This window comes from Myotis myotis, unplaced genomic scaffold (assembly GCF_014108235.1).
Source record: "Myotis myotis isolate mMyoMyo1 unplaced genomic scaffold, mMyoMyo1.p scaffold_m19_p_2, whole genome shotgun sequence".
Classification (NCBI taxonomy): Eukaryota; Metazoa; Chordata; class Mammalia; order Chiroptera; family Vespertilionidae; genus Myotis; species Myotis myotis.
Genome location: NW_023416324.1, coordinates 157,537,047 through 157,681,225, shown reverse-complemented (window position 1 = coordinate 157,681,225; position 144,179 = coordinate 157,537,047). Strand labels below are relative to the sequence as shown.

At 40.1% G+C, this 144,179-nt stretch overlaps 2 protein-coding genes and 1 non-coding gene across 6 annotated transcripts; 1 reads left to right on the top strand and 2 right to left on the bottom strand.

Moving 5' to 3' along the window:
• Window positions 1-41,139: 41,139 nt before the first annotated feature.
• LOC118677792 lies at window positions 41,140-41,246 on the bottom strand. The gene has a single exon (XR_004974518.1). It is a non-coding gene; the product is annotated as a U6 spliceosomal RNA (small nuclear RNA).
• Window positions 41,247-44,059: 2,813 nt separating this feature from the next.
• Window positions 44,060-90,374, bottom strand: GTF2E1 (general transcription factor IIE subunit 1). 3 transcript variants are annotated; one of them, XM_036349194.1, is made up of 6 exons: window positions 90,235-90,374; window positions 84,979-85,063; window positions 83,451-83,928; window positions 63,895-64,096; window positions 59,350-59,591; window positions 44,060-44,680 (listed from the first exon to the last, which is right to left on the bottom strand). In XM_036349194.1, the coding sequence occupies exons 3-6, from the start codon at window positions 83,896-83,898 to the stop codon at window positions 44,256-44,258; spliced, it is 1,317 nt and encodes a 438-aa protein (XP_036205087.1). In that variant the 5' UTR covers window positions 83,899-83,928; window positions 84,979-85,063; window positions 90,235-90,374; the 3' UTR covers window positions 44,060-44,255. The 3 variants fall into 3 exon arrangements, with proteins under 3 accessions (XP_036205087.1, XP_036205088.1, XP_036205089.1); XM_036349195.1 differs by having other exon boundaries at window positions 84,979-85,059; window positions 90,235-90,344; XM_036349196.1 differs by lacking the exon at window positions 84,979-85,063.
• Window positions 90,375-90,489: 115 nt separating this feature from the next.
• RABL3 (RAB, member of RAS oncogene family like 3) lies at window positions 90,490-136,356 on the top strand. 2 transcript variants are annotated; one of them, XM_036349197.1, is made up of 8 exons: window positions 90,490-90,565; window positions 94,841-94,932; window positions 117,425-117,554; window positions 121,464-121,578; window positions 126,440-126,590; window positions 130,810-130,881; window positions 134,564-134,602; window positions 135,181-136,356. In XM_036349197.1, exons 1-8 carry the CDS (start codon window positions 90,520-90,522, stop codon window positions 135,244-135,246), a joined length of 711 nt encoding a protein of 236 aa, XP_036205090.1. In that variant the 5' UTR covers window positions 90,490-90,519; the 3' UTR covers window positions 135,247-136,356. The 2 variants fall into 2 exon arrangements, with proteins under 2 accessions (XP_036205090.1, XP_036205091.1); XM_036349198.1 differs by lacking the exon at window positions 134,564-134,602.
• Window positions 136,357-144,179: the final 7,823 nt, after the last annotated feature.

Here is a 144,179-nt window from a genome sequence, read left to right as displayed (position 1 = left end):
ATAGAGCTGATGAAAAGGGGATAAAAGACCACAAATCAGAAGTCAAACCTTTTACCTAAAGAAACTAGAAAAACTCAATCTAAAGCAAGCAAATGGAAGGAAATAATAAAGATTAGAGAAGAAATAGTGACAGATGTTAACTAGACTTATTGTGGTGGTCATTTCACAATATATACAAATATCAAATCATTATGTTGTACACCTAAAACTAATATAATGTTATACCTCAATAAAATTAAATCAAAGCAAAACAAAAATTAACTCAAAATGAATTTAAGACTTGAAACCAAAACACTACTGAAAGAAAACATAGGCAGTGAGCTCCCTGACCTTCGTCTTGGTGATTATTTTTTGGATTTGACATTGAAAGCAAAGGCAGCAAAAGTGAAAACAAATAAGTAGGAACATATTAAACTAAAAAGTTTTGCCCAGCAAAGGAAACCATCAACCAAATGGGAAGGGAGGCTATTGAATGGGAGAAAATATTTGCAAATCATTTATCTGATAAGGGTCTAATATACAAAGTATACAACTCAATTGCAAAAAAACCAATTTGATTTAAAAATGGTCGTAGGATTTGAATATACAGCTTTTTTTTTTTTTTTAAAGGAGTAAGTTAAATAGAGAATAGAAAAACAATACATAAGATCAACTAAATACATAAAATCAGCTAAAAGTTAATTGTGTGGGCCCTGGCTGGGTTGCTCAGTTGGTTGGAACATTGTCCCGATATGCCAAGGTTCAGGGTTCAATCTCTGGTCAGGACACATATAAGAATCAATCAATGAATGTGTAAGTAAGTGGAACAACAAATTGATCTCTCTCTCTCTCTGTCTCTCTCTGTTTCTCTCTTCTTTTCTCTCTAAAATTAAATACCTTTTAAAAAGTGGGTTCTTTTAAAAATTCAACAAATTGACAAACCTTTTGTTAGACTGACCAAGAAAAAAAAAAGAGAGAATATCCAAATTACTAAAATCAGGACTATTCAAATTAATAACATCAGGAATAAGAGAGGGCCATTACTGCTGACCTTACAGAAATAAAAAGGATTAGAAAGGAATACTATAAACCATTCTATACTAGTAAAATACATAATACAGATCAAAATGGACAAATTCCGAGTAAGACACAAACTGCCAAAACTGACTTGAGGAGAAATAGAAAATCTGAACAGACCTATATATAACAAGTAAAGAAATTTAATTAGCAATAGATAATTCCCCCCAAGAAAAGCCCTGCACCAATCCTTCACAAATTGTTCCAAAAACATAGAAGAGGAGTAAATACATTCCAATTGATTCTATGAGGCCAGTAGTATCTTAATACCAAAGGAAATTCCCCAAGAAGAAAACTATGTACTAATATTTCTCATGAGTGCAGATGTAAAACTTAAAAGTACCAGAAAACAGAATCACACATCACAAGCAAGTGGGATTAATCCCAGGAATGCATGGGTAGTTTGATGCAAAAATTGATCAATGTAATAAACTGTATTAATAGACTAAATTATAAAACCACATGATAGCAGAGCATAGTGGCCAAGAGCACGAGCCTGGAACCCCCACATAAGTTTCTGCATTAGCGTTACCACTGGCTGTGTGATATATGGCAAGTCAAGAACATTTCTATGCCTATTTTCCCGTAGGTTTATTTGAGGATTAGAATGTATAGGATTTACAACAGTGCCTGATATATAGTAAGTGCTAGTCAAGTATTTACTGTATTATTTAACTATTTTTATTTACTAAACTTGCAAAGGATCATGAAAATTATGACTTATCCAACTCCAAATCGTTTTTGCTGCTCTACCACAAGTATCTCAACTGACATTTTCAATTTGCTATTTTAAATGCTACAGAATTGCTATTGAGAAGTAACAGATGCTTTCAGAGATTAAAATTAACTCATCAATATGAGAATAAAATCTACCATGGTCAAAATGTTGATATCCTTATGTTTTACTCTTCCCCTGATGTTTTCCTTCTCAGAAAATAAACCAGTTTCTCAGACACACCACACCCCCGCAAATTGTCATCTTTGATCTCTTTTCTTTCCCCTCATATGCAATATTCAATACACAAGCACATTCTTCAAAATTTATCCCAATCCATCCTCTCCCTACCTCCTGAGCAGTAGCATACTAGTGTCATCATCTCTCTTCTGGATTTACTATATTAGCCTCCTGACTGGCTTCTCTGCTTTCGCTCCTGCTCCCATACATCCTAGTCTCCATACAATAGCCAGAATGACACTTAGAACAAAACAGATCCAGAGACATGGAAGCATGGAACAGACTGAGGAATCTAAGAGGGAAGTGGGGGAGGCGGAGGGGGTGGGAAGAGATTAACCAAAGAACTTACTTGAATGTATGCATAACCCATGGACACAGGCAATAGTGCTGTGAAGGCCTGGGGGGGAGGGGAGGGGAGTGGAAGGTGGAGGGGGAGAAGCAGGTTGGAAGGGCTAAAAGGGGGGGGGGGGGAGACATACTTTTAACAATAAAGATACATTTTTAGAAAAGATAATAAATTATAATGTTTCATAAAAAAAATTGTGAATCTGATCATGACTGTTCTTACCATGCCCTACAGGCCCTACATAATCTGGCTCATGGGTAACACTCTATTATCTACAAATTTTTTCCCTACTCCCAGCGTTTCAGCCTCAGCTGATTTCTGTGTTGATCTTGCCTTAAGGCAGTGGTTCTCAACCTTGGCTGCACATTAGAATCACCTGGGAATCTTTTTAAAATCCTGATTTCTGGGCCTCATCCTTCGGAAATTCTGTTTCTTTGTTACTAATGTTGGGGCCCCACCCCATAACAAAAAAACCCAGAATTTCCGGAGGATGAGGCCCAGAAATCAGGATTTTAAAAAGATTCCCAGGTGATTCTAATGTGCAGCCAAGGTTGAGAACCACTGCCTTAAGGTCTTTGCACTTGCTGTTTCCTCTTCAGTAACATCCTTCCCTCTCTCTACTCAGGTCTTTGCTCAAATTTTACCTCCTCAGAGCTACCTCTGGCCATTCTACCTAAGACAGCACCATGGTACTCTCTACATTCTTACCCTGACTTACTTGTCTTCATAGCATTTATTGCTACTTGTCATTACACATTTATCATCTGTTGAATTCCATGATTTTGTCTGTTTTGTTCACTGCGGCATTCTTGGTGCCTAGAGCAGTACCCAACACTCTAGTGATCAATAAATATTTGGTGAATGAATGAAGAGACAGCCAATCAGGAAACCTAAATGAAAGTAGCAGAGACAACATTATATAGAACCATATGTCTCTGGGACTGCATTGAGTCCCACAGGTTTACAGGCTCAGTTACAGTTCAAGTGTATCCTCAGAATAGCCACCCCTCCTCATTTGTCTTTGTTCCTTGCAACAAGAAATTAACTAAACCTGAAATTGGTACCAGGAATGGGGTGTCAAGTAAAAAAACAAAGGAAGTGTGGCACTCTAGCTCTAGCATCAAGGTGAGGAGCAGTAAGTAGCATCTCCCCATCTTAGTACAAGGAAGAAGTACAGTGGGGCCTTGACTTACAAGTTTAATTCGTTCTGAGACTGAGCTCGTTAAGGAGCTCGTTAACTCAAATTACTCTATCAATTCAATGCAAAAAATCGGCAGAGAGACAGCTGGTATCTCAAAAAACTCATTAGTTGGGACACTCGTAAGTCAAGGCCCCACTGTATAGGGTTGAGGAGGAAAGGCTAGAAAGATAGGCCATGGGCTGGGATACATTGGGCTCTGAAAAACAAATCTTTCAGGAACTTTGTGGCCACTGCCTTAGAGCATTTCTGAGCAATGAAAGTAAAGAACAGTGGTTTAGTATCCTTCATTTTCTTAAGTAAAGCACAGCAGTCTTTGTTTCCAGGTTGCCTGACAAATGGAAGATAGAGAAAAATGGGGCCAGCATCTAACTTTCTTGCATATCTCCTATGTCTGACAAATCCACATGGCAGGGAATGCCACACAAAAGGCAAAGAAGGAGAAGATAAGGTGCGCTGCTCGGTGTTGGAGCATCAGGCAGAAGAGGACTGCTCTGCAGGGCCTCCCCTTAGAGCAGTGGTTCTCAACCTTCTGGCCCTTTAAATACAGGTCCTCATGTTGTGACCCAACCATAAAATTATTTTCGCTGCTCCTTCATAACTGTCATGTTGCTACTGTTATGAATCATCATGTAAGTATCTGATATGCAGGATGGTCTTAGGCGACCCCTGTGAAAGGGTCGTTCGACCGCCAGAGGGGTCGCGACCCACAGGTTGAGAACCGCTGCTTTAGAGCAAACTCCCTTAACAGTGTGAGAACTCAGGCAGTGTGGTTGGTGACCACAGGACAAGCTCCTCTCCAAAGAATGGAGACCTATGGGGTTCCCTGGTCCTGTCATATATATCCTCCCACGCACCAGAAGTCTGCCTTAAAGGGCAAAGCTTGCAGGGGGAGGGTGGGTAGAGAACAGGCATTAATTGCAAGCCTGGAGTGCAAATAGGCAACGAGCGAACGGCTCTCAGTCCTCCGGAGAGGCACTGCACTGTGTAAACACCCTGATGGTGGCAATTTAACCTGCTCACAGAGCACAACCTTTGCCCTGTTGCTTTAACAATTGTTGCTGAGAGAACCAGGTAGCTCCCAGATCACAGGATTACTTAATGTGCTAGTAAATGTATTTCAGTTGTCTCTATTTGTTACTTGAGTTCCTAAGAAGCCATGAAAGTGTACAAGCTACAGTAGAAACTTCTAGTAAAGTCAAATAGACACCCGTTCACTCTTTTGTCACATTTAGCATCATAAATATTCAATAATTTAAATCTTAAAATGAGCATTGTTTGTTTTTAAAAATAGTCATTTTAAAAACCGCAAGGAAGTTCATCTAAGACTATATTTCAAAAATTAAATATCCTTACTTAGAATTTGAAAGCATCTGAATGAATTCGTTAGGATTAAGCACGGCTTCAAGTAGCAGTGACTTAAACAAGGTCGAAGTTTCTTTCTTTATCAGGAGAAAATTGATCCAAGACTAGTATGAGATCCACAATCCTCAAGTATTAAGGCTCCTTCCAGCTCACTGTTTTGACATCCTTATGACAGAGTCCTTGTCCTCAAGGTCCAACAGGGCAGCTGGAGTTCAGTCATCACACCATTTTCCCACATAGCATCGTGGAGAAAAAGATGAAGAATGGGAGAGGACACTCACCAGCTGCCTTCTAAAATGGTTTCCTGGGAGGCTCTGCACAATATCTGTTTATGTCACGTTAGTTAGAACTTAATCACCTGGTCATACTCGGCTACAAAGCGACTGGGAAATGACTATATTCCAGGTGGCTATAAGCCTAAATAAATATTGGGAGTTATATTACTAAGGAAAAAATAGAATTGATATTGAGGTCTACAACTAGCAACCTGTGCTCCACCGGATAGAGCTCTAGAAATTCTGTTTCCAGGGCAGGTTAGCCATGATTGTTGCTAAGGATGAGATTAGTCTATGTAACTATTAAGATATGCCTGGCTAGATGCACAAAAAAAATGGAGATGGAAATTTAGGTTAGAAAGTAGGGATGGAATGTTTTTATTTTAAAATATAAAGAGAAAACGATGAATCAGGAAATGAAATGGTGTGTGTGTGTGAAGGAAGAGTGAGGCTCTTAATGGATACCTCCACTGCCTTCATGTTACAGAAGTGGGAGGGCAGCAGGGTTGAGGAGAGTCAGGTTAAACTGATGGTTGAAAGCAGGGTTTCAACAAACGATGGCCCTAGAACCAAACCCAGGTCACTGCTTTTGTAAATAAAGTTTTATTAGAACACAGCCACACTCATCATTTACATATTGCCTATGGCCTCTTTCCATGATGTAATGGCAGAGTTGCGTAGTTGTAACAGAGGCCATGTGACCTGCAGAGATGAAAATATTTGCTATCTAGGCCTTTACAGAAAATGTTTGCTTACTTCTGGTTAAAACACCTGGGTGAGGTGTTTCAGTCTCTGACTTGACTACTTGTTATGTTCTTAAAGCAATTTCACATGAAAAATAACAGTGATCCCTAGCAGGTTTGGCTCAGTGAATAGAGCATTGGCCTGCTGACTGAAGGGTCCTGAGTTCACTTCCAGTCAAGGGCACATGCCTGGTTGCAGGCCCTATCCCCAGTAGGGGGCATGCAGGAGGCCGCTGATCAATGATTCTCTCTCATCATTGATGTTTCTGTGTCTCTCTCCCTCTCCCTTCCTCTCTGAAATCAATAAAAATCTTTTTTTAAAAAAATAACAGTGAGTCACAAATATGATTTAAGCTGTGGTCACAGGATGCAATAGCTGCATATTATTGGGGAAGGACAATATTGCTTTCTTAAGTAATGTGTTATCAATTGCCCCGAGAAGTTCCTGTTTCTTATTGTAGTTTGCTGGGTTCTTCCCAGAATCTGCATTCCCTTGTTTCATGGCTATTGGCAATTGAGTGGGAACCTTAGCTCTGACAGATGGTGATAATGTCCCCAAGTGCTACCCACCACACATATTGTTGCTGCTGTTGTTAGAATGCAACATGGAGATATTTCATTTTCTTAAGCTAATACATTTATTTATTTGAATAAGCAAAACATTGATGCACAAAGCAAAAGAAAAGAAAATCATCTTTTGAATTTCAGAGCAAATATCACCTCCTCCAAATGGTGATCTTCTAGATGGAATTATTCTCACCTCTTCTGTCTTCTGTAGCATGCAGCTTGCATCTGTATTGAACCCATTACATTATGCCTTGTTTTGAGATTGTCTGTGAACATATATATCTTCTCCTCTGTCAGGGCCAGCCTGACAGGGTTGAGCCGGGCTGAGGCAGGGAGGTGGGAATTGAGAAAAGAAAGAAAGACAGGAAAGCGGGGTCGGGAGGACCCCAGTTCTCTTGATGAACTGAAGCGAGTTTATTAGCTATACAATCCTATTTATACACAACACACTGAATCGGAGGTCTGTCAAGAGGAATGTATTCTTTGTTCCTCTTAATCTCTAAGGGAGAGACATAGCAGAAGGACAAGTTCTCAGTACAGCATATCTCAGTAAATAGTTACAGACTTCTGGGCAAGCTATGAAAGGCTGTTCTCATTCTACAAATGTTACTCCCATTCTACTGATAATCGCTATCCAAACAAGTCTGGGAAAACTGTGTGGGTAAGGGTCCCAGCCTTGCTAGCCCCTGCAGGTGCAAGGACCTTGCCAGCTTACATCTGGCCCCCAACAGATCCCCCTTCTTTGTTTTTTAGGCGAAGTTCATGTTTCAGTGTCCGACAGTTTTTTATGTGTACATGTCAGCAGTAATATTTCAGTTCTGGATGGTGGACAAATGGTGGCAATGCAGGTCCAACCCTCTCTGGTTTGGTCCCGGGCAACTTGCAGCGATGCACAGCTGCTGACTGCTAGCATGATAAGGCGTCTTCACCGTCTTTATTTCTGGACTGCTTCTCTTCTCGTTGTCTCACGGGGCCACTGCTATTCTGTGGCTGGAGCAGTCCTGATAATTCCTCTCTGTTGCAGGAATCCACATGGTCTTGGAGTTGTTTTCTGAAAATATACAAATGTATTCTCGACCAAAGGTTAATAAAGGAATCATATGTATAATTTAGACTTGGGATTCTTTTAATTTTTGTCCAAACAATTTTCCTTTGGCTTATTTTGACACCACGTACGTTTTTCATGGGTGTCTTGCTGTTAGTATTATATATTAAAAAATTTATTTTCAAGTAAAAATATTAAAGCAATTAAGGCATTTACTTAAAAGGTTATTATTCCACTATCCCCCCTTTTTTATTTTTTAATATTAGGAGGTTTTTAGAAATTTTTTAGTGTAGTCTTGATAACTTTTAATTTTAATTTTTGTATAAAAATATGACTGCTTTAGGTTTATAGTATGTTAAGCAATTTGTCCATGAAATGAAAATTTTGGCTAATACTTTATGAATAATTACTTATATTAATTAGTAAAATTTAATTAATCTGAAAACTTGACTACTATTTTACTGTTAAATTTAATACTTTAACAACAATCTTAGTTTATACTGTAAATATTAATGGAAAGGATTATTTTGCATCCTTGAGAAGGCCCTGAGCATTCCTGGTGTTAAGCTAGATTTATATATAGGGTAGCTGCTGTTAGCTAAGTCTCTGTTATCTGGGTATCAATCTCGGCAGGGCTAAGTCTCTTTCTGTTATCTGGGTCCCGATCTGAGCTGGGCATGGGAATCGAGAAGCAGCCATGGGGACAGGAGACCTCCCTCAGAAGGGGCGAGTGTTCAAGCCCCTGCATAGCTGGGGGGGGGGTGAGGATCTTTGCCCCACCTGTGTTGACCCCCAAGTTCTTCCCTGAGGCCCTCTGCGACTGTGCCTGTCTTAGGTTGCCCCTCCCAGAGGGGTCTTACCCGTCGTTGACTAACCAGCCATCCTCCAGGGCCAAGCAGGGTGATGTGAGGTTTAGTTTTGTCTCCTTGGTAGTGTATGCCCCTGTGGCCTCCATGCCCATTAACTGCCTTTGGATCCCCTCGCCTGCTGGCGGGGCCCTGGCATTGATCATGGGGAACCCAGATTTCTTCTCCAGAGAGGGCCCAGCTTACGCCATTGGGCAAGAGACAGATCCATGGTACCAGCCACCATGAGGCTTCAACCTCAGTATGAACAGAGAGCTTAGGTAACAGCTCTGGACAATTGGAAGACAGACCCCCTTGGTAAAAAGGGCAAGAGATATCAATATAGAATGCTTAAGTGCCTTCCCAGGGGGCCTTCCACACAGTGGAAGGGATAAAATCCTTTTATGTTCTATTAAATTCCTGCCAAATAATTAGTTTGTAAGCTTGTTTGGAATAAATGTTAATATGTTGTTGTAAACTATTAAAAATTATTAATGAGCTTTTGTTATTTTAAATTATATCTTAAAATTCTACTGCTGTATTTTAAGAAATATAAAATAACTTGTTTTGCCCTTTCTTAGAGGTAAAAACTTAAAATATATATTTATTAATATTTACTTTATAAAGCTTTCTATGTGATTTCAAGTATATTAAATTGGCTTTATTAAAAAATCTTTTAAGAAAAGAGAATAAACTTTTGAAAACATTTCAGGGCCCATGAAATGTCCTAAAGTCATTCCTTGATTATAGTTTTGAAGTCTAACTTGAAAGACTATTAAATATATATGTGTATATATAATTTAAAGATTATATGCCTTTTATAATTATTAAGAGATATCAATTAAATTAAAACTGATCTTAGTATTTAAAAATTTTGGTTGGGATTATAGAATTTATCCTCTTTTTTCAATTAGATAAATGTTGAAATTTTATTATAATTGTATGATTTCTCCCAATTTATGTAACCAGAACTTTAAACTCTTAGCTGGCAAGTTAAATATTTAGTATTTTTAAATCAGTAACATTTTTAAAAAACATACTTTAAAAATACAAGACATAATTAATAGATTTAATTCTGTCCTCTAGATTTTTTGTGAAGGAAATTTAGATTAATATTTTATCATTTTGTTATTTCAGAATATCTAATATAATTTAGCAAATTCCTAAGCCTTGGGGTGCCATTGACTGAAAACAGGTAACCATTAAAATGTAAATTATATTCTTTCCACCAAGGATGGGAAACTGGGAAGCAAGCCTCTCTTTAAAAGTTGTCACTGGCAGGAAATTTTTTGCCTACTTGCTCTGTTGGAGGAAGGGAGGCTAGCCCTTCCTCTATTAGAAACTGCTTTGGGAAGCCAGCCTTAATTAAAGGGCGTAGCCATCTTTTACCTGGGCTACTTAGATTTTTATAATTAGTATATTTTAATAATTCTTGAGATTTAAATTCAATTTATTACTTTAAGGCATATTCTTTAGCAAATTCTTTTAACAGAGACAATTTTACTGACTTTCCTTTTTGGCCTTGAAATTAACCTTTAATATTCTTTATTAGTATTTAAAAACTGTTCTTTATTATGGAAATGCCAATTCTGCTGCTAGAACCTAGCCAGCATCTTTTTTCCTTTGGGTTAAATTTTGCCATCTTTCTTAGGAAATAATCAGTCTTGGGTTTTATTTTGTATATTTGTAAAGAGATTTTAGCTTGAAACTCTATCTAAATGTCCAAAATCGGACAATGCGCGCCTTAGTTTCAAACCAGTTTTCTCTTTACACGTGTACAGAAATCCCAGACGTATTTTTAAATTTCAGATCCGGTGGCATTTGCTGTAGCTGTATCAGAGATGCAAGGAAATCATCATTTCTTCTCTATGTGGGAGGTTTAAAATCTAATGATATTTTGTTTATTTCAGTAGGCAAGGGCAGCACCCAGAGCAGACAGAATGTCTTATTCCTATGGATCCAAGGTCCAGCCCGGCACTCCCGGGGGTTGCTCGGAATAGCTCTTGTATCTATTTTGCTCTCTGGAGCGGGCTGGGTGCTGTGCAGCCTGCTGGCCTTGAGACGGCATAGGGACAGGAGGGTAAATAGACAATGCCCCTGTTATTTGCCGTGGCTGGGCTGGCCCCTTTTGGTAGTTTCTCGACTGGTGTTGAGGCAGAGAATTTCCCCGGATATCTGTCTTAGATTTACACTCATTTGCCCAATGTTTTCCTTTTTTACATTTAGGGCATAGTCCAGGTTGTTTGGGACCTCTGCCATTTCCTTTATTAACCCCTTTATTAGAAGGACACTGTTTTGCCATGTGTCCTGTTCCTTCACACGTGTAACACTTGAATGTTTGACTTTTCCTTGGAACTGGTGCCGCACAAGGCAGCGGAGAGCGGCGGGAACGGCCCCCGCGGCTTCTCTTTTTCTTGCCAAGAAGCTTTAATGTTTCTAAAAAGCATTCCAACACTTCCTCTATATCACTGCCCTCTTCAGTTCCAGCAGAAAAACATTCTTCCTCCTCTTCTGCCTGAACAACACCTGTATTATCATCATGACAGAGAGCAGCAGCTTCCTCAAAATCCTCCTCATTTTGAGGAGTTAAATTGTCTTTAAAAGTTACATTATTTCTTTTTAATATACTGTCTTTTTTAGACTCCTGTTTTGTGCTATCACACTGCTTCTCCTTTTGTTCTGGCTTAAGAGATGGTTGATTATGGTCATGCGTGGGATCTAAATAATCCCATATTAAATTCCATAAGGAAATGTAGACCTCCTGAATGAATTTTAAAAAATTTTCTACTTGCTTGTCATTAACCTTAGTTCCTCTACTATTGAACATAAACTTTAACATTTGCCCATAAAGGGCATTTTCTCTAGATTCTAATTGCCCCATGCTTTACTCCCGATTATCAAAAAATTGCTCCTCCCTTACCTTAATGAGTGCACTCTTTATCCGGAGGAGATCCTCACGTCGTCTCTCCAAGCCCGACGGAGTTCCTCACCGTCTTTTTCCCAGTTCCTCAGTCCCTTAGCTCGGGCGCCAGATCTGTCAGGGCCAGCCTGACAGGGTTGAGCCGGGCTGAGGCAGGGAGGTGGGAATTGAGAAAAGAAAGAAAGACAGGAAAGCGGGGTCGGGAGGACCCCAGTTCTCTTGATGAACTGAAGCGAGTTTATTAGCTATACAATCCTATTTATACACAACACACTGAATCGGAGGTCTGTCAAGAGGAATGTATTCTTTGTTCCTCTTAATCTCTAAGGGAGAGACATAGCAGAAGGACAAGTTCTCAGTACAGCATATCTCAGTAAATAGTTACAGACTTCTGGGCAAGCTATGAAAGGCTGTTCTCATTCTACAAATGTTACTCCCATTCTACTGATAATCGCTATCCAAACAAGTCTGGGAAAACTGTGTGGGTAAGGGTCCCAGCCTTGCTAGCCCCTGCAGGTGCAAGGACCTTGCCAGCTTACATCTGGCCCCCAACACTCCTCTTCTAGAATGTGAACCCAATAGTGGTATATCTTGTTAGCTTCTGAATGCCCAGTGCCCAAGCATAATGCCTGGCACCTGATAGGTGCTCAGTAAGTGTTCATCACGTCTTTTCTCATTATTCTCCATTATAGAGGCAGTCAGATCTGCCTCCAGATGACATTGTTCTGGCCATACTATTTTTCCTCCCCCTACTCCTCAGCTGTAAATTACATTCACCTTTATGTACTCCACCATGAGGTGAGGCAGAAGAGAGAGAAAGGGGTGTTCTTTTCCCATATTCTCCACCTCCCTTCCTCCTGCTTCATTGATCCAAAACACTTGGACCTGTCTTGGCAAGAACTGATTCTGGCAAGAAATGCAGCATCTTCACTGCCCTGAATCTTAAACTTTATAATTGAGGAACCGTCTCTTCTTACCCTGACTCTCATCAAAACAAGGCTTTAGCTACAAGGACATAGGATTCCTAGATTTAAAAAACAAATGTATGAAAAACTAATCATGCTGGAAACGGGAACCCACAAGAATAGATACTCCCATGATGCCCTTCACAGGCCATGGAGTGGCTCTGCCTCTATTAGCAGGGGGCCCATGACCAGGGTCAGAGAATGAGCTTCTTCCTGGCTCCAGCCATGTGCCTGTGGGCCCTTTTGCCTTTCCTGGGGCTGCTGCCAGGACTGTCCCTTCATGCCCCAGCTTCCTAGGCACCCAGCTGATGCAGCTGCCAGGCTGAAAGGAAAGAAGAATTGATTTCGGTTTCCAACTTGAGGATGTCCTCACTGCTCTGACCTTGACCAGGGCTATTTCACTTTTTTTGCCAATCCTCAGTCCATAGCCAGAGTTTTGCTCTCAGCACTGTTTTGATGCATTTCCCCAGGATTTTTTTTTCTTCATTTCTTCTCTGCGGCCTTCCATTTGTGGCCCTATTCTCTGGCCCTCTCCAAACCCAGCAGGGCCTCCTTGCCAACCAGGATAATGATGGGCCCTAAGAGAGCTGCGGCACTGGCTCTTGGCAGGCTGACAGGCACCAGGGAGGACCAGTGGCTGGGAGAGAGCTGGGGCTACCTGATCTATTGGATCTGAGAATCCCTTTGACCCTTGTAAACAAAGAGAGATTGGTCCTAATGTTGAGAGGGCTTGACCTATGGCAAGACCTACTTTTACCTCCTTTTCTCATTTAAAAGGTGGAAGTAACACCAGGGAGGTACAAATATTCACACAGAGACATTGTCGCGTAGTGGCAAGAGCTCCTTGGAAGAAAGCAGGCATTGTTTTGGGCTAGAACTATTAAGGATTTGAGAAAGTCATGCAGGAGAACTCAAATATGGTCAGACTTTCCAACACTAAGATCAAACTAGATTAGGCAGCTCTGTAGTCCAGCAGTTATAACTCTATTTCCAGTGAGTATGTCTCATTTTCAGAAGTCAGATTTGTCTAGGAAACACTGATTCCTGCACAGTACTGCTATTCTGTTCACCTCCTCCCCTCACCGGCCCAATCCTCTCCCCCTGGGCCACATCCCAGCAAAATGTGGTTGTGACTCTCTCTGAAGCAACATTTAGCTTTCCTGCTAGGAAACAAAATAAAGAGCTTCAGTTTCCTCTGCAGGCTGGGAGTCAGGAATGCAGGCATGAGATCTTGTTCCAGTTCCACCTTGGCTACTTGGCTACTTAGATAAGTCGCTTTCTCTCCCTCGGCCTCAATTCCCCCTACCCCCTACCTCCCCCCCCCCCCCAGCCCCGCAAAAAATAAATAAATAGGCTAAATCTTTTTCTAAGGTTCCTTCCAGGCTCTGCTGCAATAATTCATTCTTAGCTGCACGAAATACATCACAACTCTGAAGGCAAGAGGGAAAATGATTGGCTCTCAGATGCACTGATTCTCTTTGCAGTAGGAATGGAAACGTTACAGAGGCCGCTGCCATATTGACTCAGACATGGGGGCAGGAGAATTATGGTTAGAGAAAGCTGTGCTCCAGAGTCCTGGGCTTCCATTCCTCCTGATAATCCTCAGAGTTGACTCCTACTCCTCTACTGGCATCTATAGAGGCAGCAGAAATCATCTTCTTGAAGCATCATCCCTGCCCTCCACTGCCCATCCGCTTTACTACACATGGAGTGAGCATTTTTATGTACCAGTCACTATTAGAAACACAAAAAATTAATTAGGTAAGATCCCTTTTCAAATCAAGCTCACTATATTTGTAGGAATGAGAACCAGAAAGGTGAAAACCCAGGGGTCCTAGTTGAAAAGTCATTTCATCCTCTTTTTCACCTGCTCAGGAAGAGAACTGAGTAGAGGTTCAGATCTTTGATATCAAACACACCTGATATCAAACTTGGGCAAGTTAATCTCACTCATTCAGTTTTCTCACCTCAAAATGGCACAATCATGGAAATTCTCTCAAAGGATTAGTGAGATAATGCCTGTAAAAGTTAATTTTCTTGCCACAAATATTTTTTGAGGGCTTTGTGTATTTTTGGAAGATAACTAAGAATATAATTTCAAGTGTAGGGGTGGCCCCTTTTCCTCATGAATTTTTCAGTGTGCTGCAAACATTAATTAGATATTACACAAATAAATATATAAGTTTAAGTAACGGTAAGTACTATGTGTCATTTGGGTTTTCCAGGGAGCAGATGCAAAGACAGAAATAGAAGCATAAGAAATTTATAGGGGTCAATGCCTGAGAAATGTTAAGGGCAGAGGAAGCAGACTTGGGCAGGAAGAGCCTCTGTCCGCAATGCAGACCTGTCAAAGGCACAGCCAGCCCAAGAGGGCCGTAGGAACAAAGACTGCCCATTAGAAGAATACCACGCTGAACAGAAATAACCAGGCACTAGGACCACACACTATGTCTTTAGTTTGGGGGTGTCCTGGATGTGGCCTTGGCTAGAAAGCTGAGGCAGATCCGAAAGGCACCAAAAGAAGGCATTCAGTCAATAGCACTCTTTGCAGATGAATAGCAGTCATTGTTCTAAGAACTTCACCTATATTATCTCATTTAATTCTCACAATACCTCTATGAAGTATGATTCTTGTCCCTATTTTGTAATGTTGAATGATGAATATCACCCAGTCCCCTGAGCTCTATCTAAAGAGAAAGAAATTTTTCTTTGGCAGCTAAGCATTGTTCCTTGTTGCCCCTAGGTGAGGAAGGGAGAGAGGGTCGCTGGAAAAGGTGATGGAAGACAAATGGCTCCAGCAGGTGAAGTTAACTCCCAGAGAGAAAGGTCGGGAGTGGGAAGCAAAGGGAGGAGCTGGAGGTAAGAAGGAAGTGAAATTTGGACAGAAGTTTATAAAATACTTTAAAGAAGTGTTGGGTATCCCTTTTCCACCTCCTTCAGAAACTTCAGTGAAGCTCTGCATTGCCCTTTAGAATTTTCTGCCTCAGGTTTGCTTTAGTCTCCAATATTGTGCTGAGTCGGGCCCTGATAAAAGCTGGAGAGCCCAGAGGAAAGGTCTCTGAGAACTTTGGAGGCATGTGCATTACAGAAATTAACTTTACACGGAGGCACCTCTTTCTCTGGATCTGGGGAGTAAGAAGGAGGAACAAGGAGGGGAAGGAGTGTCTATACGGCAGTGAAGGGAAGTTTTGAAAGCAGAGACTGGGAGCAGAGGCCTTGGAGCCCCTAACTTTATCAAAGCAATCCTGAAGGCTCAGGCTTGGGGACCAAAGAGTGGAGGCTGCACTGAGGCCACAGCAAAGGTGAAGAGCCTGGATTTCTACCAAATTGGGGCTAAATTTACACTCTTCTGCTTCCTCTTCTTTCGCATTCTGCTCATTGACTTCCTCCACCAACCCAGGAAATAGACTTGACCTCCTTATTTTCAAGTTGCTGGTGGCAGGAAGAACAGCAAAGCTTTGCTCAAGGAAGAGCTATTATAAAATAATTGTAATTAGTGTGATAATTGTAAATGGAGCAGAGAGAGAAGCTCCATTTCTTCTGCAGAATTCAGGGCTCTATTTGCATTTGAAAAACAATCTCATTAGAGCAGTACATTAGACTATAAGGTATTTTCCAGGAAAATATTTTAGAAGAACCATACCAGTCTTGTGTGCATGCAGACACAGATGCACACTCTTAATTTTCCAATTAAGAGCACATAGGTACTTTTTCAATTAAAAAGCACTCAGAAAGTGAAATAAACTGACCACTAAATCTAAAGAGGAAAAGACTTGTGGAAAGCTATATAGAAAGGTTAAGAGAATTGAGGAATTAAAACCTTGTAAAAATAATTGAGTTAAAAACTTTCTAAGGGAATTAGTCCATCTCATTGATTTAGGTAGTTATAAAAGTAATTACATTTTTCAGGAATTTTAATTGGGTGGCTGCAATCAGATGCACACGGGGATTTCCTCCTGATGCTAGAGTTGCAATCAGCATGTTTAATTCATCGATGGGGTAGGTGAAATCCCCCAACCCAAAGGACCACCATGCATCTAAAATCGCCCTCAAATGGCTTCCTATTTTTCATGTTCCTCTTCCAAGGCTTTTTACTCTTGGCTAAACCTCTTCACATATTAGGCTACTTATTTAGTTTCTTTCCTCCTTACCCTCCCCTCCTTTATACATATTTCATAGTTTTCTCTCTGGGTTCAACAATCACAGAAAATAAAACTGTTTAGGACTGAGAGAATTTTAATGACCGTCCTGTGCTATTCTCTCATCTTAAAGGTAAGAAATCCAGGACAACATTGATTAATTTTCCCAGGATTATGCAGCTGCTTAAAGGCAGGAGTGGTAAAAAGCCTAGAACCCAGGTCCCTTCCCACTGGCCTCCTACTTTGCTCTTCAATAACTTTCCCCGGGGCAGCTCTCTTTTATTTTTTCCTTCTGGGGCCTCTGTCAGTTCACTAAGGCGCACCTTTTGACATGGAACTGAGTACAACACACATACAATATGTTTATACAAGGGCCACCAATGCCCTGGTTTGTTTCCTAAACACATTTTGTGGCCTTTTGACCTACTTTGCACATTGTAGGCTTACTTTAAGTAGGCTGACCCAAATGCCTTCCCTCTATGAGAAGTCTTAAAATAGGAAAACAGAAAATCCTCTATTTAAAAAAAAGAAAAGAAAACAAATGCCAACAGCAAACTAGAAAAGTCATGATCCCATCACTTTTCCCACCACCGTAATCATATGCTATACTTCCTCCAGGCTGTTCTCCTAGGCATTCCTTTTAAATGTCATTGTTATGTGTCCTTAGCCTGACTTAGCTGAAACCAAGTGTTGGAATAAGTTAGTTATACAACTGTCTTGCTCTTCCTCAGAATTGGTGGAAGCACATCCAGAGAGCACCAATACATCTAGAGCCTCACCCAGCACATGGTTTGGGGAGTGGAAAATTACTTTTGTCATTCTGTGTTGGGGGGGTGGGGGGGAGTGGTTTGTGGCAGAGACCACTACTTGACTATTTAATATTTATATTCCCTTTTACTTTACTAAAATAACTCCAATTTTATTTAAAGCAACTCAGTGTGAAGCTTAAAAACGATATGCCTACAGCCCCTCTTTTAATTAGGATTGGTTATGCGAAACAGATTTGGTGAAAAGATGTAAGCAGAAATCACAGAATGGCATATTGCAAGGAATGCCCTTTGAAACATACTGGCTCACTCCATGTGTTTGCTCTCCCCACTTCTCCTTGCTCCTACCTGGATGGTAGATGTGATGGCTGGAGCTGCAGAAACCACCCGTGACCAGGAGGTAATCTTGAAGATGGAAACTACAAATTAAGGATGTTGGCAGCTGAAAGAATAAGGAGGGGACATCAAGGATATTTTGATGCTACTATACCAGCTCTGGACTACCAACTTCCCAACTTTACGTTATTTGAGAGAAAGGCATATGTTCATCTTGTTTAAGGCACACTTTTATTATATATTTTTTTTACTTGATGTTAAAAATTAATGAGACAGGATCCCAATATCTGTGAAATGCTTTCAAAGAACGCCCTCTTTGGATTCGCTGATGGTTCTCCTAAGTCTGGATCTTTAGTTACTTGGGGTTTCCCAGGCCTCTCCATGCATCCCATGCCTTCCTCATTGGTGCCTTGACAAGGCCAGAACCTCACCCCCTGGACTCCTTGGGTTTTAGTTTCTGGACTCCCAAGGCTGGACCCTCCCTTTTCCTCTTACCTTTGTTATTTTTTCCAGTGGCATTCCCTGAAAGGGCCCAGCTCTGCCTGGAACCTGCTGATCCTTCTAAACCCCACCCCTCACTCCTCCTCAATTTAGTTTGTGCACCTGGCTAGGAGTCATCCTGGCCAACTTTCTAATAACTGCTTAACAGAAGACTTACACGTAATATTTCTTTCTTGAAGATTTATGTGTAAGATTTCTTTGAGCCCTGGCCAGTTTTGCTCAGTGGATAGAGTGTCAGCCCTCAGACTGAAGGGTCTCGGGTTCGATTTCGGTCAAGGGCACGTATCTCCACTGCAGACTCCATCCCTGGCTCTGGTCCAGGTGTGTGTGGGAGGTAACCAATTGATGTCTCTCTCTCATATTAATGTGTTTTTCTCTCTCTGTTTCTCCCAGTCCCTTCCACTCTTTCTAAAAATGAATGGAAAAATATCCTTGGGTGAGGATTAACAACATCAAATAAATAAATAAATAAATAAATAAATAAATAAATAAATAAATGATTTCTTTGAGCACATCCTCTAGAATGGGCTCAAATTTTATCTTAAATTTCAAGAGGTTTTTTCCCCTTCCCAACAGATGTTATCAAACTGAGTAACTAGTTCACCATAGTGCCAGCAAGGAGTAATCATGGCTGATTAGACCCAGCTGAAAAATCTAGCCACAGGTGGCTAATGAAGAAGATTTTGTTTGTATGAATTTTTCCCCCAAAGGTTAGCCATAGAAATAGAGAGGCCCTTATCCCATTTAAAAAAAAAAAATGTGTTTTGATTGATTTTAGAGAGGAAGAGAGAAGGAGAGAGAGAAAGAAACGTCAATGATGAGAGAGAATATTTGATTGGCTGCCTCCTGCATGCCCCCCTGTCCTCCACTGGGGATTGAGCCTGAACATGTACCCTGTCTGGGAATTAAACTGTGACCCTATGGTTTTTAGGTCAATGTTCACCCACTGAGCAACACCAGCTGGGCACCCTTATTCTATTTTATTATTTTTACTCATTAATCTTTCTTGTTGAGTTATGATTCTGGCAACAGACAGGACTGCAATCTTGAGAGTCCAGATTTACTTACTGGATGAGTGATAACTTTTAAACCAATCTAAAATATCCAACTAGTGAATATAAATAAGAAAAAAAAGGTAAATTATTAAATAACAGCATTGATGCCTGGGTTTTAGTGGTAAATAACATTCTTCCCTAGGCTATCTCTGGGAAACACTAGCTTGTGATTATAAATGAGCCTGGTCAAGTATTTTCTCCCTGGATCCTGGTGCTATCCTTAACCCAAGCCCCTGAGGAAATGCTCTTCCTGGTCCACATTCCCTACTACTAAAGCTTTCAAGGACAGTGGCATTCCCTGACTATACACCATTTGTTTTTGTGAATGTGATTTAAGTTGGCTCATGTGTGCTCCCACTTCCATAAGAGCCCACGTTGAGATAGGAAGCCATGGGAGAGAACCCCTTGGCTGCACCTGAAAAGAATGAGTCAGAGAAGAACGACTTGGAGGGGACAGAGGGCTAGATGAACGTCTCTCTGCACGAGTGCCCCAGGCTCAGCTCTCAGAGATTCATCAATACTGTCAACAAATTGGGAGCTGGTATAAAAGACATCACTGGGATAGTTCTAATTCTAAAATGTGGGCCCTGAATGGCTTCCTTCTCTGCCTTTAACAGGGACTGCTCAGAAAATCTAACCCAGAGATTACATCATTTCTCCCTTGGGATTCTCACTTGCCTTTCTGTATCACGCAGAGCAATTATGCACACGCATACACCCCAATGTTTACCTCCATATTTTATCCCCACCACCTGTCATGACTCGGCAAACAGAGGACATTCTGGCTACCAGGACTCCCTCTCAGAATTATAAACAACAGCAAGACATTACTTTCTCTTACACAAAGGTAAAAGACAAAACGAAAACCAGTTCAAAAGCAGTCCAGGTGGTGGAACTATTGGTGTTTCCTTATTGCTGCTCTCAGACTTCCCATATTTTCTTTGATTATAATACATGGTAACAGATAGTAATATTCCTGAGCACTGATTCTGGGCCAGGCACCCTGCTTAAGCACATTCCCTGTTTTATCTCACGCAATCCTCTTTACAAATCTATGGATTCACATATAAGGAAACTAAAGAAATTAAGTAACTTATCATTGAGTAACCTGCACCTGAGTCCAGGTTTATCTGACATTAAAGTCAGGATTCTTAGCTACTACACCATTATTTTTATAATGGAAAAAGTACATGCATTTAAAAAAGGTGATAGATGTTGAGACTAGAAACTTTAGTCATGGATTTATCTTAAGGAGTTGTACTGTTCTAAATATGAGAGGGTATGTGGTATGGTGGTATATATAGCATGGTGGTTAAGAGCCTGGATTCTGGAGTGAGAGCTCATGAGCTCAACTCCCCAGCCTCTCGTCTTGCTAACTCTGTGACCCAGGGCAAGTTATGTAACTTCTCTATGCCATATTTTCTCAGTGTATAAAATGGACATAACAATAGCACCTACCACAGGGTTATTGTGAAGATTAAATAAATTATATTATGGAAATGCTTAAAGAGTGCCTGGTGTATAGGAAGCACTATGAAAGTATTTGTTGTTTTGTTTTTGTTATTTTATTCTAAGAGATTTTGAAGCCCGTCTTGTATTCTCCTAAAAAAAAAACCCCAACAATTTGAGCTATAAATCTCCTAAGCTCCTGCATCAAGGATTTTAAGAATGAGGCTACCTGTCTTTCTCAATGGAATAAGCTGTAAGGTAAGGGGTGATGAATGCATGGTGATCAGTTTCTTTCAGGGCTGCATGGCTGTGCCTTGCAGGGAGAAGTTTTAACTGTGCAAGCAAACCTTAGAGCAAAAACATCCTGTTCATCTTTTTCCCCCACTTTGTGTAATAAATTTAATTATTATTAAAATCATTATGTTATCAAAGTTCCAGTCATTATTTTTAAGAGCAGGGAAGAAAAATGTCTAGAAATTACCAAATAAAACTATTTCTGCAGCAATTATTTCTGCTGCAAAAATAAAAGTACAATATATGGAAGAAGAATATTTCTGCAGCAGAAACAATAATTGCTTAATATTATGTTCAAAAGGCAAAGTGAGACTTTCTGATGATAAGAAAATGGATGAGTACAAGAGCTTGAGTTTCATTGTGGGAAGAATTTCTAAGGGGCTCAGGTTTTCCAAAGTGATGGTCCCTGCTCAGAAGCTAGAGAACATGATCTTCCAGCTGATGTCAATGGCTCCCAAGTCGAGGCCCAAGAGGGGTGGGGGTAGGGGGGAGAAATATCAGGCGAAATCAGCTAAATAAATCCAACTGGGGAAAAACAGACAATGGTGGCTCCTTTGGTCTAGGGCAGTGATGGCGAACCTTTTGAGCTCGGCGTGTCAGCATTTTGAAAAACCCTAACTTAACTCTGGTGCCGTGTCACATATAGAAATTTTTTGATATTTGCAACCATAGTATAACAAAGATTTATATTTTTTATATTTATTTTATATATTTAAATGCCATTTAACAAAGAAAAATCAACCAAAAAAATGAGTTCACGTGTCACCTCTGACACGAGTGTCATAGGTTCACCATCACTGGTCTAGGACAGTGGTCGGCAAACCGCGGCTCGCGAGCCACATGCGGCTCTTTGGCCCCTTGAGTGTGGCTCTTCCACAAAATACCACGTGCGGGCGCGCGTGTACAGTGCGATTGAAACTTCGTGACCCATGTGCAGAAGTCAGTTTTCGGCCTGGGTGCGTCTATTTTGAAGAAGTGGCGTTAGAAGAAGTGGGGGGTGTCGGGCGACGGTGGGCCATGGGATACGCAGCGCCGGGGGAGGCGCTCGCATGATTCATGCAGGAGTTGAGTGAGCCAGTCAGTCAGCAGTCTCATGTGCAGTGGTTAGTGCTAGTCATGCCCGCAAATCGCGCGGGTGACAAAAGATAGACGAAACAAGTATACAAGATGAGTGTGGATGGGAGAGTTGGAAGGGGTCGACCTCAGCGAACGTACCTCAATCAGATCGAGGACGTGTTTAGCGAAGGCCAGCTTAGGAGTACCCTAATTAAGTTAATAACAATGTACCTACCTATATAGTTTAAGTTTAAAAAATTTGGCTCTCAAAAGAAATTTCAATCGTTGTACTGTTGATATTTGGCTCTGTTGACTAATGAGTTTGCCAACCACTGGTCTAGGGGAGTATAAATAAAACAAGTAATGCTTTCCCACTTCTTACCTCTGCCCACTGTAAAGTTCTCCTCCAAGCCATAGTACTTTCTAGCTAGACTCTGGGAGCTCTCCCTCTCTAGGACAATGGCTCAGCTGTTGAACAGCTCTTATGCTGAACTGACATCTGCCTTCTTAGCTTGTACTCCTTGCACTAGCTCTGCATCTTGGCAGGGAAAGACAAACTTATTCTGTCTGTGACACTTGAGCCTTTAAAATATTTACAGTGACATGGTGTTCCTTTGGTTGACTATTTTTTCTTCTCCAGGCTAAATGCTATTATATTAATGATCTCTGATTTCCTGATTCTCACCATCCTATTTGCTTTGCTCTAGTTGGTCAATATCCCCCAAGAATTGTGGTACCTACCACGGAACCCAGTACTTCAGTGTGGTCTAACCACAGCCCACGGAGGACCAGGGCTGCCTATGATCTCTACCTCACTTCCTTGCATGCAGTCAAAGACTGGGTAGGTTTTTTTCAGCAGACACATCATAGTGTTGGAAAATATTCAACCTGTAATTAATTAAAGTCCCCAGTTCTTCCATATGAATAAACATTGTCCAGGTAACTCATCCATCCTGAACAGCTGGTTTTCTTTTTTTACCCTAAATTTAGAATTCTGCAATTATCTCTGATACATTTCATTTTATTGAGTTAGACAAGACACTCCAGAGTGTCTAGACAATTTTGAATTTGTTTTAGTTCTGTAGCTATATTTTCCAGCTTTGTGTCATTGTAGGTTTAGTAAAAATGCCATTTAATTCATTGCTGCATTGCCAAAATGAAGCAAACTTTTCTGACATTATTGAAAGTGTAGGCTTGGATACACAATGCAGAATGACTTCTAAATTAGTTTGAGCAATTTATAGACAGCTTTTTGAAATTCTCTCCAACCCACCTGAAGAAGACATAAGGCACACAAAGAAGCAAAAGAGGCCTCTTTAATGTGGGAAGTGAGCAAGGGGGGGGGGGGGGAACAACACAGAAGAAAATGGAGGCCCTACCTGCACCTTCCTCCCTAGTCTCCTGTCCCTGGTCCCAGGATTGGACCCTCTTGTACTCTGATCCAGATATCACCCCTTGGGGCTGGTGATATGTTTATAACTCCTCCTAGACCAGCGGTTCTCAACCTGTGGGTCGCGACCCTTTGGGGGTCAAAGGACCCTTTCACAGGGGTCTCCTCAATACATCCCGCATATCAGATATTTACATTACGATTCATAACAGTAGAAAAATTACAGTTATAAAGTAGCAATGAAAATAATTTTATGGTTGGGGGTCACCACAACATGAGGAACTGTATTAAAGGAAGGTTGAGAACCACTGTCCTAGACCATGGCTCAGCCTGGGTACCCAACTTCCCTGTCCAGGAAGATCCCAGGCCACAGACTACATCAAGGCATCATTCTAACAGGATGGACATCAAATGCAGCAGCTCCAGGCTGTACAAGACTCAGCCCTTCGATAGTTCTTCAGCTTCCTCTTCCTCCCTCTTCCTTCACTTTCATGGGATCAGTATCAGACAGAGAAGGAGTTTTTCCCTCGTTGGTTTATTTCTTCCTATTTAGACCTAGTTAGAGAAATTGGGGTTTCACTTTTATGGGCTTAATGTTGGGAAAACAAAGCTTACTAATAAAACTAAGGAAAAGAAACCATTTTATGGCCAGGGCCTGCTGACCAGTATGTTTTCTCTGATACAGCTGAAATGAAAACATACCCTCTGAACCTGAACATTTTCGGTCTGACTTTTACAGCTGCCTTCCCACCATAATCATAGTCTCTAGGAAATTCTCTTACTTGGGCCCATATGGGCTCCTTTTTCCTCATATTCCAAGGTCAGGTCATAGCAAATGGAACTTTAAACAATGTCCTACACAGTCATCAGAGTGGGAGGCATAAAGCAAGAGAGTAAAAGACCATATTTAGCTGCTGGCCCTAGAATCAGGCCTGGATTTCAGTAGTGGATTCTCTATGTAACAGCCATGTGATCCTGGGCCAATTACTTTATTTCTTTGTTCCTCAGAGACAGATAAATAAAAATTGAGTTGATGTAATAAGAATGAATCAAAAGTTTGTAAGCTAGTTAGTATAGTGCCTGGCATCTATAAAGTGCTCCGTAAATACTAGTTATTTTAAACTAGTCTTCTAAGATATACATAGATATGTATGTGTATGTGTGTATATATATTTGTGTGTGTGCATGTTTACATTCAGCTTTGTTTTTCTAGTATTCATTTTATGCTTTGATATAATACAATTAAGAAACATGGCAACAGTTGTCTCCAGATTTTCAAAGCCTGAGCATATCAGCAATCTAGTCTAGTCTAGAAATCTAGATTCTTTTTACACTTGAAGAAATTGAGGCCCAGGAGGAAAAGGGAGCTTTCCAAGACACACAGCGAGTGAATGGCAGAACTAGGACTCTAAACCAGGTAGCCAGACTCCCAATTGTGTCCACAATTAATGCCTTTTTTTTCCCCCCAAAAAGGAATCAGAATTAGCTTCCACTTCCAGCCTGGCCAGTGTGGCTCAGTGGTTGAGCATTGACCCATGAACCAGGAGGTCACGGATTCGATTCTCTGTCAGGGCACATGCCTGGGTTTTGGGCTCCATCCCCAGTAGTGGGCATGCAAGAGGTAGCTGATTGATGATTCTCTCTCATCACTGATGTTTCTATCTCTCCCTCACCTTTCCTCTCTCTGAAATCAATAACACACACACACACACACACACACACACACACACACACAAATCTTCCCACTTCTAAAGCCCCTGTTTACTAAGCAGCAAGGGATCATGGAGAAAAAAATCAACATAAAACTTGGAACTGAATGGGCTTAGATTCAAATCCCAATTCTAACCACTTACGGCTTGCAAGTAACTTTAGCAAATTGACCTCTTTGAGCCTCAATTTCTTTATCTGGCAAATGGGGTTATTTACCCCCTATTAGTAGTTTTTATGATGCATAAGACATACCAACTATGAAAGCATAGTGCCCAGTATATTGGGATGCTGATCCCACATTGGCCCCCTCCTTAGAGGATTCTTACTTGGTTCCACTGATTTGGGTGCTCTGCTGGAAGCAAGCCACTGCCAGGTACTAGTGAGCCGGGAACATGTGTGAGGGGGAAAGCAGCCGTTTTCCTTGCCGTGAGTGAAACGGGGACATGTAGTTTCCCTCAAGGCCACTGGTGAGCATAAGGTTGTTTCCTAGAGGACATCCGCTCAGGAAGTATGCCAAGACCCAGGGTTACTTACCACAGGGAAATTGTCTCTAGATCATTCAATGTCAGGCCTTGGCTGTATTGGCTGGCCTTGAGGCACCAGGATTATGTGTCCTAATCCTCAAAGTCTATTAGCATCTAAAAGCAGCTTTTGCTTTTGGCACTGGGAGTGTTGATTGCCACAACCTTCTGTAGTTAAGCTTCCTTATGCATTAGGTATTTATAAATATTAATGGAAGGATAGAAGGAAGGGAGGGAGCGAAAGAGGAAGGGAAGGAAGAAGAGAGGGACAAGAATTGGTTCAATGATGCAACAGTGATAGGCCCTTAAGAATTAAGAAATAATGTTTTATTCTGAAAGTTAATCTATACAATCAATCCATAATGGATCGGATCAGAATATGTAACGTCATCTTAAAGCAACAGTACAATTCTTAGCCAAATAAAACTTTTATATCAGTTGTTCCCCAACCTAGCTAATGATCAGAGTCACTTGTGCTCCCTGTAAACATTCAGACTCCTAAACCCCCAAAAAGATTCCCATTTCTTTGTAAACCCTCCAGGTACTTTTGTGGCAATCAGCCCCACCCTGGCCAGCAGACTGGCTTTGGGAACCACAGTTAGACTGCAAGAGGTCTGGAAGGATTTACACATAAAAAGCAATGTGTAGGTCAGAAAAGGGTTGGCCAGCCAAGGGAATGTGGGCAAAAGGGCACATCTGGTACACTCTGGCGCATGCAAACAGGATTCTGGAATTGGGTTCCCTGCCAAAAACATCTAGACCATCTGGAGAGCAGATTCCTGTTGAGAAGATAGCAGAGCTGATGAGCAGAGCCTGATGTTAAGCATCTGAATGGTCTAACTCCCCTTGTCAAAGTCCCCTGCTCACTGAGCAATCTTCCAATAATCTCTCTCCCCTCACAATTGGTATAAAAGGAGAAAAGGGGCAGATCAGGTCAAATGTTTCCCACGGTAAATTAATCAACTGGCATTCTGGTTATATATCAGTCTCTTGTGAGGAGTATGAATCAGCATCCCTGAGTCTGATCAACTCAGAGCCTCTGCCAAGATCGAGTTTCTGAGGCTGCACAGCTGAGGGGCTGACCCTGGACCCAGTTGATGCAGCAGAGTAAGTGTCCCATTCAGGCCCAGGAAGCCAGCCAGCTAGCTTCTCCTGGGGAAGGGAGCAACACATGTCCCCGGGGACACACTTTGGAAGACTTTTCTTGGTAATATTACATGTGCTTTACTGGGAACATGCACTTAGAGCAGCGGTTCTCAACCTGTGGGTCGCGACCCCTTTGGCAGTCGAACGACCCTTTCACAGGGGCCGCCTAAGACCATCGGAAAACACATATATAATTACATATTGTTTTTGTGATTAATCACTATGCTTTATGTTCAATTTGTAACAATGAAATTGGGGGTCACCACAACATGAGGAACTGTATTAAAGGGTCGCGGCATTAGGGAGGTTTGAGAACCACTGACTTAGAGGAAGGGGTTAGGGACTTAGAAGAATGGTCATTTAAAATACTTCCTCTGTTCTCAAAGGGCCTTCATATGTATTAGCTCATCTGACACTTGCACCACCCTGGGAGGTAAGCCAGACACATATCACTATCATTCTTATTTCAGAGATGAGGAATCTGAGTTTACCTCATATTCAAAGTGAATGGCACAGCTAGAACCAGAATCCAGATTTTTTTATTCTTATACTCTACTCAGTTCCCCTCTCATTTAATAATGAAACTACCCTAAACAAAACTTTAAAGGAGCAATCGAAACACCTGAATGGGATAGGGTGGGACTGTGTTTGTATGTGTATGGTGAGCTGGGTTAAGGGTACATACCGAGTTGACAGAGGAGTAGAAGAAAAACCCTGTCAGTGGTGGTGATAAGAAAGCACATCAAACACTTTTTTCTTAACCAAGAGAACTGAGACGTGATTCAATTTAACAGATTATTTATTGAGCACCTATTGTGTGCAAGGCCTTGTGTGCTAAGTGCTCCCGAGAGGTGTAGAGCATAGGAAAGAACATTTACCAACGTGTGCTTCAGTGTGAAGAGTGACTCCACCCCCAAATATTTTTTCTTCTTTAATGGCAGCATCAAAGACTGCAGTCCACACCCAGGGTATTTAAAGAGAGGCGGGGAAAAGGAGACCGGTAGTTGAGAAGTTGACTGTGATTATGACTCTGGCAGCCAAGACAATCTGGAAATGAAGGTTTGATAACATCTCATGAAGGATGGATGGATGTTCATGCAAAATTCTTGGGGAAGTAAAAAAAGGAAAAAAAGGATGCAGCTTCTTCAACATTTTTCCATCATTGTATTTTACCTTAGGGCTTTAGGTCCTTGGTGACTTCACTAGCAACAGTTCCCCAAATAAATCCTGCTTTATAAAAAAAAATGCTTTTTATAATTGCATGCAAACAAAATCTAAATTCCAGAGGTGCAGGAATTATGAAAGGGGTGACTCCCTGAACTCCTCTTGCTCCTGCTCCTACAAACATTTCTGCACGAGCCACAGCTGGGACAAGGTGCTCCAGCCAGACCTGGTAATTAGCCCACAGACACTGCCATGTGGTTTGCTTCAGCGCTCATGTTTTTCCTAACTGCCTGATTCCGTTTTCTCTTTATAAATCTGCATGTTTTGTTGTGAGCGCTCTGGGGTAGCAAAGGGAGAGAGAGCTGCCTGTTCCCCGCTGGATCAGTTCATGTCTGGCTGGATCAGCCTCCCACCCCTCTTGCTGATTCATCAGGCTCAGTCTATTCAAACAGATGGGGCTTCTATTTAGGTATTTTAATAGCATGTAGTTAAGATACCCTATTGAGAGCCTGATCTGACAGAGGTATGATGAAGTGTTGATGTGCTGAGAAACCAGGCTCGCTAGGCAAATAACTTCTTCCCAAACCATATCATCTGAATCAATTCAAGCAAGTATTAAGTAAGGGCCTTACTGTGTGCCAACCATTGTGTTAAAAGAGCCAGAAAAGAAATAGAATGCTTGGCCGACAAACCTTTAAACATGTCTTTCCTTGGGGAGAAAACATGCATGGATGGATGTCTTTGTAATTTGATAAGCATCTTTGACTGCCTACTGTATGCAAGGGGTTTGAGCAAGTAAGCAGCTAAACGGTCAGGGTAGTGGCCACACCTCTTTTGTACCAAGCCTGTATCAAACAGTTAAAGAGAAAAGTGGCTTTCTATTGTCTCATGATGAGAAAAATGAAAGACCTAACGTATTGAGCATCTATATTGAATGATCTTCAATGCATCACATGCCCTGGTGCTTGTTACTGCCCTAACTCTAAGTGATATGTGATATCCACTCTCCCACTTTGCAATGCTTATCCAAATCTGATCTTGTTTTTTTCTTCTTAAGAGCAAATCTGACCTTCAAAGACCTTTGCTCCCAACCTTCAGGCAATAACATCCTTCCTTTATAGCTTTTACTGTTTGTTAACAACATGCCTTTTGGATCTCTAATTTAGTACCTAACAGCTTATACTCTCTTGTATTGATCTCTAATCTTTCAGGTTTGTGAGACTTGGAGTCAATACTGCTATAAGCTCTTTAAGGGTAAAATTTGACTTATATTTGTTCAGTTAATCAATATCGGTTGAGCACCTATTTTGCACCAAACCTCCATTGTGGGGGAAGTAAATATAAGTTTTAAAAGATTCCTGCTCTCAAGGAGCTCACACATACATTTGCTACTCTGAAATGGAACCAGAATCTCTTTCTGGAAAGCACTTAGCATAGTACCAGACACATAGTAAGTCTATAAATGGACACTATTATTAGTTATCATTTCTCTAAGACTGGATTGAAGAGTGAGAAGTAAAGATAAGAACTGGGAAAGGAGGTTACAAACTGTTAGGTTGCTTTTGGAGGTATATAATAGAAACCCCATCTCAAATGGCTTAAATAGTAAAGGAGATTTTTTGGCTTTTCCAATTAAAAAAGTTCACATTTACACCTAAGGTCCAGAGGAAGAAAGACTCCATCTTTTCTGGTGGCTCTCTTAAAAGTGATGAAACCTTTTCCCTCAAAGCCCAAGCAAACCTCCCTTCTCATCTCAGCATACTAACAGTCCCAACCCTTTTTTCCCCAACCCATTCCTTGACCAAGGAATGCCATGGATTGCTTGGCTTAGGCTAGATTCCTGAGCCAGGCAGGCACTGGTAAGAGGATGAGATTACACACCACTTAGGATGATTTGCTTGTACTGCAGTAAATAGCCAACTCCCAAATCTCAACAGCTTAATACAGCAAAAATTCTTTTCTTGCTCACTACATGCCAGCGGAGAAAAGCATGGGGAGCTGTACCATATGGTCGCTCTGGGACCCAGGCTGATGGAGGCTCCATCTTGACACATGCTTTAGCAATTACTGCAGCAGGGAGAAGGGGACCTGGTGAATCATACACGGGCTCTTAAAGGCTTCTGCCTGGAAATGACATGGGTCACCTCTACTCACATTTTATAGGCCAAAGCAAGTCACATGGCCACACCTAACTTCAACTAGGAAAGGTAATCCGACCATGTATCTAGAAGTAGAATATTTACTAATTTCCCCAGTTACTACTACAATTACCCTTGGTTCAATCAGGACCAACTGTACAGATGACTTTATAGAGTTAGCTTCTCCAGAAGCACATGCACTTCCTTGGAAAGAAGATCTGTTAGCAAAAATCAGGTAGTATTAGGAAGGAAGCAATGGAGTCTGACTAGGCAACCAATAATGCTAATTACAGAAGATATATGAGACAAACTGATACCCCACTTCCTCTTTACTCTGTCTTTCCCTTTGGGCCTATTTAGTTGGAGGTGGCATCTCAGACTGTCTCACCTATAACCTAGACCTCCTCAGCTCTTCCCACCGACAAACTGATCTCAGACATGAAAGATCATGAACAGATTGGTAAAGATCAAGAGGAGAAGCAACCACTGTAGCCATCTAGAGGAAGAGCCCAGATGAAAATAAGCAGCAGGGCCAGTAGCGCATGCACTAGTCTCTTTGCTGCTACATATCCCAGCCCAGGCATAGGAGCATAAAAAGCAGGTCAGGAAGATATGTAGGAAGGATAGATGATTTGTGGGGCCATGTGGGAGGTCTTGGGATGTTAAAATTGGAGAGTTAAAAGAGTCAATGGGAAGCCAAGGGATCATATAACCCAGAACCAGTGGCAGTCTTAAACTAGGTTAAATATTTGAGAAATAACCTATTACAGTAACAAAGCCTTGTGGTACCGACGGATGACATGGAATCCAAATGATGGAAAATGGAGGGCAGTCATTCTGAAAGAGATGCAGAAACAAATCTGGGGCCTTCTTTTCCACTGGGCCTTTTTCATAGGTGTTAGAGAAAAGAGGTTTCTGTGGGAGAGGACAGTCTGAGTCTACATTAAAGCCTTGTTTCTACCCTGGGGAGGCAATACAATATGAAAGAACTCTTCTAGATCAGCAGTCTGGAAACTTGGGTTTATATGGGGAAATCATCATAAACTTCTCTCAACTTGTTTTCTCAGCTGAAGAAAGAGGATAACAATGCTTCCTCTACCTCCCTCAGAGATTGAGGTGAAAATCAAGTGAACTAGGAAAACCCTAGATACGTGTATGCATGGGATTACAACACAGATGAGGGTCGGTGGGAAGAGCTGAGGGGGTCTAGGTTATAGGTGAGACAGTCTGAGACGCCACCTCCAACTAAATAGGCCCAAAGGGAAAGACAGAGTAAGAGGAAGTGGGGTATCCGCAGGCTGACAAGCATTGTCTAAGTCAACACTGTTAACTGCAAGGGATGGAAACCCAATTCAAACTGGACTGAGAATAAAATGAAATGTATTGACTCACATACCAGAAATAATTGCAAATAATTGCAATCCCATGTGGGGTGTGCAGGAGGCAGCCGATCAAGGAAAATAGCTTCAGGATTCAGGTGCTCACGTGTGATGGTTGGAAATCTGTCTCTGTCTTTCTCTAGTGTCTGCCTTCCCGTGTGGGTGTCATTTTCAGGAAGCATGTCCGTAGACGATGACAAAGATTGTCCCCAGCAACTACCATTTATGCTGGTTAGTTACCTAGTAGTTAGGGTTAGTTTAATAACCCATAGTAGGAAGAAAGAATGCCTTTTTCTTCATTTCTACAAAAACCCTGAAGAAACTATTATTGTCTGGCCTGGATTGTCTGAATCAATCACTGTGACTGGCATCAACCCCAGTTGAATCACATGGATGGAGACTGGGGAGAAATGCAAAGCATGGAGGAGCAAATGAAAACTACCCATATCCTTCACCAGAGGAAGTAGGCTTAAGGGGCTTATTTCAGAAGTGATGACTACAGAAAAGAGGACACAGGGCAGAGAAGGGAAGAAATCAAGGCAAAGGGAAAGTAACACTTTCTGGAGAAAGGCAAGTTTAAAAAGGAGTTATCAGCCCAGCTGGGGTAGCTCAGTGGTTGAACCAGGAGATCCGGTTCGATTCCTGGTCATGGCACACGCCTGGGTTGCAGGCTCAATCCCATGTGGGGTGTGCAGGAGGCAGCTGACCAATGATTCTATCTCATCACTGATGTTTCTATCTCTCTCTCCCTCTCCCTTCCTCTCTGAAATCAATAAAAATATATTTTTCAAAAAAAGGGACTACTTTGCACTTTGGGGGATGGGGAGGTGATTTAATGAGACAGGTGCTCAAACAAGGAGATCAGACAAAACACAGTGAGGACATAGTGAAGAATTCCCAAAGTGGCCCAATGCACTGCTTGAAAAATAATAGTTTAGGAGGCAAACGAGCCACTGTCACAGGCTTTCAGTTAGTTCTTTGCTTGATAGGTGGTTTTGTCCCTGACTGTAGGAGGGGAAGGACGGAGGGAGGGAAAAGACTGTCAATTTCGAAGGAGCTAGACTAATGCTGGAGATATGGACAGAGATGTTCACAACACTGCCATATTTTTATAGTTTAATGAGTCTCAGTGGAAAAGCAGCAGAGAAATGATCACTAAATGTACTGGAAGTTACAGCCTGTCAAAGAGCTGTGAAATGTGACTGCCATCCACAGCACGGTAGGTCCTCTCCGCCCACCCAATAGACATGAAGGCCCGCCCTCTCTTGCCTTTTTCCACCCTCCTACACACACATTATACCTGCACACAGGCACATAACAGCAGGAAACGATTCTCTGGGAACACTGTCAGAATCATTCTTTAGACCTCCCAGGTAGGTCACTACCCTGAAATGAAAAGCTGCCAGCCTCCGGTGTTTGATGCTGGAATAGGGCCGATTAAACTGACTTCATACTGAGTGAATACTTGTGAGAGGCCATCTAGTTCTAGATCCATTCTCCGGATCTTAATGCCGCCATCACCACCAGTCCGGACATTGGTACACTTCCAAGCGTGTTCAAACAGAAGGGCCTCACTTCATGCTTAAGCAAATGACAACGTTAGCTGCTCTGATCCTGGACTTCAAGGCCTGACTGTATGATGGTGAACTGGAGCCCAGAGGTCACAGTTCCAGGTCAGCACTCTGGAAGGCCAGGAGGACTCCATGTCCCAGGACTGAATGTAAGGAAAGAAAATTCAAGACTCTTGAATTCTTACTTCATATGCATAAATCCCAATACTCTGCCCTCTATAGTTGTTGCCAGGAAAGGCTCTCTGATCACAGATCCTAGAGTTCTGGTGCTCTCTGTTGACTCTCACATCCAAAACAGACATCTTGGTTACAGGGCCCTGCCCACTCCGCAGTGAATGGCAGTAATTATTGCACACAGAGCTTAGAGAGGTATTACTTTAAAAAAAAATAGCACATAAACATAGAATCACCGTAATACCCAGCAATTTCACTCCTAAGTATATACCCTTCCCAAAATGAGAACAGATACTTACATACTTGTACACAAATGCTCGTAGTAGCATTATTCACAATGGCCAAAATGTGGAAACAACCTAAATGTCCATCAAAAGTGGAATGAATAAATTGTAGTATAGACACACAATGGAATACTATGCAGCCATAAAAAGTAATGGAGCATTGATACCTGCCACAATGTGGATGAAACTGGAAAACATGCTAAGTGAAAGAAGCTAAACACAAAAGGCCACATATTATACAGTTCCATTTATAAAAAAATATCTAGGATAGGTAAATCCATAGACAGACAGAAAGATTGGTGCTTGCTAGGTCTGAGGTAGGGGAGAATGGAAAGCACCTGGGTTTTTCTTTTGGGGTAATGAAAATGTTCTGGAAGTGAATAGAGATGCTAGTTGCACAAGACTGTAAATGCACTAAATGCCAATGAATTGTTCACCTTAAAATGTTTCACTTAATGTTACATGAATTTCGCCACAAGTAAAAAACATCCCCCCCCCCAAATGGGAGGGGGATACTGACTCAGCTGGCATATATCTTTATCCCCTTACACCCTCCCCCTTCTACCTGAAGGTGGAGGTGGATCAGCCATTATGTGACCACGAAGCAACAATCATATATTAAGAATAGCTGAGCATAAAGATAAAAGGAAGCTGGGTCTTTGATGTCGTGAAGGAAACCATGGTATCATCAAATTTTTAAAAAATTGATTTTAGAGAGGAGGGAGAAACATTGATGCAAGAGAGAAACATCAATTGGTTGCCTCCCATACATGCTCTGATTGGGGGTTGAACCCACAACCTAGGTACATGCCCTGACCAGAATCAAATCTACAAACTTTATGGTGTATGGGACGACTCTCCAACCAACTGAGCCACCTGGCCAGGGCTCATCAATTTTACTATGAGACAAAACTCCTAGTCAAAGAAATAGCAAAATATTTGTTCTTTATAAATTTCCTCTTTAAAGAACGACCTTAACATAGACTAAGTGAGCAAAGTCACAAGTAAGCCTTGGGTTGGATATATTTGTTCCATGTCCTTTTGGTTAGCTGCTTTCACCAGTTGTTGAGAAAATGCCCTTTGCTACACAGATCAGCACTCACCAGCTGTAAACACTCCAAACAGGAAGATAATTAATGCAAAGTAGCATCACAAACATTAGGTATACAAGTAAAATGACAGAAAATAAGTCTTTTATATAAAGGTCATACTTTACTCTTGGACTAAATGAACATAATTATTTATTCATTCAATATGTATTGACCACTACTTACTAGGTGCTAGGCACTGAGCCAGGGATCTGAACCAGAATACTACAGTGAGCAAGAAAGATAAAGGTTCTGCCCTCATGGAGCTTACATTCTGGCAAAGGGGAGATACAGCCAATAAACACATGAGCAATTTCAGATGGTATCTTCTATATTAACTAGGGGCCCAGTGCATGAATTCGTGCACCTTGAAAGGAACTGTGGGCCGAGAGGTTGCGGTAGGCACAGGGGCGGGTCTAGGCCCATCCTCCGTGACCCCGCCTGGCCCCTCCTGCCACAGCCCCTGGTCCCCTGTCTGCTGGCAGCCCCACTCCCACTGCCACTCACACATGCTGACGATGCTGGCCCTGCTCGCACCGGCTGCTAGCGTTGGAGCTGATGGTGCTGAGTGATCGGAACTGGTGCTGGGCACCGGTTGTGGGTGCAAGCAGGGCTGGTGCTGGCTGTGAGTGTGAGCGGTGGCTCCAGCACTGGCATCAGGTGCAAGCAAGGCTGGCGCCAGCAGTGGATGCGAGTGCCAGGAGGGACCGCCGCGCGCGGGAGCAAAGACTTTTCAGTAACCACTAGAGGTTCACCCTGATGACAGCAGCTGGTGCCCCACCTTGGTCTGGCACCCCCGCTCACCTGCTCCACCATCCCACCGCGGCCAACGCCTGCCATGTTCCGCACATGTCCCCTGGTGTTCAGCGCATGTCACAGCAACCGATTGTTCAGTGTTCTGCCGTTCGGGCTATTTGCATATTAGCCTTTTATTATATAGGATGTACTGCATATAGAGTGTGAGTTTGCCACTCTCCTCTGATTTAGGACTAGGTCTTAGCACCTCCATCTCCAGCAGGACTTCACAGGGTGCTCAGGTTCCTCGCTACCAACAAGTCAGCAGCACTTTCAACCTCACAACACTGGTCTCAGAAGTGGGGAACTTCTCTGTCACCATTGCTCACACCCCTACGTTTCACCCTACTTCAGGAAACAAACCAACACAAAGCACCTCACCATAACCACTCCCACCCCTAAAAGGGGAAAAATTAACCCAGCAAAATCCATTATTGTCCCAAGAACAAAGAGCCTGCAAACAAAACGAAGCCTAACTTTCTGGAAGAGGGTTGGGGAGGAGAGGAAATTGGCACAGCATTCAAGCCAAAAACTTGTATGGGAGGAAAAATGCAAATAATCACTAAGTACAATACATATAACTCTACTACCTGAAGAAAATGCCCTAGACCAGTGCTGTCCAATAGAGTAACATGCAAGCTACAAATATGAGCCATATATTTAATTTCAAGTGTTCTGATAGCCACAGAAAAAGAAACCAGTGAAATCATTTTTAATAGTATATTTCCTCTAACCCAACATATCTACAGAATTATCTTTTCGACATATAATCAATATAAACATTATTAGTAAGAATTTTACATTCTTTATTCCCATACTAAGTCTTCAAATGTGGTGTGTATTTTATATTTATAGCCCATCTCAGTTTGGACTAGATACATTTCAAGTACTCAGTCATATGTGGACAGTGCAGTCCTAAACAAAGCATTCCCTTTTCCATGAACATTAAAGCTAATGGTTCCCCAGAATTGAAGCTCCTAGCCATCTCATTGGCTGTGCCCAAGAAACGATATTCTGGCACCCTCTACTGTTAGTCCTGGGGACACAGCCCTAGGTACCACAAACTACAGTGAACATAATTAACTAATTAAGAGAATGCATATATATTTGCAATTCAGGCAGGAACAAAATGATCAGCCTTAGTGGAGAAAAGGCTATGTTCCCCTAGTGGTGATTCATCAGTCCATCCATTCATTCAACACTGAGAGCCTACTATGCATCAGAATCAATTCTATATGCTAGTACCCTGCCCTCAAGGAGCTTAGTCTTTTATAGGAGAGGCTGATAGACATAAATAATTAAATGAGAAATAAACAAATTCATTTAAAATAGCAATTTTTCCCTGCAGAAAATAAAACAGGAAAGTATGATCATGAATGGGAGCGATTTCCTTTAGATAGGGCAGACAAAGAAGGTGGCATTTAGCTGAGAATGAAATAACAGGGACAAGAGTGAAGAATGTTTTATACAGAGAATACAGTTAGGGCAAAGGTCTAAGATAGGAAAAAGCTTGGCATATTTGCAAAATAGAGAAAATTTCAAAGTGGTTAGAGAGTAGTTAACAAGGAAAAGAATAAACAGTAAGAGACCTGGTCAAAAGGTAGCCAAGGCCAGACCACTGAGGGCCCATAGAAAAGGGTAAGAAATTTAGATGTTATTCTAAGAAGAAATAAAAAAAAATCAATGAAGGGATCTAAGGGGGTGGGGAGTTTGGGGATGAACATCTGATTTACATTTTTAAAACATGTTGTGTGTGGAGAGTAGTCAACATCCCTGTGAGTTGGGGGATGTTAAGAGTAGAAGTAGGAAGACCAGTTGAAAGGCTGCCATAGGCTGGTAGTGGTCAAAGTAAGAAATCAAGTTTAGGATATACTTTAAATTTATCAGCAAGTCCTGTTAGCTCTACCTTCAAACTTAGATTTTATAAATTAGATTATATTTTGAGTCTGATAGGACTTGCTAATGGATTGGATGTGGGATGAAAAAAACACACAAAACTATGACCAACTATTAGACTTTCGGCTTGAGCATGTAAGTGACATGGTGGTTCCATTTCGTGAGATGGGAACTGAAACAGGAATAAAATCTGCCCCTCCTCCTATGTTTTCATCTTGATAAATGGAACCACCCAGTCAGAAACCTGAGCTTCATCCAAGGCACTGGCCTATGCAAGTCAACAAATCCATTAAATCTATCTCCCAAAGTTCCTCAAATCTGTTTGTGCCTCTCTATCCCCACTGACTTGGACAATTTTTTAGACCAAATGACCCACCAAGACTATTGAAATGGCCTTAAACATCTCCAGGTTTAAACTCCAACCCAATATCAATGCTACAAATTGTTACCCTGCTTAAAATTCTCCAACAATATTTTCAAAGAGCAATTTGGCAATGTCTATCAAAGTTTAAAATGGACATACACTTTGGCTTTTATGATTTTATCCTGCAAAAATACCCAGAGAATGAAAATATGAGGGTAATTCATTATAGCATTTTAATAGTTGAAAAACTGGACACTCACCTAAATGCCACTAAATAAGGAAATTGTTAAACAAACCATCATACAACTATACTGTAAAATTCTAGTCCTTATTATAAAATATTGAAGATCTAAATATACTGATATGAAAAGACCTTCATATTTTTAAAGATACTTTAAAACAAATAGCAAGGTGTATAGGATTGCATTTATTTAAAGATCATTGTAGAATATCTGTGCGTGTCTATGTTGTTTCTTAAAGGCCTAGCAAAGGCCTGGGATGACACATTAATTAAACTATTAACAACAGTTACCTCAGGGGTAGTAAGATTGGGATGGGCTGTGCAGAGAGTTTTTATTTTTTACTACATAGATCTTATTGGATGATTTAGAAATTTAATATTCATATGACAACAACAACAAACCTGTATGACTATCTTATGTGCTTTAACATGATACAAGGCACTTTAGGACCTGCACCAGCCTTCTATCCGGACTAATTTCTCAGACTATTTACATTAGGTATGCAATAATGTACTCCTGTCGACAGGGAATGTGGGGCTGACTGTTGAAACTGGGTCATGTACTAGGTCTGTCTGCTTTGCAACTGGAATAGGAAAGGCAGCCTCTGGTGTTCAGGACATGAAGCTCTTTCTCAAGAGAAGCTGAGGGTACTTACTCATCCTGCGGAGGGCACAGCAGAATCAGCGCATGCTCTAGCTCTTCCAAGAAAGGAGGGCAATTTCATGACTCTCCCCTTCTCAGCCTATTTGGCTTTACTTACATTTTGAGAATACCTGTATTTATCTTGTTCAATTTATTTTGCTTCTTTTATGATATAAAAAGCCAAATGAATAGATAGTAAATTTACCATAGTGCCAGTGTCTTTCTGAAAATCTTTTTCATTTCCCCAAGAGATTTTTTTTTCTTTTTTAATCCTCATCTGAGTACAGAAAGAGAGAGAGAGAGAGAGAGAGAGAGGAAGAGAGAGAGAGGAGGAGAGAGAGAGAAACATGAATCCGTTGCATTCTATACACTCCACTAGAGATCAAACTCACAACCCAGGTGTGTGCCCTGAGAGAGAATTGAACTGGCAACCTTTTGGTGCCTGTGACCATGCTCCAGTCAACTGAGCCATACCAGTCGGCTTCCCAAGAGATAATACATGTGAAATAGCTTTGGTGGAAACAAAATGCTAAACAAGTAGAAGGTGGAATTATACTGATTTCTAAATTCTAAAGATGTTCATATTTGTTTTTTGATTGTCATTTCTTAGTTACTTTTTAAAACTCAGGAATAAAAAAAAAAAAGGAAGTACATATGTTGTCTTTCTATTGTGGTCCTGGCTGGGAAACTAGCCATAAGAGCCAACTCAAAGAAAAAATGAACTGCTCTTCCCAGTCTTATTCCCATTTAGTCCAATTCTCTCAAAATGGTATCAAAAAAAGTTATGAAATATTCAAATATGTCTTTCTCATTCAGATGATTAGAAATGAAGTATCTTGGCAAGATAGGAAAAGAGAAACCTAATTAGCAATTGTTTTTTCTGTGGTTTGCCACATTCTAGACCAGGGGTGGGCAAACTTTTTGACTCGAGGGCCACAATGGGTTCTTAAACTGGACGGAGGGCCGGAACAAAAGCATGGATGGAGTGTTTGTGTGAACTAATATAAATTCAAAGTAAACATCATTACATAAAAGGGTACGGTCTTTTTTTTTTTTTAGTTTTATTCATTTCAAATGGACCGGATCGGGCCGTAGTTTGCCCACGGCTGTTCTAAACCCTAAACTGCCACCTACACTAGACCCTCAAATAAAATATCTTTCACTTGGTTTGAATTGGTGTAGCATATAAGAAGACTTTTTCTCTCTTTTTTTAGGTTATTTGGCCTCATTTTAAAATGTATTACCTCCATAAAAATATCAGAGCAGAGGAAATCATTGGTGATCCTAGCAAAATCCTCTCATTATTGACAGCTGAGAAACCAGCCCAGAAAGATTACATTAGATAACAGTATCACAGTGCAAGTATCTAGTTAACTGGTCCTGGGCCTAGAACTTAAGTCTCCTGATTTCCGGCTTTGCCAAATTAGATAATTTCTTTTAATCATTCATTTAACCTTAATACTCCCTAAGGTGTTTCGGGGAAAGGGGGCATCTTAATAAGAAAAAGGCTTTAACTTCATGGGCAGGTAGAATAAAAGCATTTTCCCACCAGATACAAGGTTATGGATCCCCTGGAGCCAGGACTGTTTATACATGACCTTACTTACATACTATATAAGTAATATATTTTAGTGCAGTGGGAAGAGAAAAAAGTTCCTTTAAAAGCCACAGTTAACCTTCCATGCTGATGCCTAGAGGTGGGGAGATAGCTCCTTGGTTAAGCAAACATCCTGATAGGCCACTTTGGATGTGATAGGATCATTCACAGCGCTGTTTGGAATAGGAATAAAATGAAGAACAAAGTTATTTCCTCTGATACATTTATAACATTCCAAGGCCTTTGGAAAGAAAGGGGTGATTGAAGAGAAGGAAAAACTGAGCCGAAATTTTAGCAAGATTTAAAGTCAGGATTGTACTTGAGGTGAACTCTGTGAGAATGGCAAGAGACTCATTTTAAGAACAAGAATGTATATGATCCACCCTTATATGCCTGGACTATGCAATGCTGAGACAAAAAACCCTTTCATTGCCTGTCCCCTGCCTATTACTATAAGAACTTCAGTGAGGATCCGTTACACAGACTTGCATTGAGGACACTCGGGGAGTCAACAGGTGGTGCAGAGGAGAGGTGGAGAAGCCAGGGAAGCAGGGAGGCAAAGCAGGAGGATATAAACCACCCAGCCCTTCCCACACTCCCCAAAAGAAATGATACTGAAGAAGTATCCCATGGTGTTAGGATACAACTGTTCTATTTAAATCTTAAAGGACAGTGGGTCACGTGGGTAGCTGACACTTGAGTTATACTAATACAGCCCATCTCGCTCAGAGGAGTTGCCGGCCATTCTCATAGGCTGTGGGTGGTAACAACTCCATGTATCCCGAGGTCAGCAACACTGTGACCACATGTATGGACCAACCTTGTGTGAGTCTGCCCTTCTGAGAGCTGCTAATTGGGAGGGCTCCCATTTTTGGTCATCCTGCCACTGATTGGCTTTTCTCACCAGATTATTGTGCCACCCATAAACCTGTTGGATAAAGTAATATCAAACTCCCTTGAGTCACTAGATATGTTATTGAAATGTGGGGTAGTGTACAAAATTTTATATATTAAGCTATATTTCCCTATTAATTTTGAGTATAAATTCAGAGATGTTTATATAAGGAAATGATAAATCCAGGATTTATAAAAGGAACACCTAAAAATCCTAGCAATAATATAAAAAGCTTACTTTTGTCACTCTTATTTCTTCTTCTTTTTTTTAATATGAAACACTTCACGAATTTGCGTGTCATCCTTGTGCAGGGGCCATGCTAATCTTCTCTGTATTGTTCCAATTTTAGTATATGTGCTGCTGAAATGAGCACTGTCACTCTATTTCTTTAATTCTACCAAGTACCTTCTACATGAACTTTTTAAAATGTCTATTTGATTTCATTTTCAAAATGAAAATACCTTTCCCATTATAACTTAAGACCACTGTAATTCTCAACTCTAATTATATACATCTTTGTATACCTATATCTACCTCACAAGTTATAAAGATTAAATGAGTCAACGTATGTAAAGAAGTTAGTGTCTCAACACATATATTAGCTACTTTTTTCTTTACACACACACACACACACACACACACACACACACACAGAAAAACAGAATCCTTCTATAATTACACATTATGGATATCTTTTCCTATCAATACACTCTTTTTAATGGCTAAATGGTTCATGGAAAAATAATTTAATTCCTGGTTAATGCCTATTTGGTGTACCTATGTACCTATTCTATTTCATACACTCCTGTAATGAATATACTTATTCTTCACCTTGCCTCCTGTATGCACCCCAACTGGGGATTGAACCTGCAACCTTTTGTGCACGGGATGATGTTCCAAACAACTGAGCTAACTAGCCAGGGCTTGTCTTCACTTTTCACATTTACCCATTACATAAATTTGAGAGAGAGAGAGAGAGAGAGAGAGAGAGAGAGAGAGAGAGAGAGAGAGAGAGAGAGAGAAGGAGAGAGAAAGAAGGGAAAAAAGAACTAGGCCTTGAGATATGCTGAAACATACAGCAGAGAAAAAAAAATGAAGTCTAAAGATTGAGAAGGAATAGCCGATGAGGTAATGAGTCAGTGTAATGACTAGGGTATCAAATGAAAGTGTTTCAAAGAGAAAGAATGAGTTGATGGCATCAAATAATGAAAAGCAGCCAAAAGAACAGAGGAATAAAGGGCTGTTAGGTTGGACAATTAGGACTGGGGAAAGCTGTTTCTACGTAGGAATAGGGCAAAACCTAGAGCAAGAGGGAGATGAAAGAAGTATGTAACTAGTTTGTATGATTACTTAAGAAGTTGATAGATAATGGGAAAGAAAAAGAATAGTAGCTTTAGGAAGAACATGCAAGTCAGATTCAAGAAAAATTAGTGGATACATTTATTATTTGAGAAATAAAAAGATGACAGTTAACCTACAACTGTTTTTAAAACTTTGTATCTGATTACTATTTTATTTACGTGAACTTCATTCTACAACTATAAAAGTTAAAAAAGATATTTAAAAGTTGAATAGTCCATGTGTACAAGGTATATACATAATAATAACGCATTTTTTTCCTCCAAAGGGAAACATTCATAGAAACTTTATTATGAAAGTCATTCCTTTTTTTTCCTCATTGATTTAGAGAGAGGAAGGGAGAGAAAGGGAGGGCAGAAGGAGAAGAGGAAGGGAGGGAGGGGAAAAGGGAGAGACACAGATAGAGAAAAAGAAAGAGAGAGAGAGAAACATTAATGTGAGAGAGAAACGTCAAACCCACCACCTTCCTGGGTATGGGATGATGCTCCAATCAACTGAGCCACACCAGTCAGGGCTAAAAGTCACTCCTAAGTCAACTATTGCCAGAAAAAGTTTAGACCACACACAACTGCATCTATTATTTAAAATATAACTAATAAGAGAACAAAGTCTGAAACTTTTTTTAATGGGAAGAATATTCATTTTAATTATGTTCCAATATGTTACAGAGTTGGAAATGAACAAATTTTAGTCAGTATAAAAGTTTGTTAATATTCAGTCATTCATACACCATGTAAATGAAACACCACTTCCTATAAGGCTCAGATAACTCTAAAATCTACCTTAACTACACACATGTACTATAAAAAATGATAAATACTTAAAACTTACAATGCAAGGAGAAATATTACAAAATATACAACTGTTATAGATCCTTGTATGAAGTTCCTTATTTTTAAAGTTCTGCCTTAGGGAATAATACCATGCTACACAGCAGAACTGAAATGATAAACTATGTTCCTTGAGGTTACAATGCTCAACAATATACTGGGTGTACTCTATAATACCATGTCTGACAACAATCAAAAGAGAAACAAAGAAGACGTTCAATGGTGTTGAGAGAGAAAAAGAGGGGAGTATCAATTGTTACATGCTAATTTTTGCTGAAATGCCCTCATTAAACAATTTACAGCACTGTAGAAGAAGAGAAAAAGGAAGGGACCAGTCTCATCTTTCTACAAAGGATTTCCAAATCAGCACAAACTCAGGCAATTCTAAAAGGTACTATTCTCAATGCTCTTCACTTTTGAACCCTTTACATGGAACTCCTGGTCCTTCATTCATGTTTGTTTTTGTTTTTTATCCTAATTTCTTCATAAGGGTTTACCAAAATACTTTCTGCTTTCTATCATCCAACATACAAACCAAAAGGCAATAAGCAAAACAATAGACTCTTCCAGTCAGGTCAGTTCTAAATACACAAATTTTGGTTTAGATATTAATTCTAAGATTTAGGCATATCCATCCCTCTCCCACACACATTCCCAACATCCCCTTACTTTTTGACATCATCCTCACTTGAAGTTTTAAGATTGTTTTGTCCCTCATCAAATGATTTGCTGTTGGCAAGCTGCTTTGGTTTGCAGCAATACCAGGAATTGTTTGGAATGCTGGCTCAGAATAGATTTTTAAAAAATGTGATCAGTGAATTACTGTAACCTGTCATAGTGGGCTTCTGCAGGCAGACAGAAAGAATTTACCTTAAAGACTTCCCTTATTTATTTCACAAGGGAGAAGAATGTGTCTTAAAAAGGAAAGGAAAAGGATTAGATAAGAAAATACAGTAAAATGGCAATACTGTAGTAGTAATGGGAAAAGGAACGCTTGTAGCCAACCTACCTTTTGGGAAAGTTTCTGTCATAAAAATCAATCTTTCTCTCCCAGTGTTTTTTTTTTTTTTGCGCAAGATTAAAAATCGCCTTACATCAAGAAGGGCAGAAAGCCACTTAAATACTTTTCTTCAAAGGTAGGTACTTTCTTTTTGAAATGAGCTTTAGAGAAAGGAGGAAAATGTAGGGACAGATCATTCAAAGAGGTCCTCAAACATGCGTTGTCCCATTGCTATGTACGCTTCCTTCTCCTCTGGTGTCATCTGTGCCACCAGCTCTGGCCGCTGGCTCACTTCGCTGTATGAGAATGGACGACCAGCCACCATAGCAATGGGGTCATCTGCTACTTCCTCAAACTCGTCGTCCTCCTCGTCATCCTCTCGGTGATGTGCGGCCACAGCAGCTGGACGAGGTGGGGAGTCATCGTCTGACTCACTGGTCTCACTCTCTGAGTCACTGCCATTGGCAGTGGTCACAGGAGCAGCCGCCCCCACGGAGCCAGCGGTAGCAGAGGGGGTCTTCTTCTCATGAATGAGCAGGGCTCGCATAACCTCCTCGTTATCATCCAGCCCTGCACGGCCTTCCTCACGATCTTGAAATGCATCTATATCTAAGCCACCTGGGGGGAAAAACCCAGAAAGTCAATATCCTTAAATATAAAAGATATTCCCTTATAATAAAATATATATTTTAAAACATGGTATTTAAATATACAATAACATTATAAAATAACACCGATAAAACTTCACTGATTCTACTTTTTGAGCTGCTGTCCATAATATATTCAAAATGTTTCTCACAAACTGAAACTTAAGTAGCCTGATGGTTAAGTACATGGGTTTTAAGAGTAATATAGCCTGGAACTGAATCCTGGTTCACATGTAAACTATGCTGCCTTGTCTCTATAAAATGGGGTGATAAAAGCATCTACCTTCTAGGACTCTGGATAAGAGCATCTATATATATAAAAGCCCAAGCGACCGAATGACTGAAAGACTGGTCAACCGGTTGCTATGAGGGGCACTGACCACCAGGGGACAGATGCTCAAAGTACAGGATCGGGCTCCCTCCTGTCTAGGTCAGGCCTGTGGGGATTGGGCCGAAACCGGCTCTCCGACATCCCCCAAGGGGTCCAGATTGTGAGAGGGCGCAGGCCAGGCTGAGGGACCCCACCGGTGCACAAATCGGTGCACTGGGCCTCTAGTATGAAATAATGTCTATGAAAGACCAGGTATAGTAGCTGTCATAACAGGAAATCAAGACATGGCTCCTCACTTTGCTCAGAGGAAAAGCCAGATACTTTACGATGGTGTATAAGGCCCTCCATTATCTTGAACCCCCCTTGCCCACCTACTATACTACGTCTTTTCCTTCCCCTTGCCCATTCTGCTCCAGCCAGAGTGGCTTCCATGGTATTCCTGTACACACCACACACACTTCTACCTTAGAGCCTTTGTACTGCCTCTGGCCTCTACCTGGGACACTTACATCTAATTCCCTTACATCTTTCAAGTCTTTACTCAAACATCATCTTCTTTGAATTCACCTCTATATTCCCAATGCTCTATCTTTTCCCAGAGCAATGATTTTCTAACATAATAAATAACTCCTGAGTATTGTCTTTAGCACCCTCTTTCCCAGCATGTAGGTCCCCCACAACAGATATTTATCTTTTTTATTCAGTGATATATCCCATGTACCTAGAATAGTGCCTATCACTTGTTAGGTACTGAATAAATATTTGATGACTCAATGAATATATGGCAGTTTTAGCTTCCTGAAGCAAACTAAGCACACTTTGAACTCTTTATAAAAAGGAATCTAGTATCATGAATAAAAATTCTCTTACTACACACTTCCTATTTATCATTTTGTGTACACATTTTGTCTGATATATTGAAGATGAAAAATTTAAGACAAACATTTGTATTCGGTATTTGGAAAATAATACCAAACATATTGCCATTTAAAATATATAACAGGATTAAAAGTGTTATTTGAAACTGACTTTTTTATTCAAATCCTTACTCTTAACACTTTTTAACTGTGCTGAGGATATATTTTTCATTGATGAGAGAGAGAGAGAGAGAGAGAGAGAGAGAGAGAGAGAGAGAGAGAGAGAGAGAGAGAGAGATGTGAGAGAGAAACATGGATCAACCAGGGATTAAATCTGGAACCTGAGGATGTGCCTTGACTGGGAATCGAACCTGTGACCCTTTGGTACATGGGATGATGCTCCAACCAAACTACCCAGCCAGGGTTCTGCTTCAATTTTCTCAAAAACAAAACAGGAAAAGAATAATAGTATCTACCTCACTGGATTACTGTCAAGAGTTAGGTGAATATATGTGAAGTGCTTAGAATAGGCTTGGCCCTTAGAATAGTGGTATTTATAATCAACAGCAGCATAAAAAAAAGGCTCAGAAATGGTCAATTCTGGCTACAGTGAAATGAAAGCATTTTCTCATTAACATATTGGAATGGATTAGCTCTTGACATTTTAAAAAAGTATAGAACTCCTGAAGATGAGATACAGGGCAGAAAAGAGAATGGGACACAAGAATTGAGAAGTTAAAAATTCAGGACAAAATAAGCTTCTGACAACCTGGATACAAAAAATGAGAACTGAAATCCAAAGGATAGACCTACTCCTAGAGCCCTTATTGTCAATGCAGTAATTCAAAAGAAAAAAAAAGACAACAAATGCACATGAGTCTCTAAGGCAGTGGTTCTCAACCTTCTGGCCCTTTAAATACAGTTCCTCATGTTGTGACCCAACCATAAAATTATTTTCATTGCCACTTCATAACTGTAATGTTGCTACTGTTATGAATCGTAATGTAAATATCTGATATGCAGGATGGTCGTACACGACCCCTGTGAAAGGGTTGTTTGACCACCAAAGGGGTCGCGACCCACAGGTTGAGAACTGCTGCTCTAAGGCAATCATTACCTCTTTAAAAATTTTCCAAATAGTTTCATATTTCCAAAATAGTGTTTTGATTAATGCTTAAAATAAATATAAAATGAGGGGAAAATCTATTTAGTTTTGTAACCTAAATGAAATTATATTTAAAAGATTTCTAGTCACTAATCATCTGAGAGATGCAAATCAAAACAACACTGAGGTACCATCTCACACCTGTCAGAATGGCTATCATCAACAAATCAACAAACGACAAGTGCTGGAGAGGATGTGGAGAAAAAGGAACACTTGTGCACTGCTGGTGGGAATGCAGACTGGTGCAGCCACTATGGAAGACAGTATGGAGTTTCCTTAAAAAACTGAAAATGGAACTCCCATTTGACCCTGTGATCCCACTTCTAGGAATATATCCCAAGAAACCAGAAACACCAATCAGAAAGGATATATGCACCCCTATGTTCATAGCAGCACAATTCACCATAGCTAAGATCTGGAAACAGCCTAAGTGCCCATCAGTAGATGAATGGATTAGAAAACTGTGGTGCATCTACACGATGGAATACTATGCTGCTCTAAAAAGGAAGGAACTCTTACCATTTGCAACGTCATGGATGGAACTGGAGAGCATTATGCTAAGTGAAATAAGCCAGTCAATGAAGGAAAAATACCACATGATCTCACTCATTCATGGATAATAGAGGCCATTATAAACTTTTGAACAATAATAGATACAGAGGCAGAGCTGCCTCAAACAGATTGTCAAACTGCAGCGGGAAGGCCGGGGAGGGTTGGGGGGCAGGAGGTAGGGGGGTAAGAGATCAACTAAAGGACTTGTATGCATGCATATAAGCATAACCAATGGACATAAGACACTGGGGGATAGGGGAGGGTAGGGGACTGTCTAGGGCGGGGGGATAAAATGGACACATATGTAATACCCTTTGTAATACTTTAAGCAATAAATAAATAAATAAATAAGATTTCTGACAAGGGTCTTGAGAGGTATGGGACAAAAGGAATTGTTCTGCATTATAGATGAAGACAACAAGAAAACAGAATATTAGGATAAATGAGCAAATCTCTGGACGGTAAAGTTTAAACACTAATTCTAGGAACAGTCTTATTTAAGAAAGTTATAAATTAAAAAAAAATTTATACTCAGAAATTGTCAACTTCACTAATGATGTTAATATTTGAGCAATATTTAGAAACATTACTAAATTTCTAAAGCAATTCTGGCTACTTAAGGGCCAAGCTGATAGCAGAAAATATATAGGAAGAGCTGAAAGTTGTATAAATGGGCAGAAAAGTGGCAGATCCAGTTCTACACTGGCAAATGTAAAAAAAATCTCTAGAAAAGTAATCTAAAATATGCCGAAAGGTGTGGTCCAAGCTATCAGATACAGGGCAGAAAAGGTTTTTTTAAAAAATACTATTTTTTTAAAATTAATTTCAGAAAGAAAGGGAGAGGGAGAGAGAGATAGAAACATCAATGATGAGAGAAAATCGTTGATCAGCTGCCTCCTACACACCACACACCAGGGATTGAGCCCACAACCCAGGCATGTGCTCTGACTGGAATTGAAACGGGACCTCCTGGTACTTAGGTCGACACTCAACTGCTGAGCCATGCCAGTTTGGCTAAGGTTGTTATTCTTAATATGCTTCCAGAGCCAAAGCAACAAACAAAGTATCAGGTAACAACCTGAAGGACATTGGAAATAAAACTCAAATTATTAATGATGAACCCATGCATGAACAACATATATGGTATTTTTCTGGTCAGTAGGTCTCAAGCCGAGTACATTGACTGGAGATTGTCCAAAAAGAGGCAATTAAAATAAAATAAAAACTGTAGGTGAAGGGGCTGGGGGAACAGAACTATTTGTAAGGAAAGTAGAATCAAAAGAAATGAAAACTTTTAGCACCCTACCCAGTGTGGCTAAGTGGTTAGAGTGTTGAGCCCACAGTGAAGAGTCGCAGGTTCGATTCCTAGTCAAGGGCATGTATCTGGGTTACAGTTTGATTGCAGCCCTCGTTGGGGAACATGCAGGAGGCAATCAATAGATGTTTCTCTCTCTCCTCTTTCTCCCCTCTCCCCTCTCCCTTCCACTCTCTCTAAAAATCAATGGAAAAAAATATCCTTAGGAGAGGATTAACAACAACAACAACAACAACAAAAAACAACAAGGAAAGGAGTTAGAACTTTCTGTAGAGTAATAAGGACATGATTGAAGTCTATGAAATTCTGAAAGATGTTAAAATGAAGTTTGAGGTAAATTAAGGGTAAGATAAATAAGACTCAATTCATACATGCACTGGATAAAGTCTATTTTATAGTCATAAAACTTAACAAAAACAAATTTAGACATGACAAATCTAGTACACTAATGACTTATTTAAGGTCCTTATGATTCAAATTCAATTATTCTAGGAATTATAAACATTGAATGTTAAGCTTATGAGTCTAATTGTATATAATATTGGTTAACAATAGTTTTATTCAGTTGTGTTTCTAAGTTCAAAGAAAATAAGATTTGGTTGCTTCAAGAATAGGCAAGAAGCCAAGTTGCGGAAAACAAGCCTATTAAATAGCTGACAGCCTAATTACTATATAATCTACAACAACTTGAATCAAAATAAACATCATAGCCAAGCTGATCAGGAGGAGGGAGAGTGAAGTATGGTTGCCAAAAACTAACTTTTTTTCTTCTGACTGGAATGAAGATACCAAAGAGAATCACACTAGAGATATCACCTGCTTTTATCATCACTACCTAATTCCACACTACTTTTACAATTCTTAGCATACACAGTAAAGAAATGCTAAATATAAAGGGAAAAAAGGTTAGGAGTAAGGCCAAAAAACAAGTGGTTTTCAATTACTGATAATTCTTTACTATTAAAGAATCATACTCAGATGCCATGTTAATAAGATACACAGAGGCATGCAGATTTGAATGCTGATGAAATCCAACCAGAGGTACACACTCCCTTTCATCTCTGCTTCCCACTTTCTGAGTAATCTTTGTCCAGTCTTAACCTTCTATTATCTATGTACTCCTAAATCATCATCCTCCAAAATCCAGTAACTTGAGACTAAAATTTACAAAGCAAAATCTTGCAGTTCTCCAACTTATGATTATTATGCAATTCTTTAGTGCTCACAGAGATTTCTAAAATATTCTAGTATGAAGTTGCACCAGTCTTCATGGATGTTGAATATCCTTAGACCTTCACTCAGGTGGTATCTTTCTATATATTTCATGTGGCACAAACTCCTTGGTGTTTATGAGACAAGAAAAAAAAGCTTGGACTAGTGTATAGTTATCGCTCCAAATTCAGAGAAATAATAATGCATATAAATTAGGACAACAGCCCTGGCCAGGAGGCTCAGTTGGTTGGAGTGTTGTCCTGTACACCAAAAGGTGACGGGTTCCACTCCTGGTCAGGGCATATATGTAGGTTGCAGGTTCAATCCCCAGTCAGGGTCCATACCGGAGGCAACCCATTGATGTTTCTTTCTCACATAGATGTTTTTTCCCTCTCCCTACCTCCCTCCCTCCCTCCCTCCCTCCTTCCCTCCTTCCCTCCCTCCATAAAAAATACCTTTGGGTGAGGATTAAAAAAGAATTAGGGCAACAAAAAAGAAGAGATGAATTTGGCCACCTTGAACAAAAGAGCACTTTTCCAAGAAATTAAGAGAAAGAGATGGTTCTTTCTTAAATCTACAAATGGAGATTAAGGAGCAGTTCATGACGCCAGTATAAGAAAATCCTGATCATACCTCTTCCCATGGACGCAACAAATCTACAGCTATACCCTATATAATAAAGCCTAATATGCTAAGCGTCCGATCGTTCCTTTGGCCGTTCGACCAGTCGCTATGACATGCACTGACCACCAGGAGGTAGATGCTCCAACCAGTAGGTTAGTTTGCTGCTGGGGTCCGGCTGATCAGGACTGGGTGAGATGGGCCGGACATGCCCTGGAGCCCTCCCACAGTCCCTCCCTGGCTGGCCAACCTCCCATGGTCCCTCCCTGGCCGGCCAGTCCCAATTGGCCCTGATCGAGACTGGGCAAGACAGCCTGATCGGCCCTGATCACCCCAATCTGGACTGGGCAAGATGGGAAGGACCTTCCCATGGTCCCTTCCCAGCCCCGATCATGCACCGGTGGGGTCCCTCGGTGGCCTGAGCCCTCTCACAATCCGGGACCCCTTGGGGGATGTCAGAGAGCCATTTCAGCTCAATCCCCGCAGGCCAGGCCAAGGGACCCCACTGGTGCATGAATCTGTGCACCGGGCCTCTAGTAGAGAATAATTTCTTCTGACAAAGATCTGAAAATTGGATGAACAAAGCCTCTACAATGAAAGATAAAAGAGCAGCCTCAAGATGGGCAAGAGGCAGAGACAAGGTCTTATGAAAAAAAAAAAAAGAAGAAGAAGAAGACAAAAACACCACACCCCAGCTGTAGGTATCCACACTTGAGAGCGATCCCGATCCTGTACAGAAGAGACAAACTCCCAAAACACCTGGCTTTGAAAACCAATGGGGAGTATGTCCAGGAAATGCATAGAACTGTAGAAAACAGAGGACCTGAACTTAAAGGACTTGTGTGCAAACTCACTTGCCCTGGGCACAGTGCAAAACCACCAGTTTGAAGAGTACCTAAACCATATATGAAGGAAACCTACTTACTTATCTTAAAGTATCTGCCACAGAGACAGAAAACTGTTGGAACTTGCCCTGGGAATGGAGACGATGGTGGGCACTATTTGGAACTCCCCTTTTAATCTGTTAACACAGGTGGGCATGCCTTGCTGAGAGCCCCACCTACCCTCAGCCTGAAGCTGATGCATGCTTTAGCCAGGCCAGGTGATAGCCCTGACCTGCACCATGGCAATTCAGAAGTAAGTACATACAGAGATTGAAAGTAAAGGGATGGTGAAAGATATTCCATGCAGGAAGTATATTACTATCTGTTGAGATTTGCTTCCAGGCATATCCTCCATTTGACTTAAATAAACTCTTATAAAATGTTTATTAAATAAAGAAATTTTTAAAAAAAGATATTCTATGGAAATAGAAAGGAAAAGAAGCTGAGGTAGCATACTCATTTCAGAAAAATAAACTTTAAAACAAAGACTATAATAAAAGACAAAGAAGAGGCCCTAGCCAGTTTGGCTCAGTGGATAGAGCATTGGCTTGTGGACCAAAGGTTCCTCAGTTCAATTCCAGGCCAGCGCATGTACCTCGGTTGCAGGCTTCTCCCCAGCCAGGGCCTTGGCCAGGGCACATGTAAGAGGCAACCAAATGGTATGTTTCTCTCACATTGATATTTCTCTCTCTGTCTTTCCCTCTCCCTTCCACTCTCTCTAAAAATCAATGGAAAAATATACTCGGGTGAGGATTGAAAAAAAAAAAAAGAAGAAGAAGAAGAAGAAGGGCACTATATAATGATAAAGAGGCCGTTCCAGCAAAAAGATATACCATTTATAAATGTATATGCACCCAGTACATGAGCAACAAAATATATGAAACAAATATTAAAAGACTAAAAGGGTGAAATTAACAGCAATCTATACTTATAAAAGGGTAATATGCTTATTAGACCAGATAGACGGGACTTCTGGACATCCTTCTGGACAAAGTCACGGCAGCTGTGAGGGCCAAGGAGGGCTGGCAGCCGTGGTGGCTGGCAGTGGCAGCAGCAGTGGGGTGACGGGGGTTGTGCCTTTCCCTGATTGCCTCCCGCAGAGGGAGGCCAGAGGCAGTAGCAGCGGCAGGGTGATGGGGGCAGTGCCTTCCCCTAATTGGCCTGGTAGTCTCCTGCAGAGGGATGCCAGACTGTGGCTTGTGAGAGGGGGCAGCAGGCCGGGCTGAGGGACCTCCGCCTGCCCCCCGCACGAATTTTCATGCACTGGGCCTCTAGTATAATAATAAAAAAGCGTAATATGCTAATTAGACCAGACGTCTTTCTGGATGATCTTCCTAATGAAGCTGGGGCTGTGAGGGATGCCTGGGTCCCAGGTGCCAGAGGGAAGCTGGTGCTGGCAGCTGGGGGAAAGAAGGCCTACTCTTGCATGAATTTCATGCATTGGGCCTCTAGTACAATAATAATAGGGGATTTTAACACCTCACTTACCTCAATGGATAAATCATCCAGATAGAAAATCAATAAGGAAACATTGACCTTAAACAACACATTAGATCAGATGGACTTAATAGATATATACAGAACACTCTATCTAAAAGTAGCAGAATATACGTTCTTCTTAAGTGCACTTGGAAAATTCTCCAGAACATCACATTAGGTCACAAAACAAGTTTTAATAAATTCAAGAAGATTGAAATCATATCAAGCATCTTCTCTATCCACAATGGTATAAAACTAGAAATCAATCACAAAAAGAAAATGAAGAAAGCACAAAAATGTGGAGATTAAACAATATGCTACCAAATAATCAATGGATTATCACACAAAAATCAAAGAATAAAAATACCTAGAGAGAAATGAAAACATAAATACAACACACCAAAATTTACAGAACGTAGCAAAAGCAGTTCTAAGAGGGAATTTCATAGCAAGAAGACCTACCTTAAGAAAGAAGAAAATCTCAAACAAACAATCTAACTTTACACTTTAAGGAACTAGAAAAATAAGAACAAACAAAGGTGAAAGTTAGCAGAAGTAAGGAAATAATAAATAAAGATCAGAGTGGAAATAATTAAATGAAGACTAAAAAGAAATTTTAAAAGATCAATGAAACCAAGAGCCGGTTCTTTGAAAAGATTAAAAAAATGACAAACTTTTAACTATATGAACCCAGAAAAAAACAGAGAAGACACAAATAAACAAAATCAGAAAGAAAAGTTACAACTAATACTACAGAAATACAAAGGGTCATAAGAGATTAGTATAAACAATTATATACCAACAAATTGAACAAACCAGAAGAAATGTCTATAAACACACATTCTTTCAAGGCTCAATCATGAATAGATTGATTACTAGTAAGGAGATTGGATCAGTACTCAAAAATTTCCCAACAAATAAAAGTCCAGGACAAAGATAGCTTCACTAGTGAATTCTATCAAACATCACAGAAGATTTGATACATGTTCTTTTTAAACTCTTTCAAAAAACTGGAGGGAAAAAAAATTGAAGAGGAGGGAACGCTTCCAAACTCATTTAATAACGTCAGCATTACCAATATTGAAACCAGACAAGGACACTACCACCACCACCACAAAAAATTATAGGCCAATATTCTTAATAAACATAGATGCAAAAATCTTCATCCAAATATTACCAAACTGATTCAACAATACATTTAAAGGATGGTACACCATGATCAAGTGGGACTTATTCCAGGGATGCCAGGATGGTTCAACATGTGCAAATCAATCAATGTGATAATCTACATAAACAAAATAAAGGATAAAAATCATCTCATCATCTCAATAAATACAGAAAAAGAAACTGACAAAATTCAACATCTATTTATGATAAAAACTCTCAAAAAGTGGGAACATACCTCAACATAACAAAGGCCATATACTAGTATAACAAACCTACAACTAACACCATACTCAACAGTGAAGATTGGAAAGCTTTTCATCTAAGATCAGAAACAAGACAAAGATGACCACACTCACCACTTTTATTCAACATATTATTGGAAATCCTAGCCACAGCAATTGGGTAAGAAAAATAAATTAAAGGCATCCAAATAAAAAAGGAAGAAGTAAAACTTTCACTATTTGCAGATAGCATGGTAATACAGTGTGGAGCAAAAGTAGATTTACAGTTGTGAGTATGTGAAACACAGAGTTTATCCTGTATTAATATTATTTATTAATTATTATTTTCTGTATGAACAACTGTAAACCTACTTTTGCCCCACACTATATAAAGAAAATCCTTAGATTCCACCAAACAAACAAACATTAGAACAAATAAACTCAGCAGAGATGCAGTATACAAAATCAATGTACAGAAATGGGTAGCATTTTTATACACTAATAATAAACTATCATAAAGAGAAATTAAGAAAATAGTCCCAGAGAAAAGTAATTCTGGGAAACCAAGATGGCGGCATAGATTGCTGCCTCGAACAACCACTTCAAAAAACAACTAAAAGACGGAACGGACATCATCCAGAACCACAGGAAGGCTAGCTGAGTGGAAATTCTACAACTAGGAGGAAAGAGAATATCATACCCAGACTCAGAGGAGGCGCAGTGCTGAAGTGAAATACTAAGGTGCGGAGTGCATGTGGAGCGGGCTGGAGGCGGAGGGCACGGTTGTTGTTTTCAATCGGGAGGGAGTTTCAGACTCTGAGCTCCAGATCCGGGCGAGTCTCTAGGGACCCAGACTCAAACGGGAGAAGCGGGACTGTCTGGCTTCGGTCGGAACTCGAAGGCAGCTTTCTCTCCTAGGTTTGCAGCGGTTGCTGGGACTCAGAGAGGCAGAGCCCCTAGGGACGGAACTGAGAGCAGCTGTAACTGCTTGCTCTGCCCGCCCTGTAGGTCCCCTGGGGACCCGCCCCGCCCAAGCCCTGCCCAGAGCCATTTGCCGGATAGCCTCAGGCAAAGGCTAGATTAGCACCGCCCTAGAGATCCAGCACAGAAGCTCTCCCACTGCAGACACAACGGACTCTCATAGCCAGTTAGCCTGGAGGTCAAATCACCCCCGGTATTGCCGACAACAATCAAGGCTTACCTCCAACAAGACTGCGCACAAAGACCACTAAGGGGTGCACCAAGAAAGCATAAAAAATGAGGAGACAAAGAAACAGGACAAAACTGTCAATGGAGGATATTGAGTTCAGAACCACACTTTTAAGGTCTCTCAAGAACTGTCTAGAAGCCGCCGATAAATGTAGTGAGATCCTCAAGAAATCTAATGAGACCCTCGATGTTATGATAAAAAACCAACTAGAAATTAAGCATACACGGACTGAAATAACGAATACTATACAGACTCCCAACAGCAGACTAGAGGAGCGCAAGAATCAAGGCAAAGATTTGAAATGCGAAGAAGCAAAAAACACCCAACCAGAAAAGCAAAATGAAAAAAGAATCCGAAAATACGAATATAGTGTAAGGAGCCTCTGGGACAGCTTCAAGCGTACCAACATCCGAATTATAGGGGTGCCAGAAGATGAGAGAGAGCAAGATATTGAAAACCTATTTGAGAAATAATGACAGAAAACTTCCCCTACCTGGTGAAAGAAATAGACTTACAAGGCCAGGAAGCACAGAGAACCCCAAACAAAAGGAATCCAAAGAGGACCACACCAAGACACATCATCATTAAAATGCCAAGAGCAAAAGACAAAGAGAGAATCTTAAAAACAGCAAGAGAAAGAAACTCAGTTACCTACAAGGGAATACCCATACGACTGTCAGCTGATTTCTCAACAGAAACTTTGCAGGCCAGAAGGGAATGGCAAGAAATATTCAAAGTGATGAATAGCAAGAACCTACAACCAAGATTACTTTATCCAGCAAAGCTATCATTCAGAACTGAAGGTCAGATAAAGAGCTTCACAGATAAGGAAAAGCTAAAGGAGTTCATCACCACCAAACCAGGATTATATGAAATGCTGGAAGGTATCCTTTAAGAAGAGGAAGAAGAAGAAAAAGGTAAAGATACAAATTATGAATAACAAACATGCATCTATCAACAAGTGAATCTAAGAATCAAGTGAATAAATAATCTGGTGATCATAATAGAATCAGGGACATAGAAAGAGAATGGACTGACTATTCTTGGGGGGGAAAGGGGTGTGGGAGATGTGGGGAGAGACTGGACAAAAATCGTGCACCTATGGATGAGGACAGTGGGTGGGGAGTGAGGGCGGAGGGTGGGGCAGGAACTGGGAGGAGGGGAGTTATGGGGGGAAAAAAGAGGAACAAATGTAATAATCTGAACAATAAAGATTTAATTAAAAAAGAAAAGAAAAGAAAAAAAACAGAAAACAACAACAACAACAACAAAAAGAAAATAGTCCCATTTACAACTGCATCAAAAAGAATAAAATATTTAGGAATAAATTTAGTCAAGGAGGTGAAAAATGTACACTGAAAACTATGACACTGATAAAATAAATGAAGAAGATATAAATAAATGATAAGACATTTGCTACTCATGGAATGGACAAATTAATATTGTTGAAATGTCCATACTATCCAAAGCAGTCTACATATTCAGTGCCATCTCTATCAAAATTCCAATGGCATTTTTCACTAAGGCAAATAACTCTAAAATTTGTATGGAATCATAAAAAATCCCAAGTAGCCAAAGCAATCTTGACAAAGAACTAAGCTGGAGGAATCAGTTATCTCTGTGATTTCAAACTATATTACAAAGCCATAGTAATCAAAACAATATAGTACTGGCATAAAAACAGACATAGATCAATTAAACAGAATCCAGAGCCCAGAAATAAACCCACACAGATATGGACAATTAATTTATGGAAAAGGAGCTAAGAACATATAATGAAGAAAAAAGTTTCTTCAAGCAATGGTGCTGGGAAAACTGGGCACCCACATGCAAAAAATGAAACTAGACCACTATCTTATACTATACACAAAAATTAACTCAAAATGAGTTAAAGATTTGAACATAAGACCTGAAACCATAAACTTTCTAGAAGAAAACATAGATGGTAAGCTCTATGACATCAACAATGTTTTCATGGACCGGACTCCAAATGCAATAGAAACAAAAGCAAAAACAAATGTAAACATCAAAGTAAAAAGCTTCTGCACAGTGGAGGAAATGATTATCATAATGAAAAGGCAACCTACTAAATGGGAGGAGATATTTGCAAATCATATATCTGACGAGATTAATATGCAAAATATACAAAGAATTCCTACAACTCAACAACAAAAGAACAAACAACCTGATTTCTAAAAATAGGCAGAGGAACTGAACAGACATTTTTCCAAAGACATACAGATGGCCAACAGGCAAATAAAAAATATGTTGTAGTTCACTAATGATTAGGGAAATGCAAATCCAAACCACAATGAGACATCACCTCACACCTGTTAGAATGGCTATTGTCAAAAAGACTAGAAGCAACAGGTGTTAGAAGGAATGTGGAGAAAAGAGAACCCTATATATCAAGCATGTCAAATTCACAGCCAGCAGGCCGCTGTATTCTGACATGCTTCCTGTATATTGTAGGTAAATTGGTTTAGCCACTATGAAAAACAGTATGGAGATTCCTCAAAAAATTAGGACTAGGACTACCATATATTAGCTATTCCACTCTGGGTATTTATCCAAAGAATACAAAAATATTAATTCAAAAAGACATATGCACCCCTATGTTCACTGCAGCGTTATTTATAATAGCCAAGAAAAGGAGACAATCTAACTGTTCATCAATGGATGAATGGATAAAGAGATGTGGTATAGCCCTAAACGGTTTGGCTCAGTGGATGGAGTGTCAGCCTGCGGACTTAAGGGTCCCAGGTTCAATTCCAGTCAAGGGCATGTACCTTGGTTGCAGGCACATACCCAGTAGTGAGTGTGCAGGAGGCAGCTGGTCAATGTTTCTCTCTCATTGATGTTTCTAACTCTCTATCCCTATCCCTTCCTCTCAGTAAAAAATAATAATAATAATAATAATAATAATAATAATAATAAAATATATTTTTTAAAAAAGAGAGATGTGGTATATATACATAATGGAATACTACTCAGTCATAAAAAAGAATGAAATCTTGCCATTTGCAACAACATGAATGGACCATGAGGGTATTATGCTAAGTAAGATGAGTCAGATGGAGAAAGACAAATAATGTATGATTTCATTCATATGAGAAATCTTAAAAAACAAAATAAAACAAAACAAAAACTCATAGATACAGAGATTGGTGGTTATCAGAGAGGAAGGAGGTTAGGGGGTGGGCAAAATGGGTAAAGGAGGTTCAATTGTATGGTGAAGAATGGTAACTAGACTTTGGTGATGATCACTTTGTAGTGCAGATATAGAATTATAATGTTGGGGGGAAAAAAAAATTAATGTTGTACACCTGAAGCATATGCTATATTCCAATTTTACCTCAATTAAAAATATAGATGATAGATAGGTAGATAGATAGACTTAAAAGCTGTCTATTTGTTTCTTCAACTAAGTTGAAGGAAAATGCAAGTATATTATTTGGTTTTATGCTTATTGCTCAATTTCTTACTTCCTGCTACAATGCAATTATTTTGGAACAGAGATATAGTGGATTACCAATAAAACCAAGATTTGCCCAGGCAATTTCGCACTAAGTCAAACTCATTTTCAACTGAACCCAAGACATACTCATTTCAATGACTTCTCTTACCTTCCTTCATCTCTTCAGGACCAAATGCTCCTTGGACAGTGCTCTCTCTCAACCAAATGGGTCTCTCTTTGGCAGATTTCCCCTCCAGTGAGGCTCGATGAAGATCTTCTTGGTCATCCATGTTAATGACAACATTCTGAGTATATAAGTCCTCATAGGAGGGACCTTTGGTAGCCCATGCTTCCCGGTGGTGCCCACTTGACAGGCCAGCAGCTCCAGCAGTAGTTGCTGCACGGTCTTTGCTGAATGAAAAGATTAGAGGACAGGAAGAAAAATATTCAAATCTTGGTGTTGGAAAAGGAGGGCAGGTGCCTGGGTGGTTACTGAAAAAATACTATCTAGCAATCATGTATATAAGCTTTAACAATGCTGAGAAACCTCGTTTATATCTCAGGGTGAAAACTGCCTCAGTTATAAGAACACATCATATTTACATTTAAGTTCTTCACACTCTAGGTTAATCTGGGGTATATGAATGATTGAGGTTTTATAGTTGAAGATGTTGCAATAAGTCTACTTAGGAAAGGGGAGAATGTTATGATGACATAATCTACTTAAAGACACTAGTCGGCAAAAATCTCTCCCAGGTACTAGTATGTCTTTCATCTATCTTTCTTCACTCTGACTGACTCTTTTGGCCCCATGTTTTTCCTTTACTTCTCTTCCATTTTTCTCTAAATGTTCCCATGGAACCTGGACTGTTGTTTTGTGTGGAGTCCTGTCTCAATTTGAGCCTAAACAATACTTCTTCACTTGTCTTTATGTCTTCTAACACTTCTCTCTCTTACAAACCATTCACTATTTTTCCTTCTCTTGGATCCTACTTTATTTCTCTCCCTCAGAACACTGTGCTTCTGGCCATACTATGGAGGAATCTTGGGCTATCCCATCCTTCCTGTTCTCCTTCTGGGTACCTAAAGGCCCACTGCCACTGAGAGATCAACCAAAAGACTTGTATGTATGCATATAAGCATAACCAATGGACAGAGACAGCAGGAGGGTGAGGGCATGTATGGGAGTGAGGTGAGGATGGGGGGAATGGGGGGATTTGTTAACATACATAATACCTTAATCAATAAAAAAAAAAAGCACTCTCTCCAGTTGTGCAATCCAAGCTGACCCAGTCATTTAATCTATTTCTGCCAGCTATTACCTCTAGCTATACCTAGAGCTGCTTAAAAACTATTCTTTCCCCTAGTCTTTGTACCAGTTATTTGCTGTTGCCCTCTGAGTCTAGGCCAGCCGTGGGCAAACTACAGCCCGTGTGAAATGAATAAAACTAAAAAAAAAAAAAAGACCGTACCCTTTTATGTAATGATGTTTACTTTGAATTTATATTAGTTCACACAAACACTCCATCCATGCTTTTGTTCCGGCCCTCCGGTCCAGTTTAAGAACCCATTGTGGCCCTCGAGTCAAAAAGTTTGCCCACCCCTGGTCTAGGCTTAGTAGGTGTCTCTCTGTACCCAACCCATCTATTTGTCTTGCTACATTTTAAAGTCTTATGCTACACTGCAAATAACTGGTTTCTTTCTCTTTTCTTTCTGCATTCATCATGGTACTTTTTGAACTATTTACTATGTTTGTCTCAATTTAATCCTTATCTGGCCCTAGTCATTCTCTTACCATCTTCTACCTATTCCGATGTCTTCGAAAAGGCTGTGTTACTGCATTCACTATAATCTGACTCTGCTTACTCTGGTGTAAATTGGCTCTTTGAATTTTAGTCTCCCTCAATCATTCACTTTTCTTTCTCTTCGCTTCTCCCTTGGCCTGATCTGTGTTTATATGTTTACATACTTACTCTATATCCTTAGTCTCTCTTCTCTCACCCAGAATATCTCTTCTATCTTCAGCCAACATCCTTACCTTGTTGTGTTGAGCCTGCTCTATATGCCTGTCTACCCCCAAGTGTATCTCCCTGAGCTAGCCATGTGCCTTTTGTCTCTCTCCATACATTAAATGTTTCTCTAGCTCTGACCTGGCCAACTACACCTCTGTCCTTTTCTGTGCCTTCTTCATCCAGACTCTTATTTTATTTTATTTTTTATATTTTTATTGATTTCAGAGAGGAAAGGAGAGAGAGAGAGAGAGACAGAAACATCAATGATGAGAGGGAGTCATTGATCGGCTGCCTCCTGCATACCCCCTACTGGGGATTGAGCCCGCAACCTAGGCATAATGCCTTTGACTGAAATCGAACCCGGGACCATTCAGTCCGCAGGCCGACACTCTATCCCCTGAGCCAAACCAGCCAGGGCAGATTCTTAAATGGTTTACTCACTTTCCCTGAAGCTACTATTTCTCTCTGTATAAACGTGAACACATAGCTTTCATCCAAGCTCTATCTTTAGCTTTAACTCTGAAGGTCAACAAGTATTTAGTACTCTGAGTAGAGAAGAACAAGAAAAGTGGAGGAAAAGAGCAGAACAATTAAAATAAATAAATGTTACCATGAGGATACTTTTGTAAGTCTCTTGTTTTCAGTACTCTATTATAGAAAATCAAGATTGGTTTAATTCCAGTTTGAAGCAGAAGAGATCTGACCACAAGTCAAACAAATGTTAAAATTTGGAAGAATATTTTTAAAATGATATTTTTAACCATGGAGAGTTGACTACACAGATTTTATTTCTACTTTCACCACAGATACAGGCCAATCTAAATTATCAGCAAATGTGACACTAAAAATCTAGATGAGAGACACATAGGTTCACTCCTTCTGCTTATTTAAATTTCCTCTATGGAGAGAATACACACATTTTACTTAAAGATGACAAAATGGACAATTCAGTTTTAAATCTTTTTACATTATTTAAGACATTTTAGAACTTTTAAAAGATATAACTCTTGCTCAGGAGTGTGGGAGGAATATTATTTCAAACTAAAATTTTAAAGATCTTTAAGGTGAGTGTTAAATAAGAGATGGTGGAAAGGGAGAGGCTATGAGCAAGGAATTCCATTTAATGAAAAGCTGGAACTGTCCATCAGCTCTCGGGTTAAGTCTACTAATTCTGCAGAGGCAGCTTCTGGCTCCTGATCTGGGGATAAGCTAGAATTTAATTGGTTACAGATCAGGAACCAAACTAACAATCATGCCACTTATTTTCTTTTTAGATCATCAGTGAACCACTGTCATCTCTGAACTCCCTTTCCACTCTACTGTGGCTTCTTTTCTTGTATTTGGGGTAGGATGGCTATTGCAGATCTGTTATGCTCGGAAACAAATCCTTTAGTATAGATAGGCTAAATCAATACCCCTTCCAGGATGTTATAACCAGGCAGTGGAGCTTGTCAAATGCTTAGTAAGGCCATCTCAGCCGGGTTAACACCTTGTAACCTCGCTCAATGGTCTTTCTCTTGAACTTAGTTCTGGCTGGCAGCTCCAGGTACCCCATTCTATCTCTTTTGCCTGCCTCTATTTCCCTTTATTTCCTAGTGACCAAGCTGTTGGATAGGTTCTTTCTTGATCAGTTTACTTGCTTTATTTCCTGATTTTTCTTCATCCCTGGAGTCATCACCATTCCTAATAAGAAGCTAGGTTATTTGATACAGTGAGTTGCTAGGGCCTCTGGCGTCACCACCACTCAGACTTGTCACTGGCATGAAGCAACGGATATCTAAATAAAGATCTGGAATGGGAAGTGGACAGTGGTAAGTGGGGAGCATGAGAGGTAGGATGCCATTGGTGATGGTGAATGAATACTATTGTACCTAGGGAACATCTAAACAGGAAAATAACTATCGTTAGAAGAAGCACAAGAATAATTCATAGATAGTATTATATTGTGTTCTTAAAACTGTAGTTACAATTTGGACTAATGTGTCCTATGAAAGGGTATACAGTAAACGCTAAGCTCTTAGCTTTTACCTTTTAGTTTAACACTAGGAGGAAAAAGAAAAGAGGTAGCGTAGGAGAACACTCGCTGACCCCAATTCCCTTTTACTAGCATGCTTTTCAAAGAATATAAGCCACTTTTTATGGCATGGCAAAACTAAGGCTGAATCTGCAATTCAATTGGGACTCTCAAAAGAATAAGAAGCCATAGTAAGAAGTACTAACTCACAGGAAACACATATTTTACTTCACTTTCAAGGAAGTTGCACTGAAAACTGAGGCAGTCAAGAAAGGTGTGGTTAATGTGCTTCAAAAACAAAAAAGTGAATGCTGTATTCCTTAAAGAACTTCAGCCTTCAGAACTTGGCTAGGAAAATTCAAATATCCCCAAGAGGCACTACCAATTTAGGATTAGCTGACAATTGCCTGAGTTGCAGCAGGCCTAATAAGCAGAGTGAGTAGTTGAAGTCAAACTTGACTATTTAAAGATTTTTGCCTAACGCCCACACTTTTCTGTATTCACTACAAACAAACTTCATCACAGGCACAAGTTAATAAGACAAGTGCGACAGAGCTTGGAATCTATGAAACACCAGTCTTTAGTCTCCTAGTAAATTAGTTACCCACTCTTTCTCTTCAAAGTACAGGTAGTTAAAACAAGAGCAAGCTTAAAGTGTTATTGGTAAGAGCACAGGGACTATACTCACCTCTGTTTCAGGGCTGGTATTTCTGTGGGTTCTGGCTCAAGTATTTCATAGGCCAAGTTCACATCCTCTGTTTCCCGAAGCAAAGCATAAATGGGCTCAATTTGTTCATTAAACCTTGCCAAAAGTGTGCGTGCATCTTTTTTGGGCATTGCTGATTCATCTTCTTCTACCTCTGTATTGCAAAAAGTGCAGCGGAAAGTTCCTACAGAGAAAACAAAAGTCTCAGGTCAGGGAAGAGAAATTCTCAAGACTAGCCTTTCGCAAACTGTTTATATCTCCACTTCTCCTCTAATGTGTTATTATTAAAACTTTTAAATAAAAAACAAAAACAAACAAAAAACTTTTAAACATACAGAAAAGTTGAGTTTTTTTTAAAATGAATATCCACGTGCTCACAATCGAGATTCTTTTCATCTCTCATTTTGATGTATTTCAAATTAATTTCTAACCCCTAATTGCAGCATAGCAAACAGATTTTAATCATATTTCTAACAAACTTATACTTAACTTAAAACCAAATTTTTAGTTTACCAGTGAAGCCTGTACCTTTTCCCAAAAGCCTTCTTTTCACACATTACATATTTGGGCCTACATTATGGAGAAAGCCAAATAAACACCTGAAACCAAGTCTCTAGTCATCTTGTACACTGTCACACAGCTATTTCTTCAAACTTGTTAACCATTTATACCTAAACAAATTTAACCAATCATTTCCAAAATTAAAGTTCAAGAACCCTTTATTGTTCTTATTTCTATATCCCTCACATTCAACTTGTACCTAAATTGCCCTAATTCCCTAGAAATATCTTAAGATTTTTCACTTCTATTGTAGTTTCACTAATCAAAACCACCATTAGTTAGTTCGAAACAGTTTCCTAAATCTGGTCAATGGACCTCTAGGTTCTCCTCCATTTCCACGTTTTCTATGCCACCATTCTTGCCATCTCATTGCCCTGATCTAAAGTCTGTCTGGCAGCTGAATTTCTAAAGTCCACAGTATGAAATCTAAATTTCTCATCCTAACATTCACGATCCTGTATAATCTGGCGCAAAACATCACAACCCAACCATAGTCCTTTACCTGTCAAGTAAATTCAAATACTTGAAAAACAACATACTCGACATTAATATTTATTATATTTTATAGTACTTTCTGTTTCTAAAATGCTTCCATGTATACTTTTTAATCCTTATATCAATCCTACAAAGTTATGTCAGAACTGAGGCTCTGAGTTTTGTGATTTGTCCAAAGTCACACAGCCAGTAAAAGAAAAGTATATAAGAAAGCAGTAAACAGTGTAATCAAGTTGTATTAATTATCATTACATTTTAACTACCTTCATTTAATATGCTTGAACTGCTGCCTTAACTTAAGTATCTAGAAGAAAAGCCAAAATATAACTATTGCTGCCTTTCTAACACCCATAATGCAGTTCCATATTAAACTGAAATGTACGTTAACCCAGAACAAGAGCTATATACTGTATATATAGCATAACTGCTTAGTTGCATTTGAGATTTTCTAGTCATAGTCATTGTGTAATGCAACTACTTCTCATAGTTCCCAGTATCATTTTCTGATAAATGAATTACTATATATTTAATGTAAAAATTCTTATACTAAGTAGAATAAACTTTTGACTTCTTTTTTTCATTAAAAAAAAGAAAGAAAAAGTACATAACAGCAACTGTTAAATACTGAGTGCTTACCAAGTATTGCCGACCCTCTGAGGCTGGTATAATTATTGCACATTTAAATTTGTAAAATACAGTTATTCTAAGGGGTTAAGTAGCTTGCTCAAGGTTATATAACTAATAATTGTGAGGAAGGGGCCAGGATTAAAACCCAAACTATTTTGCTGAAACTCACACTCTTAAACATTACAGTCCATACGACTAGCCTCAATTGGATCTCCAGTTTGGCTCTTATTCCCAACATCAGAGATATGCATCCTTCATTTCTATCCCAATATATCAGAGTATGGATCAAGAGACCATACAAGTACTTAGTGCCTGACACATTTTAAGTATGCAAACATTTAGCTTTACAAAGTTCCATATGTGATTGATACACATCCCTACCCTTTACTCCCTCCTTCCCTGGTAAGGAATAAACAAACTAGGCATCTCTGTCTCAACACAACACTGGAGCTTACTGATATATTTCAAGTAGAAAAGCTTTTTTACTGCTTCTCACATATAAGCACTCAATACCATATAAATTCTTTGTTCATATATCCTGTCCAAAACATTCTTCATCCATCTTGCTGCTGGCCAAATGGTACCTAATCTTTTACACCTATCCCAAGTAAGTGAGAGAGAAAAGCAACCTCTCACAGCTAGGAGATGGCCTAGCACAGTTAGGCTCTGATGTATTTCTACCAAACAGAATCTCACAGATCACCAATATCAGATAAGGAAGGTCCACTATGACCATGATGCAAAGCCAAGTCTGTTTGAGTAAGAGTACAGACAAAAGCAAGGTCTCTGTCCAACCATACAAACACACACAAAAATATCAGCTAACTGGGACTACTGCTTCTTTACCAGTTACAGTTTTAACCTGACCCTGTTCTTCTCACCTTCTAGATAAAGCTTATTAAGATACTCAATCATAGCCCAGCCAGTGTGGCTCAGTAGTTGAGTGCCAATCTATGAAAACAGGTGGTCTCAGTTCCATTCCTGGTCAGGACATGCCTGGGTTGCGTGCTCGATCCCCAGTAGGGGGCGTGCAGGAAGCAGCTGATCAATGATTCTCATCACTGATGTTTCTATCTTTCTCCCTCTTCCTTCCTCTCTTTGAAATCAATTAAAACATATCTTTTTTTTAAAAAAGATACCCAATTATAGAACCATTCCTACTACTTGACAATACCCAATCCAGAGCAAACCCAAACCACTTCCTTGAATCCTCCCCAAAATTACCTAACAAAAGCCCCAATTCTCCATCCAGCACGTTCTTACTGTGACACTCCATAGTTCCCTCATCACATGTGACTTCCCATGTTGCAGAAAGCATCAATTTACCCAACTTTATTTACCTATGAGGTGTGTTACTGATGGTGTTTGACTAGTGGGCATCAATATAAAAATCCTAGCTTAATCAACTGGACAAGCATCCTATTTACCAAAATAAATACAGGAAGAATAAGTTCTTTTTTCTTTGTGGTGAAGATATAAAGTTACTTTAAATATCTGAATCTTCTTTACCCATTGGTCATCAAAATGGATGAGTTAGAAGCCAACTTATTACAACTGCTCAAAGCTCAAAATTGAAATGTAGATTAGAAATTCTAATATGAGAATCAACAACATATAGGTAGTAACTGAAATCATAAAGTAGATGAGAATTTCAAAAGAGATTAAGGAGAGTGAGAAGCATAGGTAGTCAAAGAAAGAAGAATCCTTAAGACAAAAATGGTACAACCAGAGGGATAGGATGGTATTTCAAGGGAGAAATGGTTTGGTGTTAATTTCTCAAGGTAAAAAAGAATGGAAAACTAGCTTCTATATTTAGTAACAAAGGGTATTAGTGACCTTGGCTAGAGAGGTTTTAGTTGGTATGCTATCTTATTTTCTAACTATTCCAGGTTACCTCAGCTTCTTTTCTTCACAAAAATAGAATAGAACCCATGTGGGAGTTAAAAAATAAATCATATAAAATAAGGTCTAAATCCATTTTCAAATACCTGCTGAATTAAAAAGAAAAAATGCTGATGTGGGACTTACATTAAATGTTGAAAGATGGGCACTTACAAAGACTGTCAATGAAAACTAGAGAATACTGCAAAAAAGTTATGTAATTCAGTTTTCAAACTCTTAAAGAAACCCTATTCCACAAGTGAAGAAGTAACTAATATCTATACATATAAAAGCCTAAGCAACCATCTAATCATTTGACTGGTAGCTATGACATGCACTGACCACCAGGGGGTAGACACTTAATGCACAGGCATGGAAACATGGAACAGACTGATGAATCTCAGAGGGAAGAGGGATGGGGGGAGGGCAGGAAGAGATTAACCAAATATCTTGTATGCATACTAGAGGCCTGGTGCATGAAGTTGTGCACAGATGGGGTCCCTCAGCCTACCCTGCGGGGATCACATCGAAACAGGCCCGGTGCACGGATTCGTACACCGGTGAGGTCCCTTGGCCTGGCCTATGGAGATCGGGCCGAAAGCAGTCCGACATCCCGAGGGATGTCGGATTGCAAGAGGGCACAAGCCAGGCTGAGGGACCCCTAGTGTAAGTATAAAACCAAGTGCTCCAACTGAAGCACAGAAAGACAACTAAGACAAAGGGCAACACTATAATCCTCTCAACCTATGTCTTCAAAGCATTACAAACTGGCTCCTCAAAGTCTTGCACCAGGCACACTTTGCTACAGAGCCTTTGTACTTGCTGTTTCCTCTGCCCAGAATGCTTTTCCTCCAGATAGGTGAGTGGCAAGTCTCCCTACTTAGTTCAGTTCTTTACTCAAAAGTAACATCAGTGAGGCCTTCCCTACCAACATTACCTAAAATTTCAATACTGTCCTGTCCTCCTCTTTTCCTTAACATTTATCACTATCAAACATGTTGTTTTATTATTTATTCAATTATTTATCATTAAAAGTATCATGCTATACCAACATTTTTAAAAAGCCCTTCCAAATACCCCATTTCTCTTTTGAAGGCAAGATACATTAAAACTTCAGCTTTAAATAAACAAATAAACGCGCTAGTCAGTGTTGCTCATCCACATAAAATAGCAATGCTTTTATTTTGGGAAAAGAAAGAGATCACTGTTAACATCATCATTTGATAGAAGGGCAATCTCAGAATAACAGTCCTTTAACTTGAAAAATTTGGTTTGTGGGGAAAAAAATAGAGGGGGGAAAGAGAACATAGTATATAGTCATAAGGGACCTGAATTCTAGCCTCACCCAGGTAACTTTCCAGATCTGGGTTTAATTTAGATGAAGATTTACCAAGAGTTACTTGTAGAAGGGCTCATTTTCAGTTCTAAAAAGAGTGGCTTACATATTACTGTGAAAAATCTACCTTCTTATAAGCTAACAAGTTATCCTACCAGTTTCATGGATGTTGGAGAAAGACACAAGACTCCTAGGTCAGAGACAAAGAACTTTATTAATCAGGGCAGTAGCAGTAGTCAGTTTTGTGACAGTTCTGTAAGCCCCCAATTCCCACAGGGTGACACAAAGAGAGCCAGGTAACAATTGTACATGCAGTGGGTTACGTTGCAGGAGAGAAACCCTGAGGTTAAGGAACCCAACTTTTTATAATGAGCATAAACATGCCTGTCCTTTGCTCTGAAGGCTGATGTTATCTTTACTATGCTGAACTAAGCAAACATTCTCTGAAGGAAGACTATTACTTTTTAATTTTATTTTTCAGTTACAGTTGACATTCAATATGCAATACAGCATAATGGTGAGAGTATCATACAATTTACAAGGTGATCTCCCAATATTTCAAGTACCCACAGGGCAGCATACATAGGTATTACAATATAATCTATAATAATAAAAGCACAATATGTAAATTGACCAAACGGCCGAACAGCGGAACAACCGTCCGGATGCCCTTCCAGCCACCATGGATGCAAGGGATCGAGGAAGCCGCCACAGCCAGCAGGCGCCGGGGCTGCAAAGGCCTACTCCTGCACAAATTTCGTGCATCGGGCCTCTAGTTTACTATATTCTCTAAACTGTACATGCCCATGACTATTCTGTAACTACCAATTTATACTTCTTAATCCATTTATCTTTTTCACCCAATCCTCCAAACTCCCTCCCCTCTGGCAACCCTGTTTGTTCTCTGTGTCGCTGAGGCTGTTTCTGTTTTGTTTGTTCATTCATTTTGTTCTTTAAAGTCTGCATATAAGTGAAGTCATATGGTATTTGTCTTTCTCTGTTTGATTTATTTCACTTAACATAATACCCTCTAGGACCTAGAGTCTAGGTCCATCCATGCTGTCACAAGTAGTAAGATTTCACTCTTGTTTTCATATATGTATTTTATTAATTTCAGAGAGTAAGGGAGAGAGAGATAGAAACATCAAAGATGAGAGAGAATCATTGATCGGCTGCCTCCTGCACACCCCACACTGGGGATCGAGCTCGCAACCTAGGCATGTGCCCTGACCGGGAATGGAACGGTGACCTCCTGGTTCATAGGCCGATGCTCAACCACTGAGCATGTCAGCTGGGCATATTTCATTCTTTTTTTATGGCCAAGTAATATTCCATTATAAATATATTTATATATATTCACCACTTTTTTATTGACTCATCTATTGATGGGCACTTGGGTTGCTTCCATATCTTGGCTATTGTAAATAACACTACAGTGAACATAGGGGTGTATTATCTCTTTTAGAATTAGTGTTTTGGAATTCTTCAGATATTTACCCAGAAGTAGAATTGCTGAGTCATAAAGCAGTTCCATTTTTAATTTTATGAGGAACCTCCATACTGTTTTCCATAGTGGCTGTACTAATTTGCATTCCTACCAAGAGTGCATGAGTGTTCCCTTTACTCCACATCCTAGCCAACACTTACTTGTAGTTTGTTGATTTACTGATGACAGACACTCTGACTGGTGTGAGGTAACATCTCATTGTGATTTTAATTTGCATTTCTCTGATAATTAGTGATATTGAGCACCTTTTCATATGCAGGGGAAATCTATTTTTATTATACTGAACAGCAAGCAAGCTTGCCCTTTGCTTTGGAACAATATCTGTATCTTCCAAGGCTGCTCACTATAATATCCTTGAAAAAGGTAGTCTGAGAAAAAGGCAGACAGTACCTCTACTTGCAAGACATGTATAACGTGTGAGAGACCCATGGAGAACTGTCTGTCTCCCAACAATTACCATGTCTGGCAAACAATACAAGAGGAAAAGCTAGCCTGACATCTCTGAATCCTATATTTATCACAAAACACAAGTTGTAAACAAGAAGCAGCCTGTCAAAAGCCAGGTCTAAGAAGAAAAATAAGAAATTCTATATCTTTCTGGAAAATGACTTAAACTAGTTTAACATAATAGCAGCATTTTTATAAATTTCACTAAACATTAAAAAATGCAAATAAGCTTTTCCCAAATCAGCGGTGGGGGTGGGGAACTTAGCAGACACTATGTACAAAGTACCATTCTACTGAGTGAGTGGTGGTAGAACACAAATAGAATCTGTCATCAAGAAACTTTAAGTTTAATAGAGATGAAAGGTATCTGGAGATAAACATGATATGGGATCAGTGAAAAAATAAAGCACATAAATATTTTGGAGTTAAGAAGGAATGTGACTTCTAGCAGTGAGGAAGGTTTATGGAGAAAGTGTGCCGTTTGAGGTAGACTTTAGAAGAAAAGTAGTTGTTAGAGATCAAGGAAACGGGGAAGAGAATGGGACATTCATCATAAGAGAAGTAGGTAGTTGAAAATAATGCTAACCTGCAATTTCAGTCTACTAAAAATATAGTCATCAAAAAGAATGGTAAAAAAACAGAATTAACAGGATTAAACTACAGTGTCCATAAATATAAATGGGTCTTGAATGCCAAACTTCATTTTGATTTTTTTAGTAATAGAAAAGTGATTGAAGGATTTTGGGAAATAATATGAGGTCATCAAAACTAATATTTATAGCCGGGCTGGTGTTGCTCAGTGGTTGAGTGTTGACCCATAACCAGGAGGTGGAGGTTCGATTCTGATCAAGGCACATGCCTGGGTTGCAAGCTCAATCCCTCTCTCTCAATCCCTTCTTCTCTATGAAATCAATAAAAACATATTTTTAACAAACCAAAAACTAATACTTATAAACAGTGATCTGCCTTAATGGCTTGAAATGGTCTTCCAATAAGTCTCAACCTTCCTAATGCTGCAACCCTTTAATACAGTTCCTCATGTTGTGGTGATCCCCAACCATAAAATTATTTTCGTTGCTACTTCATAACTGTAATTTTGCTACTGTTATGAATCGTAATGTAAATATCTGATGTGCAGGATGCATTTTCATTGTTACAAATTGAACATAATTAAAGCATAGTGATTAATCACAAAAACAATATGTAATTATATGTGTTTTCCGATGGTCTTAGGCAACCCCTGTGAAAGGGTCGTTCGACCCCCATAGGGGTCGCGACCCACAGGTTGAGAACCGCTGCAGTAAGTCAAGTGGAAGTTCTTGACTGAGTGTTTTCATAAAAATCACTAGTGAAATTTTAATTAATACCCAGGCCCCACCCCAGAGATGCTGATTCAGTAAGTCTGGAGTGGGGCCCAGGAATATAAATTTTAAAAGTTCCACAAGGAATTCTAATATATATATACCTTTGGTGGAGAGCTGCTGTTAAGTAATCACTACGATAAATATCTCCACTCTTCTTGTAACTGGATTGCTTTGCACTAAGTAGTATGCACAGAATATACTACTTAAGCATGAGAGAAAACACTGAAATTGAAGCTCATAGCTCTTTGTGGTCTTCCCCTTCCCACACATAAAACCAAGTAGGCAAAAACTGGAAACAGCAAATCCAAGCCAAGGAGAATGTGCAAGCTACATCCAAGCATGTGGCAGCAGGGAGAAAATGAAGGCTACAAAGATTCTTTAGGCAAAGCTTGACAAATGATAGGATTAAAAGAAGAAAAAAGAAACAGTTCAATGATAACATATTTGTTTGATCATTTACATTCACAAACCACAAGACAACTAAGAAGGCTATTTCACAAATATTCTCATTTATTCATCAAGTCTATGTCAATAGTATTATCGAAATCTAACAAAAGAGGGAATAAAGACTCAGAAAGGTTAAGTTTACCAGGTCATAACTTGAAAACAAAAATCACTAAGCCTGGATTCAAGTACAAATCTTTCTGACTCAATAATTTATTAATTATTGCATTATTTTACAAACAAACAACTATAAAAAAAAACAACAACAAAAAACCAAAACAAGAAAAAACCCTACTTTTGCCCCACCCCATATATAGGCAACTCAGGGACAGCCTTTTCTGATATAGCAATGAATAAGCAAAGACATAAAGAACCAGTTATAGGGACATTTGGGCAGAAGGAAACAGCATGTAAAAAGGCAAGCAGCCCTAGCCGGTTTGGGTCAGTGGACAGAGCACCAACCTGCGGACCAAAAGGTCCCAGGTTCGATTCTGGTCAAGGGCACGTACCTTGGTTGCAGGCTCCTCCCCCACCCAGGCCCTCGTTGGGGCTCATGCAAGAGGCAACCAATCAATGTCTTTCTCTCACATCGATGTTTCTCTCTGCCTTCCCCTCTCTCTAAAAAAAAAAGAAGAAAAAAAAAATCAATGGAAAAATATTCTCAGGTGAGGATTTAAAAAAAAAAAGAAAGGCAAGTAGAGCTCAGCCGGTGTAACTCAGTGTTTGAGTGTTGACCTCTGAACCAGGAGGTCACAGTTTGATTCCGTCAGAGAATATTGAACTGGGATGCGGGCTTGATTCCCAGTGTGGGGGGCATGCAGGCGGCAGCCAATCAATGATTCCCTCTCATCTTAATGTTTCTATCTATCTCTCCCTCTCCCTTTCTCTCTGAAATCAATAAAAATAAAATAAATTTTAAAAAGGTAAGTAAAGGCACGCCTAGTGCATGCAAGACAGAAATAAGATGGTCAGTGAGGCTGTTGTGGAGTGACATGGGAGTGGTGGAAATAAAGCCTCAAAATGGGAGGTAAGGGTAGATAAAAGACCTTATAAATTCTGTTAAGTACTTCAACTTTTCTGAGAGGAGAAGCCTTTGGAGGGTTTTGGAAAAAAAGAGTGACATAACCTGATGTGCTTTTTAGAAGGGTCACTGGCTGCTGTGACAAATAGTTCATATGAGTAGCAAGAGTGAAAGTATGGAGACTATCTAAGAGTAGTGCAAAATCTAAGCAAGAGATAATGGCTTACATAACTTTTCTGGATAATCCTATGAAAAAAAACAACTGTAAATAAACTCACTCCCACTCAAAAAAGCTTCCAGAATGGAGAACAGTATGGAGTTTCCTCAAAAAACTAAAAATGGAACTCCCATTTGACCAGTGATCCCACTTCTAGGAATATATCCCAAGAAATTAGAAACACCAATCAGAAAGGATATATGCACCCCTATGTTCACAGCAGCACAATTCACAATAGCTAAGATTTGGAAACAGCCTAAGTGCCCATCAGCAGATTAAAAAACTGTGGTACATCTACACAATGGAATACTATGCTGCTGTAAAAAGGAAGGAACTCCTACCATTTGCAACAGCATGGATGGACCTGGAGAGCATTATGCTAAGTGAAGTAAGTCAGTTGGAGAAAGATAAATATCACATGATCTCACTCATTTGTGGAATATAATGAACAACATAAACTGATGAACAAAAACAGATCCAGAGACAGGGAAGCATCAATCAGACCGTCAAACCTCAGAGGGAAGGCAGGGGAGGGTGGGGGTAAGGGGGAGAGATGAAAGAACTTGAATGCATGCATATAAGCATAACCAATGGACACAGACACCAGGGGAGTGAGGGTATGAGCGGGGGTAAAGAGGGGGGAACAATGGGGGGATAAGGACACATATGTAATACCTTAATCAATAAAAAAAAAAAAGTTTCCAGAAAAAACAATAAAACAAAAGTAACAGATCCATGTTAAAACCAAGTAACTAGAACCAAACTTCCTAGGATTTTAGTGAGATGTATTTCTGAAGTTGGCATAATTAAACAGAGCATATTTTCTATGTGAACACTACTATAACCATGAGTTTTAATTCCTAACCAAGACTTTCAAATTAACCAAAAGTGACTAACATCATCTTCTAAGAGCAGTAATAAAACAACCTCAAGCCTCTTTATACTTTTTAAATGTCAACTATTCTCCGAATCAAAGGGTGTTATGAAATTAGAGTTAAGAGAAACCATACATGGTACAGAATAGACTAAACTTAACATTTTATACATGCTAAAAAAGGCCTAGAATGATTAAAGGATTTGGCCAGAGTAACAGTTACTAACATAGCCCAAAACTAGAAGTCAGGGCTCTGGAATCCTAATACACTATCACCTTACTGTCTTATAACCATTGCTTTTAAAAAGAAAAAAAACACCTTCTAGAAATGACATGTTAACTGAATATACTGACTATGCAAAAGGACCTAATATAATAAGTGCTCTAAAAAACCCTGACAATGCTACTGACAATACTATGAGAAGCTACCAAACATTAATAACCATAAGCTGTTATAACAAAAGAGTAGTTAATTAAGAATCAATTTATTTACTTAGATTTCAAAAGGGCTTTGGGTAAGGGTGGGGGACAGTTGGTGTTGAGTGGGCTTGGGGTATAAGGTGAAAGGACTAGAAGGATAACTAAAACTTAATAGTTATTAACACATTAAAAGATGGGGAGAATGCAGACTGGGTTGAATGGGAAAGCATAGAGAGGAAAAACTAGGTTTGCCATTTTATTCTACATATTTTTCTAAATTTACATTACTTAAGTATTTTTAGAAGAAAGAAAACAGATGTTATTCTGAATCCTCCAAAAGCAATCAATTCCCTCTTAACTAATATGAAGAAGTTATGTAGTCATTCTTGGGCTATTCTTTGAAAGCATAATCAAGTCTTTTGTTATAACTTTTATGAAAGTTCATAATGTTCAGGCACATATATATTAAAATGCTAGCCTCAAAAAGGTACCTTTTACTCTGATTTCTAAACTTTACTTAATAAAACAAATTTCTTCAGTCTAATTGGGCAAGGGGAAATGTATAGAAAAAGGAATTACTATTATAAAATAGTAACAGACATGACAATAGCTATATATTTATATTATTTTACCTATAATAAAAAGGAATTTTAAAAATCATCCTTCAACAAGTGACTGCAGAACATCTAACACTGTAAAATACTCATTCATTTGCATGCAAAAGTAAAAAATAAGCAGGTTTAATGTATTGGGGGGTATTCTGAGTATTTTTAAACTCAGAAGATCTCAAATATTTTAATGATGTACACAATAAAATCCCACACCCCAAAGATCAACTTATCAATGAAACTGTCTTCTGTCCTTCCTTAAATGGACACATCTAGATTTGGTCTAATCATGCATCATTCCTAGATTCTGTAACTCTTCTTCTGAAAATGAAAAATGTACTATGCCTGGGAGGGGAAACAACATATTGAAGTGTGGTACTTGGGTAAATGTAAAACTAACAATAAGTTCTATACATTAGGCCTAAATCAAATTCATCTCAACATGCAGTGAGCAGGCAAAAAGTCTGTTTTTGATATGACTAGTTAAAAGACAATACTCAATAGAATATTGAATGCCAGCATCAACTATTCACAAATAAATGAGCTCCTATGTAATCAGCATCAAATCACAAAAAAGAAAACACAAATGACTTTTTTTAAAAAGCTCTCGAATCTTCAAGATCAAACACAATAATTAAATAATAATAAAAAATCAGACCTAAAGGGATTGCTTTTTGTTTTGTTTTGTTTTTTGGAGAGGGGGAATGTAGAAGAACTTGTTCCTTACTTTCTTTCCACACTTGCTTTTATTTTTTTAACCTGTTCTAATGGTTACCCTACCCTCTTCCCCCCTCCTCCGAAATCCACACCTCTGAGCTTTCTGGTATCATTTTCTAATTAACTCATCCTGAGGAAGATTCCATCTCATCAACTGAGCAAAATAATCCTAGAAAGATTTCTTTCTGTATTTGTTTGTGTTTTTAGCATTTTAGGAACTGAAAACACTGCTTTTATAAGACATCTCCTGTCCTAAATGGAAAGAGATGAAGACAAGAAAAAGTAGCCTGATGTGTGAAAATTGAAGAGGAATTTTAATCAGAAAACTGATCTGTCTATAAACCAAAAAGCTTTGCCTGCAGTCACAAGGCAAGAAGGGAGACTCATATGATTTAGCCCCAAATATATACATGAATATCCCAAGTATATATGAAGTTTACTTTAATATTCCAAGTTACTCAGAACTAACCACTAAAATTACAACAATTTACTTTATTGGCTATTTTTAAAGCTTATTTATTAGATACTTATTTAAGAGTTAGTTATAAAAGACTTATTTTACACTAATTATAAAATCTGTCTCTAAGTCATTTTCATGGAATCACACAAAACAAGCTGAATCTTCACAAAAGCTATCCTATTCTTCCCTAATATTCAATCTAAAACATCCTAGAAATTTATATAGCCCTGGGTTTATTTATTACTTATAAGAGTACTCCAAACCCTAGAGTACAACATAGGCATTTGTATGTGCTCCTACACACAATTCAATGAGCTGAATTAGATAAAATAATATCTAAATTCTTATTCCTAAGATTTTATTAAATATACTTTTAAGATTTCCTTTTTATAAATTTAACTTTAGAAGTTTATTTAAAATGGGATTCCCTTAGAGCAGTGGTTCTTAACCTTCTGGCCCTTTAAATATAGTTCCTCATGTTGTGACCCAACCATAAAATTATTTTCGTTGCTACTTCATAACTGTAATGTTGCTACTGTTATGAATTGTAATGTAAATATCTGATATGCAGGATGTTCTCAGAGGACCCCTGTGAAAGGGTCGTTTAACCACCAAAGGGGTCGCGACCTACAGGTTGAGAACCACTGCCTTAGAGTGTCAGCCTGTGGACCAAAGGGTCCTGGGTTCGATTCTGGCCATGGGCGCTTACCTTGGTTGCAAGCTCCTCCCCAGCCTAGGCTCTGGGCGAGTGCAGGAGGCAACCAATCGATGTGTTTCTCTCACATCAATGTTTCTCTGTCTCTCCCTCTCTCTAAAATCAATGGAAAAATATCCTCTGGTGAGGATTAAAAACAAAACAACAACAAAAAACTTCCTTACTAATATGCCCTAGTTCTCTGCCATGAAAAAAAACAAAAAAAAACTTAGTTTTGAAATGAGATTCCCAGGTCTATATGTGATTTCAGTAATAGGAGCTCCCAAACTGTTTCTAATTCAAACACCTAACAATTTTATCCCATACACAATAAACAATAGTGCCATATATGCCTTTTCAGAAGCCATAAAACTAAAGTTGCGTTGGTGGTATACAGGTGAGCACAGCTGTTTTCCAGAAGCTATAAAACTATATTCCCACTGCTGAGAAGTCTTAAGAAAAAAACTTTTACAGGAATAAAATGGTATCTGCACTAAGAAAAATAGATAATGCTGAAAATGTGTAGAAAGTAAAATGGGGGAACAGGGTAGAATTATACCTATTAAAACTTTTGAACACTAGATAGAATTAAGAGAGTTTGGTACATTAAGGAACCAAGAGATCACAAACTATTTTTGGCTGTGATCATAATTATAAGTAATATGCAAAAGCTAGTGGTTTCGTGGGTAATATTTTCTCTTCCAAATTATCCCTGACCTTATGGCTGCTTAATTTTTAAATTAATAAGGAAAAATATAAAGCTGTTTCCATATCATTTAGCCTTAAAATCTAAAAGAGAGAATATAATTACCCCTTCCCTTTGGGAGAAGCATGTTGCTGAATTTAACTTAGAAGTGCCATTAACTAAATTACCCATGGCTGAGATTGCGAAAGTAGAAATATTAATTTTTCCACGGTGAGAAAGCTTCTAAATCTAAAAACATGCATTTATGAACCACAAGATTCTACTTTCCTGATTTGAGGAATTTCATGTCATACTGTCTTTGTTTTAATTACATAAACATCCAATATTTCAGGAAGTAAAACAGCTAGTTTTGCCCAATTAAGTTTCTGAAACCAGGGACTAGTGGGCAAAGGCGAGGCCATTCATTCCATCTTCATGAAGTATCTGTACATACTGTAATGGAAAAACCTGTCTTCTTTCCTGTGTAGGGAAAACCCCAGTTCTTCTCTGTGTTTCTTCCCTGTGTGTTCTTGTACTATTCACACATAACATTTCACTTCTGACACTTCTGGTCACCAAGTGTGTGGAGGTTTTACGCGCCACCCCCCCCCCCACCCCCCCGCAAGTAATTCTCTGTAATACGAGCTGTGTGTCCTACCAATCAACTCAATTCTAACACTGTCCTCCTAGAGACAGCATCAGATTCTACAGGTTAAGGGCTCAGTCCCACAAGACTGCTCCCACTGCCTCCACTTTAGAAACCTGTTGCAAGCCCAGGTTATCATCAACTGGCTATAGGTCAGAGGTTCCAATGACCCCCTGCCTTCCCCCACCCCTTGGGTTCAATTAAGCTGCTAAAGCAGTTCCAGAATGCAGGGAAACACTTACCCATGTTTACCAGTTTGTTAAAGAATATAATAAAGCACACAGATAAATATCTAGATGGAAGAGCTGTGTAGGGATGGGGCTTGGAACATCCATGTCCTTTCCAGGCCTGTCACAATCCCAGCACCTCCATGTGTTCACCAGTTCTCCAAACCTCATCCTTTGGGAATTTTATGGAGGCTTCATTACGTAGGCATAATGGATTATTAACTCCATTGTCAGCCCTTCTCCTGTCTCAAGAGAAGGGGGAACGGGGCTGAAAATTCCAAGTTTCTCATCTAGGAGCCCACCAGTGTTGCCTCATTAGAACAAAAGACATTCCTATCACCCAGGAAATTACAAAGGTTTCTTTTCAGGTGCCCTGTATCAGGACCAAGGGTGTGTGTGTGTGTGGGGGGGGGGGGGGGGGGGGACACGGACAAAGATCAAACAGCACAAGCACAAAAGATGCTCCTAGTGCTCTTATCACTTAAGAAATTACAAGGGTTTTAGGACATCTGTCCAAGGAACTGGGCAGAGATCAATATATATTTTTTATTACCTCACACATACAACCATCAAACATTTGGATAGAGTTCAACCCAAGAACACCAAAAGGGAAAGTATGAAGAGAACCTACAATTCTTAGAGAAAAGAGAGATGAGGTAGGAAAAGCTGTAAATTGAAGTAGGAAGATCTCTGGCTTATGTGTGAATTAGTCTTAATAAAATAATTCTTGTTGGACTCAGAGTTTCCTGAGCCCAGAATTCCCAGGTGCTCATCTAGGAGTCACCACCCTTTAGTGCAGTGATGGCGAACCTATGACACGCGTGTCAGAGGTGACACACAAACTCATTTTTTTGGTTGATTTTTCTTTGTTAAATGGCACTTAAATATATAAAATAAATATCAAAAATATACATCTTTGTTTTACTATGGTTGCAAATATCAAAAAATTTCTATATGTGACACGGCACCAAAGTTAAGTTAGGGCTTTTCAAAATGCTGACATGCCGAGCTCAAAAGGTTCGCCATCAGAGCTGCCCATACAATTGAGTTCAAAACTTTCTATCAGAGAAGCAGTAAAGTCTAGAAGGCTTCAAACCTAATTCCTGAATAACCCCTATTTGGTAATATAAGAGTTCAACCTAATAACTGTTGAGATGGGAATGAAGATAGCTCAGTAGATAGTCCCATCATTTGGTCAGAAACATCCTCAATCTCCAACAGCAACCAAGAAATAGAATAGCTTTGTACAAGATGGGGCTTAGAATGAAAACTGCAATCTATCAACTTAAACAGAGCATGAATATTACAATATTACAGCAGAAAAAGCCTCCCCCTACTCTGATACACATACCCAAATGTTTATTTCCCATCTTCTTCAAAATGAGTGTGAAGGGAATGAATTCTGAGCAAATCAGGAAGGGAAAAAAGACCAAAGTTTCTAAAGGGAATGTACAGAACACAGAAGGTATCAAGTTAATAGTGAAAAATAAGACAAAATTGACAAGTAGTCTGGGTCCTAATATCACCCAGTCAGCACATTCTGTCCTTAAAGTCCAAATGAAAAGCCAAATTATAATCAAAAGGTGAGTACATTCAACAGGGCAACCTCCCCCAAGTGATACCAAGGTAAAATGATTTATTCTTACTTTCCTTGAACCCCTTCTTTCCACCTTCATGCTGACCATAGTCTTCATATTAAAAAGTCTTTGTTCAGACTGGCCACAAAACAATTATTACAGTTTTAGTTCTCTTTCATAAAATATTTTCATGCCCCCTAATCTAATCAACACCCTGATTTAAATAACCTTGACTATTTGGGGGTTAGGCCATCTCTTCCATAGGCTACCCAGCTGTTGATTACAATTAGCTTCATTCAGACACTAACGTTGGGTGAAATTCAAAGAGCATCATAGATCAATCTCATAAATACTAATATAAACACTGGAGTAACTTCCTTTTAGAAAGCTTCATGAAATAAGAATGAAATGATGAATAAATGTAGTAGAAGCACATTACTTTAGATTACCCTCTTTGAGGGACTGGATAACACCTTCTACTGCAGTCAAGAGTGATGAAGATGACCACTAACTGTAACACCAACATCTGCATAGAATCACAAAACCAAAACCCAGACCTCCTTTAAGAAATTGGGTAGAATTGGCCTGGCCGGTTGGCTCAGTTGGTTGGAGCACTGTCCTGTACACCAAAAGATTGAGAGTTTTGATTCCTGTGCATATGTTTCTGTTTCTCTCTCCCCACCCCCCATCCCCAAAAATCAATAAAAATATATCCTCGGGTTAGGATTAAAAATAATAATAATAAAAGAAAAAAGAAAAAAAAATCTGTTAACGTGAATAGCAAAAAACACAAGATTTCCCTAGTTTATTTTGAAAGAACTCCAGATATATTCTACAACTTCCTCTATAGCACACTCAAACAATCCTTATACTCAGGATGGTTAGATTTTCTTATAACAAGAGCCTTCCTAGTGAAGTCCGTTCAAGGTAAAAAGATTCGGGCAAAATAAACATTTAACACAAATGAGAATTCTTTAAATGACTTTCCATTCAAAATGACTGCTTCACATAAATAAGGGGGGAAAAAAGTCCTAAGCTAGCTCTTTTTATTAATAATCTTAATTGACATTGAGATTATTTCCCACTTAAAAAAATTTTAAGCGTACAATATGTAACATGTACAAAAATTAGAAAATTAAATGTATAAAAATCTGTAATTTTTAAAAAATATATTTTTATTGATTTCAGAGAGGAAAGGAGAGGGAGAGAGAGATAGAAACATCAATGATGTAAGAGAATCATTGATCGGCTGCCTCCTGCTTGCTCTCCTACTGGAGATCGAGCCCAGAACCCAGGCATGTGCCCTGACCAGGAATGGAACCATGATCTCCTGATTCTTGGGTCAATGCTCAACCACTGAGCGAAGCCAGCTGGACAAATCTGTAATTTTTTTACAATAAAAATTTCACATGTAAAAGTTTAAATTACATTTTTGATATTTTTTTTCCAAGGCAGATCTAGGAATTTTTTAAAAAGTCACCTCTACTCCTGAATTCAGCCATAACAAAAGGACAATCTAACTTAACAGCATTGACTCTTTCTATTGATTTTTACACTTGAAAGTAAGACCAAATTGTCTACTGAATAATTAGCAAAACTATAGTCTCTTTACCTGTTTATAAATGATAAGACAAAATAACTATACAACCCAGCGCTTTAAAGTTTTTGATGTTAATGCCAGACATACTGAACTATTTGAAAATGTGTTTTGTAAATTCTGGTTGATTAAAAAGATCCTTAACTAAAGTATTTAAATGGAAAAAATTATGTATCTTGTTGACAGTTTTCTTCCACTAAGTAATGCCTAAGAGATTTAATATCCATCCATTTGAAGGAAAGGATGACCCTCTAATTGCATCTGGCTGACTCTTATCTTTTAAATCTCAGCTGTTACTTAAACTCTTTCAGAGGCCATTCCAGATTAGAAGCCCTATTTATGTACTCCTGATAGCACTTTACACTTCCACTAACATAACATTTATATGCACTGTACTGTGACTGTCTGGCAGTGACTGGCATAAACAGGTGCTAAATATATACTGGATGAAGAGGTCAAAAGTGAAATGGTCAGAATAGTCTTCAAGTGATAGAGAAGTAAACCTTTCAGATTGAGCTGTACCTGTAAATAGGGGTGGAGGTGGGAACAGAGGTAGGAAGGCCATGGGTGGAAGAGTACACTCCTTTGTGAAGGAGAAAGGCTTTACAAGAGCTTCTAAAAGAATAACAGTCAAACAGGGCAGTAAGACTAACACAGATCATATAGTGATTTACACCAATCCATTCACTTTTATAATGATACTAGAGGCCTATAGCATGAAGAGATTCATGCAATAGGCCTTCCTTTCCCCTGGCTGCTGGCACTGATTTTCCTCCGGTACCCGGCACCCAGGCCTTCGCTCTGGCCGGGCCCGGCTGGAGCCGGCCCTGGGTCCCTGAGGCTTCGCTGCACCACCGGCCCCGGGGCCGTCGCTGCTCCGGCCCCTGGGCCGTCAAGCTTTGCTCCACTGCTTGGAGCCTATGTATGCAAATTAACTGCCATCTTTGTTAGGTTAATTTGCATACTCTCCTGATTGGCTGGTTAGCATAGTGAAGGTACAGTCAATTTACATGTTTGTCTATTATTAGGTAAGATACATGATTGGCTTAAAAATTAGATGAATCAATTTAAGAAAAAGAATACATATTTTATTTTTAAAAGTTACTTAAAAGATTCATAAGGAAAAGTCTCACCTGTCCTGGGATCAAATAGCTGATTAGCTTCTAAATCTGTAAAAGTATTAGAACAGACAGGACATTTGAAGGAAGCCCGGTTGGTGGAATCTCTCTCATCAGTTTCAATCCTCCTTCTCATGTGGTCCAATTTATATTTTACCACATTAACAAGAGTACGATAATTGATAAAGTAGTAGTTATGGCGAGTGGTTTTCCCATCTGCAGCAGTCTCCACTCTCATTCTGCATTTGATGAACTTGTCTCCCTTTAAATTATTCAAAACTGAACGAAGCTGCTTCCGATCAAACTTGAGCAGCTCCAACATATCCTCCTCTTTCACACAAGGGTTCCGGATCAAGATGTCCAAGGCCAAAGCATGCTCAATGCCATAGAAACCCCGGATCACATACTTGGCTAACCTCTTCAATGATGCAGGAACCTCGGTGAGGACATCGGGGTCTGCCATCTTTAGCGGCAAACTTCAACTTTAAATGTACTGAGTTCAGAAAAAAAGAGAAGATTACACAGGCACAATGAGGACACAGTAATCATTTTAAATCTAAAATAATCAACTCATTAGGTAGCTATCACTATTCTTGGAGTGCCATAAAAGCACTCAGAACATTGTTTTATAAGACTTATAATGCCAAAACATTTAACAGAGAACAAGATTTTCCTCCGAGTATACAAAATATTACACCTAAAAAGCTTGGCATATTTCTTAAATGATTATTTTCATGATCTACAATGTGTTTGATTAAAAAAATTAACATTACTTGCCGAAACCGGTTTGGCTCAGTGGATAGAGCATCGGCCTGCGGACTGAAAGGTCCCAGGTTCGATTCCGGTCAAGGGCATGTACCTTGGTTGCGGGCACATCCCCAGTAGGAGGTGTGCAGGAGGCAGCTGATCGATGTTTCTCTCTCATCGATGTTTCTAACTCTCTATCTCTCTCCCTTCCTCTCTGTAAAAAATCAATAAAATATATTTAAAAAAAAAAAAAAATTAACATTACTTATAGCAATGATACTTATCAAACCCACTTTATTTCAGTAAGAGAAACACAAAAAAATTAAATAAAGTCTTATTAGTCTTAATGCTATATAGATCAGTGATTTTCAACCCTTTTCATCTCATGGTACATATAAATTAATTTGTAACTTCCATGGCACACCGGTTATGGTGCATTGGCTGCTATCATATTTTTATTGGACAAGCTAAGGGAAAAGAGGTCTTTTAAATAGCCAGGTATTCCATGTTTTAAAAATTCTTGTGGCACATCAGCATGCCTGTGGCAGTACTCCAATTGAAAATCGCTGCTATAGATCTTTGGAAATGCTGGGTTACGCCCCACTCCCCCCCCCCGCCCCCGGCGCCCCCCCCTCTCCCGCAAGAAGTCTAACCATTAGCATATCCTTAAAGTGTTCTTTATTTCTTGAGAAAAATTTTTCTACCAAGATAGCCCTGGCTGGTATGGCTGAGTTGGTTGGAGCACTATCCTGTGCACCAAAGGGCCACAGGTTCAATTGCAAGTCAGGGCACATACCCAGGTTGTAGGTTTGTTCCCTGGTAGATCCCCGGTTGGGGGTACAGGAGGCTTCCAATCAGTGCTCACATCAGTATTTTTCTTTCTTTTAAAAAAAATATATATTTTATTGATTTTTTACAGAGAGGAAGGGAGAGGGATAGAGAGTTAGAAACATCGATGAGAGAGAAACATGGACCAGCTGCCTCCTGCACACTCCCCACAGGGTATGTGCCTGCAACCAAGGTACATGCCCTTGACCGGAATCGAACTTGGGACCCTTGAGTCCGCAGGCGGACACTCTATCCACTCTGCCAAACCAGTTAGTGCTCACATCAGTATTTTTCTCTCTCTCCCTCCCTCTCTAAAATCAATAAAAACATACCTTTAGGTGAGGGTTAAAAAATATAATTTAAAAAATTTTCTCTCAGAATAGACCTAGAATGTTTTACACAGTCATGTGTAAAATCACAACAAACCAAAAAACACATAAGTAATCACCAACTGGGACGCTTAGCAAAATTATTACTATAAATATGAAAGAAATTAACACTTAGATCTAGATAGCTTTACCAACCTTGTTAACTTAAATCTATTAATCAATTAATACCATATAGTCCTTAAAAAGCACACACACACCCCAAGATATCCTTAAATACTGGACCTCCTTGCAAAACAATTGTACCCAATTCTTATATCATGACCCAAAAAGCTTTCTTTTTGAAGCCCAAAATGGCATGGGCTAGACTTTCACGTGATTGTTTTAAAGGATAGGCTTTGGAAGTCAGAGTTGGACAACCTGTGTTTTAGTAGCTGTGTGATCCTAAGCAAATCAATTAAACCACCACAAGCCATACTTTATTCTCCTAGCGAAATAACAATATCAGCTATCTCAATCAGGTTGTTGTGATGAATAAATGAGAATGTAAGTAATGTGCTTAGGAAGCACTTATTAGTAGGAACAGCCCCCACATCGCCCTTGTGGGGGTGGCTCAGTTGGTTGATCATTGTCCCATGCACCAAAAGGCTGCTGGTTTGATTTCTAGTCAGGGCACACACCCAGATTGCGGGTTGTTCCCTGGTAGATCCCTGGTCAGAGTGGGTACAGGGGGAAACCAATTGATGTTCACATTGATGTTTCTCTCTCTCTCAAAAAAAAAAAAAATCAATTAAAACATTTTTTTTTAAAAAAAGAATAGCTTCCATATAGACTTTAATATGTCCCAAAGTAAAAATGGTCAGGCTATCCAGACATACTGTCAAATGAAATTCCCTATACCATAGGGAAATTTTTAAGAGCCATCCCATTGAATAATTTCAAAAGGGAATCATCTTTTGTTATTAACACTGCTATCTACTGAATCTTTTTATTTCAAATCAGTGGCTATCAACAGTATCTCCTTTCATAAGAAATATTTTTATATTCACAGTATTATACTAAAAAGATTCCTAAATAACCAATCTATACACATTTGGAGAAGGGGGGGCGGATATAATGCCCTACATGCAATAAAGAAAGAAATAAAAGGAGAGTTAGTTACAATTAAATATATATTTCCTATTGTAAACCTTCAGGCATTGACTATGAGATAACAAAGTAGCACCTAGATCCAAACCTGTGGTCTTACCACCTTCCTGTTATTCCAAGGATCAAGGGTGCCAAGCAAGTGCCTGGGTTCAACACCAAAGTATCTAGAGCAGTGATGGCGAACCTTTTGAGCTAGGCATGTCAGCATTTTGAAAAACCCTAACTTAACTCTGGTGCCGTGTCACATACAGATATTTTTTGATATTTGCAACCATAGTAAAACAAAGATTTATATTTTTGATATTTATTTTATATATTTAAATGCCATTTAACAAAGAAAAATCAACCAAAAAAATGAGTTCGCGTGTCACCTCCGACATGCGTGTCATAGGTTCGCCATCACTGATCTAGAGCATACTATCAGATGCATTTTGCTCTCCTTTCTAATTTAGTTGATACACTGTACTTGAACACAGCTGTTTTTGTGTTTTTTATATGCTTAATGATTGGCAGAACACAAAACACGGCTTCAGAAACATCCAACAGACCAAAGAATGGCAGACAAATGTCAAAATAACCTACTTTTCCAACATTATTTCCCCTCCCTGACCTCCCACAACATACACTCCATATTCTGGAATCAATGGTTCTCAACCCTGGCTGTAAAGTAAAACCATCTAGGAAGCATCTGAAAGTATACAAGTGGGCCCCATTCCCAGAGATTCTGTTTCGGCTGGTCTGGGAGGATCAGATTAGGCATCCTATTTTAAAAGCTCTTTAGGTGACTCCAATAAACAGAAAAAATCCCTGACCACTACTCCAGACAAATCTGGTGACTGGCTATTACATATTATGCCAACACACATCATGCGCTGAGGACCCTCTGCTACTCACTTAGCCTGTTTCCACTGCCTGAAACAACTTAGAGTAGTGGTTCTCAACCTTGTCTGCACATTAGAATCACCTGGGAATCTTTTTAAAATCCTGATTTCTGGGCCTCATCCTCCGGAAATTCTGTTTCTTTGTTACTAATGTTTTGGCCCCACCCCAAAACAAAGAAAGAATTTCCGGAGGATGAGGCCCAGAAATCAGGATTTTAAAAAGATTCCCAGGTGATTCTAATGTGCAGACAAGGTTGAGAACCACTGACTTAGAGGGTCCTAATGATTAGAGCAAGGGAGTGACATGAGGACTCTTTAGTCCTCTTCAGTCCAATAGTTTTGGGTTTTGAAACCCAGGTTCCAGCATTTCTTAACCTGTGGCCCTGAAAATTGTTTCCTCGTGCATAAAAAGTGATTAACAGGTCCTTTCTCATAGAGTTGATGCATGGATTAAATGAAATAATCCATGAAAAATATGCTGCTTACAGAGGTGGCATCATAAGAGTTCCATTATTGGTATTCATACTAAGAACTCCTGTTTAGAAAAGTGACTCTACAACAATATGAAGACTGGATCGAGGTAAGTGAAGATGGACGTATATGGAAGTATTAGGAGCTATAGTAATCAAACCTGAACTAAGAAAGAGAGCAAACTATTGCAAGAGAACAGGATGCTCCCCAGATAATTCTACTTTTCAGAAACACAATCAAAAGGGCCCAAAAATATATTGGAAATGGGATTTAAAAAAGCAGTAAATTTTTAAGTAGTTATTTTTTTAACCAAATAAATATTTATTTTTAAATAAATGTTTTATTATGGTAAAATACACATAACAAAATTTACCAATTAACCATTTCTAAGTATACAGTCCAGTGGTATTAAATACATTCATAACTTCGTATAACTATCACCACCATCCATCTCCGTAACTCTTTTCATCTTATAAAACTGAAACGCTATAACCATTAAACAAGAATGTTATTAATACAAAAAGATACAGCTATTTGTTTTAAGCCAGTGTAACCAAGAAAAGTACTCCTATGAAAAAATAGGCTAACATCTGCAGAGGAACAGGTTTGAAAGAAATGAGGCATTCACTTTTAGTTGCTTCTCTTTGAGGAGGTACTACAGAATATTCCTGTGAAGATGTCCAGCAGGTAGCTGAATGAACGAAACGAGCTCAGGAAAGAAATCATGCCACCTCGTTCGAAATTTCTCCCTTCTAAAATCGTCCTTCCTGACCACTGCCTTCTCTTCTCTATCACGTCTACTTCTCCACATATGCTAAATCTCCTACTCAATCTCTGGATTTCTTAAATTATTTAAGTCCGAGGTACCAAACTGGCAACCTCTACCACACTGTTTGACCAGAAGAATGTCTTGAAAATGTTCTGAGTTAGCTGCCAACATTAAAAATAGTGGGATTTCACATAAATCTCAACTTTCAGCTCCTCTTGAAAATTGGAAATATCTGAGGAAAAGTGAGACCAGGTTCCCATATGAAAAAAAAGAAGAAGAAAAAGCTGAAAAGCAGCTGTCACTTTTAAACAGGGAAAGAGCTTGACTGACTGGTCTCTGGAAATTTTTAAGTTTGTAACCTCTCAGGGCAATCCCTTTTTTTCTTCTTTGCTTCAGAGTCTCAGTCCCTCCCAGTCTCACCTACCTCCCTACCCAGCACAGCTCCCCAAAGATCTTGTTTTTGAATCATATGCACGACAGGCATACAAACACTGAAGAACGACACTGCACCAGGCACAGAGCTGGAGGAACAAAAGGGAAATGAATGAGTTCCCTGCACTGTCTGTCCCCGTCATTCTTATCTCCAGCCACACTGGCACGCTCTCAACTCCATCAGCCACCTACGCCTTCCCCACCTCCAGGCCTTTGCACATTCTGTTCTCCCTGCTCAAACTCTCTTCTAATCATCCTTCGCACCTCAAACGACATTTCCTCGGAGACCTTCCCAGATTAGATGCCCCCTGAATAGCTCAGTGTGATCGATCCCATTTCACAAGCTCCCGAGGCTCTTTCCCAACCTCCTTCCTTGCAGCGAGTAGACCTGGACTCTCATATCTACCTGAGAACGGGGATATCAGGTTCACCCCTGACTTTTCAAAACCCGGCACCGCTCGTCAGGGGCTGCCCTAAAACTCCCAGGAGCTCCCCCAAGCACGTGTTCTTCCCACAGGCCCGTCCCGCCAACTTCCCCACACTCTACTGCCTCCCCCGCGGCTTCCAGAGCAGAAAAGGACAGGCTAGTAGTGGGATCCCTCTTCTTAAACTTCAAATGGTTTTAGGCAGGAAGCAACAGGACCAAATCTGCAATTTTAAAAGATGATGCTCAGGGTATAAGATAAACGGAGAAAGAAGAGGTTGCGGGGGGGGTGGTCCAGTTTATTAATCCAGTCGATTATTCCAATATACTACTATGCCAGTTCTATACGAATTTGAATCTTATACATTTAACTGCAGTGGGATTTTTTGGGTGTTTTTTTTTTTTTTTTTTACCAGTTACCACGTTTCATGGTCTCTCCACGCCTTCCTACATAAGAAAGCTGCAGGCCACCGCGAAACCCCTGGACCCAGCTGCCCCCCACGAGCCCGGTGCAGTCATGTCCACTCCTCCCCACACTGCGCGACCCCCGACTCCCTCGGATTCTGCCAGCCGAGTGCGGGGGCCACACGCGGTGGAGCCCATGGTCCTGCCCGAGGTCGCACACGGGCCGCTCCGGGCTCCATGGCTCTTTAGAGAACCCAGTCCAGAGAGCAGCTGAGAGGGGGAGCGTAGCTAAGGAGAAAGGAGCGAAAAGGAGAAACACGACTCCGGGCCAGGGAACCCAGAACAAGGAACAGGGAACAAGGTTTACCCAGGCGAATCCTCGAACACTGGCACTACAGCTTCCCTCAGCGCCTCAACTACCGGCTCCAGCGAGCCTCGCCATTCGTGCGACAAAGAGAACGCCTTATTCCTGCGACCAGCTTTGGGAGCCACCCGCTACTTTCAACCGAGCCGGCCAATCAGCACAGCGAAGCCGTCCGTGAGGCGAGTCACACTCCGATTGGCCAATGACAGGGAAGGCTCCGCCCTCCGTGCCCAGCTCTGATTGGCTTAAAATCAGGAACAGGCGTGAACCCCGGAAGGCAGTGGCAAGATGGCGTCCCTGGATCGGGTAAAGGTCCTGGTGTTGGGAGACTCAGGTGAGCGGCTTCACCCACCTCTCGGGCTACCAACACTTTTGAATTATTCGCTAACTACGACTCCCTCCCTCCGCCAACTAAATCGCTCGGGCCCGTGGCTGAAATCCCTCTCGAGGCCTAAAGACTACACTTCCCAGAGGACTTTGCTCTGTTTGACCAAGTGGCGGCCTCGCATGGGCCGGGGGCGCGGAGTCGCGGCCTTTCTCCGCCTTCGCCGCTTTCCACGTCGGTCTCCTGGACGGTCGTAACCTAGCGCGTAGCGTCGGTTCCTTTGTTTTAAAAGACATGCAGACATTGAGTATTCTGTTGCGCGCGGTGCTAAGGAAACAGAAGCTAGGACCGTGCCTTCAGGAGATCTTATTATGGAAGCCGAACGTGCACACAGAACAATGACACTGTTCTAAGTTCGTTGCGTATATTCACTCATTTAATCCGGAGAGTAGCCCTGTTGCCCCATTTTACAGATGAGAAGAGTGTGGCGGCGAAATGTAACTGACAGAACCGGTTTGAACCCGGGGTCCACATACTTAAACACGAAGCTGTGTTATGAAATGAGATAGTGGAGGGTAATCCTGTTTTACTCTCAGTGGGGCTTGATTTCTTTCTTCTCCTGGATCTTAATTGAAAACCTATTCCGTGCTAGGTTGTGAGAAAGAGAGAAATTAAGATAAGGGCCTTTTATGAATTAACTGGGACTTAATGCTGAGCCCCAGTTTATCCCTAGTTTTAAAATTCATTTTTACACCTTGGACATTTGGAATCCTGTATCTCCCCCTCCCACCTCACTGTCCTTGTCCCTCGCACCGTACCTCCACTCCTGTGCTCCTTATGAGCTTGGAATAAATGCTGACCTTGCATTTCATAGTTGTGCTTCTCTGGAGTTGACCTTTGAAATGTGTGCTGTGAGCAAAGACATTGTGCCAGACACTTGGAGGTGGAGAGGGCATACCTCAGAAAGCTTGAAGATTGCCCTTACAGGACTGAACAACATTGCTGGGGAAGGGAGGAGGTCAGAAACCTTTTCACCTTGCCTGAAGATTATTTACATTCTAAAATATTTTACAGAGAGCATCATTTAAAATCCCCTAAGAAAACCCCGTTATGAAATCCTATGAACATAATCCATTTATGTCAACTCCAGTTCTTTAGCTTGAAGTGATGCTGAAGTTAATAAAATCACTACATTTCACAGATAAAGTAATGGTGGTCTAAAGGGATTTGGCAAGTGTATCATCAAGGTAGGATTTAGAATTGGAATACAGGGCTAACATAATTTCATGGTATGTGAAGTGGGTGTCTCTTTTATAATTTCCTTTTTTATTACATTTACAGCCCCTTCATGTTAGATATTGTTGCAACTAGCAGATTTCCTCCCCCCCCCCCCCCCCCCCCGCCCAAAAAACAACAACAATAACACAAAAAACACTTAAGTATGTACTATAGAGAGCAGACACTGCTGGGTTTATAGCTGGAGTCAATTATGTAGCAGGATTGAATTGGCTGCTGCATTAAATGGTGGAAACTGATCAGGCAGTTAGTAGGCTTTATTTTGTTTGTTCATTATAGTTTAGTTGTAAAACAGAAGACAGTCATGCCCACCAGGAAAGTGACTGATCTTGTTACACATTCACTGACGTTAGGCTATATGTACAAAGTCAGTTATTGCCTTTTTATCAGTTCCCTTTTAACAGTGATTTACTATCAGACAGGTTAGAATATACTTACACTTCATCTGTCTTTGCATTCAGCCTTTAAAGTTTCCTTTTGAATAAAGGCTTATTTCCCTCGTGAAATTTGGAGGATTTTACAAATACATAAAGGAATGACTTGGGATATAGAGATTTGTTTTGTATCCCTTAGATATATTTGATAATTTAGTAAGGAATCCTGAAAGTCTCACTAACATGAACATACTGATTCTCTTTATTATTTCAGATACAAGGGATGAGCTTGATACATTACCAACAACTAATATTTGCAGCTGGTATTTATTTAATTACATTGGGCCTCTTCCTCTTCCCCCCTTCCCCCCCCTCCCCCGCAGAAAATGAATGCATTTTTTAAAAATATATTTTATTGATTTTACAGAGAGGAAAGGAGAGGGATAGAGAGTTAGAAACATCAATGAGAAGGAAACATCGATCAGCTGCCTCCTGCACACAGCCTACTGGGGATGTGCCTGCAACCAAGGTACATGCCCTTGACCAGAATCGAACCTGGGACCCTTCAGTCCGCAGGCCGACACTCTATCCACTGAACCAAACCAGTTAGGGCATGAATGCATTTTTAAAAAATATTTTTATTGATTTCAGAGAGGAAGGGAGAGGGAGAGAGAGAGACATCAGTGATGAGAGAGACTCATTGATTGGCTGCCTCCGGCCGCCCCTACTGGGGATTGAGCCCACAACCTGGGCATATGCCCTGACTGGGTCCTCTTGGTCCATAGGATGATGGCTCAATCCACTGAGCTACCACAGTCGGGCAAAATAATTTTAAATTTAAACAAATCTTTTTTTGGCATAGTGAAAATTTTAAAACTCCATAAATATCTAGTAATTAGGGAATAGTTAAGTAAATTATTATGTCAGTGTTCTGAATTAGAAAGGAGATAGTAAATATGTTTAGGAAGATTGTAATAACATGGAAAATTTTAGTTGTTAAATAAGTACTATTTAAGGACCTGTTCTGAGTATTGGAGATTTTTTTTAAAAAGGTGAGTAAAACCCAGTCCTAATCCTCAAAGAAATTAAAATTAAATAGTGAATAAAACCTAAAACCTATAAACAAGTGTAATGTGTTTTAAGTGTTCTGTAGAACAGTGTACAGGGCACAGTAGAGACCCAGAGGATGGTGGATAATGTGCTTAGTTCTACCTGTGTGGACTCAAAAATGACAATAACTAGAATGATGCTGAGTCTTGACAAATTTAAGTCACCAGGCCAATGGAGGGTGAGGGTGGGGAAGAATAGGTAGTATATTCCAGACAAAACCAGATGTGTAAACAGAGCGTTATGATTTATTGTTTTCAAGTATACCATTTATATATTTACAGTAAGAATCCGCTTACAGAAAACCCTGCTTATGGAATTAAACCTACATGTTGATAATAGTGCACTTCAGGTGATTTTTTCTTCTTTTTAAAAAATACTTTCTAGCCGTAACTGGTTTGGCTCAGTGGATAGAGCATCGGCCTGTGGACTTTTAGGTCCCAGGTTCGATTCCGGTCAAGGGCACGTACCTTGGTTGCGGGCACATCCCCAGTAGGAGGTGTGCAGGAGGCAGCTGATCAATGTTTCTCTCTCATCGATGTTTCTAGCTCTCTATCTCTCTCCCTTCCTCTCTGTAAAATCAATAAAATAAATAAATAAATAAATAAATACTTTCTGATTGTCTGTAAATATAAATTCATATAATAAAAAATAAACATAAATGATAGATTCATACATAAAATTGCACACAAAGAGATGGTCTAAATTTTTTATACAACAAATGATGCATGAAGATTCATCAACCATGCTTGTCATAATGGCATCAGACTGCTGTTAATTATATGAGTGACTCCATCATGTAAATGGAAACTCATTTTCTTCCCCCCCCTCATATAGATTGCCCTGAATCCAGGAGAGCTGCAGGAAAATAAAGTGCTGCCTTAAGGTAAAGGGCCATGATGTAGAAGAGGGAGTAGAGTTGTTCTCTTTTTTCCAGAGGGTAAAGCTGGGCCAAGGGGTTGGCTGCCTGAATTGGAGTGTCTAAATAAGGAATTGTGAAATGGTGAGTCCCTGTCACTGACAGTGTTCAAGCACCATCTGAAAGATCATCTAATGGTGCCATGGAAGAGACCTCTCCATTGGTAATCAGGATAGAGCATTACCTCCAACATCTGTTAATTGTCTACAATTCTAAAAAAGGCTGAATAGATGAAATCATTCAAAAGGAAAGGACTAGTTCTTATGAAAGTGCCCTAGAACAGTAGTTCTCAAAGCAAGGCCCCTGGACCAGTAGCATCAGCATCACCAAGGAGTTTGTTAGAAGTGCAAAATCTTTGAGCTCCACAACAGACCTGCTGAATAGGAAACTGGGAGGAGGACCCAGCATTCTATGTTTTAACATGCCCTCCTTGACCATTTACTTATTAATAAAGCTTATTAAATGCTTGGTATGGTATGAACATCCTTTAAACAACCATAGTTTACATACCATTATTATTGCATATTCTCAGTTATATTTTTGCTATCAGCATGTCTCATATAACTTGAGTTTTTGTATCTTTCACAGGTGTTGGGAAATCTTCACTAGTTCATCTTCTGTGCCAAAATCAAGTGCTGGGAAATCCATCATGGACTGTGGGCTGCTCGGTAGATGTGAGAGTATGTTTCCTATTTTCTTAGTAGTCATAGTAAAATTAATTTGTTCAACTATGTAATCAAATTATAGTACTATGATCAAAACTAAGTAATGGTAATAACTGGGCTTTATTAAGCACATACTCTGTGCTAGATACTATGCTTTACATGTCTTTCCTTATTTGATAGTTTTTAAACTGTGAGATAATAGCTGCAGAAACTAAGGCATAGAGTAGTAAAGTAACATGACCAGATTCACTCAGTGCTTAACAAGCAGTCAAGATTTGATCCCCATTAGTCTGATTTTAGAGACTTCAGTTTTAATTGCTATGCTATGTATGTAGAGTTCACTTTACATGCTCCATAATTAATTCTAAGCCTTTGCCACTGAAAAATCCAGCTTTTGGCTAGAAATAGTGCAAAGGCAAAAGCTTTTGGAGCCTCATGTATAGGTCATCAGTTCCACCTCACATTTAGGAGACACAGGTACAGTTTCCATAGAATTAAGTGTCTTCCCAGATATTGTTGGTGTTTGCTAATTCCAGCTACTCCAATCCAAGTATCTCTTCTGCTGGCATACCTCTCTCCACTGAGTTAAGAAATAGGTAGGGAAGGGATGATTGTTAGCTAGATTGACAGTTATTTTCCTTTAGTTCTTTGACTAAATAAGTTCTGTGACTTATTTTGCTGCTGATTAGAAATCTTTCATCAGAAATCTTTAATGTTACGTAGTTTTGCTAACCTATGTCTAGATATGGATTAGTTATTAGTCATTTTATTCAGAAGTTGTGCTTTTCATGGCTGTCTTCACTTTTCAAAAATTTTAGCTATTGTCCGTCTTCCTTCATTCCTTCAATCTTCTCCTTTTGAACTTCTATTGATTTTTCTCCTCTATATCTTTTATATGTACTTTCATGTTTTCTATTTTTTATTTCTCCTCAGTTCATTCTGGATGATGTACTCCAGTTACCTAAGAATCACTTCAACTATGACTAATGTGCTTTTAATATATCCACTCAGTTTTTTTCATTTTCGTAACTATAGTTTTTAGATATTCTTTTTGGTTCTTTTGCAAATGTCAAAATTTTTCAGAATATCCTAATCTTTAGTTATGCTTTTACTTTTTTATTTTAATCATTTTAAACATACTATTTTATCGTTTCTTTTGGAATGTTCTAATTTTTTCTTGGTGGTTGGTAGATATCCTTCTTGTTGTATATGTTGACTCCATGAAAATGTATCTTTTTGTATGGTGTGTAATTGTTTGAAGATGATCACATCTTGAGCAAGATATTTTTCCTGTTCCTGTGGAAGTCCTGTATGTTGTGTTGTGAAAGTCCAGTCAGTGCTTTTTCATTTCTCTTGCTGTCAGAGCCCTTGGGATTTCAGTGGTCCTTGTAATTTCTCATTTAGGAGTTTCCATGCCATTTAGATCATGTAAATTCCCATAATATTCAATTATAGCATAGGCCTATGGTTTCCATTTCTTGGGGCCTTTTTGTCTATTCTCTATTACCCCTATGTGAGGTCACTGATAGAAAGTTTTCTATTTTTCATGTTTTCCTGAGCCAGTGGATAGAGTTTTTCCTACTCTCTTGCACTGACAGGGTAGCTCATCATGGGTCCAGATTTCATGAAGAGAACTATAGTCTGGTCTTTGTCACTCACCCACATGTACTCTTGCCTTAAAAACTGGAAAACAAATCTCTATTCCTGGATGGGCACTAAAACTCCAGGGACCAGACCCTGAAGCTATTCTGAATCTAGGTCAGTTCCTACTTCTCACTCTGATTTTAAGTTCTTTCTTCATTTCCAGCATCTGGGGATTTTCCTGTCTTTTGAGCTTGTCCTCTTTATTTATTTTTTAATAGTTTATGACATTTCTATGCATGTAAAGTCAGGGGGTACCTTTCTGCCATTTCAACCTACCATGTCCTCAAATTCTTAGATATGGAAGAAAAACAAATTCTAGATAATGAGTTCAGTGGCAACTTTATTTAAGTTTGGGAGACTGAATAGCAAGTTCTGCACAAAATTTTCCTTTGTACTTTTCTAGCTCCCTTTCTGTGAGAAGACATATTGAAAAACAAAACAAAACAAGAAGAACAAACTTAGATTTAAACTCCCACTGCCTGAGACAGTCTTCATTTTGCCTTTTGCTTCTTAAAGAGTGACCTTAAACGAATCATTTTACTTCCCCGAGTCTTAGCAAAGTTGAAGTTAATAATACCTGCTTTACCTAGCCTACAAGTTTGTAGAGAGGATCATAGCTTAAGAAGCAAAGTTAAAGTATAGCGCTTTACAATTTTAAATTGACCTTTAGTTCAGTTTTCTGCTCCCTGCCCTTTATCCCTGTCCTGCCCTTCTTATCCCTAACCAGAGCTTAGTCTGTTCATGTAATTTACCTTTTCCCCCCTCACTTCATGTTGGGTTGGCTAAATCTCTGGTACAATGTTCAGTAGAAGTGGTGACAATGGGCATCCTTGTCTCATTCCCAATCTCAGGAAGTTTTCAGTTACCCTTAAATCTGGTATCATTTTGTTCCATGCTTCCATGTCTCTGGATCTATTTTGTTTGGCAGTTTATTTTGTAAATTAGGTTCCACATGTAAGTGAGATCATGTGATACTTGTCTTTCTCTGACTGGCTTATTTCGCTTAGCATAATAGACTGCAGATTTTTGAACTCTCCCCATAGTTCCAAGGAACACTGGAATAAAGACTATAGTAGTCAAAGACAAATGTCATGAAATGTGAATAATTTTACTGGAATGAGAATGAGTGTGATACTAATTGACTCCTTTAAAGCTACCCTGGCCTAAATTGCTTATTGTGGAAGAATGGAGCATGTGGCACTGAAAGGGACCTTGCTCTTATTACTCTTCTTTGTATCTTGGGCTGATGGATCTTTGAAAAGAATGCATTTCTTTAATGACAACATAAGTAAACGATAATCTTAGGTAAAGTTGTCATAGATATGTAAATCCTTTTGACTATTTTTATTATAAAGTGAACATTTCTTCCCTTTAGCAAGAATGATTAAATCTGATAAAGCCTTTACTTAAGTAGCTTTGAACACTTTCTTCTAGCAGCTTTTATATTGCAACTAGAGGCCCAATGCACAAAATTCGTGCATGGGTGTGGTCTCTAGGCCTGGGTGGCGATCGAAGCGCAAGCATCTGGTGTAGAAGGGCAGGTCCCAGCTGACCTCTGGGCCCTGGGCAGCACCTGAGCCCCCAGGCCCCCACGTGCCCCCCTCCGCCTGAGTCATGTTGCCCGAGTCCCCACGCGGAGATGTGATGAGCATGGCCGGACGCCATGGCCAAGGTGCAGTGTGGGCCTCTGGCCACCCAATAGTACTGCACGGAAGCCGGGTGGGCAGCACGCTCTCTCCCAGCCAGCCTCACAGACCAGCTCCTGCGTGAACCCATGGGGAGCCCGACCTGCCCCTACAGCCCAGGTGGCTATGGCCTGGCTCACCTGGAAGAGGCTGCGCAGGTGCAGGGTGGGCTCCTCGCGGGTGTCCAGCACCTGAGTGTGGGGGGTCTTCCTTGGCTCACAAGCTCTGGCATCTTGTGGAAGCGTTAGCAAGGGGAGTGAGAGCAAGCTTGGCAGATCCCGCACATTCTCACCACACCTCCATCCTCGTCACCCCCACCCCCAGGTAGCCGGTGAAAGGTTGCAGCCCCCCGCCCAGGTGCCGCAGGAGATTGGTCACTATCACCCACCCCCAGTTCCCCGTCTCAGCCCCCTACCCGGCTCCCTCAGTGCCTGGGTGCCGGGCAGCAGCCCCACCCCCTGCCACCGCCGCTGGTCGCCATCTGCAGGGCGATCGGGTCCCTGCTCGCACCTGCCTTGGCCTGGTGTTGCCCGCTCACCCGCTCCACCATCCCGCCACAGTCCGGCTCTCATCAGGGCCCATCAGGGCCGGCAGTGCCTCTACTGCTGCCCGCTGCCAGCGCCACATGGCCTACGTCCGTCATGTTCTGCACTGCCCCCTGGTGGTCAGCGCATGTCATAGTGCGCAGTCGAACTCCCAGTCGAGGGGACAATTTTCATATTAGGCTTTTATTATATAGGATTCTGGCTTCTCTGTTATTGACACCTGTGAAAAGGATAGATCCATGAGTACACTAACAGTTGTCTCATTTAGCTCATTTCACATCTGTTTAAGAGCCAGCTAAAAATAGCAGTGATAAAGGTGATAATGTAATTGTTTAATTTCAAGTACTAGATGATGCTAATGAGCTTAATGTATATACTCAGTAATTATTAACATTTTGGATTTCGGATGCACTGCAGAGGTGTTCATAACTAAACTGAAAGCAGAAAAGTTTTATTTTGTGGTATTCTTCATTCCTGTCTTCTAATTTTGTGGCACCAAGTCTAATGGGATTAATATGAATGCATGGGTACTTTTATTTATGAAAACAAGACTTACAAAACTTAATCTTTTCACAGATTATAAATAAGGAAATTGGTTTGTCATTTCTTGTTCACTTTAATGGGATTTTAACTCGTAATTTACATATTCATACAATTAATATTTATTGACTTCCTCTTTGGATAGCATAACAGTGTGCAAGCACTGGGGAGAAATTTTTTTTTAAAAGCAGTCTCTCTTCACCAAGACTATGAAGTAGGGTCTAGTACAGGTGTGGGCAAACTTTTTGACTCGAGGGCCACAATGGGTTCTTAAACTGGACCGGAGGGCCAGAACAAAAGCATGGATGGAGTGTTTGTGTGAACTACTATAAATTCAAAGTAAACATCATTACATAAAAGGGTACGGTCTTTTTTTTTTTTTTTTAGTTTTATTCATTTCAAACGGGCTGGATCCGGCCCGCGGGCCATAGTTTGCCCACGGCTGGTCTAGTAGGTGGAACAAGGTGTATAAATAAATGAAATGATCTTTAATAATAATAATGAATGATGGCTAACCCTTTGGGTAGATTAGGCACCTATTTTACATACTGATTCATTTTATTCCCTCAATAACCTTCAGGGTAGTTACTATTAGTGTCCTTATTTGCCAATGAAGCAGTGGAGGCACAGAGATATTAAGTGACTTGTACAATGCCATACTGCTCATAAGTGATGGAGTTGGGATTCAGACCCAGGCAGTCAAGTCCAAGAGCCTGTGCTCTTGACCGCTATTCTGTACTTACTCTTGTTCCAGAGGAACAATGGTAGTAAGAAAAAAGCATTCTAATGCTGTTAAATACAATAACCACTAGACTAATGTTGGCACTTTAAATTTAAATTAATGAATTAAACTAAAAATTTAGTTCCTCAGTTGAACTGGTCAGTAGTCACATATTACTATATTAGGTATTTTTATCATCACAGAAAGTTCTTATATAAACAGCACTTATGTAGAAAATTAGTGTTATAGCAATTTAGGAGAGGGTGAGATGTTTGTGAAGAGTAGAAAATTATACTGGCATTGATGATTGAATGGGTGGCCTGGGCAACAGATGAATGGATTATTCCCCAAGAAAAAGGATGTATATTATAGGTGAAAGAGAAGAAAATTATAATAAATTCAGTTCTGGACGTGATGAAGGTCAGTATCTAAGTTATCCACCTGAAGCTATCCAGAAAGCATTTGAAAATGAGGAGTTGAAGTTCAAGAGAAAATTCAGAGTTGAAATCATCTGTATGGAGATGAGAGATGATGAGGTTTTCAGAAAAGAACATGTAAAAAGAGAAGAGCTGATGAAGAACTTTGGGGTATATTTAGAGAGTTGAAGGTGAAAGAGGGGTCAGAGAAAGATTTATCAAAAGGTAGGAGGATAGCCAAGATGATGAAATACCACAAGAGCAAAGAGATTTTTAGTATGAAATACAATAGAGATGTAAGAACTGAGAAGAAGCCCTAGCCGGTTTGGCTCAATGGATAGAGCGTCGGCCTGCGGACTGAGGGATCCCAGATTCGATTCCAGCCAAGGGCACATGCCTGGGTTGCAGGCTCCTTCCCCAGTGTGGGGCGTGCAGGAGGCAGCTGATCAATGATTCTCTCTCATCACTGATGTTTCTACCTCTCTCTCCCTCTTCCTTCCTCTCCAAAATCAATAAAAATATATTAAAATAAAAAAGAACTAAGAAGAAAAAAAAGTTTAATTTGGTGATGATGAAGTCAGTGCTGATCTTCGAAGGTGCAAGGAATGTTAGTGGCAGAAACCAAATGATGTGAGTAGGCAGAGAGGAAAGAAAGACAAAGGTTTAAATCAGTCTTTCACAAAGTGTAAAGGTTAAGTAAAGGGCCCTGGCCAGTGTGGCTCAGTTGGTTAAGTGTCCTTCCATGCACCAAGAGGTCTCCGGTTTGATTCCCAGTCAGGGCACACGCCTAGGTTTCGGACTCCATCCCCAATAGGGAGCATGCAGGAAGCAGTCAATCCGTTTCTCTCTCCCCTCCTTTCTCTCTCTGTCTCTCTACAGAAATCAATAGAAACATTTTTAAAAAATAGAGGTTAAGTAAAGGAGTGAATGGATACAGAATAGAAGGGAAAAGTGAAGATTTCTTTTAAAAGAGGAAATGAGCTTGGCTGAAGGCAAAACAAGGTTACTATAAAGGAGAAGTAATTAACAGCAACCTCTATACTAGTCATTCATTCATTGTTCATTCAGTACAAATATTACATATCTACTGAGTATCAGACACTGCAAGGAATTGAAAGTACAGGCTTACCACCTTTTATTGTGCTTTGCTTTATTGTGCTTTATAGATGTTGTGATTTTTGCAAATTGAAGGCAACACCCTCCACCAGTGAAAACATTATCACTTGCTCTATTATGACACTCACTTTATTGCAGTGGTCTGGAACAAACCTGTCATATCTCTGAGAGATGCCTGTATAGCAGTGAATGAGACAAATTCAGTTCCTGCTCCCTGGTGCACTTTAGTAGTTGCTCTTTCTGTCATCTCTTTTTTCCCAACTGTCTTCTAAGACCTCCTACCTTTTTATTTCTCTAATAATAATAATAATAATAATGATGCAGACCAAACTTACTAGCATCTATAACATCCAACATTCTTTCTTGATGTGTCTTATTTTCTTTACTAAATTTGATTTTACTTTTTAAAAGTTACAAACAATAAATAAACTATTCAAATGAGACAAAACCTTTTGTACTTAGTCTTGATTTGGTTTCCAATAAAAAGTCAACTTTGAGTGAGAAACAGCATTAGGGAGTATGGCTCCTTTTTCCCATTTGATGATCAGCACATACTGTTTGCTACCTGTTGCGAAATTTTTCCTTGTATAACTCTAAAGTCTGTAATGACGTTATTAAATCCTTGATGACCTATTTAAGTGTAAAACACATTGTTTATAGTTTGGCATTACCCCCACCCCCATCATGTTGGACTCTTAGTATAGCACCAAGAAACTACTTATTGTGTTGAGAGCAATAACTTTTATAATGTCAAGCTTTCCTTTGGTGATCACTCACCCATGTGAAAGATATAATGTTCTAACTACAAGCCACTGGTTTAAAGTTCTTAGGACTCATTCCATTTGGATTAAGTTAAACAGTATTAATTGAACAAGTTGGAAAGGAAGAAGGACACCTCTTCTAATTCTTGAGGGAAACAATGAAAGGTGATTAGGGAAGGTATTTTTGTCAAGCTGGCTTGGGACTGTGTGAAGCCAAAAGGGATCTGGGTAGCAGACTTGGTACATTCAATGCTAAGAGGGCATGCTACCTGGGAATTGTATTACATAGTGGCTATTCTTAGAGGAATTAGTCTTTTAGGGGAGGTAACATTAGACATTTTAAATAATTTTAGAGATAAAAGTGGTGTACTGCAATGCTTGCTAAACTTAATTATGTAACAGAATCACCTAGGGAGCTTTCTTTAAAAATACAGATTTTTTTGAGCCCCACCCTAAAAGCTCCAGAGTGGTCCAAGAATCCTTTTTCTTTTCTTTCTTCCCCCCCCCCCCCCCCCCAGAGAGGAAGGGAGAGGGATGGAGAGAGAGAGAAACATCAATAATGAGAGAGAATCATTGATCAGCTGCCTCCTACATGCCCCGACCTGGGCACATGTCCTTGATCAGAATCAAACTCGGGACTTTTTTTTTTTTTTTTACTAGTAAATCCTCACCCAAGGATATTTTTTTTCATTGATTTTTAGAGCGAATGGAAGGGAGAGGGAGAGACAGAGAGAAACACCGATGTGAGAGAGACACAATGATTGGTTACTCCTGCATGCCTTGGACCAGGGTCAGGAGCCTGCAACCGAGGTATGTGCCCTTGACCAGAATCAAACCTTGGACCTTTTAGTCTGCAGGCCACCTCTCTACCCTCCGAGCCAAACTGACTAGGGCAAAAATTTTATTTTTAACAAGCTTCCTATTAATTTTGATTTAGTTCATTCTCAGAACTGTACTTGAGAAGCACTGGTGTTCAGTAAAAATAATAAAGTGAATATAATAAAACCTTGGAGGGTGAGATATCCTAAATTTATGTATTGATTTAAACAAGCATAGCCAAGCATCTAATATGTACTGGGTACTATACTATTTTCTGGGCCTACAAAGATGAATAATACATGATCCTGTCCTTATGCTCAGAGTCTAATAGAAGACATATTGGCAGATAAATAAAGCAGTGTGGTTAGAAATGATAAATGTGTACAGGGTGTTCAGCAGCAAGTAGGAGTACCTAAACCGCCCTGGTTGGTTTTGGGTCTTGGAGGGAAGGGAGACTGATCAAGAAAGCTTCAGTAATGTGGCTGAGCTTTTTTTTCTCTCTCTCTCTCTTTATTGATTAAGGTATTACATATGTGTCCTTATCCCCCTATTGCCTCTCCACCCCTCCCCCCACTCATGCCCTCCCCCCCCTGGTATTGTGTCCATTGGTTAGGCTTATATGCATGCATATAAGTCCTTTGGTTGATCTCTTCCCCTTTACCCCCACCCTCCCCTACCTTCCCTCTGAGGTTTGATGGTCTGATTGATGCTTCCCTGTCTCTGGATCTGTTTTTGTTCATCAGTTTATGTTATTCATTATATTCCATAAATGAGTGAGGTCATGTGATATTTATCTTTCTCTGACTGGCTTATTTCACTTAGCATAATGCTCTCCAGTTCCATCCATACTGTTGCAAATGGTAAGAATTCCTTCTTTTTTACCACAGCGAAGTATTCCATTGTGTAGATGTACCACAGTTTTTTTGTTTTGTTTTGTTTTATATATTTTATTGATTTTTTACAGAGAGGAAGGGAGAGGGATAGAGAGTTAGAAACATCAATGAGAGAGAAACATCGATCAGCTGCTTCCTACACACCCCCCACAGGGGATGTGCCCACAACCAAGGCAAATGCCCTTGACCGGAATCGAACCTGGGACCTTTCATTCCACAGGCCGACGCTCTATCCACTGAGCCAAACCGGTTAGGGCTGTACCACAGTTTTTTAATCCAGTCATCTGCTAATGGGCACTTAGGCTGTTTCCAAATCTTAGCTATGGTGAATAGTGCCGCTATGAACATAGGGGTGCATATATCCTTTCTGATTGGTGTTTTTGGTTTCTTGGGATATATTCCTAGAAGTGGGATCACAGGGTCAAATGGGAGTTCCATTTTTAGTTTTTTGAGGAAACTCCATACTGTCTTCCATAGGGGCTGCACCAGTCTGCATTCCCACCAGCAGTGCACGAGTGTTCCTTTTTCTCCACATCCTCTCCAGCACTTGTCGTTTGTTGATTTGTTGATGATAGCCAGTCTGACAGGTGTGAGATGGTACCTCATTGTTGTTTTGATTTGCATCTCTCGGATAATTAGTGACTTTGAGCATGTTTTCCTATGTCTCTTGGCCTACCTTCTGTCTTCTTTCAAAAAGTATCTATTTAGGTCCGATGCCAAGTTTTTGATTGGATTGTTTATCTTCCTTTTGTTAAGTTGTATGAGTTCACTGTAAATGTTGGAGATTAAACCCTTATTGGTGATAACATTGGCAAATATGTTCTCCCATGCAGTGGGCTTTCTTGTTGTTTTATTGATGGTATCTTTTGCTGTTCAGAAGGTTTTTATTTTTATGTGGTCCTATTTGTTTATTTTCTCTTTAGTTTCCATTGCCCTAGATTAGCTTTATCAGTGAAGATAGTGCTTCAGCATATGTCTGAGATTTTGCTGCCTGTGGATTCCTCTAATATTTTTATGGTTTCCCATCTTATGTTTAAGTCCTTTATCCACTTTGAGTTTATTTTTGTGTATGGTGTAAGTTGGTGATTTAGTTTCATTTTTTTTTTGCATGTATCTGTCCAATTTTCCCAACACCATTTATTGAAGAGACTGTCTTGATTCCATTGTATGTTCTTGCCTCCTTTGTCAAATATTAATTGAGTGGTTTGGGTCAATTGCTGGGTTCTCTATTCTATTCCATTGGTCTATATGTCTGTTCTTGTGCCAGTACCGGGCAGTTTTGAGAATAGTGGCTTTGTAATACAGCTTGATATCTGGTATTCAGATCCCACCTACTTTGTTCTTCTTTCTCAGGATTGCTGCAGCTATTCGGGGTCTTTTTTTTTTATTCCAGATGAATTTTTGGAGAGTTCTTTGTAAGTCTGTGAAATATGTCGTTGGTATTTTATAGGGAAGTGCATTGAATCTATAAATTGCTTTGGGTCGTATGGACATTTTAATGATGGTGATTCTACCAGTCCATAAACAGAGTCTGTTCTTCCATCTGTTTATGTCTTCCGCCATCTCTTTTTTCAGTGTCCTGTAGTTTTCCGAGTACAGATATTTTACCTCCTTAGTTAAGTTTATTCCTAGGTATCTTTACTTTTTTTGGTGCAATGGTAAATGGTATTGTTTTTTTAATCTCTCTTTCTGTAAGTTCACTATTGGTGTATAAATATACCATAGATTTCCTGGCATTAATTTTGTATCGAACAGGAGTGGTGAAAGTGGGCATCCCTGTCTTGTTCCTGTTCTTAGGTGAAATGGTTTTAGTTTTTTCCCATTGAGTATGTGTCAGGGCCAGCCTGACAGGTTGAACCAGGCTGAGGTAGGGAGATGGGAATTGAGAAAAGAAAGAAAGACAGGAGAGCGGGATCAGGAGGACTACAGCTCAATCGAGGAACTGCAGCAAGTTTATTAACCACACAATGTTTTTTATACACAAGACACTGAAAAGAGGTCTGTCAAGAGGAATGTATTCTTTGTTCCTCGTAATCTCTAAGGGAGAGATAGAGCAGAAGGACAAGTTCTCGGTACAGCAAATCTCAGTAAATAGTTACAGACTTCTTGATAAGCCACGAAAGGCTGTTCTCATTCTACAAAGGTTGCTCTCATTCTACTGATAATCGCCATCCAAACAAGTCTGGGAAAACTGTGTGGGTAAGGGTCCCAGCCTTGCTAGCCCCTTCGGGTGCAAGGACCTTGTCAGCTTACACCTGGTCTCCAACAAGTATGATGTTGGCTGTAGGTTTGTCATATAAGGCTTTTATTATGTTGAGATATGATCCCTCTATTCTCATTTTGCTGAAGTTTTTTATCAAGAAAGGGTGTTGGATTTTGTCAAATGCTTTTTCTGCATCAATTGATATGATTTTGATTTTTAGCTCTCAATTTGTTTATGTGTTGTATCACATTTATTGTTTGTAGATATTGTACCATCCTTGCTGCATCCCTGAGATAAATCCTACTTAGTCATGGTGTATGATCTTTCTTATGTACTGTTGGATCCGATTTGCTAGAATTTTGTTGAGGATTTTGGCATCTATGTTCATGAGGGATATTGGCCTGTAATTCTCTTTCATTGTGTTGTCATTATCTGGTTTTGGTATTAGGGTAAGCTGGCTTCATAGAATGAGCTTGGAAGAGTGCCTTCCTCATGAATTTTTTGAAATAGTCTGAGGAGGATAGGTTTTAGTTCTTCCTTGAATGTTTGGTAAAACTCCCCTGTGAAGCCGTCTGGCCCCAGGCTTTTGCTTGCTGGAAGCTTTTTGATGACAGCTTCAAATATCCTCCATAGTTATCAGCCTATTGAGATTTTTAGATTCTTCCTGATTGAGTTTTGGAATGTTGTATTTTTCTAGGAATTTGTCCATTTCCTCTAGGTTGTCCAGTTTGTTGCAGTAGAGTTGTTCTTAGTATTTTTTAAAAATCCTTTGTATTTCTGTGGAGTCTGTTGTTAGTTCACCTCTTTCATTTCTGATTTTGTTTATTTGGGTCCTCTCTCTTTGCTTCTTGGTGAGCCTGGCTACAGGTTCATCAATATTGTTTATCTTTTCAAAGAACCAGCTCTTGGTTTCATTGATCTTTTGTTGTTGTTGTTTTTGATCTCTCTGTCATTTATTTCTGCTCTGATCTTTATTATCTCCTTCTCACTCTGGGCTTTTCTTGTTGCTCTCTTTCTAATTCTTTAAGTTGTAGAGTTAGATGATTTATTACCTTTTTTTTTTTATTTTTTGAGGTAGACCTGTAGAGCTATAAACTTCCCTCTCAGGACTGCTTTCACTGTGTCCCATAGATTTTGGATTGTTATGTTTTCATTGTCATTCATTTCCAGGATGTTTTTAATTTCTTCTTTGATCTCTTTGGTAACCCAGTCACTGTTTAATAGCACGCTATTCAGCTTCCAAGTGTTTGAGTGTTTTTGATTATTTTTTATTGTAGTTTATTTCTAATATTATGCCATTGTGGTCTGAGAAGATGCTTGATATGATTTCAGTCTTCTTGCATTTGGAGAGACTTTGCCTGTGACCCAGTATGTGGTCTATCTTTGAAAATGTCCCATGTGCACTGAGAAGAATGTATATTCCATGGCTTTGGGGTGAAATGTTCTGAAGATGTCAATTAAGTCCATCTGATCTAGTGAGTCATTTAGGATTGCTGTTTCTTTGCTGATTTTTTGTCTAGAGGATTTATCCAGTGATGTCAGTGGTGTATTAAAGTCCCCTACTATGATTGTATTGTTGTCGATCTCTCCCTTAATATCTTCCAGAAGTTTTTTTATGTATTTGGGTGCTCCTGCATTGGGTGCATATATGTTTACCAGGGTTATATCCTCTTGTTGTATGAATCCCTTTAGTATTATGAAGTGGCCTTCCTTATCTCTTGTTATGGCCTTCACTTTGAGGTCTATTTTGTCAAATATAAGTATTGCTACCCCAATTTTTTTTTTCATTTTCATTTGCCTGAAAGATATTTTTCCATCCCTTCACTTTCATTCTGTGTGAGTTCCTTGTTCTGAGGTGGGTCTCTTGTAGACAGCATATATATGGGTAATGTTTCTTTTATCTATTCTGGCTGAGCTTTTTGATAATAGATAACTGATTCCTTATAACATCTTGTGTGTTTCAATGGTTTTGCTTAGAAATCTTGCTAAAATATATGTTTCCATGCTCTCTTAAACAGAACTCATATAATGTCACCTTTATTATCAGTTATTTATGCCATACAGCAAAGTAGTGATACCTTTTAATACAGTTTACAGAATTAGTTCCCATTATCCAAAATGGTCCCTGCTGCTGTGATTTTCCAGTTCTCTTTGTTGTCAGTCTGATAATTATCTTCTCCTAATGATAATTTGGCTGCCTATAGAATATCTTATTTACTTAAACATTTTTTGCCACAGCTGGTTTGGCTAAATGGATAGAGTCCATACTACTCAGTGGATAGAGCGCTGACTAAAGGGTCCCAGGTTCGATTCTGGCCAAGGGCACATGCCCAGTTGTGGGCTCGATCCCCAGTGTGGGGCATGCAGGAGGCAGCCATCACTGATGTTTCTGTCTCTCTATCCCTTTCCCTTCTTTTCTGAAATCAATTAAAAAAAAAAACTTTTTCTTAGATACAAGGATTTGTACCCCAAAAAATGGTAATAAGTAAAAAGAGTGAAGCATTCTGTTAAATATAGTATGTGAGTTCTTTTAAAATATGTATATTTTTAATTTTATGTGTATTTTTATTAATACAGTGTTATCAACTTTAGTCACATGTTATACCCCAGACCCTCAAACCTTATTCATCTTATAGCTGAAAGTTTATGCTCTTTACCAACCTCTCCCTATTTCCCCCACTCTCCAACTATAAAACTGGCTCTCCCTGGGAATCACTTTTTTGCTTTGTTTCTATGAATTTGACCTTTTATTCAGATTCCACATTTAAGTGATACTATGTAGTATTTGTCTTTCTCTGTCTGGCTTATTTCACTTAGCATAATTCCCTCAAGGTCAATCCATGTTGACACACACACACACACACACACACACACACACAGGATTTCCTTTCTTCTCATGGCTGAATAATAATTCTATTGTATATAATATTAATATATATATATATATATATATATATATATATATATATATATATATATCACATCTTTATCCATTTATCCATTGACAGAGACTTAGGTTGCCTCCAAATCTTGGCTATTGTGCATAGTGCTCCAATGAACATGAGAGTGCAGGTATCTCTTCAAGATTCTGTTTTCATTTACTTTGCATATACCTTTATCTAGAAGAGGGATTGGTGAATCATATGGTTGTAATGTTTTTAATTTTTTGAGGACCCTCCATACTGTGTTCAATAGTGCCTGTACTAATTTACATTCTTACCAACAGTGCATAGTGGTTCCCTTTTCTTTCTAGCCAACACATTTTCTCTTCTTTTTGATTATAGCCATTCTAACAGGTGTGAGGTGACATCACAGTGTGGTTTTGATTTTCATTTCCCGGATGATTAGTGAAATTGAGCACCCTTCATGTACCTGTTGGCATCTGTATATCTTTTTTGGGGAAATATCTATTCAGTTCTGCTACCCGTTTTCTAATTGGATTGTTTGTAGGGGTTTTTGTTTTGTTTTACTATTGACCTGTGTGAGTTCTTTCTATATTTGGATATTAAACCCTAATCAGGTATATGATTTGCAAATATATTCTCCCATTCCATAGGTTGCATTTTTATTTTGATAATGGTTTCCTTTGCTGTGTAGAAGCTCTTTCATTTGCTATAGTCCCACATACTGATTTTTGCTTTTGTCAGCATGTGTATTTCCTTTAAAAAATTTTGGAAAATTCTAATATATATCCCTGAATCACCATACTAAAATCTGGCTCTTAACTTTTTTTCTAATATAGCTGAAACCCTATATTAGAATTTGTTTCTGAACAGTTACATAGTACAAGCCTATAGAGTCTCAACCAAAGCCATTGGAGAGTTTTGAGTGGAAGGGTGATATGATCTAACTTACATTTTAAAAGGATCATTGTAGCCCAGCTGGTGTGACTCTGTGGCTGAGCATCAGTCTATGAATCAGGATGTCATGGTTTGATTCCATGCCCAGGTTGTGGGCTCTATCCCCGGTAGAATTATGCAGCCAATTGATGTTTCTCTCTCACCAATGTTTCTATATCTCTATCCCTCTCCCTTCCTCTCTCTAAAATCAATAACATATATTTATGTATATGTATATGTGTGTGTGTATATATATATATATATATATACACACACACACACACACACACATACATACATACATACATACATACTAGGGGCCCGGTGCACGAAATTCATGCACTGGGTGTGTGTGTGGGGAGGGAGTGTCCCTCAGCCCAGCCTGCCCCCTCTCACATACTGGGAGCCCTCAGGCGTTGACCCCCATCACCCTCCAATCTCAGGATCGGCCCCTTGCCCAGGCCTGACGCCTCTGACACAGGCGTCAGGCCTGGGCAGGGGACCCTCATTTCCCCCCATCACTGGTTCTGCCCCCAGCCCAGGCCTGATGCCTCTGGCCCAGGCGTCAGGCCTGGGCAGGGGACCCCCAGACCCCTCCGATTGCTGGCTCTGCCCCTTGCCCAGGCCTGATGCCTCAGCCAGAGGCGTAGACCCCCATCACCCTCCGATCGCCTTGATCAGCCCCTTGCCCAGGCCTGACGCCTCTGCCAGAGGTGTCAGGCTTGGACAGGGGACCCCCATCTCCCCCTGATCACTGGCCCAGGAATCATGCCTGGGCAGGGGACCCCCATCTCCCTCTGATTGCTTGCTCCACCCCCCGCCCAAGCCTGACGCCTCTGACCCAGGCTTCAGGCCTGGTCAAGGGGATCATCATATCCCTCCAATCCCCGCTCCGCCCCCCACCCAGGCCTGATGCCTCGGCCAGAGGAGTTGACCCGCATCACCCTCCGATCACCAATCACCGGATCGGCCCCTTGACCATGCCTGAGGTCTCCGGCAGAGGTGTCAGGCCTGGGCAGGGGATCCCCAGCTCCCCGTGATCTCCTGCTCTGCCCCTGCCCCCCGCGGTTGCAGGCTCTGCCCCTGCCCAGGCCTAACGCCTCTGGCCAAGGCATTAGGCCTGGGCAGGGGACTCCCAGCTCCCGGCGATCTCCCGCTCTGCCCCTGCCCAGGCCTAACACCTCTGGCCGAGGCATTAGGCCTGGGCAGGGGACCCCCAGCTCCCCGCGGTTGCAGGCTCTGCCCCTGCCCAGGCCTAACGCCTCTGGCCAAGGCATTAGGCCTGGGCAGGGGACTCCCAGCTCCCCGCGATCTCCCGCTCTGCCCCTGCCCAGGCCTAACGCCTCTGGCCGAGGCATCCGGCCCGGGCAGTGGGGACCCGCAGCGGCAGCAGCGCCGCTATCTCCCGCTCTGCCCCTGCCCAGGCCTAATGCCTCTGGCCGAAGCATTAGGCCTGGGCAGGGGACCCCCAGCTCCCCGCGGTTGCAGGCTCAGCCCCTGCCCAGGCCTAACGCCTCTGGCCTAGGCGTCCGGCCCGGGCAGCGGGGACCCGCAGTGGCAGCAGGGGGTGCCGCGATCGCGCGGGCTCCGTCCCTGCCCCTGCAGGACACCTCTAGCTGAGGTGTCCAGCTCGGGCAGCGGGGACCCGCAGCTGCAGTGGCCCCACGATCGTGGGCTCTGCTTTAGGCCCAGGCAAGGGACCCCTAGCTCCCGGGACTGCCAGCTTCGACTGTGCCCAGCTCCCATCGCTGGCTCCACCCCTACTTCCTGCTATCACTGGCCAGGGCAGCAAAGGCGCCTGATTCTCCAATCATGGCTGGGGGGCAGGGCAAAGGCGGCCCCAGGGCCGCCTTTGCCCTGCCCCCTGGCTCTTAGCTCCCCCCTGGGTTTCCGATCACTGTCAGTGGCAGGGGGCTTCTTCCTGCTTTCCCTTTCGCCTCCCTGCATTGTGCCTACATATGCAAATTAGCTGCCATCTTTGTTGGCAGTTAACTGCCATCTTAGTTGGCAGTTAATTTGCATATAGCCCTGATTAGCCAATGAAAAGGGTAGCACCGTACGCCAATTACCATTTTTCTCTTTTATTAGTGTATATATATATATATATATATATATATATATATATATATTTTCTTTTTTCTTTTTAAAGGATCACTGTAGCTACTGTATAGAAAGCAAATGGTGGGGGGAGGGTGGCAGGGGACCTATGAGTCCAGCAAGGCTGTAGTAGGAAGGTCAGTTAGGAGGTGATTACATTGATTCAGGCAAAGAGATAGATAGAAGCTCTGAGCTGGGTAGTAATAGTGGAGATGGTAAGAAATGAATAGATTTTGGATATATTTTTAAGGCAAAGACAATAGGATTTGCTGACAAATTAGATATGCAGTATGAAAAAAGTTACGGATCACTGTTAAGTTTTTAGCCCTTCAAGTAACTGAAAAGATGGAATTGCCTTTTACGGAGACAAAACTAGGAGAAGAATAGGTTTGGGAGGACGATCAGGAAGTTATTTTTACATGTTAAATTTGAGGTATCTGTTAGACGTTCAAACTGTGTCTGGTGGCTATGTTACTCTGAAGTTCAAGGAATTGGTCCAGGATGGATAAAAATTTGGAATTCATCAACATAGGACATTTAAAATCATAAGGTTAGCCCTGGGTGGTGTGGCTCAGTTGGTTGGATGTCATCCCATGCACCGAAAGGTTGCCAGCTCGATTCCTGGTCAGGGCACATGTTCAGGTTGCAGGCTCAAAGCATGGCAGGGGGAGTGTGCAAGGGGCAGGCAATCGATGTTTCACCTTCACATCAATGTTTCTCTACCTCTCCCTTCTTCTCTCTCTAAAATTCAATCTAACAAAGAGGGAATATGCAAATTAACTGTTACAAAGATGGCGGCACCCAGTCCCCTCAGCCCTGCTGGAGTCCCTGAGTCCTTTCAGCCCCACCGGGGGGTCGCAGGTGCACAGTGCGACCGGACCCGCCCTCAGTCCCACAGCCGCCCACAGCTGGCCCGAGGCGCAGGCAAGCCTCGGATGGTGGCCGCCCAGAGTCACCCGAGGCTCAGGTAACAAGGACCAACCAAGGCTTGCGCTGCCGGCAGTGGCAGCAGCAGAGGCATGATGGGGGCGTCCCCTTCCCCTGATCACCGAGTCTCCTCCTGCCCCTGAGGGCTCCTGGACTGTGAGTGGGGGCAGGCCAAGCTGAGGGACCCCCTTCTCCAGTGCATGAATTTTCATGTACCGGGCATCTAGTTAAAAATAAATAAAATAAAATCTTTTAAGACACTCCAACAATTAAAGGATAAAGAGGTAAGGACAACCCAAATGGAGACTGCAAAAGATTAGCCAGTGAGGTGGGAAGAAAAACAGGAAAGTGTGATATTCTAGAAGCTAAGTGAAGAAAGTATTGCAAGGCAGAGGAGTGACTAGTTGTGTTAGATGGTAGAGTAAGATGAAAACTGTTCATTGATCATTGGATTTAGCAATTTGGAAGCCATTGGTGACCCTGATAAGGAATCATTCAGTGGGGCGATTGGGGCAAAAAGTTTTGACAGAAATGAGTTTAAAAGAGAATGTAAAGATAATAATTAGACACAGCCGAGAATAGACTCAAAAGTCCTTTGAGGGGGCTGTCACTATAAAAAGGAACAGAGAAACCCAAAATACTAATTCAAAAGAATATATGTGCCCCGATGTTCATTGCATGATCTAATCTAATAAAAGAGAAACATGCAAATTGACCATACCTTTGCTATGCCCAAGCCATGCCCACCAGCCAATCAGAGCAACTATATGCAAATTAACCCAACCAAGATGGCGGCTGGCAGCCACGGAGCTGGAGCAAGCAGGAGGCTTGGTAGCCCCGGCGATGGAGGAAGCCAAGCTTCCCGCCTGCACTGGCCGGCTGTGGCCTCCGCTAAAGGCAACAAAGTTTCAATTATAGAAGAAAAATGAATCCCAGATACCTGCTTCCAGCCAGCCTCCACTGGGAGCTTGGGTGGCTGGGGGCCGTGGCCAGCCTGCAAACAGCCATCAGCCCCTCACCCAGGCAGGCCACACCCTCATGGGGTGAGGGTCCCCGCTGGGGGGCTTGGCAGCCTGAAAACAGCCATCAGCCAGTCACCCAGACTGGCCAGGTACCCCAGCAGGACCCCGCACCCTGAAGGGGGTGTGGCCAGCCTGAAAACGGCCCTCAGCCCCTCAGCCCCTCACCCAGGCTGACCAGGCACCCCAGCAAGGACCCCCACCCTGAAGGGGCCATGGCCAGCCTGCAAACAGCCATCAGCTACTCACCCAGGCTGGCCAGGCACCCCAGCAGGACCCCCCTCCCTGAATGGGGTGTGGCCAACCTGAAAACGGCCCTCAGCTCCTCACCCAGGCTGGCCAGGCACTCCAGCAGGGACCCCCACCCTGAAGGGTGTGTGGCCAGTCTTAAAATGGCCCTCAGCCCATCACCCAGGCTGGCCAGGCACCCCAGAGGCACCCCCACCCTGATCTGGGACACCCTTCAGGGCAAACCAGCCAGCCCCCACCCATGCACCAGGCATATAGTAAAAGGGTAATATGCAAATTGACCCTAACAGCAGAATGACTAGAATGACTGGTCACTATGACACACAGTGACCACCAGGGGGCAGACGTTCAATGCAGAAGCTGCCCTCTGGTGGTCAGTGCGCTCCCACAGGGGGAGCTCTGCTCAGCCATAAGCCAGGCTGCCAGCTGCCAGCACAGCAGTGATGGCTGGAGCCTTTCCCGCCTCCTCAGCAGCAGTAAGGATGTCCGATTGCAGCTTAGGCCTGGTCCCCGCTGGCAAGTGGACATCCCCCAGGGCTCCTGGGCTGCCAGAGGGATGTCTGACTGCCAGCTTAGGCCCAATCCCCCGGGGCGTGGGCCTAAGCCAGCAGGTGGACATCCCCCGAGGGGTCCCAGACTGTGAGAGGGCACAGGCCAGGCTGAGGGACCCCTCCCCCCCCCCGAGTCAAATTTTTATGCACCGGGCCTCTAGTCTTATATAATAAAAGGCTACTATGAACAGCAGAACAACCAAACAACCGAATAACCGGTCACTGTGATGTGCGCTGACCACCAGGGGGTGCACACGGAACATGACAGGCGTCAGCTGCGGTGGGATGGTGGAGCAAGTGAGTGGGGGCGCCAGACCAAGGTGGGGTGCTGGTCGCTGTCATTGGAGCAATCCTCTGGTGGTTACTGAAAATTCTTTGCTCCAGCGTGCTGCGGTCCTGCCTGGCGCTCACACCTGCTGCCAGCGCTGGAGCTGCCGTTCATACCTGCTGCCGGCACCTGGTACTGGTTCTGATCAATTGGAGCCATCAGCGGGTGTGAGTGGCCGCTGATGGACCATGATTGCCCCTGAGGGTTTCTCCACTTCCCCCTGCCCCTGAGGGGTGATCGTGGCAGCAGTTGCCGCTCACACCCACTGATGGCACCGGCCCCACTCACACCCACTGCTGGTGCGACACCTGTCAGCCGGTGCAAGTGGGGCCAGCGTCATCAGCGTGTGGGAGCAGTGGCAGCGGGAGTGGGGCTGCCGGCAGACAGGGGACTGGGGGCCACAGCGGGAGGGGTCAGGCAGGGGTGCGGAGGATGGGCTGAGACACACTTCTATGCCCACCACAGCCTTGAGGCCCACAATTCCTTTCAAGGTGCATGAATTCGTGCACTGGGCCCCTAGTTATTTATAATAGCCAAGATTTGGAAGCAGCACAAGTGTCCATCAGTAGATGAGTGGATAAAAAAGCTGTGGTACATTTACACAATGAAATACTACTCAGCCATAAAAAAAGAAGGAAATCTTAACCTTTTGCGACAGCATGGAGAGTATTATAAGTGAAATAAGCCAGTCAGAGAAAGATAAATACCATATGATTTCCATGTGGAATCTAATGAACAAAATAAACAAGCAAGCAAAATAGATATAGACTTGTAGATACAGAAAACAGACTGACAGCTGTCAGAGGGGAGGGGCTTTGGGAGGCTGAGTGAAAAGGATGAAGAGAATTAAGCAAGAAACAACAATTTATAGACACAAACAACAGTATGGTGATTACAAGAGAAAAAGGGGATGGAGGGACATAAAAGAGGGTAAAGGAGGATAAAGGGTGATGGAAAGATACTTGACTTTGTGTAGTGAACACAAAACAATAAAAATTAATTAATTTAAAGGAACAGAGAAGCAACATTATAGCTTAAGGAAGTACATGCAATCAAGAGAAGGTAATTTTTTTCTAAGATAGGAAAAATTATGGCATATTTGTATGCTGGTGGGAATTATCCAACTGAGAAGGAAAATTTGATGGTGAGAGGAGCTACATCTTTGATAAGAAAGAGGGGGATCTCATGCACAAGAGGTGGTATTTGTCATTAGGGAAACAGACAGCCTATCTCTAATAGATGGAGGGAAAATAGATTTTACAGGCACAAATGCAGAGAGGTGGGTAAATATGGGAAGAACAGGTTGTTGAAGTTCTCTTTTGATTGTTTCTGTCACAGGAAGCAAGGTTACTAGCTGTATTTGAGAACAAGGAAGATATATTGGAAATTTTGAAAAAGAAGAGAAAGTATGAAATAATTACCTAGGAGAGAAAAATAGGAAATGAACTACTGTATGCAATTGACTGAAGGAAGCTTCAAAGTTAAAATGAATCCAATCAGGTTGAATGTGTATTTTCCTGACCTTCACATTAAGCTGCCTGGGTTGTAGACATGGAAATCAAGAAAAAGGTGGATATAGGCCTGACTGGTTTGGCTCAGTGGATAGAGCGTCAGCCTGCGGACTGAAGGGTCCCAGGTTCAAATCCGGTCAAGGGCATGTACCTGGGTTGCGGGTACATTCCTAGTAGGGGGTGTGCAGGAGGCAGCTGATTGATGTTTCTCTCTCATCGATGTTTCTAACTTCTATTCCTCTCCCTTCCTCACTGTAAAAAATCAGTAAAAAAATATTTTTTTAAAAAGGTGGATATAATTAGTGTTGGAATTTTATCAGGTGAATCTAATGTGAAATAGGGGCAAAGGAGTGACTAAAATGACAAATCATGGATTTTATACTTAGTTAGAAAGGGAGGATTTGGAAGTGGAAGGGGGAGCTGTGAAAGGTGTTAGGATCAATGAAGTACATATAGAGTCCTGTGAGGTCAAAGATTATTATTTGAATTGGAGAATTAAAGGGAGGAAGTTTGAAAGAGAGGAGATGATGATCGGAGTCAGAAGGATGCTGATAAGTAGTGTCCAGTGCTTTAAACTGGAATGAGAGTGCTTACCAATTTCCTAAGTGGCTATAATAAGTATTTTGATGGATTGATTTTTTAGGTTCATGACTACAAAGAAGGAACCCCAGTAGAGAAGACCTACTATATAGAACTATGGGATGTTGGAGGTTCTGTGGGCAGTGCCAGCAGTGTGAAGAGCACAAGAGCAGTATTCTACAACTCTATCAATGGTAAAGCATTTTTTATTTCTCACATGTATTAATGGTCTAAGAGTACAGATCATCTGATATGGAGTGCTGTGGGATGCTGGACTCATCTTAATCTAAGAAAGGTGTAATGACTCACAACTCTTAATATAAATCTGCCTATCGCATTCAAATTTATGTTTCTAGATTCTAACCATGTAATTCAGAACATTAAATATTTACTCTGTTTAGTGTTTCTATTTATATTATTGTCATAAACTAAATATTGAGAAATAAAATTGTATTTGGGGAACTTGACATAAAACATGGAACTTTCAAAACAGTGTCCCCTGGGAGTGCTATTTCTCTAGTCAGTTGGGAAAATACAATAGAGCTGTTAGGAATCCCACAGTCTAAGCCAGATGTCACAGAAATAAAAATCTTTCTTTCTTTCATCTCCCCTTAGAGAGAGTCCTATGTAATTAATTATAAAGAGATGCTTAAGGGTATTTTTAGGGGTGCAAAAAATTCCTCCAGGTATAGAGATTCAAATACCTCGAACAGATTTCCAGATGGAGGCATGTGATAGAGGTCATAGTTGCGATTCATAGAGGGCCTACTCTGTGTCAAGAGACTAAATCACTGACACCTGTGATTTACCTATAGCGTTTCTTTATCTTCTTCTCTTTTTTAAATGCATTTTTTAAATCTTGTACTGTGAAGTGTAATTTCAGCTTTTCTTTGATTGATGTACCAAAAGATTTGGCATCTCAGCTCTTCCCTCCTTGTGTATGCTTAGCTAATACTCATTTATACTCATTCACTATTAGGTAAGCACTGTAATTGCTAAATACCTTCTTCATTCCTTATGTTCCTCTTTCACTATCTTATCTTCCCTTGTCATAAGCTATTGTGGATGCTATAAAAAATAAAAAAAAAGGAGAAAAAGCTTCTTGTCATTCGATATAAACTATAGGATACAGGATATAAACCATAGAATATTGTCCAAAAGTGTTCCAGTCTACCTAAAGAAAAAAAAAAATGAAACAGAAGAGTTATAAGATAGTGACATTAATCTATGATATTGTCATGCAAGAAAGAACATGATAATGGCATATATTAAAAGAATAAATATAAGTGAAAAAAAAACAGTGAAAAAAGATAGTCATAGATGACTTCTTAGAGAAAAGGAGAGAAAGAAAAGAACGAGAATCAAGTGATAAAACTTGGTTTATATCATCCAAATGACTTTGTCAAAGTTGATACCAATCTGATCTGGCAAAGAAAAGTTTAGATATATAACACTTTTGAACTTTTGTTTAGATCTTTTTGAGAAAAAGTTAAGAGCAAAATAAATGTAAAGATAAAAATTATAAGTAATACAGTTAAAAAACCATTTAAAACCTAGAAAGTTTATGGAATTGAGTCATAAACTTAATAAGTGCTAAAGAAGAAAGCCATCTAAATCCACTTATTTGACTGTCTTTTCTATACCTACTATTCATTAGTGATTTGTCTCTTCCTTGAATATTACTGAAGTAATTGCATATATTTTGTTAGTTTTACAGAGAAGACTGAGACATATTTCTGTTTCTTAAAGTTTAAAAAAAAAAAAAAAAAAAAAAAGTCCTTTAGCCCTGGCCGGGTGGCTCAGTTGATTGAATTGTCATCACATACACCAAAAGGTTGTGTGTTTGATTCCTGGTCAGGGTATATATCTGGACTTCAGGTTCAATCCCCAGTAAGGGCGGGGCGGGGGGGGTGAGTAGGGGAGGCAGCCAATTGATGTTTCTCTCTCCCTCCCTCTTCCTTCCTTGCTCTGTAAAATCAATTAAGAAAAACATCTTAAAAACACACACACACAAATGCATAGTCTTTATTCTTAGTAATAACATTCTTCCCTCAAGAGCTTACCTTCTTCCCACTGTGATGAACTAGGCTGGTAATCCCCAAAGAAAATCTCTAAAGTATGTCTTTACCTCTTTCTCTTTTAAGATTAGAACATACTCTGATCAGCTGTCAACCTGATTTCTTTGCTCTGGACCCCCAGAGTGACCCTCCTAGCTCATACAAACAGGAACTCTCAACCCAAATGAAAGAGGGAGAATAAGGAAAAAGAGTACTCAAATGCCTTTAAAAACTCTAGAGCCTTAAGTAGAAATCTTTTTTTTTTAAATGAACTCCTTCCAGTCCAGCTAATAGCTCATCTAAACCTTTGTAATCTTTTCACTTTCCCAACCAAAAGTCTCACCCATAGCTTTATGATATTTATACCTGGGAAATAGGGAGAGGAGAAAATATCTGCCACTCCTGTGCCCTAAAGTAAGACTTTATTCTGTTTTTTCTCAATCTTTTACTGTCAAATTAGTTGAGTTCAAGGCAAGTTATTCAACCTCTCTGAGCCTCAGTTTCCACATGTATAAAATAAAGGTAATTCCTACTTCATAGAACTGTTCTGAAATCAAATTAGATAACACATGTAAAGTACAATATGCAGCATGTAAGTGATGAATAAATGTTAGCTGTTTTTTTTATATATTTTTAAATTGATTTCCGAGAGGAAGGGAGAGAGAGATAGAAACATCAGTGATCAGAGAGAATCATTGATAGGCTCCCTCCTGAATGCCCCCTACTGGGGGTCAAATCCACAACCCGGGTATGTACCCTGACTGGGAATTGAACCGTGACACCCAACCACTGAGCCACACCAGCCAGGCAGCTCTGTTTTTTAATGGTAGCTCTTTATTCCTTTTAAAAAAAAAATCTATCTTTAATTATGTGTCCTTGATGCCTAATAGAACACCTCATTGAGGAAGGTAGAGTGAATGCAGTTGGATATGGGGACAACTGTCAGATCTCTATTTATTCCAGATGCCAGGAGAGAGAACAGATTTATCTGAGCCAGCTTGAACAAGTTAGCTATGACATGCACAAGCACCTTCATTGTACAAATGTCTGTAAAATCTAGAGAAGCCAAATAATTCTAACTCTTTTGCCCTTCTTTTTTAAATTGACATGAAAATGGAGGAATCATCAGTTTCACATCCTCTCTTCACAGTAGAATCTGGGTAATACAAAAGGTTGGGAGTTTAAAAACCTATAGTCTTTTGACCTCAAGATGTCTTAAATTTCATTAGGCATAAAAGCTTTTCCTTTTTTACCTATAGCTTATTGGAATAATTGCCTGCTTTTCTTTTCTGTCTAGGATCTTAACTGATTCTGTTTAATTGTATTTCTGAGCCTCATTACATTTCATCATTTTCCTCAATCTCTCAAAAGTCCATCTATTTTCTATTATTCGTATCTCTTGACTATTTCTTCTTATCCCCTTCTAATGGCATTATATCTCTCAAAGAACTAAAAAATTGGACTCTTGAGTTGATTAGGCAAGGCCCACGTAATCTACAGGAAAACATTTTCCAGGTAAAGAATAACAGTTGTATCAAATTAAATCAATACTGTTTTAACTTATTTTATTTAATATTTTTAGTGAAAAATAAGTAATATGTGTATGTATGATGTCTGTGACAATACTGTGCAGAGTGCAATACTATGCAGAGTGCAGTTAGCTTTTTGAATGCATGTAATTTCTTATATACTTGAAGTATTTTTTATTCTCTTTTTTGATGAGGTAGTTCTGCAATTAGGACCAGACAGAGTAGGCACACATTAAGTGTTGAATGAAGAAAAAAAAAGAAAAGACATTCTAAAAGTTTAATGACATTTTATAGAATTTTTAGAAGTTAGACTGACAAAGGAAATTTGGTAGATTATTTGTAAGAACTTGTAGAAGAAATTTTAAAATAATTGTGTCTGCGTAGTATTATACATACTACTAGAATGCTAGGTTCACTAAGCAGCTCATTGCTTGTTATTTTATAGGTCTCACTTTGCCAATTCGGAAATGAAGAAGAATTGTTCCTGTACTGACATTATTTTCTCTGATTATTTTAGGTATTATTTTAGTACACGACTTAACAAATAAGAAGTCATCCCAAAACTTGTATCGTTGGTCATCAGAAGCTCTCAACAAGGATTTGGTGCCAACCGGAGTCTTGGTAACAAATGGGTAAGCCCAAATTACTTCATAATTGGTTTGAAATGTTATAGCAAGCACAAGAATGCACCCTCCAAAATAACACTTTGTAAGATGTTTGATTTGCAAATATTTTCTCCCAGTCTGTACATTGCCTTTTCATTCTCCTAACGGTGACTTTCACAAAGCAATAGTTTGGCATTTCTAAAAGTCTAATTTCTCAGTTTTTTCTTTTATATTTTATACTTTGGGTAGGTATCATGTGTAAGAACTCTTGGCTTAAGTCCAGAACATGCAGATTTTCTCCTCTGTTTCTTCTAGAAGTTTTATAGTTTTAGGTTTACTTTTAGATCTGTGCTCCTTTTTGAGTTACTTATAATGTGGAAGGTTTTAGTTGAGGGTGACTTTTGCATATGAATGTCCAATTGTCACAGCACAATCTATTGACAAGATTAATCTTTCTTCATTGAATTGCTTTTACTCTTTTGCCATAAATCAGTTGACCATATTTATATGGGTCTATTTCTAAACTCCCTAATTCTATTCCATTGCCCTGTTTGCCTATCCCTTCACCAATACTACAGTCTTGATTATTGTAGCATTATAGTAAGTCTTAAAATTAGGTGGTGTGATTCCTCCAATTGTTTAGCTAGTCTAGTTTGCCTCACCATATAAAATTGAAACCAGCTTGTCTATATTGGCAAAAATTATGCGTGGATTTTTATTGGAATTGCAATAAACCTATAAATCAAGTTAGAGAGAATATTTGTTGCCTCTTCTAATCCGTGAGCACAGATGTTTTACTTCAAAACATCTTCAGTGATAATCCTAGATATGATATCATTTCATCTGTGTACTTCAGTGTGTAACTTTAAATATTAAGAACTTTTTGAACATAACCAAAATGTAATTGTCATACTTAAAATTAACAATAATCCTTTAATATAGAATATTATTTTAATTTACACAAATGTCTTGTAAATATTGGTTTATTCAAATCTGTATCTAAGTAAGGTCCACTCATTGTATTTACTTTCTTTTCATCTTAACTTCCCCTTCCTTTTTTAATTTTTATCTTTTACCCTCTAGCAGTTAATTTTTTGAAAAAAAGATGGCTTGTTTGTCTTGTAGAATTTTCTGTATTCTGGATTTTGTTGATTGCTTGCTGATAAGAGCTGTTAAATTTGTTTCTCTGAATCCTAAATCTTCTCTAAAATGGTAGTTAAGTATAGCGATCTGAAAGATGCAATTTGTGTGTGTGTGTGTGTGTGTGTGTGTGTGTGTGTGTGTTTGCCAAAGTTAAATTGGATGTAAGGTTTAATAAAAGAGAGAAAAAATGGAAGCTAAAAAAAGATATGAGAACAAATTATATGTGTATTTCAATATGTATGTTATGATACATATATAATACATATGCTAATGTATAACACGTGCAGCATGTTATATTATATATGTAATATATGTGTTGATTTGCAAGAGATTATGCAAGACTACAAGTGGCAGAGATATATGTGTATTAAAGATGATGTTGGGTGAACTGTATACAAAAATTTGAATATGAACCATACTTAGTGAGTATAGGAAAATAAAATAGTCCTAACGGAGGACACTCTCAATGCTTTATTATCTAATAAAGCAGATTTCAGTTTTAGACAATTTCTCCTAAATCAGGGATGATATTGGCAAAAAGAATCAAAGGTCTTGAACTCAAGCTATTGTTGGCTTTGTTGCAATAAATAGAATGGTAATATTTTTATGAAATGGGAGTTAATAGTTCAAAACAACTGTGTTGCAAGGTTGAATAGTAACTGAGGTTCTGCAAGATTATTGTAAAAGGCAAAAAAAAATAATAATTTTGTACACACACCCCTAATTTAGATTATTCAAAGAGAAAGGGAAATAATATCAAAGGAAGAAAGACCGCTATGCTCAACTGGCTTGTATTGATTGGATTGTGCAATATTGATTTACTGTCATCAGGTGTTTGAAACCAGATTTTGCTGACCATTGTAAATTGAGCTTATAACATGTCAAAAATTCAAATCTTTTATTTCTCATATGTGAATAGAATTTAAATTAATTCAACAACGTTGGGCTCTATGTTCCTTTTATTTATTTTTTTTATTTTATTAAATCTTTATTGTTCAGATTATTACATTTGCTCCTCCTTTTTTCCCCCCATAACTCCCCTGCACCCAGTTCCCACCCCACCCTCTGCCCTTACCCCCCCACTGTCCTCATCCATAGGTGCACGATTTTTGTCCAGTCTCTTCCCGCATCTCCCACACTCCTTTCCCCCCCCAAGAATAGTCAGTCCATTCCCTTTCTATGTCCCTGATTCTATTGTAATCAACAGTTCATTCTGTTCATCAGATTATTTATTCACTTGATTCTTAGATTCACTTGTTGATAGATGCATATTTGTTGTTCATAATTTGTATCTTTACCTTTTTCTTCCTCTTCCTCTTCTTAAAGGATACCTTTCAGCATTTCATATAATACTGGTTTGGTGGTGATGAACTCCTTTAGCTTTTTCTTATCTGTGAAGCTCTTTATCTGACCTTCAATTCTGAATGATAGCTTTGCTGGATAAAGTAATCTTGGTTGTAGGTTCTTGGCATTCATCACTTTGAATATTTCTTGCCACTCCCTTCTGGCCTGCAAAGTTTCTGTTGAGAAATCAGCTGACAGTCGTATGGATATTCCCTTGTAGGTAACTGAGTTTCTTTCTCTTGCTGCTTTTAAGATTCTCTCTTTGTCTTTTGCTCTTGGCATTTTAATGATGATGTGTCTTGGTGTGGTCCTCTTTGGATTCCTTTTGTTTGGGGTTCTCTGCGCTTCCTGGAGTTGTAAGTCTATTTCTTTAACCAGGAATGGGAAGTTTTCTGTCATTATTTCTTCAAATAGGTTTTTAATATCTTGGTCTCTCTCATCTTCTGGCACCCCTATAATTCGGATGTTGGTACGCTTGAAGCTGTCCCAGAGGCTCCTTACACTATCTTCGTATTTTCGGATTCTTTTTTCATTTTGCTTTTCCGGTTGGGTGTTTTTTGCTTCTTCGCATTTCAAATCTTTGCCCTGATTCTTGCACTCCTCTGGTCTGCTGTTGGGAGTCTGTATAGTATTCGTTATTTCAGTCCGTGTATGCTTAATTTCTAGTTGGTTCTTTCTCACAACATCGAGGGTCTCATTAGATTTCTTGTAGATCTCAATAAGTTTATCGGCGGCTTCTAGACAGTTCTTGAGAGACCTTAAAAGTGTGGTTCTGAACTCAATATCCTCCATTGACAATTTTGTCCTGTTTCTTTGACTCCGCATTTTTTATGCTTTCTTGGTGCACCCCCTAGTGGTCTTTGTGCACAGTCTTGTTGAGTTAAGCCTTGATTGTTGTAGTTAATACTAGGGGGATTTGACCTCCAGGCCAACTGGCTGTGAGAATCAGCTGTGTCTGCAGTGGGAAAACTTCTGTCCTCTGGGGAGGTGCTAATCTAGCCTTTTCCTGAGGCTATCTGGCAAATGGCTCAGCACAGGGCTTGGGCGGGGCGGGTGGGTCGCAAGGGATCAACAGGGCGGGTGGAGGGAGCAGTTATGGCTGCTCTCAGTCCCATCCCCAGAGGCTCTGCCTCTCAGAGTCCCAGCAACAGCTGCAAACCTTGGAGAGAAAGCTGCCCTCCCGTTCCGACCGATGCCAGACAGTCCTGCTTCTCCCATTTGAGTCTGGGTCCCTAGAGACTCGCCCAGAACTAGAGCTCAGAATCTGAGACTCCCTCCCGATTGAAAACGACAACCGCGCCCTCAGCCACCAGCCTGCTCCGCACGCACCTCCACACCTTTGTATTTTCCGCACTGCGCCTCCTCTGAGTCTCGGTATGCTGTTCTCTTTCCTTCTAGTTGAAGAATTTCCCCGCAGCCAGTCTTCCTGTGGTTCTGGGCAATGTCCGTTCTGTCTTTTAGTTATATTTTTGAAGTGGTTGTTCGAGGCAGCAAACTCCGGTGTTTACCTATGCCACCATCTTGGTTTTTTCCAGGGCCTTACCTCTATGTTCCTTTTAGTTATAGAAGGAATACCACTCTATCCTTTGTGTAGAAATAGAAAGAAAGAATTTTAAAGAACTGTAGTGCTGGTACAATTGTTATTGTACCAACAAAGAGAGGTAACTAGCCCAAGGTTATACAGTGACCCTAAGGCATTTGTATTGCTTGTCTTTGGTCTCCCTGTCCTCTGTCTCCCACAGCTCTCATATCAGGACAAACAACTGTTTGTTATTCAGTTCTTTCCTTTTACTATTCGTTTTGTGATTTAGCTGTTTCTTCCCTTTCTATGTATTGAAACCATCTTAGGTTGATTTATTCTGGCCTTTAGCATCCCTATTTCCTGTTTTCCTTGAACAATCTATTTTTCATTGTAATTCATAGACAGAAATATGTATGGTAGTATAGAATTTATTTATAACCTTGCAGATACCCAGAAGCTTGTCATTTTCCCCTCTGACACAAGGCTTGAGTACCATGCTAGTTTCCAGGGTTTTCTTTACATTGAGGTTTGAATCCACTCTGTGCATCTATACAGAAAAATTCCTGAGCCTTAGGAGATAGAGCTTTGGGAGAAGTCAACTCAACCTACCTTGGTATACCTGGTGGGCACTAAGTTATTCAAGTAGTCTATAAGGGCTCATAGGCACAAATTTTGAGTAGTTAGATAAATAGTTGGAACTCTGTAGATGGTGAGGATGGATTGTTAAATAAACAAGTAGATGGAAGAAATTAGGAGAAAAATACATTTATAGGTGAGTCAGTGAATGATCAGTAAAATAGTATAAGCTAGCTGCATTTAAATATTATACATCTACATCAGAAAGGTAAATTCTATTCACCTCTTCATTATTTATCACAGGGATTATGATCAGGAACAGTTTGCTGAGAACCAAATCCCACTCTTGGTAATAGGGACTAAACTGGATCAGATTCATGAAACCAAGCGCCATGAAGTTTTAACTAGGACTGCTTTCCTGGCTGAAGATTTCAATGCAGAAGAGATTAATTTGGTGTGTATTTTCACTAATGCATGTTTGTATTATTGTCAGTTGAAAGTGAACCTGAAGACTTCACAAGTCATATATTCTCCCAAAAGAAGCTTTATACTTGAAGTCAGGCTATTTTGGTTCTACTCCAAAATATGGTGCATATTGGAATCAACATAGACTGTCAGATGGGCAGTCACTTCAGTCTCTTTATATGCTGATCTGTTGGAATGTTTAAACTTTGTTCTATGAATAATGTAAAAATCATGGGCTTTTTCTTTAAAAGATTTTTAAAAATCACCCTAAAGTCAAAATAAGTAACTTAAGGTGACAAAGAAAGATTGTGATACTGTACCTTGATTATTCTTGCTTTAGAAAAGCCTCTTAGTGTTTTGAATTACAGAATTTACCTTAAAGGGCAAACAACTAGACAAGTGAAAAAATTACAACCTATAAACCAGGAGTGCTTCATAGGCATTCGTTTCTATACACTCTTACGTGTATACGGACGATTGAATCCCTTCCTGAGATATTTAACTCAATTAGAATTTGGTGCTAAAAAGGCTAAGAAAAGTCCTCATATAAACCAGTTGGTGTTGCCCAGAGAAAGATATGTCATTGCTCACAAGTAGGATTTGTGCAGCGTATATGGTGCACTGGCATTCAGACATGTGGTGGTCGTAGTGGTTTAATAATACCAGTTGCTACCATTTATTATTTACGTGCCAAGCACTGTTCTGCTTATTTACATGCGTTATCTCACATGCATTCTCTTCATATCATCTCTATAAAGTAGGCATTATTATTATCCCCATTTTAAAGATGAAGACTAGTAGCAGAGAGAGGTAACTAGGCCATAGTTACCCAGTCAAAGCAGGCACTCTGACTTCGTAGCCTGTGCTGTATAATTAACCCTATTTTCCACTTAATTTTCCTACAATTAACATTTAGAATCTTGGAAAGAACTCTTAGAAATCACCTAGATTAACAATTACCCAAAGCTAACTGCATATTCATATTACCAGCAAACAGTACCTGTGAAAATTTTTTAATAACTGCCCCATAGCAGGAGCTTTTTATTCATAAGGTCTGGCAGGAGGACCAGGACTCTAGTTTAACAAATAACTCAGGTGATTCTAATGCCCTTACTCTGAGAGTCAACATTTGTGAACACTGCTTTGGTTCAACCACCTCTACCCCCATAATTGAATCAGCTTCTGTTACATTCTACTTGGCAGTTAAGGTACCTTATTTCTCTCAACTGCCACCATGGAATATTCAGTGTAAATGCCCCTGGTGGTCAGCACTGGACCATAGGTTACAGAAGATTCCTGCTCTTTAGAATATATAATCTATATATATAAAAGCCTAAGCGACCATTACGACCGGTTGACCAGAATGACCAGTTGCTATGAAGCACACTGACCACCAGGGGGCAGATGCTCAACATAGGAGATGCCCCCTGGTGGTCAGTACACTCCCACAGCAGGAGCGCCACTCAGCCAGAAGCCAGGCTCACCTCTGGCAAGCACAGCTGCGGTGGTGGGAGCCTCTTCCTCCTCCACAGCAGTGCTATGCAGCCGCGAGGCGCTCAGCCCTGGCCTGGCCTCCTTCCCGGGCACCTTCCCCTTCGGCACTGCTACACCCCTTGCGGGATGTCGGACTGCCGGTTTCAGCCCGATCCCTGCAGGCCAGTCCGACATTCCCTAAGGGGTCCTGGATTGAGAGAGGGCGTAGGCCAGGCTGAGAGACCCCACCCATGCATGAATCCATGCACCAGGCCTATAATATATAATGCTGAGGTTACTTCCTTTGAAAATTATTTCCAAAGTGAAATTTACCATTACATATACTTAATTTGTTCCATTAATTACTTTCAATGTGTTTTGGGAAGTATCTGTTTATAGTGGTTAAATGTATGATTTCCTACTTTATTTGCAAAGTCAGGGCCAATTGTTAACAAGATGTAAAGGTACTCAAATGGTGATACTTTGGTACACAGTCTCCACAGAGTTCACATACAACATACTTTTGGCCTTCTATCCGTGTATGGCCTTGAGGACACAGCAGGAGCGACATGGGGGTCTTGAGTATACAGGGAACTAAAAAATGAGGAAAATTGGTTAAGAATTTAAAAAAGAGATCAAAAAGACTCAGCAAGTAAATATAAAGCCTCAAATAATAAACTAGTGTAACAATATTAGTGCTAGCATCTTTAGTTACTGTATGTATACATCAAAGAAGGAATCAGAGTTACCCTCTTGTACCTGAAAAATGTCAGTGTTTAAATTCTAGATAGGGAGAAGATTACTTACTTTTTTCAAATCCTGTTAGGCTTATTGTGTCTAGTGCAATTTTTTTCTCTGTTATGCATTTATTTCAAAATGGTCATATTAAAGCATCTTCCCTGGTTATTATTCCTTTCTCAAGCTTAGACAAGCTATTTAGAGCTATTAATTTTCAGGTTTTGCGCTCAGCCGTGATCAATGACAGATGGCTCTTTCAGCCTTAAAATTCTTATCCTGAAATTATAGAATTTCTCTAGCCTGGTCAAGCTTAAATTGTGCAGCCTTAGAATTGAGTTTTTGGGAGGTTTTATTTATTTGTTTGCTACTTGGTTTAGATTTTGTATTTAGTACTGCAGCTCTACTTGGAATCATCTTCGAAGCCTTTCAACATTCTGATGACTATTTAATTAGTATCCATTTTGTAAAACATCTAACACAGGTCCATTTAAGGTTTGTCTCTTACATGCCTCAACTGCTGTATAAATGTATTCAAACATTTTTTCAAATACAATAGTTTGCATAATAATATTTCAGCTTATTTAATCTATATATGGAATTATCTTTTATATTAGGTGCTTGTGTCTGAAAATTCAGTCTGAATAGCATTTTCTTGGAATGAAGAGAGAAGGGAACTAATATTTCAGTACCTGCTATGTGCCAGACATGCATTAACTCATTTAATTTTCACAGAAATCCTATGGGATAAGTATCGTTATCCCCATTTCATAAATGAACTACACTTTAAAGATTTAGTAACCTAACCAATGTCACACAGTCTAGAAATGTAGAGACAGATATTCAGATTCAGAGCTTGCTGGCTTCTAGTATTCTGTGATCTTTGAAACATTTGTTAGAGTCTCTCTTTTTTTGTGGTTTTGAAAATGTATTACAGATTCTGGCCAAAATTAAAAATGTGAGCCTTGAAATGTTATATATGGATAAAATAAGTGACTGTTACAAAATTTATTGGAAAGGAGTCATGTGGGCTTAGAGAGTACAAATCAATAAATGCAACACCAATAATTTCAGAATATCCCAAGGGACACAGCCTGAAAGACAAATATCATTCTTGTAAAGCAGCCTACATGATATCCTCATAGTTTGGTCTTATGTGCCATTTGAGTTAGAAATCAAAATATTCTGTATCTTAAGGTGGCAAGTCAGTAATGACAAGCAAAGGAAACACAACCCTGGAATTTCAATAAAAGAATAATAAGCCTTTTAAGGTCTTTACTAGTCATTATAATGATTTAATGTTCCAGATTGTTTTGTTTCCTCTGGGCTTCATTTTTAAAAATCCTATTTAATAGTAATATATCTCGTTCATTATTGTTTCTCTAACTAGTGTTAATAATAATGCTTAATGATATTTAATAATAACATTGTCTATTATTATAAAAAATATATCTATTATTTATTATCACCTTTATGGCCTACCAAGAGATGTATTGCCTTGTGTTTAGTGAGTGAGAAATCCCTGGCAACTGTTATGTTTGTTCTTTGCTCCTCTTAACTCCTTATTTTCGTGCTTCCTACTATTTGTATGAACTGCATAGAACTTAGTTGAGCACTGGTGAGTAACTAGTGCTAAAAAGTAAAGTGTTGACTTTTTAATGGCTTTATTTCTGCTTTTCAGGGTAAATGTAGGTGGGTCACCTGATTAGTATCTTGGTTGTATTATTAAGATATTAGTAATCCTGTCTTCCTTTGTGAATTAATTGATGTACATATTGGTTCACTGTCTTCTAAAATTGCTCAAATAACAAAAAGTGTCCTTATCTTCCTCTAGCACTTCCCTCTATGCTGTGTGCATCATAATTTAAAAATAACATGAATATTTTATGAGAGTATTATGCCTAATATTTTACTATAGAAATGTGCAACAGGAACATTGATAACTAACAAGAGCTATGTTCTCTAGCTTTTAATCATAGGTCTTATGTTTTATCTTCTAGGATTGCACAAATCCACGGTACTTAGCTGCTGGTTCTTCTAATGCTGTCAAGCTCAGTAGGTTTTTTGATAAGGTAATGGCCTCAATTAAGTTATTTTTAAATTTAATTTATATATTATGAGAGTTTAACTTTTTTTATAGAATGCTTTGTCCTTTTATGCCTTCATCCTGAATGTCACAGGCTGAATAATACTTGTTTTGATCTCTCTTATCTGTTGGTATAATTGCTCAAGGCCTGCTGACGTATTTATACTATCACCAGTGTTCTCTAGCAAAGGATGAAAGCTACTGAATTTAAATGGGGTTTTTTAATAAGATACCTAATTCCACTTCTTAGAACTATTTATGTTTCCCTAATTTCTATCTCTTTTTGTACTTATTCACCCCTAAGCCCTACAAAAGACAATGAACTGAGGAGATTCTACTTAGTTAAAGCCCTGAGTTCATTTTGCTCTCCCAGCTATTAATAGTTCTTACTATTACTTTTAAGATAATCTTCTTGATTCCCTATTGTTTCCCTATCATAAACTTTTGCATTAAAGTTATTGACTCTTGCTCGCATCATCTTATTGTAGACTGAAAATGTAGAATGACTCAGCATGCTAGTAAATTAGAGCACTGTTTGTCTTTCTTTCACAAGTCCTTACAGCTGCATTGCACGTAGTATTGACCGAGCTTAAGTTGCTTGCCCAATGCTGACATTGTGTAGTAAAGTAAAATAGGATGTATTTCTGTATGCTATTGAAAAAGATTAATTTCTGTATTATATTTCCTTTTAAGTGTAATCTTCCAAGAAACATTTTTCTCATAGATCTTCTTTATGAATCATTTTTCTTTTAGCAATTTAGGGATTTAATATTTGGCCCTTTATCCAATATGTCAGCAGAGATAAAGCTCCAGACCCTCCCTATTTAATGAGATCACAGGGAAATTTTTGCTTCATTGCAGAACTTCCCAAATGGTGTGTCGCAAATACGGCACAGCTGTACTGAGATATTGATCCACTCATTTCTCTGAGCAGCAGAGCTCCTCGAGCTGGGTGATTGGCAACCTCCTCCATTTACCCCAGTGTGCTGTACAAATATTAGCATTTTCTAAATGGGATGCACTGCAAGAAACCACATTTTCTGTTCACATTATTTTCCAACTTAAAATGTAAGAACTTTGATTAGTTTAGATCCCTGATCCCATCTGATACAACATACTATCCCCTAAGAGCAACATCTTATAGATCTGTGTCTGACATGGAAAGATCTCACAATATACTGTTTAAAATTTTAAATAATTTAATAATTTTAGAATTGAAATATTAAATGTAATGTTATATCTTAGAGAAACAATGGGTTATAGACTAATGGGACCCAAGTTGTCTGTCAAGGCTTTTTTTTTTTCTTTATTGATTTCAGAGAGGAAAGGAGAAGGCGAGAGAGAGATAGAAACATCAATGATGAGAGAGAATCATTGATTGGCTGCCTCCTGCACACCCCACTGGGGATCGAGCCCGCAACCCAGGCATGTGCCCTTGGCCAGAATCGAACCTGGGATCCCTCAGTCCACAGGCTGACGTTCTATCCACTGAGTCAAGCCAGCCAGGGCAAGGTTTTATTCTTAAAAAATCAGAGGGAACTTGATGAGTTTTAAGAAGAGAGCAAGATTTAATAAGAGGACATTGCAAGTTGAGGGCAGGGAGTTATAAGCAAAAGCAAAAAGGTAACTTCTCTAGTCGTTGCCTAAATCACAACCAAAAGTATGTGGATTAGGACGTTGGCCAGACCTCCAGACTGAGGTGGTTGCCAGAAACCAAGGGATTTGGCAGCTAAATTTCACCCAGTTTTCTATACATCATATCTGTGAGAATTTTCCCCCCATTGATTTTAGAGGGAGAAGGGAAGACGGAGAGAAACATCTGTGTGAGAGAGAGACATCCGTTGGTTGCCTCCTGTATCCGCCTCGACTAGGGATCAAACCTGCAATCCAGGAATTGAACCTGCAACCCTGTGGTGTACCAGACTGCCCTCCAACCAACTGAACCACACTGGCCAGGGCCCCAAGAATTTAATGTAAAGATTTCTTTTCCAAGAGGGAATCTGACTCCTCCTGCAGACTCCCTTGGCTAGTAGTAATTCTTCCCTACTCTAGAATGATAGGATTTTCCTGTCCTGCCCCAGAGAAAGGAAAGAGAATCAGTCCCTTCTTGCTCTCTCTAAGACCAAGTATTTTGAGATGTATATTGGTCATGAACCAGCTTTCCTACCTCAGGGACCAGTGAATGTAACCTTACCCCAGGTCTCTTGTGGCTAACAGTGACTCAGCCATAGTCTCTAAGATAGAAAAATCCAGCTATTTTGGCTGTCAGGCCAGTGAGAGTAAGCTAACACAGGCCTGGAAGAAGATGCTCAGCATTTATTCAGGGGAATTTTTATTTTCATAATTCTAGATTCCAGTGTCTTAATCTCCAGATAATCTGTATCTTATTGATTAAAGTTTCTTAATCACAACAGCTCTGGCTAAAGAAAACAATACTGCCTATGCAATCATTGTAGTTTCTCAAGTGTTAGAACAGAATTTGTTATTTTTTAAAATGTGTTTCATAATAGGAAAACGTGGTGCTCCTTAAACTCACAATTTAGGGCATGCCGTTTGAGGGTTTCTTTATCATAGACGTGATGGATTTGTGCAGATGCACCCACTGCTTTACAGTGTTTCTCCTGTTGACCAAATACAGACAGTTCTGAAACTGCTGAATTACGGGTGTAGATTAAATCCATAAAAAGACGCTACTTGACACTATTGATGTTGTGTCATCTGTCTCCATGGAGGCTCTATAGAATTTATCACTGTTTTTGCTAGGGGGATGTGGTGGTTCATTGCATTACACAGACTCCTCTTTAAGGAATAGCTGTACTATTAGTAGGCAGGTGCTTTGCATTTTTCTTATGAATTCTGTTTGGTACCTTTTAGGACTGACTGCTGGGAAGCTTAGAGCCAAATTTCCTCTTATCCTATCTAGTAAAGGGGGAATATGCTAATTGACCCTCGCACCGTCACAAAGATGGTGGCACCCACAGCCAATAAGGAGGGAATATGCTAATTGACTGCCACACCATCAGAGATGGTGGCACCCACAGCCACAAGATGGCAGCACCCAGTCCCCTCAGCCCACCTGCCTCCTAGTCCCCAGTCCCCTCAGCCCCAAAGCTACCCAGGGCCGGCCCGAGGCACAGGCAAGCCTTGGATGGCGGCTGCCCAGTGCCCTGGGCCAGCCTGAGGCTTGCGCTGCCGGCAGTGGCAGCAGCAGAGGTGTGATGGGGCATCACCTTCTCCTGATCGCCGGGTCGCCTCCCTCCCCTGAGGACTCCCGGTCTGTAAGAGGGGGCAGGCTGGTCTGAGGGACCCCCCCCTCCAGTGCATGAATTTTCATGCACCAGGCCTCTAGTATACTAAAAATTGCATGGGGGAAAAAATTGCATGAATCAAATGTCATTCTCTGATTACTTAGTCATTTTTTTTTAATTTATTTTTTCATTTTTTTTTTTAATCTATTAGTACTTTCTGGAATGAGGCAGGCTCTTAGGAAATAATCCTACAATCCTGATCTCATTAGCACCAGATTCAACTCACTATACCAGATGCCTATAGCTATTGAAAAGACTCTTAGTTTGGATATATGCCTTTTAGTCCCCTGAATGGCCATTATAATTAGCCACTTTTTCCAGATCTGTGTACTAAACTCTTAAAATCTTTGTTTCTCACAGGTCATAGAAAAGAGATACTTTTTAAGAGACAGTAATCAGGTCAGTATCTATCTTTTCTACATAAAATGGGTTCTTAAATTTGTAGAGAGGTAATTTCCAAATTTATTTTCAGAAGTGGTTAAAAAAAAAAAAAAAGTCGGGGAAGTCCCTTTGTAAGCACAAGCAACTGACTTTTTGCTGTTAAACCCAAAAGAAAATAAGATCAAGGGAAAGTAAGAGTCCAAGAGACAATTAATTAATTAATTAATTAATTCCAGGAATAAGGTTACATTATAACATAATAAAATAAAATCATTTGCTTGAGACACCAAAGATATATATCCGAAGTCTATTACAAGCAAATAATTCATGTAAAGTCCAATAGGTGAATATTCTGAGATTCACCTTCATCCTCTCTGATTTAGATGACCCTGTCACCAATTTGTTGGCAAATGTTTTCCATTTTGGGAAGATGTATTTTTATTATTTAGTCTGCTGTGGTTTTCTGAGTAAAACCACAGACTGGTGGTTCTCTCAGGCACAATAGACAGACATTTTAAAGAAAAAAAATTTAAAGGCTATTAGCATTTGAACTCTGCCTACTTGAGACTTACTGTGATTATCTTTCTTGCCTACAGATTCCAGGCTTTCCTGATCGAAAGAGGTTTTGGGGAGGAACATTGAAGGGCCTTCATTATGACTGAATTATGTGCATCCTTTGGAAGAGTGAGAAAGCAGTGGCAATTTTTCACAGCATTCTTCTGGCTGTGTTAATTATTAATGGCTCAGCCTTTTAATGAAATCATCTTAAAATGCCACCCTTCACCCTCACCCTTTAATGGAAAACTAAAAGGAACTGACAGTGCGGGAGGTCTGAACTTCGTCCCCATTCTCTCTGTTCCTCACCTTTCTGTCCCTGTTTATAGATTATGTAAAAGCCTTATGGAAATATGAGATGTTGTCAAAATGATGCAGTAAATGAGCAGTGACAGAGTGCTGCAGAGAAAATTTACTCCTGCCTAGAACCGGAGCGTTTTTGGTAATTTTCCCACACGCCTTGCTGAAGGCTTAATTAAGCACTTCAAAAATGTATCTCTATTGTTTTACCTTCTGGAGGGGAAAGGTTATGTTAACCAGCCCTGAGTTGTCTACCCCAAACAATCTTTGTCATTTTCAAAGAAGCAAAATCATGTTATTTAATTATCTCTACCCTCATCACACACAAGGATGCCTAATAATAGCAACCCTTGTTCCCTCTCCTCTCCTTTGAAAATGGCTCAGTGGCTGGAAGAGGAGGACTAATGGCTGGAGTTAAATATAAATAGATTAATAATACATAGAGAACAGCAGTACCAGAAAAGAAGAATTCTGCAAGAAATTGACAGCTCACTAAATCCTTCACTCTTTAGGTAAAGCTGTCTGCACGATCACTGTTATCTGTTTGGAAATGGGTAAGGTGAAATCTAAGACCTGCACAAAGGCAGTAAGAAAGATTTGTAGCCCCTTCAGGTTTGCTTGTTTCTTAAAGGAAAAGTTAACTCCTGAAATGTCTCTTAACTATAGTCTATAAACTAAGAATCTTATTCTGTGTGTCAACAGTGTATTTATGGAGAGAAGTAAAAATAAGTTCCATAGCAACACATTTACATGAATTATAAATCAGAATTCTTGGATTTCATAAGCCAGAATTTTGGGGTGGTAGTTGTGTATATGGATAATTGTTTGTCACTTTTTTTACCCATCTTTTTTGCTTCTTTTATTCTCTCTGCCCTGGTTGTTCTTAAATATATAAACCTGGTTTACAAAAAATGTAATTTGCTGCCTTATTCAACACCTTTTCTCCCGCATTCTGGCTCTGGCTCTGATGCGGGACTCTGCACCCCTGATTTTGCTCTATATTAAAATATTATAATAATAATATTAAATACAGAGTTTCAGCTTCTCATTTTAAAACTAGGGGGAACAATAAATTCACTTTCTACTCCATTTTAATTACATTTCAGAAGTACTTGGAAACAAAGGTATGCTGAAAGAGAATGCTAAAATAAGAATATTAGAGAGTGCTTTTAGAAAGACAGTCTTTGGAATCTGCAAAAGGATGGTTAAAGCACTTTCATCAGCTAGAATATTCTCCATTCTTTCTTTGCATCCTCCCCCACAAGACTTTGTCCTGATTTCTTTTTTGACATAAAAGACAGCTATGCAAATCAGGATCTGTGTGTGGAATTTGGCACAAGTGTGTTGTGACCCAGGCTGCAGTTAGGAAGTAGAAACCAAATAAATACATAAAGACCTAAACCAACTTACAAATCAGTCAATAACTCTTTCTTTACCCTTCTTCTTCTTTCTTTCCCTTAATTAAAAAAAAAAAAAATCTATCCCAGTTTCTTTATGTTCTTCCTAATTAAAAAATAGTAACCCATCACCGGTGACTTTAAGGTCAACCTTGAAAAACTGACATTACTCCTCAACGCCATTTCTTTTTTACTGTCAGGCTTGACCCTGAATTACAGTTTTCTAAGAAAAAACAAAACTTTTAACAGCCTAAGTTTGTTGCAAGTATGAGTAGCAACAAATAAGGTTGTTTGCCAAAATGAAAGTTATTACCCAAAGTTTTTCAAAAAGAAGGCTTTGAAGCATTACAATTTGTGCTGAGACTTCCTGAGATCTGCTCATAAAAATTGCTCTTAAATAATAAGTGTAAGTACCAAAGTGCTTCCTAAAAAGTGGTAATTAAATCTTTAATTTTCTTACTAATGGAACAAGTTGCTATCAGTAGAGAAAGACTTTTTTTTTCCTGTTGTGATTTAAATGTCTAGCCAATGTCCTTACTCATTGTGGAGGCAACCAGATGTGCAGGCACATGGCCAGTCATCTGTCCCTCAGATGGTAAGACCCTTACTTGAAAAGGATTTGGGTTGGTCCTTCATCTTAGTGCTCTAAGAAGAGCTGCTCCCAAAGGGTTTGATCCATATCAGCTTTATCTTGGTTTCTCAGAAGTCCCTGAAATTGAAACACCCATGATGTAATCCAAGTGCCTTGACTCTCCTGCTTTCCTGTGCATTGTGAAAATTCACTGCATGTCCTGGGGCATTGGACTGAGATGAAGAGCTTCTAATTGCTGCCATAATCAGAGCATTTCAGTCTTTGTTTCAATAATGTGGGCTGTGCCCAAGCTGATTTTGCTCAGTGGATAGAGTGTTAGCCTGCAGACTGAAGAGTCCCAGGTTCAATTTCAGTCAAAGGCACATGCCCGGGTTGTGGGCTCGATCCCCAGTAGGGGCATGCAGAAGGCAGCCAATCAATGATTGTCTCTCATCATTGATGTTTCTCTCCCTCTCCCTCTCTGAAATCAATAAAAGTATATTTTAAAAAGTATTAATAGGGGACTGTCTAGGGCGGGGGGATAAAATGGACACATATGTAATACCCTTTGTAATACTTTAAGCAATAAATTAAAAAAAAAAAGTATTAATAATAATGTGGGCTGTAGCACCCAATGTAGGTAGAGCCTTGCTTGAGTATTTAATAAATCTTGGTTTAATTGAAATTTTTAAAGCATAGGTAGCATCTGTTTGAAGAAGATTAAAGGTCTAACAGGATGTCTGCATTGATTTAATATCTGTTAAAATTCAAAGGACGATACTGTTTTGGAGAAAGGAGGAGAAGGAAATAAAAAATTGATTTCTCTGTAGTCCCAAGACTGAGTTAAATCACCATAGTAGGAAAGGAAGGGTCCCAGGAAACCTTGCCCTGGAAGAACCCTGAGCCTCAAATACTCCACAATATGCCTGATGCAAAATTGGAGCTGGAGCCTGCAAGGGCTGCTCCAAAGAGTAGAAAGGGGATCTGACTTCCAGTTACAATTCATCACCTCCATTTAAGGACTTAAAGCAATTACTTTCAAACTCAAAAGTTAGTAAAAATCCTCTGAGTGTTTGTTTAAAATGCAGATTCCAGGAATTATCTGACCCCTGTCTCCCAGTGCTATGTGTGTAGGATGGGGCCAGGATTTTGTACAGTTGACCCTTAAACAACACAGATTTGAATTGCATGGGTCCACTTATACTCGGGTGTTTGTTTTCAACCAACAGCACCACATTTATTTTCTCAGCAGGCTAACTGCTAAGCTTTACCAAGGTCATCTTATATATATAAAAGCCTGAGTGACTGTAATGACCCAACGATCAGTTGACCAATCACTATGACACGCACTGACTACCAGGGGGCAGACGCTCAACACAGGAGCTGCCCCTTGGTGGTTAGTGCGCTCCCACAGCCAACCTCCCATAGTCCTCCCCCTCCCCCTCGACCGGCCAACCTCCCGCTGTCCCTCCTCTCTCCCTCTGGCCGGCCAAACTCCCAAAGTCCCTCTCACAAGCCGGCCAAGCTTCTGCTGTCCCTCCCCCACCTCCTTCAGGCCAGCCGGCCAGCCCTAATCACCCTGATAGGGACTGGGCGAAATGTCCCGATCAGCCCCGATTGACAGCCAGGCCGAGGGACCCCACCTGTGCACAAATTCAAGCACCGGGCCTCTAGTCAATAAATAATGGTGAAGAATGAAACCCCCAAACTCCAACAAAGGTGTACGGTCTTGCTCAGTGCCATAAAGTACATCAAGTAATCTATCAGTTCCATGTCTTTATTGGAGACATCTGTCCTAGAGTCCTCCATCCTCTAAGTCCATTTTGGAGTGATTGCCTGGTAAGCTCTTGCTGGGGTCCAACCCCAACAGGTCCAGGGGTCCCCAAAGGTGTGGACAGAGTCGATGAAGAAGGAATGACACAGAGGAAGCGTTCAGGTGATCATCATAGCCGGGTTCTCCTGTCAGGGTCTCCAGCCAGGTTCTGTAGCCAGTTCTCCAGCCAAGTTCTGTCTAGGATCTCCAGCCAGGTTCTGTAGCCATGTTCTCTCACTAGGTTCTCCAGCCAGGTTCGATCACCAGGTTCTGTAGCCGGGTTCTTCAGCCAGGTTCTGTCTAGGTTCTCCAACCAAGTTCTGTAGCCAGGTTCTGTCCAGGATCTTTTGCCATGTTCTCTCGCTAGGTTCTGTCTCTAGGTTCTGTGGCCAGTTTCTGTCCATGATCTTTTGCCATGTTCTCTCCAGCGAAGTTCTTCTGTCTCTAGGTTCTGCGTAGGTTCTGTGTCTAGGTTCTGTGTCCTGTTGTCTTGTTACATCTGTATTTATACCAGTTGATTCGAATCCTATCAATCTCTATTCCAAAGGTTAGGGCATTTCTTATCTCCATTCCAGGGAGTAAAGATTATGTAGCTTAAGCATGATTGTTCACAGTTAAAGTGATTAATTACCTGCCTGGCACTTAGTTAAGGGGTTTTATTCCCTCCTTAACTTCAGGGGAAAATCCCTACCTGGGGAAACAACCTTTCTCAGAGAGGTAACCTTAGTTAAAACACATAGTGCCAAGAAGGTGAGCAAACATATTAAGAACAGTATGCCATATATGCCAGGTCCCTTGAAACAGCAAGGATGGACCGGCTCCCAGCAAGCTCTCATTTGCATTATCTGGTATAATCCCCAGCTTCCTGCAGATGTTTTCCAGTTTCTTGGTGTGGCTAGCTAGGCGGTCTTCCAACTGGGATGAATTCACATACTCCTTCAGGAGGTACATGAGCACACAGATACTTTTACAGGAGTCATTTTTCAGGTCATCACTTTCCCTCTGTCCTTAAAAATTGAAACGCTTGTGAATGCACCTCAATGCTGGTTCTTATTTTCTACCTCTACTTTCATTGTCACCCTCCCCCACTACGGAAAAGGAGCATCTTATGAGTAGTACCATAGAAACATGGTATATTGTCCCAAGCTGTACGTGTCTTCAGGATGCCAACAAAAGGACAATTCTGGATATTAGTTTTACTTAAATAAGGACTTTTTTCCACTTCTTACAATTATTTTTTTAAATATATTTTATTGATTTTTTTACAGAGAGGAAGGGAGAGGAATAAAGAGTTAGAAACATCGATGAGAGAGAAACATCGATCAGCTGCCTCCCGCACACCCCTGACTGGGGATGTGCCTGCAACCAAAGTACATGCCCTTGACCAGAATCGAACCTGGGACCCTTCAATCCGCAAGCTGATGCTCTATCCACTGAGCCAAACCGGTTGGGGCACAATTAGTTTTTTTAAATGCAGAGCTCTTAAGGAAGAGTTCCAGAGAACAAAGCAAAGAGTTTTGGTGAGAAATATCCAAGGTTGTGACATATTCTTTCATGGGATGGCTTCTTGCTTGAACTGTCAAAATAGCAAAATAACATTTTTAGCAAATATAATTATACAGGCAAAGGTATGTACAATTAAAATTCTTACTTTCCCAACTCTTTCTGAGTAAATGAATTAGACAAAGTGCCTCAAAGTGAAAAGGTAACATTTAAATTCAGTGTTTCCCATAGCTATATAACCAAGCCTTTTTCAATCAGATTTCCAACTATTGCAACAAAATTAAAGAAGACCCTACTGAGTTTTTGATTGGCAGGTCATTAAAAATAACCTGTAATGGTAGAACACTATGTATTTATTAGTATTTAATTCAGGAGGAGAACTGAGTGACACCATAGCAAAATTCCTTCCAGGCATATCTACTATTTATATGAACACATTTTCTCATGCTTATGTCTGTAGAACCAAAAAATAAGCTTAAGTGATGCTGAATCTTGTCTCATTCTAAAAACAAGAATTATTAATTATGGATATAGGAATTAATGGGGGAAGGGAACCATCTACCTCATTAAAGAAGCATTTCTGGAAAGACTTTACTTTGTATATTTAACTAGAGGCCCGATGCACAAAATTCATGCAAGAGTAGGGCTTCGGGCAGCTGCCTGGATCCCTCCCTCGCAGCCATGGCGGCTGCAGCTCTGGCTTAGTCTGGGAGGACATCCGGTCTAATTAGCATATTATGCTTTTATTATTATAGATCATTACTTATCAAAATATGTAGTCTTTATAGAGAAGAGAAGAGTCCTCCAGCCTCTTGTCGGGAGGTAAAGCACCTGCTGATAGCATGCTGAAACTGCGCTGGGAAAGGAGGCTGGAGGTCTCAGCAGCACTTGTTGCACTTGGTGTTGTCCTAGTCCCCACTCCCTGGTGCCTATAAGTGTGAAACTTCTCTGACTTTTTTTCCATGGCTTCTGTGGAGCGTAGGCCTATCTTGTGCTAGAATCTGGGAGAAGCAGACACCTGGGGTCTCCCATTCCTGGTTCCTTTCAAATTCTTCACCTCACCTATTCCCCATGTCGGTGTACTGAATCCATCCTCTCCTGTCTGGTTTTTAGCATCTTTGTTCTTTTTGCTTGCCACTTTGATATTGTGACTCTGTTCTGGTCCAGTATATGTCTGTCTTGGCCCTACACATAACCTGCTCCTTCTACTGGGTGTCTTTGAACCCTAAAGCACGTACCCAGCCTAGAAGGTCCCCCTATTCCCTTGCTTCAAATGTCTGACCAAACCTTCCCTTTCCTGGAAGCCTTCCCTCACTAGACCCCTCCACTCTGCTATTTCAGTCACCCTGCCCTAAATAAACCCAGGTCTTTGAATGCACTGCACTTCCCCTTCTCTGTCTTGGCACACACTCTGCCCTCTGCTCCATGCCCTATCCAACTCTTATTCTATGTGACTTGGCTCAGGCATCATCTTCTTTGGCTAGCCTTCCCTGCTCTCCTAGTCTGGGAGAGGTGGCCCCCCATTCTTTCCAGTAGCACACTGGACTCTTCCTGTCGCAGCACATATGGCCCATTTACTGGTCAGTCTTCACCAGTACACTGTCCTGCTAGAGAACAGGACTGAGACTCAGTCATCTAGTGTCCTCCACATCTCACAGGGTCTGGCAACTAGCAGGTCCTCGATAATTGTAAAATAAAGAAATGAGCCCGGCTGGTGTGACTCCGAGCTTTGACCCATGAACCAGGAGATCATGGTTAGATTCCCTGTCAGAGCACATGTACAGGTTGCTGGCTCAACCCCCAGTAGGGGGCATGCTGGAGGGAGCTGATCAATGATTCTCTTTCATCATTGATGTTTCTCTCTCCCTCTCCCTTCCTCTCTGATATCAATAAAACATTTTTAAAAAATAAATGAGTGTGTGAGTACATTAAAATGGAAAGCCAATCAGAACTATCTGTCCCTGTGTTTTATTCTCATATCCCCTTTTGTGTATATAGCTTAGTGCCTGGCACTAGAAGTGCTTGTTTTATTAAATCATTGCTATAAAAACAGAAAAAGACAAGAAATAGTTCCCACTTGGAGAAACCCCTAAAGTTCAGTGATAGGTTTACTATTCAATTTTAGATGTTTTCAGGGCCCTCAAAGTAATTTTCATCCAGTCAAGGATCTGTTACCACTCTCTAGGAAATCTCTAACACCTCAGGAAGAACCCAAACACCTCTTCAATCTGCCTTCAAAGCTGATTCAATGGAAAGAGCATAAAAAGTTTATGGGAAAATAAAGCGATAAAGCTTTTCCTTTGTCTCTTACTGGCTCCTATTTATTTAATTTTTTTAACCACCAAAGACTAACTTTTAAGATCGGTAGAGATTCAAGATCCAATGTACTCATAAACTCAGTTGCAAAAAAATATTTTTCTTGCATTCATTTTTTATTATTCTTGAATTTACTTTTGAGTCTGCAAACTACAAGAAATATAAAAACTCAGCCTTCAGTAAGCTGGGGTCTATAGCCCCCTCCTCCCAGGTTTGCATATAAATTCCAGGGAAGCTGGTATAATACCACAGTGTCATCTGTCTATGCTGATCATATGCTGAGATGCCTGGTCCACACAGTTTGCTGTCCACCTGTCACTTGTTCCTATCAGCTGGCCCCTTTGGTCCGGCTTTCTCTGTCTTAATTCTTTAGACAAAGGCAAATCACTCTGCTGCTGCCATGGTATGCTAGAGCCTGGGAACCTCCTCTGGAGGTTGCTGAGACCCATTCATCTGGATGGGTCAGCCATTTATTTGGACTTGGTTTAGCTGGTGGTTCTCCGGGTCTCACCTGGAGTCATCCATGTATCTGCAGTCACCACGCAGCCTCATTCACATGGCTGGCAGTGCTGAGCTTTGCCTGAACCTCTCTCTCCGTGTGGTCTCTCATTCTCAAGGAGGCCCGCCCAGCTTTGCATGGTGGTCTCAAGTAGCAAGAAATGGACAAATCCTAAGGCACAAGCACTTTTCCAGCCTCTGCTCGTGTCATGTTTGCTATTAGCCAAAGTAGGATTCAAGGAGGTAAAAATAAAAAATAAAAATACTCCATCTCCTGATGGGAGGAGCAGCAAAGTCACATTGCAAAGGGGCATGCATACAAGGATGGGAGGGCGCGGTGGGCATTTTTTTTGCAACCTATCACAGTGGTTTTATTCATTCACTCATTTAGTTGCCAATGTTTCAAAATTGGAGCTTCATATAAAAGTCTCTGGGAAAATCACCTAGCCTACTTAACCCATTTATATTTCCTGCCTGGTTTGTTGCACTTGAGTTTGTAATAATAAAGCCTGGCTTACAAGATTTTTGTGTGTGAAATTAAATGAGGTAATGTCTGTAGGGAAATCTGGCAAGAGGACGCATTCGATATATGGTTTCTTCCTTCCTGAATACAAGTAGCCACGAAGTTGATACCTGACCATG

Excerpts from the sequence above, each read along its gene's own strand:
- GTF2E1 (XM_036349194.1), bottom strand. The coding sequence starts at position 83,898 with ATGGCAGACCCCGATGTCCTCACCGAGGTTCCTGCATCATTGAAGAGG. Across the intron at positions 59,592-63,894 it reads ATACCAGCCCTGAAACAGAG|CAAAGACCGTGCAGCAACTA; the intron begins GTGAGTATAGTC and ends CTTTTCATTCAG. Across the intron at positions 44,681-59,349 it reads TCCTGAAGAGATGAAGGAAG|GTGGCTTAGATATAGATGCA; the intron begins GTAAGAGAAGTC and ends TTTTCCCCCCAG.
- RABL3 (XM_036349197.1), top strand. The coding sequence starts at position 90,520 with ATGGCGTCCCTGGATCGGGTAAAGGTCCTGGTGTTGGGAGACTCAG. Across the intron at positions 94,933-117,424 it reads GCTGCTCGGTAGATGTGAGA|GTTCATGACTACAAAGAAGG; the intron begins GTATGTTTCCTA and ends TTGATTTTTTAG. Across the intron at positions 130,882-134,563 it reads TCAGTAGGTTTTTTGATAAG|GTCATAGAAAAGAGATACTT; the intron begins GTAATGGCCTCA and ends TGTTTCTCACAG.